Genomic DNA, 103,508 nt, shown 5'->3' with positions numbered 1-103,508 from the left:
GGAAGCCCCGGCCAGTCGTCCCCACTGGTCAGGTGCTGGGAGCAGGAGCCTGTTGTCTCAGCCTGTTCAAAGGAAAGCCGGCCGGGGAGGGCCAGCCCCAACACTCTCCCAGGGGAGTGCGGAGGGGTGGGACTCACTACCTCACGGAGACCGGACACAGGTTTCTCCAGTGCCACAATGGGCTCTGTCCAGACGTGAAAAGAAAAAGCAGGCTAAGACCCTTTGCAAAGAAGTGCTTACGAAGCAGAGGTGGGCATGTTCTCTCGCCCCCACCACTCCCCAAAGCCTGCAGAGCTGGCAGGCTGCAAGTCACCAGCAGAGCAAGAAAGCCACTTGGCAATTTTAATTTTAGCTGCTGTGCCTGACGGGCAGATTAGTTGGCTTGACCTTTAGTGTGGGAGCCTCCTAGGCCCAGGGCCGTGGTCAGGTGGCATCTTTCAGGCACAAATCACAACTGGAGCTCTGCCAACGTGAGGGGTCCGAGCGGCAGGGAACGTCTTCAAAAGGACACGGCCCCGAGGGATGCGGGGTCGCCGGGAGGGGAGCACGGTTCTCAGCTATTTCCTCCCACGGGGAGGAGGTGGGCTGCCCACACACTCCACTTCCACAAACCCACAGGGAGGCAGGCGGAGCTTCTCAGCTAATGGCCACGGGCTTCCCAGGGGCCGGTGCGACCTGTGGCAGCACAGGTGACTAATCCTGCTGACGATGGGGGAGGGAGGGCTTAAGAGAAAATAAAGAAACAGACCCAGAAAACCACACTGCTCTTTTATTCAATGGAACATCCCCCTTCAACGCAGTGTTGAACCATACACTGGAAAAAAAAGCCCAGAGAAATTTCTGCAGATAAACCAGTGAAGAGAACGCGCGTTATACATTATTGTCAACATAATCACTCCATGAAAAGGGACGGGGTTGGGGAGCAGAACGAAAAAACAAGGGGCTCAACACCCTAGACACTGCAAAAACAGCCAGACGTTTGGAATTAAAGTAAAACTTAGAGGAAGCCTTCCAGGAAGGAGAGGAACAAATGGATGAGGCGGCCTAGGCGCTCGGGGGAGTGGAACGACCTGGTCTGGCAGACAAGCCCAGGTGGCTGGGCAGCCACCCGGCGGCTGGCGGGGGTGTCAGGACCTGGAGATTGAGCCACTACCAGAGGGCGGCAGACACAAAATCCCACTTAAAAAGTCATCATCTTGGGGTGGCGATGGCACCTTGGAAATCTTAGAACCAAAGGAACACCCCCGTCCAAACTAGCCTGGTGTTAGTGGCCAAGGCCGTGGCCTAAAACCATTTGCTCCTCTCTCCTTGGAAAGAGAAGAGTGAGGAATGGAGAAAAGGAAAAGTAATCTGATTGCAGCAGAAGACCGGGGAGAGCATCTCCTTGGACGGAGTCTGAAGAAAGGAAGAGATAAGGAAATAACAAAGGAAAAAGAAAAAAATTAATAAAAATTTCACAATATGGAGCCAGCGTGTTCCGATTCCGTCCACAAAAATAACTCAGGCTGCTTTGCCGAACCATCCTGTCCACCAGGGGCGCTGCTGAGGCTGTCTGCCTGGAAGGGTCACCAATGGGCGCGGAAAGTCCTCACTCTCATGGCTCGGGCCATCGCTGCTGCGGGGAGGGATCCTGGCGGCCCGGTTTGGGGAGAGGCAAAGGGAGTTGGGTGAGGAGAGAAAGACAAAGAAGACACTCGATGCTACGGGGCGCCAGGAAAGCCCAAGCTGGCGCCCCTGCTACCACCTGCCCGTCCTCAGTCACTTGGCCCAGCCCGGTGCGTGCACACACACACATGCGTGCACACTATCACATGCGTGCGTCCCAATGTCTGGCTCCATATGGTGAGGTTCTGCGTGTGTTTAAACAAGACCAATTCTCTCTATAATATATATTTCCTTAAAAAACCGAGTCTAGTTCTGTGGTGGAGGCGGTGGGGGAGCTGGAGGCATCCCGAAGGGCGGCATGCCTGCCACCCCCATGCCCATCATGGTGACAAAGTTAGAAGGGTCCATGGGAGGCGGCGGAGGGGGAGGCGGGGCATACATCATGCCGGCGGAACCAGGTGGCGGAGGCGGCGGAGGGGGAGGGGCCCCGGGCGGCAGAGGCGGCTGGACCCCGGGGGGCAGGGGCACCATAGTGGGGTTGCCTTGCATCTGAGGGGCTCCTGGAGAAGCTGCGGCAGCCGCCTGCTGCTGTTGCCATGGCGGGATGGACCCTGTGCCAGCGCTCGTGGTGGTAGTCGTCGTATCTGGGGTGGTAAAGAAGCCCAAGGTCACACGCGCGGGGGCACACCGCGGTCTCGGCGGCTGCTGCCTTGGGCCGGGGCGAGGGGCGCCTGCTCCTTGCTTTGCATGCTGTACGGTGGTGGGGGGCGGGCGGGCGGGGCTGTCCTGGTGGTGGGGAGTGAAGGGGTGGGCAGGACTACCCTAGGGTCAGCCTCGAGGCCTCTGGGCTTAACGAAGTAAGCCCTTTGTCACCAATGTCCCCTGGAAGGGCTGACAGGAAGGTACCAGACACAAGAACCGGCTCTGACATCCCTCCGCCCATCCGCCGCCACCACCGAACGGCACATTCAACCTCAAGGCCACAGCTACTCTCCCACTGCCAGGTACCATCCCCAACCATCCCCAGTCTCTCAGGCCCCAATCACATCCCTCTCCAAAACTCGCATGCACCACCCACCCTGGCCATGTGCACAGAACTGAGCCAGCCAGCGCTCACTCAGCCAGTGAGAGTCTGACACCCTGCCAACTGTGGCAGGTCCCCTCCAGGCCCCCACATCCCCCGACACAACCACGCCGAACATCAGACCTCCCTTTGTGTTCACCCCCGCAGAGATCAGAGTCTCACCCCAAGGTGCTGGCCTGCCTGTGTGAGCTGTGAGGTTCTCCCAGTCCTCTTAGCCCTACCCCCCATCCCACCCACCCCCACAAGCCCAAAATATGCCACTCACTTTGCTGCCATGGCAACGGGGTACTGGAAGCCATACTGCTGCTGGGCGGAGGGGGTGGTGGAGGCTGCTGCTGCTGCTGTTGCCATGGGGGTAGCGGCCCAGTAGGCGGGGGAGGAGGTTGCCCACTGGGTGGCGGCGGCGGTGGCGGCATCATGCCCATAGGCGGTGGCGGCATCATACCTAGGGGAAGGAGAGGGTCAGGCCTCTGGCGGAGACTTGGGACGGGCCCATCCGTTCCCAGGCCGAGGTGATGCCCCAAAGGGAGATGGATGCCAGGCTCCGTTACCTTTTCCTTGATGCAGGCGATAGACCCCAGAGCCCACAGGCGTACTTCCCAGGTACTGATCTTGATGGAAGGAGAGAGCAGGGACTTAGCAGGACATTGGAACTGGCCCCCACCAGCGGCTTTCCTGCCTCTGCCTTCCAAGAGCAGTTCTGGGAGAGGCCTGTGCTGACCCCACACACAACCCTGTCCTGCTCCTCCCGGAGCCCAAGCCTGGCAGACCCAGGGCAGCACTCAGCCACTCAGAACTGCTGCTCGTTCAAACAACTTGCCCTCACTCTTGTTACCCCAAAGCCCCAAGGTTTCTGGTCTGACACTTACTTACCCATTGGAGGAGGGCCATGGTGCCCAGGCGGGTGGGGGCCCTGGTTCATCGGCGGCGGCGGCGGCTGCATCCACGGAGGCGGGGGTCCGTTAGGGTTGTGCTGCATGGGGTGCCCACCGTGCCCACCTGTGAGGCTGGGTAACGGGTGTGGGAAGCTGTGGGGGCCGCCTCCAGGCCCGCCAGGACCTCCGTGCATGCCGTGGTAGGGCCGGCTGTCTGAAGGGCCAGAATTCATCCAGGGTGGGCGGCTCTGGGTGGTAGACATGAGAGACTATGTGAGAGCATTTCCTGCCAACGTCCCTGCCTGCTCCCCCTGGTGGCAACATTGTTCTCTCGGCTATGGCAGGGACCAGAACACAAACATCTGACATCCCGAGAGAACAATGCTGCCAGCCATGTCAGCAGTCTGCTCTGCCCCAAATCCTGGCCGTTACCCCCTCCTCTGAGGAAGACGGGGGCCCGGCCACAGAACAGCACCGGACGCTCACCGGTGGCGGCGGGTTGTTGGCGGGAGCAGCAGGCCGAGGTGCGCTGGCCAGAGGTGTGCTGGCAGGCCCAGAGCTGGAGCCCACTGATGCTGGCACAGGAGCTTCACCCAGTTCAGCCATGAGAGACAAATATTCTTTATCCATCCGAGCTTTATCCTGAGCTGACTGCGGGTCACCAGGCCTGAAGGCGGGGTGTGGGTCACAAAGAGAGGGGAAGTCATTAAGGAGTAAACTTTAACCCTGAGGAATTTACACAAGTTGAGGAACTGAATCATCCTAATACATTCTTCAAAGTATGCAACAGTCTCATTAGCTCTCTGCTGGGCACCTGGGATTCCACACCCTCTGCCACAGCAGAGCCCCGGGCCGAGAGCAGGGAGGTGGTGAGACAGGCCACTACCAGCCATGCCGGACAGGAGAGTGCAGGTTCTTCAAAGCAGCAACTTTCATCAAATTCTGCATTCCCAGCCCTGCCAGTGTGGCTCAGCTGGTTAGAACAGTGGTCGACAAACTGCGGCCGTGAGCCACATGGGGCTCTTTCACAAAATACCACGTACCCTAATTAAGTTAGCAACAACGTACCTGCCCTATATTGTAAAAGTTTAAAGAATTTGGCTCTCAAAAGAAATTTCAATTGTACTGCTGATACTTGGCTCTGCTGACTAATGAGTTTGCCGACCACTGGGCTAGAGCATCGTCCCATTCACCCAAGGATTCCCAACCAGGGCAGATAACCAGGTTGCGAGGAGGCAGCCAACCTGTGATGTTGTTTCTCTCTTTCCTTCTCCCTTCCCCTCTCTCTGAAGTCAGTAAAAACATTTAAACAAAGAATTCTGCATTTCCAGTTTGAGGGAAGGAAATCTATGCAAGACTGGAACACAGCTGACAGGACTTCCTTAACAAAGCCATTCAGAGTGAAAAATCTGTTGCTATCAAGTGCTGGCTTGCAAAACTGGTCAAAATCTTTACATAATTTTGGCATTCTTAAACCAATCTTCGGCAGCAAAAACAGCACCTAATATTGAGCCACAGTAAAAAAAACTTGTACCCTGCCCTGGTGGGTATAGCTCAGTTGGTTGGACTGTTGTCCCATACACCAAAGGTCACAGGTTCAATTCCTGGTCAGAGCACATACCCAGATTGTGAGTTTGATCCCTGGTTGGGTGTATATTAGAGACAACTGATTGGTGTTTTTCTCTCACACTGATGTTTCACTCTCTCTTTCCTTTCCCCTTTCTCTAAAGACAATAAAAACATCCTTGAACGAAGACTTAAAAAAAAAAAAGGGGGGGGGGGGAGTAGACACGACGGACACCAACTCCCCATACCCAGGACGGAAGTTTACAGTTTTCCTGGGCTCAAGATGAACAAAACAGGATGTTGTGCACAGACTTCAAACCACTCCATGACATTCACAGAAAGGAAAGCTTCTCTTGGACCCATGTTAACAGCAACCAATGTGCCGAAGAGCTTCCTGCACACTACGGGCTACCAGCAAACCACTGCAGCCCCTCACCTTTGGAATTTGCAATCAGAAGCAATGTGGCCGGCCCCTCCGCACTTGGTACACACTGTAGTACTAGTGATGCTGCGGGTCTCTGAGCTCTGCCAGGGTCTTAAGATCCTGTTGAGAGAGAAAAAAAGTCAACTCAAGGGCTATGGCCACCTGCTTCAATAGGCTCCTCAGTCTCTGTGCACTCTCCTCTAAGCCGATCCCTTACCTGTTATCATCTTCCCTAAGGGTCCCATTCAAGCGAGCCAGCTCCCGAAGCTGCATCTTCCGCAGGTCATTCTGGTCCTCAGGGGTCTCAATCCCTTGCTTCAAGATGTTTCTGATCTAAGAGAGAGAAAACAGACAGGTGTGTTAAGTGCCAAGACAACCACCCGATTTCTGGCAAGAGGCTTCCTTTCTGGTTCCCTCACCTGTTCTACTGCTTTCTTCACATTTTCCATGGTGTTGGCGGTAACCAGGGCATGAAGTGGCTCATCTTCTCCTGGCAACATCTGGCCATCTTTGCGCCCAACTTTCCCTTCTTTCACAGACCCTTTCCCCCGGATCATTATCTTCGCGTTACACTCCTTCTCTATGTTCTTCAGCGTGTTCCCTCTGTCAGATGCAGAAAAGGTTGAGTTGTTATATGCAAATTCACAGGCCAGAGGGGACAAAGGTGGGCTGATCAGGCCCTGGTAGGAAATCAGGAGTGCAGAGAACTGGATCTCCCACCAAGAGATCCATGATCTCTAAGTGAAGACCAGCCACAGCAATCCTTATGATTTGACTTCCCTAAAGTAAAGTAAGGATAACGAGATTTTCTCACAGGAAGGCATGAACTCAGCCAAGGTGAAGTCCTACCCAAAACAGGAAGGTGCCACCAATGGCACCCAATTTGGCACAAGATAAACACACCTCACAGGTTCTTAGGAATTCTCTATCCTAGGGGTGTCAAACTCAATCAGAGAAGTGGCCAAAATCTAAAATCCAGTCTAAATCGCGGGCCGAATGGTTTACTGAACAGTCATAAACTGTCATTGTGATGGAAACGCAGCGGAGTACAGTGATGACAGCGCGGTGCGGGCCACATTGCAAGGCCTGGCGGGACGGATTTGGCCCGCGGGCCTTGTGTTGACACATGTGCTCTATCCCATAGGCTAGCAGTTACTTACCTGGGCCCAATCAGCAGCCCCACGAAGTTGATTTCTGGATATTCATCTTGTGGAATCATTACTTTATCGCTCACACGTGTTGCTGGAGGTCTAAGGAAGAAAAGACTCATTGACTCTGGTGATTTGAGGGTAAGAGGTGAGAAGTTATACTAAATGTTCCACCATGTGGCTCAGTGACTTAGTGTTGGCTTAGGAACCAGGAGGTCATGGGTCAATTCCCAGGCAGGGCGCATGCCCCGGTTACGGGCTTGATTGCCGGTATGGGGTGTGTAGGAGGCAGCCAATCAATGATTCTCTCATCATTGATGTTTCTCTCTCTCCCTTCCTTTCTGAAATCAATGTCTTTTTTTTTTTTTTTTTTAATGTTCTACCATGTCACATGCAATCTTCACGTGTCCTTGTCCCAGACAACCCCGCCCTCTGCTTACTTGTAATCGGCAGGTGGCTTGAAGTCGGGGTTGAGAGCAACCATTTCCGTGATGAGGTTATGCCGCTCCTCTTCCAGCTTCTTGCGCGTGCGGAACTCCCGGGTGTTGAGCCGCTTCCCCTCGCTATTGTAGATGGGCTCAGGGGAAGGGGACCTGTGGGAGACAGACCGCCATTACTGCTCTGCCTTCACTCTTCCGTCATCCCCACACGGGCTATAATAAGCCTTCCCAGCCCTTCTGCCTCAGACCCTAACACAACACTCTCGGAGGAACTGACCATACGTGTGCTATTCAAGATCGTGTGGAATGGGGAGATGGAAGCTTAACGTTTGGGGGACTTGGGTGTGTGTGAGAAAGGCAAAAAAAATGGTTTGTTTTTTTTTTCTTCTAAAAATGAGGAGGGTTTAGTCTGTTCTTTGGAAAAATCTCTTGACTGCAAATGACAAGGACAATACTATCTGGAGTCTTCTTGCCAAATATGGATTTTCTACCATTTGCAAAAAATTTACAATATTACAACTTTATGAACCACAAAAACCCCAAGTTTATTTAAAATGTCAGCTCTCGCAGAGTCCATGCCCTATCAGGAATGAATGTACCCCTGCCACACGCTAAGGATGAACTCTTCAACCCGATGCGGCTAGGACTCAAGGCTAGGCAGCTACTGGGCCCCACAATGGAGAGATGGTGCAAGGCTTCGTCTCTGCTTTTCCTTCAATGGCCTGACTGGCTGTGTCCAAGGCCCAGGAGCCAACCTGTTTCTGGCTGTTCGATGCTGGGGAGTCTGGGTAAAGAAAGATGTTAAAAGTGCTAAAGCAGCTTCTAAGAGAGGCTGCAAATGCAGACTTGGCCAAGTACTTGTCTAAGGTCTGAACCTGCAAACAGCAGGGAAAACCTAGGATTCTCCACCAGAGTTTACAAGTCCAGAAAGCAGATTTTCTCTCTCTCTGTTTTCCAAGGAGTAAAATGCTGTTGCTACAAGTAATAAATAGTAATGATAAAATGGTCAGTTTACCACAGCTGGATTTGGGGGTAATAAAAAAAAAGTTACACTCCTAGAATTCTAAGTTAAGATTACAAAAAGGACCATAGCTTGATATTCTGATTGAAAATTTAGTATCAGCTGCAAGAAGGGAAGAGACCATGTGGATCAGGTTATTAAAAAACATCCTGAAAGTAGTCAAGACTCCTACACCCTTGGTTTAGTTGAGAGAACCTTGCCTAGTTGGAGAGCAAGGACTGAACTCGGCTGCTCCCACTGTCTTCAGCCTAAAGGGAACCATGTCATCCGTTACACACACGATGGAATAAAAGGTCAGGTTTGTTCATGGCTAATGACGGCTAAATGACACCTCCGTTTCTAGCATTTGTATAAACTGTTAGCACAATCCAGTAATAGTGAACAAAAGCAAACATACCCCAGTTTATTAGACTATCATCTTATACATTTAAATCTACAACCAATTTAAAAACATTTTTAACTGTGCAACTTAAGCAACATCAAAATGGCATAAAGTGGCTTAATATTGAAAACACACCTTAAGAAATAACCTTATTAAGTTAAGAAACTCATGCATTTCCCTCCAACCTGGGCTCAAAAGAAAAACCAATCAGGTATTAGGGATTCTTTCAAACTGAATACCAGGGAGAAAGAGGCTGCTCTGGTTTTATTTCTAGCATGCTTGACATTTCTAATCCCCCCAGTAACTGTCTAGAATTAAGCATTTCTAGCTAATCACCAAAATGTTACCAGTACAAATTGGTCATTTAAATCTCTTCCTAAATTATGAATGTGAAATACAAAAGCTGATATTCTAAAGGTTAGATTGGCCAACTTCTTCACTTTGCATAAACATTGTATAGATGAACTAAATTCTAATCCCAGTTCTCCAGGAAGCAAAGGTTGTTAAAAATTAAACCTTTTTGCCGAAACCGGTTTGGCCCAGTGGATAGAGCGTCGGTCTGCGGACTGAAAGGTCCTGGGTTCGATTCCAGTCAAGGGCATGTACCTTGGTTGCGGGCACATCCCCAGTAGAGGGTGTGTAAGAGGCAGCTGATCGATGTTTCTCTCATCGATGTTTCAAACTCTCTCTCTCTCTTCCTCTCTGTAAAAACTCAATAAAATATATATTTTTTAAAATTCAACCTTTTGAGGAATTGCCTGGTAACCTGTAGATGTATTATTAAAGGGGGGGGGGGGAAGCAAAAAAAAAAAAAAAGGCACTTAACAGTTGTGGTCTGCAACCTAAAAAGGCCAAGAAATATGAAACACAGCCCCTTCCAACCAAAATCTATAGGTAAAAAAACAGTATAAACAAAGTCAAGTCAATAAACTTGTTTCCTAGCAAGGGGCAGTAGAAAGATGTATAAGAGTGGCTTCTTAAACTAATACATCTTCCTATTTAACAAGTTACTAATTGGGTAACAAAAGCCAAAAACACTACAATTTAAAGCAAAGTACTGTCAACTATGCTACACACACCAAGAGAAATTTCATTGAGAGAAGTCATATTGTCCTTCCAATTAAATGGACTAAGTTTTAGCTGTTCAAAGACCACAATCAGCCAATAAAATTAGTGCTTAAAAAATTCACTTCCACCTGGCATGGTTTAGTGGTTGAGCATTGACCTATGAACCAGGAAGTTATGGTTCGATTCCAGGTCAGGGCACATCCTATGTTGCAGGCTTGATCCCCAGTGTGGGGCATGCAGGAGGCAGCCGATCAATGATTCTCTCTCACCAGTGATGTTTCTCTCTCTCCCCTTTTCCCTTCCTCTCTGTAATATATATAAAAAAGTTCACTTCTCTTGGACTTTTTTCTTTTCACATGTGAAATTTTAAACTGAGATAACATGACCACAGCTGTTGAAGGACCACACTTCCCTTTAAAAAAACATAAATAAATAAAAAATAGGGGTGTGTGGTAGCTAGCCTTCCCAAAACAAGTGGGAATATTCCAGCCTCTCCCAATACCCCAGGCAATGGCCAAAGGCTGAAAATTAACTGACAGTAAAAGAAAGTGGGTAGATATCCTGTCTGTTTTAAAACCATCCCAAAACCATGAGCAGCTACAATATAGCAATGAGCTGAGCAGACTGAGTTTCTGGCCTGCTCAAAAATATTCTTAATTCCTGCATGGTGCACCTGTGAGAAAAACTCAACACCCTGGGCTTTCAGCCGAAGCGGGTACTGAAAGGCTGGTAATGGCCCACTCACTGTCCTCATGGGTGGGCAAGACAGGTTAAATAAACATGCTTACAAATTAGAAAACAGATATCCATTTTCCTGTAACTTTTTATTCTGCTAGTAATTAAGTTTCATTACAATTTCTAGCTGACGACTAACCACTTGATCAGAGTACCAGTCGTCTTACTAGGATTTTATTGAACTGACACAATATGTTGCCACCAGTAAAACGTTATTGAGAAAAAGATAAAAGCGTTACTGTCAGCTGGTTAAAACTGTTTCCCAACCTGTCCTCAGGGTTAGGGGGGATGCCCAGGTCTCCTGTGCGCAGTTTACGAGTCAGGTCTTCTATCTGCAGTTGCACTGGAAGAAACCAGGTTAGGAAAGAAAAAAAGGATGGAAAAAAGACAATGTTACCAAAAAACATCTCAAATCTCAACAACAAGCATGAAGAACTCGGAGACTTTGAAAGGGACGACTGATCAGTGTACACATTGAGGCAAAAACTCCCAACCATCTAGCGGCAGGAGTCCATTTACATCTACAGGTATTTTTCACTTCAAAATGGTTATCACTTAAGGAAGCAAACAGTTTGTTTGAAGAGGGGTTAGCAGTATAGACTGTTCACTATGGCTAGTACCAAACATTTATCAGGTGTTTCACCTCTCCCCCTACCAAGGCTTGCTGTAACAATTGGCACCCAGAACCAAACCATGTACGTTATCACCGATATCCTGTTCCCACCAAATTACTTTGAGGGCAAGACTCTTGAGAGCTAATTTTTCCTCAATAAATATTAAGCATAGCCCAAAATGAAACCCAATTAACATGGGATAAGGAAATATACCAGTTGAGCAAATATTATTTTCATTGATACAAGGTTAAAAATTCCTTAAAGACGACAGTTAATAACCAATTCAACACTTCACAGAAGTTCATACATATTTTCTGTACACCAGACCCATACTAGTAGGAATCTCCCAATACCTTCTTGCCTTTATTCATATTTTAGATGACAATCCATATACCTTAACCAACATTAGTGGTACCAAGTCTGGTTTTAGACTTGCTCCTTAAGTGGGAGTAAAAGTAGGGGTATAGAGGACTGAAAGTGTGAGTCAAGAATGGTGTGACCCTCTGACCTTGACAAATGAGGTTGAACATGCAAAAGAGAAATGAGGGTTTTTCACAAAAATTCAGACTCCAGGGCAATGCTACCCGGATGATTTTACTCAAAATAACGGGACTGGAAGAGCCAGATCACTTTCTTCAGCCTATTTCTTAGCATCTGAGAGTTTTGAACAGCTCAAGAGCAAGTCTTACTGGCTGGGTTAAAGTTGAAATAGCTCCAGGACAGATTAATGTAGGTCTAGTCCAAGATACCCTTCTAAATTTAAATACATCTCAGAGCCCGAGCCGGTTTGGCTCAGTGGGTCAAGCATCTGTCTGCAGACTGAGGGGCACATACTGATCAAGGGCACATACCTTGGTTGTAGGCTCGATTCCCAGCCCATCAGAGCACGTGTGGAAGGCAAACAAATCAATGTCTCTCCTCCTCCCTTCCACTCTCAAAAAATACCAATGGAAAAAATCCTCAGACGAGGATTACCAAAAAAGTAAATAAATACACCTCACAGGGGCTATATTACACACCCATTAAAAATAAAGAAGCTAAAATCTACATTAATATTAAAAAAACAACAACAACATGGGGCATTCTGTACAAGGCATGTGTACTGTGAGACAAAAGACAAAAACCAAAACCGGTTTGGCTCAGTGGATAGAGTGTCGGCCTGTGGCCTGAAAGGTCCAGGGCATGTGCACTGGTTGCGAGCACATCCCCAGCAGCGGCTAGTCGATGTTTCTCTCTCATCCATGTTTCTAGCTCTGTCCCTCTCCCTTCCTTTCTGTAAAAAAATAAATAATTAAAAAGAAAAAAAAAAAAAAAACCACACAAAAAAAACAATGGCTCCCCATAAGCTCTTTTATGCCAGTAAAGTTCTGACTTGGAGATTAAATTTCCAAGAACAACTCAAAGCAAAGGCCACCTTCGTGTGTGTGTGTGTGTGTGTGTGTGTGTGTGTCAGTTCTCTCAACTAGACTGCAGGGGTCCTGGGGTCTAATTTGAGGAAGTAGCTGGCACTTAAATCAAGGTTGCTATATTCCTTGGAGTGGAAACCTACATTAGCCCAGGCTTTGGTTCTGGCTATAAGTTAGCTATAAATAGCCCTTAGGGCTCAGTGCATTAACTCTTTCCACAGGAAGAAAACTGGAAATGTAAAGAATGAGTCCGTTTTCCCAATTTCTAAGTCAGCTTGTTATTCTTTGGGATATTGCTCCACAAAGGACATTTTCACAAGGCTGTGAAGATTCAGATCTGAGACTGAGCAGCAGTAGATAGAACAGTCGGGAAGGAAAATATTGTGAATATTAGGCAATTTCAACACCTCAAAATTCTCAGCAGTCTAAAAAATGTAAGACACCATGATCCTCAAGAATAACAAGCCAGCCTGGAGCTTTTTGTTTGTGAAGGCCATAGCCCCTAAGTGTGGGAAACCACTCATTGCCCTAATTTACTCCAAAGGGGCTGTTTATTTGGTTAGTAGGAAATGTTTATCAAAAGTGAACTTTTTTTGAGACATCAGCAGAGGTACACAAATAAAGGTCAAATTGCATTAAAAACCTTGTATTTTTAAAAAGGTAACTTTGAGGTTAATTTCACTTCCAATGTGGATCGTCATTCTTAATTCTTAAAAGTTCCCAATAGGTAAGATCCATGTCCAAGTAGTATCTCTTTCCCAGCAGAGTTCTTTAGTGGTAAATACAAGAGCCCTCATTTTAAGACAGCTCTCTAAAGACCAAACCAGGAAAAAAATTGCTGAAGGAAAGGTTAAACTCAACAAAATGATTAAAAAGGGGGTGAACTGTAAACACTTTCAGAACCACTTTTTGATTAAACTGAGTATTTTCCGGTCAGAAAGTACCTATAAAAAGTAAAGACCGTTTGTAAGGGAAGGGAGAAACGTGAAATCACGGTGAGGCCATGCTGTGAAAGGCACTGTGTACAATACCTGCGTGTTCTCCACGGGCCGTGTCCCGAGGCAGACACTCCCCTCCCCGACCGGCAGTAATGGCAGCTGAACGGCGGGGGGTTCTAACCTGGGGGCTATTTTAACGCCTAGGGGGCCCCTCTCCTTCCCTGGTCCTCATGGAGAACACTGCTCTTACCAACAGACTGTAACAAGGAGCTGCGAATGCAGGACCCACAGCAAAAACTGAAGAATTATTGCAGAGTCATGAAAGTACACCGGGCCATACATGATCTCAAAATAGAAAAATTTAAAGTCTCAAAACTAAAACGGATAGTGTCGCTCAGAACATGAACAATCTGAAAATGCATTTGGGTGCAGAACGTGTATTTACCTATATAAGCTCTCTCTTGTTCCCGAGTAAGTCCAGGGGGGATAACTGTAGGCATTCCTGGAATCACCGTTTTCTGTTCCATTGTGTCTTGGTTCCAGCGGCTCCTCTTCCGCTTCTTACTTGGGAAGTCTACAAAAAATGAAGTTCATAAGATGCAAACACAACCACCAGAATAACTACCAGCAGTTCAGGATACTTAGGACATTACATGTAACTCAGCAGACTGACACTGAGAACTTGACCTAAAATGTAAATAGCAAAGAATGGAAGCCAAACCTGAGAAATCAGAGACATATGGATGGGCAGGTGGACCGGAGTCCAAAAAGTTAATAATTCAGAGAAACTGTGATGTGGACAAGATAACAAATCTTTTGTGTGTCCATTGAAAAAGAATAATTTACTGATTTTTAGAGAGGGAGAGAAACATCACTGTGAGTGAAACATGGATCAGCTTCCTCTTGCAAGCCCCCGACCAGGGATCAAGCTCAAAAATCGTGGCATGTGCCCTGATGGGGAATGGAGCTGGCACAACCACCAATGGAGCCACACTGATAAGGGCAACAAGGTAACAAATCTTAATGGGTCAGGTTGCAGATAGAAAAATAAGGTGCTGAGAAGATATATGCTACATCATCCTTCAATAACCAAACAAGTTTATAACCTGCTGGCTCCTCCCACCATCACCTCCCCAACCTTTGGAACCAGGCCAGATCTCAACTACATCTATAGCAACTTTCTTCAGGACTACTTTTTAAAAATCTTTCATTGTCTAAAATTTACACGTCTCCTTTCCCTTTTTCCTCCTTTTCTCCCCCACCCCCTATAGACTACTTTTTTTCTTCAAAAGATTGGTTGAGACCAGCAACTTTCCTGGCCATTTGTACAGTGTCTGACACCTAAAGTTAAAAGAAAAGAAAAAATCCCTCGCCAGAGTGGCTCAGTGGTTGGAGTCACTCATGCGGAGGTTCAATCCCCAGCCCAGGTCATAGGCGAGGCAAACAGATCAATGTTTCTCTTTCTCTCCCTCCCTCTCTTAATAAAAGTTTTAAAAAAGAACAAACTATAATAGCGAAACCTTTCTTCCTTGACACATAAGCGTAAATTCCCTACACCTTTGGTACACACAAATCATCCTACTTCCCAGGGGGCCCAGGCTCCAGAGCAAAGCCCCAACTAGAAAACAGAATCCCCCCCACCCCCAAAGAGCCACAAGATATGAGCCAACAATGTCCTGGAGACGTGCAACTCCTCCGTTCTCCGCAGGGAAGACCCTGCCGTACAGTCCAAATAGCTCTTCTTGGTCCTTTTCTCCCTCAGCCTCCTCTACGACCGGTAAGGTGCTCCACGTCACGACTTAACTCTTCCACACCCTCCGGACAGGCACACCCAGAACCCAATCCACCCACTCGACCCCTCCACACCTCCCCCCTACACCTGGGGCTAGAGAGCTACTGGGGGGACCCCCGCCCCAGCTTCTACTCGGGCCACACAGCCCGGCAGCGCACTGCGCCTGCGCACAGCAAGCCTCCCGCTCAGCGCCCCCCCACGCCTGCTCCCCGGCGCGCGTGCGCACTCGAGGTGCAAGAAACAGGCTGCGCGCCCCGTGGCGCCTCCGCCTGGGCCTCCCCGTGCGCGCGCGCGCGCGCGCCCCTGCCGCGTGCAGCCGTCGCCGTCGCCGCCGCCGCGCGCCCCTCAGCTGGCCGGGCCCGTTCTCGCGACGCCTTTCGCACTCTCTCGGCCCGACTCACCTCCTCCTCCGCCGCCGGCCGGGCCCGGCTGCTGGTCCTGACGCGGCGGCGGGGGTGGCGGCAGCGGTGGCGGCGACACGCGCTGGTAGAGCGGCGGCGGAGGGGGCGGCTGCGGCGGCGGGTACGAGGCGCCCGGGGAGGGCGGCGGCGGTGGCGGCGGCGGCGGCGGGGGGGGAGGCGGAGGTGGAGGAGGAGGCAGCGCCGCGAAGGGGAAGGCCGCGGTCAGGGCCCCCACGGGCGGAGGAGGCGGCGGCCCGGGCACCAGCAGCCCCGCCCCAGGCCCGGGGACAGGCGGTGGCACCGGCTCGAAGCTCCCTTTAGGCCCGGGAAGGGAGGGAAGGCCGGGGGAGCCCAGCTTACCCAGCGGCGTGGCATTCGCTCCGGTAGCCATGGCGCCCCCGGGGACCCGCACCGGCGGCTCCTCTTCGGCGGCGGCTTCTCCTTAGCGAACCTTCCGGGGGGAGGGGACTCGACTGCGTTGCCGCGGAACGCGCGGAGCCCTTCCTCTCACGCGGCGGGCGGCGGCGGCGGCGCGAGACGCACAAAGAGGGAGGAGAGAGGGCGCCACAGGGGCGGGCCGGGGGCGACGGGCCGGAGCCTGGATTGGGCCGGGCTGAGGCGAAGGGTCGGATCGGCGGCCTCCGATTGGCGGAGCTTCCGTCCTTCTCGCTGTGCGCTGGGATTGGCCGGACCGTTAGGCCTGGCGAGGAAATGGCGGCCGAGCCCGGAGAGCTGGGAGGTGTCGCAGCGCGCACTTCATTTGTTGCTGCGCGGACTGAGCTCCGAGTCCAGGAAGGAGGGCTTAGGGTGGGACAGACTGTGACGTAGGCTGCAGGCGCGCTCTCATTGGCTGGACTTGATGGAATCAAACTCGGTTGCGTCGTCGCGCCCTGAGATTGGCTGTCGCGGCGGAAAAGCCGCGGCCAATGAGATTTACGGCGGGGGAGGAGTGCGCATGCGTAGACTGAGCAAAGTCGCCTCTCCGCCCCTCGTTTCACCTTCGTTCCCGGGGCCGGAGCGTAAACCCTAAGTGACGTCAATCCTCGATCCCCTCGGAACCCGGAACCGGGGTCGGGGGGCGGGTCCGGGCCGTGTCGGTAAAAGGGATCCGTTGACACCACAGGTAGAAAAGGATATCGTGTTTTCTTTGAAAAAAATAGAGAGAAGTCGCTATAAAGTAGACCCTAATTGAAGGATTAAAAATCTGAGCTGATGGAACATATAAGCTTAGGTGGAAAAGAGCGTAAACTTGTCAATTCTGAAATGAGTTTACAAATATGTAATCCCATTAGACTCCCATCTTGTGGTTTGTTAAATCATCTTAAAGTCATTTGAGAAGATAGTGGGGAAACTTGTAAACAAGGTTGAGGAGGGACTTTCCTTTCCAGATAGTACTATACAGTATAAAATACAATAGTTAATGTGATATAGGAATGACATCAGTGAAACAGTCCTGAAATAGATTCCCCTTTTATGGGTAAAAATACCACAAAGGTGGTATTCAGTTCAGTGAGGAAAAGCTTTAGCTAATGTTATACGGTCCTGAATAGAAACAGTAAAACCATTTAGGCTGTCAGGGTTATGCAGGAGTAGAGAGTTGATGAAGACGGACTTCAAACTATGAAGAAAAGATATACTTGATTACCAAATACATGGAAACTATGATAAAAGTCAACAGACAATAATTCACAAAAACAGTTGCCACACCTGATAGTTAATATCTTTAATATGCAAAGAAGTCTTAAAAAATAATTTTTCCTAGTTTTTATTGATTTGAGAAACATCAACTTGTTCCAATTATTTACATTCATTGGGTTCTTGTTTTTTATTTCAGAGGAAGGGAGAGGGGAAAGAGAGATAGAAACATCAATGATGAGACTCATCCATCTACTGCCTCCTGCATGCCCCTACTGGGGTTTAAGCCCACAACCTGGTTATGTGCCCTGACTAGGAATCCAAATTTGACCTCTTGGCTTATGGATCCTCAACTACTGAGCCACACCCGAGTGAGCCATTGGCTGCTTCTCGTATGTCCCCTGACTGGGGATGGAACCTGCACCTTGGTCTACCCAGACAACATTCTAACCAACTGAGCTGCCTAGCCAGGGAAAAACTAATTTTTGAAAAGACTACAAATAGTCAAGTTTCAGAAAAGCAAGTCCAAATAGCCAAAAAATGTGAAAGAGACACTGTTAGCAGGGAAATGCAAATTAAGGTGATAATGAAGGCTCTCTTTCTATAATCATTAAAAGAGCAGAAGACAAATGTGCTGACACTAGTAAGAAGGTCTTTTTTGGAAAGCATTCTGTTGGCTATTGAAATTGCACCCCTTCCTGTCTGTTGTGCCTCAGTGGACAGAGCATCCGCCGGGCCCTAAAGGGTCGCAGGTTCAATTTCCAGACCAGGGCACATACTTGGACTGCAAGTTCACCCTCGGTCAGGACTCTGTGGAATCAATGTGTCTCACAATGGTGTTTCCCTCCTTTCCTTCCTCCCTCCCTGAAAAAATATCCTCAGGTGAGGATTATATTTAAAAAGTATATATCTTTCAAGGAAAATAAACAATTTCAATAAAGCAACCCCTCTCTGGGGAATCTGCCCCCAAAGCAGCGCCTGTGATTGTGTCAAGTAATGTGTTGTCCTCTGCATTTATAGGACATGCCTGGTTGTGGGCTCCATGCCTAGTAGGGGCAAGCAGGAGGCAGCTGATCAATGATGCTCATCAAATTGATGTTTCTCTTTCTGAAATCAATAAATTATATATATTAAAATATATATATATGAGTGGTTGTCAAGCCAGTGTGGCTCAGAGGTTGTGTATTGACCTGTGAATCAGGAAGTCACCGTTTGATACCCGTCAGGGTACATGCCTGGGTTGTGGGCTCCATCCCCAGTGGGGGACATGCAGATCAATGATTTTCTTATCTTTGATGTTTCTCTCCTCACTACCTCTCTGAAATCAATAAAAATATATTAAAAAGATATATTGTGTGCTCGCTTTGGCAGCACGTATACTAAAATTGGAACGATATAGAGATTAACGTGACCCCTGCACAAGGATGACATGCAAATTCATGAAGCGTTACATATTAAAAAAAAAAAAAAAAGATACATTGTGGCCCTAGCCAGTTTGGCTCAGTGGATAGAGCGTCAATCTGTTGACCAAAGGGTCCCAGGTTTGATTCCAGTCAAGGGCACGTACCTCAGTTCCTCCCCAGCCTAGGCCTTGGTGTAGGAGGCAATTAATTTATGTGTTTCTCTCACATCGATATTTCTGTCTTTCCCTCTTCCACTCTCTCTAAACATCAATGGAAAAGTATCCTCGGGTGAGGATTAACAAACAAAAAGATATGTGTGTGAATGGTTCAACAAATTGAAATATACATAACCTGGAATTAGGCAGCCTTGAAAAGCCGTTAACCCATACCGCCTGACCTAGAAGCCTGCCTGAGTTGCGGGCTCAATCACTAGCAGCAGGTGTGTGTGTAGGAGGCAGCTGATCAATAATTCTCAATGATGTTTCTATCTCTCCCTCTCCGAAATCAATGTCGCTTTATTTATTTATTTATTTATTTCCCCCTCTCTCTGGAGCAGGGGGGGCTCCAGAACAGATCCTCTCTCAGTGCAAGAAGCCAAAGACAACTAAAAAACAAAACAAAACTCCCATAGCCGCTTCGTTTGTAACAGTCCCAAACTGGAAGCAGCCCACATGTTCACCAGGTGACTAGCCAAACGCACTGGTCCATCCCCATGCAGTGGAATTCTGCTTAGCAACAAGTGGCTGCTAATTACTACATGGATCAACATGGATGAAACTCAAAATAATTGTGCTTAGTGAAAGAAGCCAGAGAGGAACAGAATACATTGTATGATTCTCTTTATATAAATTTTGCAAAATTCAAACTCATCTCTATTGACAGCAGACCAGTGGTCAGGGGCACGGGGAGGTGAAGAGCAGGTGGTGTGACTAGGAGGAAGCTTTTGGGGGATGGAGATGTTTATCTTGATTGCGGTAAGGGTTTCACGGGTGTGGTGCCTGTGTGTTGAAGTCATCAAATAGCTCATTTTAATACATGCAGTTTATTGTATGCCAACTCTTCCTCCAAAAAGCTGTTTTTAAAAGAAACAATAACCCTAACAGGTTTGGCTCAGTGGATAGAGCATCGGCCTGCAGACTGAAAGGTCCCAGGTTCCATTCCGTTCAAGGACAGGTACCTTGGTTTCAGGCACATCCCCAGGAGGAGGTGTGCAGGAGGCAGCTGATGGATGTTTCTCTCTCTCTCCCTCTCTGTAAAAATCAATAAAACTTATTTATTTTAAAGAAATGATAGAAGCAATAGCTGGGAAAGACCTGCCCACCCTTCCATCATCTCCACTTGAGGTCCCTGTGGAGGAGAGGGTTATCTTGGCTTTTTGTTTCCGTTTTTTAAACCATTATAGGGCTTTGATTTTTGTGTGATTACTTTGACACTTTTCAACCTAATCTTTCATTACATAGTATTTGGTACATACAAAAGGATGTGTGCGCCTCAGGTGAGTAGGAAACAGTTATACATGGGATGCCCTGAAGACACCCGTCCGAGAGCCAGGGTGTTACCAGTGCCTTCTGCAAATTCCTGGGGTCCTGCCTTCCCCACCCTCCCTCCCCTCACAGGGACCAGCATTTTGCATTTTGTGCTTTTTCTTCTTCTGACTTGATTTATCAAGTTCGTCACCAAACAATACAAAGTTTAGTTTTACTGTAATACTGTGTGCAGTTTTATGCAATTTGTTGCTTTAATTCGGCATTACCTCTATAAGATGCATCTGTGTTATTGCATTTGGTGTATAGGGTATTTTCAATCTTCCTACAAGCCCTGCAGGCACTTAGAGAGGATACACCCAGGAAAATGGGGTCCAGGGGCCTGACCCCAGGGCCCCCCCTTCACAACACGCTCATTCCTTCCCTTCCCGCAAAAAGCATGCAGCGGGCCGGGACCAGGGGCTGGCGAGGCCGTGAACATGGCCACTTTCTGGTAGTCACCTCTCCGACCCTCAGGAGGCTGGGGTGTGGGCTGCCCACACTCCTGCACTCCCCCTGGAATGGCTGAGAGGCCGGTCTAACCCATCCCAGAGGCCTGCCCAGGGAGGGCAATTAGACGGGGGCTGTCCCAGGACGGCCACTGTGACCCTGCTGTGCCACCCAGGAAGTGTCCTAATGGACCCTTGAATATGCCAGTGACACTCGGCATATTTACTGCAGCATCGTTTTAATTCCAAAGTAGTAGAAACAAACTCCCATCAGCCTAATTACAGTAAGTTAGCACATCACGGAAACCTTTACAATGGAATACCACTGTCTATTAACAAAAAAAGAAGTAGGAGGCACTGATCATGGAAAGCTCTCCAAGACAGGTTTTATTTTTTTTTATTTATTTAAAGTATTTTTATTGATTTCTTTACAGAGAGGAAGGGAGAGGGATAGAGAGTTAGAAACATCCATCAGCTGCCTCCTGCACACCTCCTACTGGGAATGTGCCCACATGCCCTTGACAGGAATGGAACCTGGGACCCTTCAGTCCTCAGGCCAATGCTCTATCCACTGAGCCACACCGGTTAGGGCTTTATTGATTTTTAATAAAGAAAGTAGAGGGAGAGAAAGAAATGCCCTGACTGGGAATGGAACCTTCACTCTCCTAAGAACCAGGATGCTACCGATGCCTTTTCTTTGGTCACATCCCCGGGCGGGATGCAGCAGGGCGCAGTGTCGCGGTGGCGTCACAGGAGAAGGAAGCACAGCTGACTCTCACATACGCATAAATACCCCCGCTATGGGGCTGGTCCTGGGCTCCGAGCAGCCCTCTGTGAGCCCCAGGCCTGGCCCTGGAAGGCCCTCTGGGAATTCTTGTTCAGTGGACACTGGCTAATCTTCCCAAGTGCAGCCTGATGGTGGTGCCCACACTCCGAGGTCTGGCACCAGGTGGGAGGCAGGAGGCAGCCAGGCCGGGGCAGGAAATACCGGTCATGGCAGCGGCTCCACAGGCCTCCGGGGCTGGGTGGAGCGGCCCCCGGCCGGCCCCTCCTGGCCCCGGCTGCCTGGTGAGCCCACCCGGGCAGGGCTGCTCCAGAGAGAGCGCCTCATTCACAGCCTCCCAGCTACATGCCCTTGTCACACTGCGAGGCCGAGGCTCATCCTGAGCAAGGAGACCCAGAAAGACCGGGCCCGGTGCCTCCTGGGAGCACCAGCCTCCCCGTCACTGAGGTCTGCACCCCGGGGGGAGCCGCTCACACTGGGCCCGCCCCCACCACGGTGCACCCCCTCCCCACAACGCACCCCAGCACCGGCCTCCCCGTCACTGAGGTCTGCACCCAGGGGAGCCGCTCACACTGGGCCCGCCCCCACCACGGTGCACCCCCTCCCCACGGTGCACCCCAGCACCAGCCTCCCTGTCACTGAGGTCTGCACCCCGGGGGGAGCCGCTCACACTGGGCCCGCCCCCACCACGGTGCACCCCCTCCCCACAACGCACCCCCTCCCCACGGTGCACCCCAGCACCGGCCTCCCCGTCACTGAGGTCTGCACCCAGGGGAGCCGCTCACACTGGGCCCGCCCCCACCACGGTGCACCCCCTCCCCACGGTGCACCCCAGCACCAGCCTCCCTGTCACTGAGGTCTGCACCCCGGGGGGAGCCGCTCACACTGGGCCCGCCCCCACCACGGTGCACCCCCTCCCCACAACGCACCCCCTCCCCACGGTGTACCCCAGCACCGGCCTCCCCGTCACTGAGGTCTGCACCCAGGGGAGCCGCTCACACTGGGCCCGCCCCCACCACGGTGCACCCCCTCCCCACAACGCACCCCCTCCCCACGGTGCACCCCAGCACCGGCCTCCCCGTCACTGAGGTCTGCACCCAGGGGAGCCGCTCACACTGGGCCCGCCCCCACCACGGTGCACCCCCAGCACCGGTGCCACAGAAAGACGTGCTGGGGGGAGGGGGGAGGCGGAGGGAAGTGAGGCGTGGGCTTCGGTCCCCTGACCCACAAGGACCATGGAATAAAGTGAAACCAGCTTTAATACCAATATAGTTTTCTCTCTTAAATAGTATGTTCCCGGGACAGGGGCGGGGGCGGGGCAGGCTCTCGGCAGGAGGATGGAAAGGAAATGGGAAACATGGAATGGATCGTCCAGGGCCTGCCCCGCCCTACAGGGCCTCTGCCATGGGGCACGGGCCCCGGGCTGCTGGAGGGGAGGGGAGTGACAGCAGCTTCCTCTGGTCCAGTTATTGCAGGGGTGTGGGAGGGCTCTCCTCCCTCCGCAGCCCCCCGACTTCTCAGGATTACCTCTGCCCCTCAGCCCAGCAGCGCGGGCCTGGGCTCCCTCTGCCTAAGCGGGCTGGGCTGCAGCCAAGGCGTGGGGAGGGGGTGCCTCTGGCGGGCCCCGCGCTCAGTAGCTGCTCTGGTGGCCGGTGAGGATGTAGAGGTTGCTGTGAGCCCCAGGGTTGTCGGTGGGAATGCTCTCAAGGATGATGTCTCTGCAGGGAGAGGCGGCGGTGAGCTGGGCGGCAGACACCCGGGCACGGCCACCTGGCCTCGGGGCCTCTGAGCGGGAGGCCGAGCGCATGTCCTACCTGTGGGCCCCAAGCACCCGGAAGACCCTCGTCTCATCCGTGATCTCTTGGGTCACCTGGAAGGAAAGGGACGCTGAGGCCACTGGCCCTCTGCTGGTCAGGGGCAGCCGGTTCGGTTCCCGAGTCCACTCACCTCGTTGGTGTCCAGGCTGCGGCCCTGCATTCCGTGGCTCCAGAAGGCCAGCACGCTGTCCTGCAGACACACTGGGAGGGGCGGGCCTGCCCTGAGATGCGGGCTTCCCTGACCGAGGTGACCAGGATGGCCCTTCAGAGGGGCTGGGGGACCTGACGCCTTGTCCTGCTGCCGGCTAAAGGCCCGGGGTGCTCCAGCCCCGCCTGTCTGGCTCACTCACCCACAGTCTCAATGGGGAAGTCAAAGGTCAGCACGGGAGCCAGGGTGGCCGCAGGCTCGCCCAGCAGGTTGACGATCCTCACGCAGCCTGCACGGGGAGGGGCTGGTGAGCAGGGATGGTGGCTCCCTCCCGGCCTCCCTCACCACCCGGAGCCCTAACCCCGGGCACTCACGGTCAAAGCAGACCAGCACCGTGTCCCTGTCCACCTGGACCACCTGCTGGGCGGAGCCTGGGAGCCCCTCTGCGGCAGAGGAGGGAGACGTGAGCCTCCGGCCCTGCTGGGGCCCCAAGAGGACCCGGGGACAGCCTCGGGCAGCTCTTGGCCACAAGGCCTTCCGTTCGCACAACCTGGGCGGGTGAGGCCGCCCACCCCCCTGACAGCTGGGCGTGGGGAGGGCGGGGCCCGGAGCCAGGCTGGGGGACTCAGCCTCGGTCTCCTCACCCCTAACGCAGGCACGACGATGCCAACCTTGCAGGGCCATCGTGGGATCAAGAGTGAAATCCTGTGCGTTAGACCCTGGCTCGGAGCCTGGGACTCGGCCCGGCCTCTGTTCAGCCTCTGCCGCTCCCTCCGCCCCGTGAGGCCCACCACGTGTCCCGCTTCCTGCTCAGAGTGGAGCCTCCGAGCCCAGCCTGCGCGGCTCGCCGGTGCCCGCGGCGCCCGCGGTGCTGGCCGGTTTCTCTTAGTTGCCAAGCCCTTTGGTCTAAAGCCGCGGTCGGCAAACTGCGGCTCGTGAGCCACAGGTGGCTCTTTGGCCCCTTGAGGGCGGCTCTTCTACAAAACACCACGGCCTGGGCCAGTCTATGTTGAAGAAGTGGCGTTAGGAGAAGCTTAAGTTTAAAAAATGTGGCTCTCAGAAGAAATTTCAATCGTCGTCCGGTTGATATTTGGCTCTGCTGACTCATGAGTTTGCCGACCACGGGTCTAAGGCAATCTTTTAGGGAGCGCGGCTGCAAGGAGGCTGGGCGCTCAGGGCCTGGAGGTGCCTGTGGGCGCGCGCACACGCACACACGCACGCGCACACACGCGCGCACACACACACACACACAGCCACCCGCCTCCTGCTTACCAGGCGGTACGAGCACATCAGGGGTCAGGCCGGCCTCCAGCGGCAGGACGTGGAACAGGACGCGGCAGCCGGGCCCCTCGGGGCCCTCGGCCCCCACACACACCTGCGGGAGCTCCTTCCCCTCCAGGACCAGCGGCTCCAGCATCCCGGCTGGGCTGGGCAAGGGGCTGGAGAAGTTCTGGGGGCAGCAGGGGTGCTCGGGTCTTCATTTCTTCCCCCAGCCCCCCCATCCCTGCTGGAGGGCCCCCGTGGCTCCCCCTGCTGCTCCCCTTCTCCCCCCCCCCCCCCCCCGCCCCACACCTTCAGCAGCAGGAACTTCTGTAGCGGCTCGTACCACTGCAGCAGGAGCAGGCTGGCGGGCAAGGCGGCCAGCAGGAAGGTGCTGCCCGTGTAGGGGTTCCGCACTGCAAGAGAGGCGGGCGGTGGGCACGCTGGGCCCGCGCCCAGACCCGCCCCGGAGCGCGCAGCCCGGCTCTTACCCACGCGGCACTGCAGGCAGCCTTTGGTGTCCGGAATCTTGGTGGACAGTGCAAAGCGCCTGTGGGGACGACAGCCAGGGCACGCATCACTGGAGAGGCCCCGACAGAGCCCAAGGAGGCGGGTGCTCTCTTCTCTGCCTCACAGGGACGCGGCTAAGCTCAGAGACGCAGCACCTGGCTGGGAGCCGCGGCTGTGCAAGGCACGGGAGCCAAAGCCAGTCTCATGGCTCCAGCTCCCACCTCCACAGCCGGGAGTCTGTCCAGTGCAGGGGTCCAGATCCCAGCATCACCTCCAACCATGTGACTGAGCAAGTCACTGAACCTCTCCATGCCTCGATCTCCTCATCTGTAGAATGGGATGATGGCCCCCCACACACACCTCGTAGGGTCCCAGTGAGGATTCAGTGAGTGGACACAGCAGAGGCTGGCTGTTCTCACCTGTGTTACCACTGTCCCCCCTGCTTCCATCACTGAACACAGAGAAATAAACAAGAGAGGCCGAGGCCGCACCTCCAGCCCCACCCGCAGGCGGTGCTCACTCCACCCGCCCCTCAGGCCCGGCCATGGAGGAGCCCTCGGCCCAGAGATGAAGGCTCTGGGGGGAGAAGGCACCCGGCCCGCGCCCCGCTGTTCCAGCCGAGGCCGCGGCCCGGTGCGGCCAGTGCTGGCTCTCCTTGGTGCGGGAAGAAGCGGGTCCTTGCCTTGGTTAATCTGTCCCCTCAGCCCCCCAGGGACGTTCTGAGCCAGGACGCAGGCCCCGCTAAGGAAGCCAAGGCCTGCCTGCCTGCCTCTCTCTGCCTCTGTCCTCACTCCTCTCTCCCCTGGTTCCTCCCACTCTCTTGCTCAACTGGCCTCAGCAGATGTTTTTGTGTTTGATTCTTTTCTCCAAGCGATTCTGGTTCTCCGCTCTTCACATTGGAAACGGACACTGTGACTCCGTGATTTCCCATCACACCCGCCTGCCTGTGGCCCGGGGCGCCCCTGGGCCTGTGTCCGCAGGTCCCGGCGGGAGCCTGCTGCAGGCAGGGCGTCTGCCCAGCTGTGGAGCCACTGGCCTGCCTCCCCGCCTGGCCCACAGGCACCACCAGCACCCGGTCACAGCAACAGCTAAGCCCACGGCCCGGCCGCCCTCTCGAGCCTCCACTCGCTCTGCCAACAGCCGGCAGAGGCCCCGCTTGCAGGTGTCAGACTCAGCGTGACAACATGGAACTCTGAGTGATGACAGCTCCATCCTTCCCACTGCCCAGCCGGGAACCTTCCTCCTCTCTCCCATCCATTCACCAATTGTCAGAAAATCCCATCATTCAACATTCAAATTAAAGCCAGAGTCCAACCACGTGTCACTTCTTTCCCTGCTACCCCAGCCCCCGTCTGATGATGTCAATGGCCCCCTGACAGGCCTCCTGCTCCAGCCTCCTCCCCTCTAGTCTATGCTCAGCAGCCAGAGTGATTCCGTAAAGCCCTTGCGCACACAGCTCGGCAGCAGCCCTCCCTCCCTCCGATGGACAGAGGGTCCTTCTCCCACGGCCACGGTCCTGCTGCCCGCTGGACGAAGCCCCGATCCTGCCTGGCATCAAAGGGAGCTCTGCCACCCGCCACCTGGGCAGCGTCCTCTCGGCCACTCCACGTGCCTCCCGGGGGCCTGCGTTCGCACCTGCTCTTCCCTCCGCCAGGAAGGCCTCTGTGCCCCTCCCGCCCCCACCTCCAGCTCAGCTCAGCGCCAGGCACTGAGTCCCAGGACTGACTTGTTCGATCCTAGTCTCCAAGCCCAGCCTGAGGCCTCGCGCGGACTGAGCGCTCAGCAGACCTCTGCCCCGCGTCCTCAGAACCACGCTCCCCCAGTCCGCAAAGCGGCGTCACACCCACCACTTCCTTCTCGCTGCCAGCAGCCGGGTCAGGGGAGGGAGGCTCTCCCGCACGGACGGGTGAGGAAACAGGCTCAGAGAGGCAAAGGGACACGTCTAAGTCACAGCAGGTCTCAGATCGGAGGTCCCCGGGGGGGCCCACCTGGGGATGATGCGCTGGGTGAGGCGGTTGGTGGGGATGGAGAGGGGGACCTGCTGCTGCAGTCGCCGCTGCTCGAAGAGGCCCGGGAGGTCGTGGGACCAGATGTGCGTGGATTTCCCTGCCGAGGAGGGAGGGGCTGAGCGCGGGCGGGCAGGGGGTCCCGGCGGCCCCCCTCCGCCTGTCCCCCGCGTACCTGAGAGTGACAGCAGCACGTTATTCACGCAGTAGAGCCAGGCGCAGCGGTGTGAGATCAGCTGCGGGCCATAGAGCGACAGCCGGACAGGCGGTCAGCACCCCGCCCCTCCCCCTCCCGGCCTCTGCCCTCTGCCCTCTGCCCTCTGCCCCCTCAGCCGGCCGGCCCCACCTTCTCCAGGGTGTCCTCGTGCAGCTCGTGTAGGTTGAGGGTGTAGATGCCCTCCTCGGCGCCCACCACCAGGAACTGGTCTGCAGTTTGAGCCTGGGGTCAGAGGTCAGGAGCCCTGGCCCAGGCTGGGGACCCCCTGGCTCCTGCGTCCTCCCTGCCCCCACCTACCCCGGGTGCCGGGGTGAATCCAGGTGACAGCAGCGTGGATCCGCAGGGGGCAGCCGTTGAAGACCTTGGAGAAGCAGGCTCCCATCTGCGGAGGCGAGAGGCTGTGAGGACGCGCAGGGCGGCGGGTGGCGGGCGGTGGGCAGGCGGCGGGGCTGCGGGCTGCAGGGGGCGGGCGGACACTTACGTGCACCTTGGGGGTCGGGGGCAGCCCATGGCAGGACGATCTCTGGGAGGGAAGGCGGAGTCAGGACCGTGTGCCCCCCGCCTCCCCTCTCCCCGTCCCTCTGTGGCCCCCTCACCTCAGGATCCTCCCGGTGCTTCATGGTGGCCCAGGCGGTGGGGAGAGGCGGGGGGCTGTCGGAGCCCGGGAGGGGTCGGGGTGGGGTTCCTGCAAGCACAGTCCAGGGCAAATTCCAGGCCAGCCTCCCCCCCCCCCCCAACCCTCCAGCCCGGACCTGCTTCCCGGTCCCTGAGCTGGGCCTCACCTGGGGGGCTGGTCAGAGGGGACTCAGCTGGCGGCTCATGGGGGGCCGGCCCCAACGGGGCCCGCTTGATGGTTCCCATGGCATCGTCTGGGGAGTCCAGCTCCTGGGGGGGCATCCCAGCTGTCAGCAGGTCCCCTTGTAAACGGGTCCCACCCCGCTGCACCCTCCACAGCACTGTGCCCACCCCGCTCCAGCTCCCCTCCACCCGCACCTGCAGTTCCAAGGCTGGCCGGATGGTCAGGCTCCTGAGGGGGAATCGGAGGGAAAGGAGGTGTGAGATGTGGCCGGCCCTCCGGCTGCCCCCGCCTCCAGGCCCAGCCCTCACCTCTCCTCCAGGGCCTCCTGGACGGACTGCAGCAGGCTCCTGGCGGGGGAAAGGGGGGAGCTCAGCGTGCAGCCATCTCTGCGGCCCCCAACCCTCCCCGCAGCTCCCCTCTCCCTCACTCACCCACTCAGCTCCTCCTTTCCCAGCAGGGTCCACTCCTCTTCCCACTGCGGGAAACCGAGTCAGAAAGATGGGGGAGAGGCAGAAAGGCTACGTGAGAGGGCGGTCAAGAGGTTGTGGGAGAGAGAGCAGATGGACAGATGGAAAATGAGACAGCAATAGGCGAGAGGCTTGCAAGAATGGGAGAGGCGGGGGGGGGGGGGACAATGAGAGGCAAAGAGATTGTGAGAGAGGAGGAGAAGGAGGCGGAGCAGGGCAGAGAGACTCTGGCTGAGGGAGTGACGAGATGCTGACAGCGAGGCAGCAGAGACTGAGTCAGTGACAGGCAGACTGGGGCAGAGGGATGTGCTGACAGGGTGGGTGGGGGCCCGCTTTTTGGAAAGGGGTGGTCACCTGGCCCGGTTCCCCATGACCGTCCAGGACCGGGCCCTGGGGAAGCCCCGGCCTCCCCTGACCCCGGCAGGACACACCTGCTTGGGCAGCTGTCCCAGCCCCAGGGCCAGCGCCTCAAAGACCCTCTGATGAGAGGCTCGCCCTCCAGCCCGCACCCAGCCCCCCCCACCCCTCCCGCACAGCCAGCCTCACCGGCTCCGGGAGCGGGTCCGTCTCCTTCCTGCGGGGGGCGCCAAACTTCACCTGGTGAACTGGGTGCCAGTGTACACAGGTTAGGGGGGAAGGCAGACTCAGGACTTAGCCTCACACTCATAACAAATCCACTCACACAGCCCCCCGAAAATACACACACACAGCCCCCCGAAAATACACACACACACAGCCCCCCCGAAAATACACACACAGCCCCCCCGAAAATACACACAGCCCCCCCGAAAATACACACACACACAGCCCCCCCAAAAATACACACACAGCCGCCCAGAAAATCCACACACAGCCCCCCCGAAAATACACACACACAGCCCCCCCGAAAATACACACACACAGCCCCCAGAAAATCCGCACACAGCCCCCCAGAAAATCCACACACAGCCCCCAGAAAATCCACACACAGCCCCCCCGAAAATACACATACACAGCCCCCCGAAAATACACACACAGCCCCCAGAAAATCCGCACACAGCCCCCCAGAAAATCCACACACAGCCCCCAGAAAATCCACACATAGCCCCCCAGAAAATCCACACACACAGCCCCCAGAAAATCCACACATAGCCCCCCAGAAAATCCACACACACAGCCCCCCCGAAAATCCACACACAGCCCCCAGAAAATCCGCACACAGCCCCCAGAAAATCCGCACACAGCCCCGCCCCCGCCCCGGACTTACACTGGATCTCCGAGGGGGTCCTCTCGGCCTGGCCGTGCTGACCGCGGGAGTGAATGGTGTCTGGAAACATGTCGTAAGTCTAAGGAAGAACACACACAGTGGACACACGCCCAGCGCCCCGCACACCACCGCCGTGTGCTCACACACAAACCCGGAGACCATCCTGAGACTAAGAGGCACCTTCACTTCATAACCAAGAAAACCAGCCACAGGAGCGAATAACTGGCCCAAGAGCACACAGAAAGCAGAGGATGGCTGGGCAAGGTCATGGTCAGCCTGGGTCATGGCCAGCCGGGGTCAAGGGCAGGCACCTGGGTCAAGGGGCAGCACAGGAGGCCAGGCTGGCTCAGGGAAGAGGCCTAATGGGTGGCTCGCCTGGAGGGGAGCTCCTTAGGCTGGAAATAGTCAAGTTAAAGGGACCCTGACCTGAATCACCTGGCCCTACAACCAGGCCAGGCCAAGACCCCATCCCCAGCTCCACTCACCTCCACGTCACAGTCCTCCGGGGAGAGGGCGCCCAGCTGGGGGTCACTGGCCTTGTCCAGCAGCTGTGTGAGGAGAGCCCGGGGGAGCTGCTGTGTGGTGAAGGGGTGCTGGCGGATGGAGGTGGGCTCAGGTTGGTCTCTGGCCCCCAGCCCTGCTTTCACGCATTGAGCCCCGGCCCCACCCCCTGCCTCCCACCTGCAGAAGCTTCTCTGCTGTTGGCCTCTTCTTGGGGTTCTTGGTCAAGGCCAGCTTGAGGAAGTGGTGGAAATTCTGAGTCCTAGTGGACACAAGAGCCCCCAGGCCCAGGTCGGCCCTCATGCAGGCATCCTGCCAACTGCCCCCTGCTGCCACTCCAGAGCCCGCTGGGCCTGCCGGGAGAGGGCCAGCCCGCGGCCAGGGCAGCCGGCCTGAGCAATACGGCTGTTGTGACATCAACAGCCACTGCCCACACCAGCCCTGGCCCCGAGCTGCAGCCCAGGCCCTCCCACGGATGGTCTGAGGATGCCAGGGGGCAGGCTCCTGAGGCTGCCCCTGGGAGTTGGCAGGTGGCTCCCCTACTCCCCCGAGGACTGACCGAGGAGGGGACCAGCAAGGACCATGGCCTCACCAGCGCGTCTTGTCCCTCAGCTTGGGCGGCTGGAAGCTGCTCTTGGACATGAGCATCAAGGCCCTGCGGAGAGCGAAAGGTCAGGGGCCGAGGGTCAACAGGGCCCCGGGGGTCAGGCAGGGGGCTCGTGCTCGGCTGACCTCATGGGGTGCAGGTGGAACAGGGGGGGCTGCAGCTCGCCCAGCTCAATGGCCGTGATGCCCAGCGCCCAGACGTCACACAGCTCATTGTAGCCACCTTTGCGCTCCACGGCGGCCACCTCCGGGGCCATCCTAGAGGCGGGGTCACAGATGGGGTGGCTGGCGACCCCCCCCCCATGGCCCCTCTCCCCTCAGCCTGAGGTGCAGCCTCACCAGTATGGAGTCCCAATGAAAGACCGCCTCTTAGCCACAGATGCCGTCAGCTCGCCGGATACCCCAAAGTCAGCTGCGGAGGGGGGGTGGGGGGAGCTACTGGGACCCGCCCTCTGGCTGCCACACCCCACCCACCTCCGAGGCTCAGGCTCAGGATGCACCTGGCGGGTGGGGTTCAGACAACAGGCTGGCCAAGTTCAGCTACAACTGCCAAGGCCAGGGCCCCCTACTGGGAAGGCCAACCATCGTCCACCTCTGACCAAGCGCCAGGCCAGATGGTGGGCCCCAACCACATCCAACACACAGTAGGAAGGGAGGACTCTTCCGCTTTCCTCGATGGGGACATTGAGGCCCAAGCTGTGGAGTGACTTGCCCAAGGACACCCAGCACTTGAATGCAGGCTCTGAGACTTCCAGGAGCTCCCACAGGACCCTCACCCTGACCGTGTCCCCGGGTACTGACCCAGCTTGACATCTCCCTGGAGGGTGAGGAGGAGGTTGGCGCCCTGTAGGAATGGAGACGAGAATCCCACCTGGAGCTCTGGAGAGCTCCTCCTCGCCCTCCCCCAGGGCCCAGGCCAGACACCCTACCTTGATGTCCCTGTGGATCTTCCCCTGGGAATGCAAGTGGTGCAGCCCCTGGGGACACAGAAGAGCCCTGAGAGCAACATCCCACCTTTCCTGAGCCCTCTCTGAGGACTGGGCCCCCCACCCACGCCGCTTCCTCCTCCCCTCTCCCCAAACAGGAAGTGACTGAGCCAAGAGGGAAACGGGCTGCTTCCGGCAACAGGGCTGGGGCCCTTCTCCCAGGACCCACAGCCCCTCAGGCCAGCCCTGCGGGAGGCACCCCGCCCCCCACACTGGCCAGCTGGGCTCCGGCCACAGCGCGGGGCGTGGGGCAGTGAGCAGCCTATGGCCTCGCTACCTTCAGCGCCTCCCGGCAGACGTAGGCGATCTGCCGCTCCTCCAGGGGCCCCGTGGCTGCAATGGAAGGGGTAAGCGCCAGCACGGAGGTCTGGGGGGCATGCTGGCCCTCCCGGCCACCCTCCACCAAGGAAGCCACAGGCGGTCTGGGGTACCGAACCCGGGAAAGGCAGTATTTCCCTCAAGGTCACACAGCCCATGGGGAGAAGCTGAGGGCCCCCGGTCGCCCCTCCTGCCACATGTTGGGGTGGCGGGTGGGCAGCAGACTGGAGAGCAGCAGCAGCAGCAGCCCATGGCCCTGGGGGCCTGGCCCTGGGCTCACCGTGGTAAATCTCCTGCAGGGACCCCCCTCCGCAGAACTCCATGCAGATCCACAGGCGGTCGTTCCTGGGGGGACACGGCGCCGGTGGGCACACGGCGGGGCACATGGGGCTGCGGGGGGTGGGCAGGGGAAGCAGCCTCACCTGAGGTAGCTGCCAATGTAGGCCACCACGTTGGGGTGGTGGCACTCCCGCAGGATAGTGATTTCCTGCTGGAGGGAGCTGATGTCGTCCCCTGGGGAGCACGGGGCATGGTGGGTGGGGGGAGCCCAGCGGGAGCGCCCTCACTCGGCGCCCTGGTCTTCCAAGCACCTCTGAGCTCCGCCCCCCTCCGGCCAGCCCGGGGCAGGGGACACCGCCTCCCGGGGACCCGCCCAGGGGGCCTCCGAAGTGTCCACCGGCCGCCCGCCCCGCACCCGGCCGCCGGCTCCTGCCCCTCCTCCGCGGAGGCCCGGCCGGCGCACCTGGGTCCAGCTTCACGATCTTCACCGCGGCCAGCTCGGACGTGGCGGTGTCGCGGGCCTGAGGGGACAGAGCAGCCGGGATGGGGGGCGGGGCTGGGGCCGGTCCCGCGCGGCCGGGGCTCGGAGCGGCCGCCTCCGCGCCCCCGCAGCCCGGCCGCCGGCGCACCTTGTAGACGTCGCCGTAGGTGCCGGAGCCCACGCGCTGCAGCAGCTCGAAGCGGTCCCGCGGGTCCTGCAGCGACACGTCCCGCAGCAGCGCCATGGCCCGCGCCGCCGGCCGGCGGCGGGAGGACGAGCTGCGGAGCCGGAGCCGGCGCGGGCGGCGCGGCGCGGGGCGGGGCGGGGCGGGGCGGGCGCCGGTGGCTCGGAGGCCGCTGGGGCGGGGCGGGGCCGGGGCGGGGACAGGCCGGGGATGCCCCGCCGCCCGGCCGGGAGGAGGCGCCCGCGGGACGGGCCCTGGGCAGGAAGGGGAAGCCCCGAGCCCCGCGGAGCCGCCGGGGCCCAGCCCTAGGGGAGGCGAGCCCGAGGGCAGAGGGGAGGGCACTCCGCTCCCACCCCAAACTCCCAATAAAACAGACAACTTTGTTGTTTTTTTTTTAACAAAATGTATTCATCTTCCTTGGAACTGAAAAATAAATCTATGTACAAAACGGAGATCAGGCAAGCCCCTGCGGAGTCCCCCTGAGCCCCGGACGGCGGGGCCTGGGGTGCCCGGAGGGCGGGAGGTCTGCTCTGATCCGGAGCCAGTGGGAGGGGGGGGGCGGCGGGGCTCAGGGTTCGCACGGGCTAGAGGAGCTTCGTACCCGGACTCATGGGATAGGAAGGGGGGAAGCTGGGATTTCCAAATTCTGGAAGCGCCCCTTTTTCATTCTTTGGGTTGGGGGCTTGGGTTCCCGAGGGACATAATTCTGAGGTGGGAAATGCTCTCCGAGCCGGTCCCGGGTCCCGGGCTGGAGGCGGGACCTGCGGGAGAAACCGCAGCCCGGGCTGAGCGCGCCCGGAGCAGCCCTGGTCCTGCCGCGGGGGGAACCTCGGTCTGTGGGGCCGAGTCCCCGGGGCCGGGCCTTTATGGGGTCCCGGCGAGGCTTCCATCGCCAGCGGGGAGCTGGGCACGGGCTCTACGTTCCGATGCCGAGCGCGGGGGAGAGTCTGACTCCGGTCCGGGCCGAGCCTCAGTTCCGGGTGGGGCGGGGCCCGGAGGCCGGGCCTGGGCCCCATTGGCTGGGGCGGGGAGCTGGGCGGGGCCTCTGCGGGGGCGGGGCCTCAGGACTGGCTCCGCGCGCAGGCGGGCGGGGAGCCCGGGGTGCAGCTCAGAGGCCCTTGCGCTGCCGCTTCAGGAAGGAGAGCGTGTAGTCGCTGGGCGTGGACACCTTCTGCTTCTTCATCTGCACCTGCGACTGCGCGGTGAGCTGCAGCTTGATGGCGCTCGAGTTGATCTTGGTGGCCACCAGCAGCTCCTTCATGCCCTTCATCTTCTCGCTCTGGAAAGTGAGCACCGGGCCCTCCGGGGGCGGCGACGCGGACGGCGCAGGCGCTGGAGCCGCGCTGCCGCCTTCGGGGCCGCGGGCACTGCTCAGGACCGTCCCCGGGGGCTTCCGGGGGGGTCCTGGGGCCAGGCCCTGCCCCGCGCCCGGGCCCTTGTCCAGCGCCGGCTTCTTGGGCGGCGGGGGCTCCTCGGGCTTGGACTCCCGCCGCGGGCCTCGCCGCCGGCCTTCCCGGGCTTCCTCGCCCCAGGGCTCCTCGGTCTCAGCTGCCTCTGACTCCCGGCTCACTATCCGCACCTTCTGCCGCACCTGGCCCGAGAGGGAGAGCAGGCTGGGGGCCAGGTGCGGCAGAAGGGCTGGATCCCCAGGACCCGCCTCGGACAGTGGCTGAGGCCTGACTCATGCGGCCAGAGGATGAGCAGACCCCTTCAGGGCCGCCCAGGCTCCAGCTGCTCCGTGCCGCCGTCACACCCGTCCTCGGACCCTGCCCAGCTGCCCTCACCTGTCCTTCGAAGCGCCCCAGGGACTGCACCAGGAAGGTGGCCCAGCCCACGTGCAGCACCGGCGTGGGGCTGCCTTCTTCCCATTTGCAGATGCCATCGTAGAACCGAAGCAGGTGCGCGAAGCACTCTGGGTCCTGGAGGGCAGACCCCTGGCTCTGGGTGCCCTGGGCAAGGGGGAGAGAGGGCCCAGATCAGAACCCCTTCCTCCCTCGACCAGAGGGCTGGGCCGAGCCGCTCATCTCAGAGTGAGGAAGGGGGAACTCTCAGAGCCGCCTTCCTTGTATGAAACCAGTTCTGAGCCAGGTCCCGGAGAAAAGAGGGAACCATCCCTTACCTCCATCCCGCCCCCCTCCACGCAATAAGAAGTCTTGGCCATGAAAGAGATGGGCATTACCCATTTATCTGAAGGAATAAGGCAGAAACCCTCACAATGCCCTCAGCTCCCTCAGACCTGCTGCTGCGTGCTGGGCACCGCTCAGCCCCGCAGTCCGTGTGCTGTGGCTGAGCCCCAGCCCTCACCTGGGCCTGCTCCCCCGGCCGCTCCTCGCCCGCCTCCAGCAGGCTGGCCGCCTCCTTCAGCAGGTTGGGGATGACGTCATTGGCGACCTCGAAGAACTCCTTGTAGATTTCCTCGTCCTCCCGGCAGTAGTTGTAGCTGTGAGGGCAGGAGGGCACGTGGGGCCTCCGCCAGGCTGGGAGCCCCCAGGACCTGGTGGGGACGGAGCCCAGGTTTCTTTTGCTTTGATCTCCTAGGGCCTGGGTGAGTGTTGGGGTCCTCACTCCCAAACCATATCTGTGCCAGCCCAGAGCCAGAGGGAGGAGGGGGCAGGGGGCAGGGGGCAGGGTTTACTGCTGGATGCTGGTGTTGGCAGTTAGGAGGAGAGGGGAGGGAGGGAGAGGCGTGAGGCTCTCATAGGGATCCCTACCTCCTGGGGGTGGTGGCCTTGGCTGACAGACTAGCGGGAAGGATGGGGCTGGGACCCAGGCCTCACTCCTGGGTCAGTATGGTTGGAAGGTGGGTGGAAGAGGAAGGGAGGATGGACTAAGGTCCTAGTGGGGGGTGGGGCGAAGGGTCCTCACTCCTGGATGACAGTGGCCGTGTCGGCCCAGGCCTGCAGGGCCTCTCGAACATTGCGGTTGCGGCAGTGGTAGCCGGCCAGGTACATGTAGGGGTAGATGTGCTCGTCCCGGTAGTAGGTCTTGGCGGAGGCGATGCCCTAGGGAGAGAGTGGAGGCCTCAGGGAGGAGCCCCAGCCGGACCCTCTGGCAGGACTGTTCCCCCGATCACAGCCAGAATGCAAAACAGGCAAGACCCCCGGAGCCCCATCTCCCCCAGCCATCGCTCTGCCAGCTGCTCCGCCCATGGCTGCAGGGCTGCTTGGTGAGGCCTGGGCCAGATGCAGAACCAGGCCTAGGAGAGGGAGGGGTCTGTCCCACACCCCCCACACAGGCACCAAAGCCGCCCAGGCCCAGCCCAATGCCCTCCCACCAAGTAAACACCCCCCTCAGCGCCCCACATCTGACATGTTACACGCCAGGAGGGCAGCGTGAGGCAGCCAGCACTGATAGGTCCATGGTAAGCACACAGGAAGCTCTTCTCTCATGTGCCCCTCCCAGTTCCCAGGGAGAAGGGGACCCAGCCACTACTGGTTCTCCCCTCTGGGCGCTGGGGAACCCCCACCTTGTGGTACAGGGAGAGTGGGTCTGGCCGGCCAGGGGTGGGCTCCAGCTCCTCCAGATCTGCCAGGTTGCCCAGCGCCATGGGGTACCTAGGAAAAGCCCATGAGCCCAGGCTGCCACCCAGCCACTCGGCCCCGAAGGTCTGGCCTGGCCACTTCCCCCTACTGACCTTTCCAGATGGCCCAGGTCATAGAGCAGCCAGAGCAGTTTCTAGAAGCCAAAAGAGAAATAAGAGGGGTGTGTGTGTGTGGTAAGTCCTCAGTCTACCAGGCAAAGGGGTCCACCCCCAGCAGGGACCTCCCACCGGACAGGAAGGGCCAGAATTTAGAAACCAGCCCCTTACTGGAGTCATCGTCCTTTCCTGTCTTAACACCACCCAGAGCCCTGGGAGACACGGGGCCAGGCCCTGTGAACCATGCTGCAAAAGGGGAAGTTGAGCCCCAGCCAGTGTTGCTCAGTGGATAGAGCATCGGCCTATAGACTGAAGGGTCTCTGGTTCAATTCCAGTCAAAGGCACGTACCTCGGCTGCAGACTCACTCCCTGGCCCTGATCAAGGTGAGTAAGGGAGGCAACCAATCCATGTGTCTCTTGCACATCCGTGTCTCTCTCTGTCCCTCCCCCACCCTTCCATTGTCTCTAAAAATCAATGGAAAAAATATCCTCATGTGAGGATTAACAAAAAAAAAAAGGGGGGGAGGAAAAGTGCCCCTGCCAGGGTCCCAGGGCCCCACAGGCACACGGGCACACCTCCCCTGCCGCAGCTGCCAGGGCCCACGGGCACACCTCCCCTGCCGCAGCTGCCAGGGCCCACGGGCACACCTCCCCTGCCGCAGCTGCCAGGGCCCACGGGCACACCTCCCCTGCCGCAGCTGCCCAGGGCCCCACGGGCACACCTCCCCTGCCGCAGCTGCCCAGGGCCCCATGGGCACACCTCCCCTGCCGCAGCTGCCAGGGCCCACGGGCACGTACCTGTTGCAGCTGCAGCAGCTCCAGGGAGTCCGTGTGCAGGTCGATGGAAGGGTTGATGGCGCACACCATGAACGCCACCTCCATCTTGCGGTCACAGCGCATGTACGACCCTTTCAGGTACAACCAGCTCTGGGGGAAGACGAGACCAGATGGCCACGATGACCCTGTGCCTGCTCCCTCCCGTGTCCCCTTCCTGACACTCAGGTGGTGACAAGGAGCAGGGAGTGTGGCTCAGGAAAGCACAGCCCCTGGGGGGCTGGGGCTGGGAGTGTGAATGGACTGGGGGGGGGGGGGAGCAGTACCCGCTCAGCCACACCCGCGTTGACTGTCTGGCCCCTTCGGTCCTCATTGCCCTTGCCATGCCAGGTGACCTCAGCCGTCTGCTCTCCATTGGGCCCAAACACGACCCAGGCGTGGTCCTCAGACAGGGCCAGGTGGACGTCCCGCAGACCCAGGGCCTGGCAGGCCCCCACCACGGCGAAGGCCACACCGGAGCTGTCCAGTTTGGTGCCTGTGGGAGGGAGGCAATGAAAGGTCTGAGGTCTGGCCTGGAGGAAGGGGGCCAGACAGGGATGGCCATGTTCCCTCCCCACCACCTCCCAGCCCTCCCCCCCTCACTCCCAGCCCTCCCCACCCCGCCTCCCAGCCGTCCCCACCCTGCCTCCCAGCCCTCCCCCCTTGCCTCCCAGCCCTCCCCCCACCTCCCAGCCCTCCCACCCTCACCTCCCAGCCCTCCCCAAACCCCAGACCCTCCTCCCTCACTCCTCCATCCCCTTCCTCCTCTTGTTCCAAGCCTCTCCCTCCCCATTTACATCTCCCAACAGACCTTGGATCTTCCCAGTTCCACCCAGCCTTGGACCCTGTCACTTCTTTCTCTGCAACCATGTTCTATGTTTAGGTTAAAGAATTTTCTCCTTTTATGGAGTCTATCAGGTGATAACAGAACAGGCAAAAACAGGACCCAGAGACTAAGTCCTCTTTTTCACACACACACACACCCCGGGCAACTACTCCTAACTCATCTCTACGCTCTTCTCCTGCTGCTCAGAGGCAGCCTGATTCCTCCTCAGTGTGGCCCTAGTCGACTGGGCTGGAGCAAAGGAAGATCTTTGCAAACCCTGAGCCTTAAGCCACCATTTCCATAGACATTTCATTTAGTTGTCTCAAACTCCTCACGCCCCAATCTGCTGCTGCCCCTGTGCCTGGGGCTGGGCTGTAGGACTCCTCTGGTTGCTCAATGGCGGGGACAGGGTGCTGAGGGGGCAAAGGGTGGTGAATGGATCTGGAGCCATGTGATTGGGGTCTCGTCCTTGCCACTTTGTGTGACTTTGGCACCTCGCTTCCGCTCTCTGTGCGCCAGTCTCCCTCTGGGAAAGGGGGGTTCGCACCTGCCCCACCTCTCGAGGCTTATAGGTCTCCCAGGGCTCTGTAGGCCACGCACTGTCAGAGGGGCAGGATGCTCGCCCCCTGCCACCTTGGGGCTCCCACCTGTGATGAAGCTGAAGAGGGACTGGATGTGGGCCCGGTCCTTGAAGTAGGAGCGGCTGAGGCTGTTCCAGATGACATCGGAGACCTTTTTCACCAGCTCCCGGCTGGAGACGCCCCCCTCCCGGGGGTACAGGGACAGGTCGACGGCGCCTCGGATCTGGGCGGTGAAGCGGGCGTAGAGCGCGGCGATGATGGACAGGTCGGCCACCGGGAAGTAGGTGAGGCCGCCGGGGGGGTCGGGCGCGGGGCTGGGCTGGAAGGTGAGCTCGGGCACGTTGGTGGGGATGACGCGGTTGACAGCCAGGAAATGCTCCACGAAGCCCAGCACCAGGGAGAGGAGCACCAGGTCCGGCTCCTCTCGGCCCAGCTCGGCCGCGAACAGGCGCACCACGTCGTCGATGGAGCGCAGCGGGAACAGCGTCTTCTGGGCGGCCTTCAGCCCCATGGCGGCAGGCCTCGGCCTGCGGGCGAGCGGAGAGCGGAGAGGGGGGTCGGCGGGCCCGGCCAGGGGGCCCTGCCCAGGCTCCTCTAAGGCTGCAACGCCCCCTGCAAACCCCCCTCCCCCTCCCCCAATTCCCTGCCCCCCTTACCCCCTCCCCCTCCCCCTCCTCCTCCGCTCCTCGCTCTTGCGTGAGACCCCCCTCAGCCAAGGCTGCAGGGCCTCCCCGTCCCCCGCAACCCCGCAGCCCGGCCCCGATGGGGGTGCGCCCCCGGAGCCCCGCCGAGGGCCGCCAGTGGCCGCCGCAGGCCCCCTCTGCAGCCGTACCCCCGGGCCCCGGAGCCCCTCCGAAGGCCCCCCCGGGCCAGGCCCCCACAGCCCAAGCAGAGCCCTGGCCGCGGTCCCCCGCGCCCACCTCCGCGCTTACATCCCACACAAGGCGCCGCGGGCCGCCGCCTGGAGCCTGCTGGGAAATGGAGTCCGCCCTCGCCGCGCTGCCTGCCGGGAAGGGGGATCGGCCCTCTCCCACCCGCGCCGCCGCCGGGCCTGGAAATGGTGGCCAGCGGCGCCGGCCCACCGGGGCTTCTGGGAGCGGTAGTCGCCGCTCCGGTGCCCCTGAGGTAGGTGAGGGCGGAGCGGGCGCCGCCTTCCCGAGCTCCTCCGGGATTGGCCACTCCGGCTCCGCCACCAGGTAGCCGAGGCCGCGGGGCATCCTGGGAGATGTGGTCCGGGCACCGCGGCCGTCCGCTGCGCCTTAGTGACCGATCCCGAGGGGAAAACGGTGCTTCCAAGCGCTGCTGGGGCGTCGAGGTGTTCAGCCGCGTCAGCTGGACTTCCCTCAGCGTCCATTCACACGCCAGGGCCTCCTCCGCATCTAGCAATTCTTCCCCAGGTCTGCCCGTGAGACAAGCCCGACGTATGTGCACAGAGAGCATCCATCTGCAGAGCCATTGCAGGTCTTTGTAATAGGGTAAAAGTTAGAAAAATGAAGTAGCTCCATGCGTCCTGAAATGGCGCCACAGGACACATCGTTGATGGAAAAAAATACTGCCGTACAACATGTTTGATAGGATAGTACTCACGTTCACATTGTAAACCTTCACAACAGTCCTAAATAACTTACACAGAGACATTCATTCATACCCTTAGTCATCCCTCAAACAGATTGTTGGTGCCTACAATGAGCCAGGCACTCCGTTCTAGGCACTGGCTATGAAACAGTGAATAAAACAGATCACATTTCTGCCCTACTTCACCTCTGTGGCTTTTCTTCTTCAAAATCCATAAGCCTAGCCCTGGCCAGTGTGGCTTCCTAGTTAGAACTTCGCACCAAAGGATCATGGATTTGATTTCTGGTCAAGGGCACTACCTCAGTAGCAGGTTCGATCCCCAGTTCCAGTCAGGGCACCTGCAGAAAGCAATCGATTGATGTCCCTCTCACATCCATCTCTCTGTCTCTGTCTCTGTCTCTCTTTCTTTCCTCCCCACCACCCCCACCTCCCTCCCTCCTTTCCACACTCTCTAAAATCAATGGAGAAAATATCCTCAGGTGAGGATTAATAACAAAACCCCCCACTAAAATCCATAACCTTAGTCTGATCATGAGAAAACATCTGGCAAACCAAACCAAAACTGAGGGACATTCAATAAAATACCTGTCCAGTTCTTCTCAAAAGTGTCAAGGTCATGAAAGACAAGGAAAGACTAAGAAACTGTTGCGGATTAGAAAAGATTAAAGAGACAGGACCACTAAATGCAATGTGGCGAACTGAATCCTGGAACGGAAAAAGGACAAATGGAAAAGCTGGTGAACAGGGTGGCCGACTGTCCCAATCTGCCCAGGACTGAGGGGACTAGGGGCATATGCAACTGTCAGTTTTATTTTGTTTTTACATATTTCTTTATTGATTTTAGAGAGGAATGGCGAAGGAGAGAGAGAGAGAGAGAGAAACATCAACAATGAGAGAATCATTGATCGGCTGCTTCCTGCACGCCCCCTACTGGCGATCAAGCCCGAAGCCCAGGCATGTGCCCTTGGTGGGAATCAAACCTGAGACCCTTCAGTCCACAGGCCAATGCTCTATCCACTCAGCCAAGCTGGCTAGGGCACAACTTTCAGTTTTAAAACCAACCCATCCCTCACTCTTTACACAATGCACATTTGTGGGGAACCTGATGCTAAGCCATTTGTAGACCATTTGTTTCTGGGCGGGGGTTTCGTATGTAGCTGAGCAGTTTCCTATTGAAAGTCAGCCCTCGACACGAGGGATTTTGTTTTTATTTTATTTAAAATTAAAGAAAACACAGCAGTCAAATCTTGGGCACCTTGGAGCTTGCTCTACTTGTGAAATTCAAACAAAGTCTGTAGCTTCATTCGTAATTTTCATCAGTTGGTTTTGACAAAGGTGTGTGGTTGTGTACGATATTGACATTAGGCGAAGCTGTGTGAAAGGTATGTGGAGATGAACTCACCAAATGCTGAGTTCTGGTTTCTCCTTCTGCTGAGGTTGGGAGACAGGGCGGGGTCAGCCAGAGAAATGGGGGGAACCCCAGATGAGCATCTGGTGCGGAAGAAGACCGGACTTGGAGCCGAGGCGTATGGATGGTGTCAGATGCTGCTCTCAGGTCAGCAAGCTGAGTGCCAAGGAGGACGGACTGGATTTAGCTCTGTGGGACCTTTTGGTGACCCCAGTAAGAGCAGTTCAGAAGAAAAAGCCCGAAGTTCTTGGGCTCATGAAAAATGGGAGGGCCCTGGCCAAGTAGCTCAGTTAGTTAGAGCATCCTGAGTATGCCAAGGTTTGGGGTTTGATCCCCAATCAAGGCACATACTAGAATCAACCAGTCCTGGCCAGTGTGGCTCCGTTGGCTGAGCGTTGTCCCATGCACCAAGAGGTCTCTGGTTTGATTCCCAGTTAGGGCACATGCCCAGGTTTCAGGCTCATTCCCCAGTAGGGGGCATGTAGGAGGCAACGGATGGATGGTTCTCTCTCACATCGATATTTCTCTCTCTCTCCTTTTCCCTTCCTCTCTCTCTTTCTAAAATCAATTTAAAAAGAAAATCAAAAGTAAAAAGAGTAAACCAATGGCCCAGGCCAGTTAGCTCAGTTGGGTGTTGTCCCAATGCACCAGGGTTTCAGGTTCCATTCCCTGTCAGTGAAGGCATGGATGAGCGGAACAGCAGGTCAATGTCTCTCTCAAAAACAAACCAACCGCCAAAACCGGTTTGGCTCAGTGGATAGAGCGTCGGCCTGAGGACTGAAGGGTCCCGGGTTCGATTCCGGTCAAGGGCATGTACTCTGGCTGCGGGCACATCCCAAGTAGGGAGTGTGTAGGAGGCAGCTGATCGATGTTTCTCTCATCAATGTTTCTAACTCTCTGTCCCTCTCTCTTCCTCTCTATAAAAAAAAAAAATCAATAAAATATATATTAAAAAAAAACAAACCCAACCAACCAATGAATGCATAAGTAAGTGGAACAACAAAATGGATCTCTCTCTCAATAAATAAATAAATAAATAAATAATTGGAGGGGAGAAATTGGAGACAGGGATAATATACAATTCTGTCAGGGAGCTTTGCAGCAAAGGGAAGGAGAAAAATAAGATGGCAGTTGTGGGGAGGGGAAGAGGGTAAATTATAAGGTGGTTGTTGGTGCTAGTGCCTTTAAAAAAAATCAGGGTTTATTTGCACCAAACTAACAACATATGCTGGAGAGCAAGAACTCAAATGCTCGGTGTGCTGTTGTTTAATAGGAGAGCATTGCTGCACTGATGCCTTGAACGATGGAGGGAGCTCCTGAGTGAGAGGTTGGGCCTTTGCCAGGAGCGCGGCCAGGGGACACCGGCACATGTGACGAATACTTGAATTCTCTCAACGAAAAAGGAGGTCTCGTTGGTCTTCCTCCCTCCTTCACACTTTTGCTCAAATGTCATCTTCTCAATGAAGCCGACCCAACCCTGACTAGACCTACTTAAACTCAGTCTCCAACCCAAGTTCCTCTTTCCATCCTACCACCCCACTCTATTTGTGTGTGTGTATAAATATATACATATTGATTTTTTACAGAGAGGAAGAGAGAGGGATAGAGAGTTAGAAACATTGATGAGAGAGAAACATCGATCAGCTGCCTCCTGCACACCCCCTACTGGGGATGTGCCTGCAACCAAGGTACATGCCCTTGACCAGAATCGAACCTGGGACCCTTCAGTCCTCAGGCTGACGCTCTATCCACTGAGCCAAACTGGTTTCAGCCTTGGTTTTTTTGTTTGTTTTTTTTTCTTGAAGGCAGTAACATCTCTGGAGCAGGTTTCTCAACTTAGGCCGCACTGACTTGGGGGCCAGATAATTCTTTGATGTTCAGCAGCATCCTGGCTTCTACCAGCAGATACCAATAGCACCCTCCCCCTGCAGTGGCAATGGAGATGTCTCCAGTCATTGCCAAAGGTCCCACTGGTGGCAAAATTGCCCCGTTGAAGACCGCTGCTCTAGTACATAATACAATTTACTTACTTGTTTACATTGTTTGTCTCTTACCAACAAAACATAAGCTCCACAAGGATGAGGAATGTCCGACCCATAACTGGTGTTCAACAAATATTTGCTGAATAAATAGAATACATTCATGCAAAAAAGTGGCTACAATGAATGCCTGGCCTGGAATCAGGCTGTGTGCGGAGGCATAGAAGGACACAGGAGGGGTGGGGGGAACCGCAAAAGTGTGGATTATAGGTTCCAAAATTCACTGGAGCTAGAGGGTGGTGGATGGAGTGTTGGGGGGAGGGGGATGCCTGACATTAAGAGTATGTCGTTACGGGCAATGACAAGATCTGGAGCGGTGCTGCCAGTGCAAACATAACATGAGGGGCATGTGTAGTTTTTAAAAAATAATTTTTATTGATTTCAGAGAGGAAGGGAGAGGGAGAGAGAGAAACATCAATGATGAGAGAGTCAGTGGTTGGCTGTCTCCTGCACATCTCCTACTGTGGTCAAACCCGCAACCTGGGCATGTGCCCTTGATCGGAATCAAACCTGGAGCCCATCAGTCCTCAGGCCTATGCTCTATCCACTGAGCCAAACTGGCCAAAGCCCGGGTGCAATTTTAAAGTTTCTAAGTAGCTATATTAAAAAAGCAAAAAGACATACATGGGGTTAATTTTAATAATATATACCCAAAATGTTCTAAAAGATATTTTATTGGTATTTTACAGAGAGGAAGGGAGAGGGATAGAGAGTTAGAAACATTGATGAGAAACATCGATCAGCTGCCTCCTGCACATCTCCTACTGAGGATGTGCCCTTGACCAGAATCGAACCTGGGACCTTTCAGTCCGCAGGCCAACGCTCTATCCACTGAGCCAAACCAGTGAGGGCATACTCAAAATATTATTTCAGCCGAAACCGGTTTGGCTCAATGGATAGAGTGTCGGCTTGGGGACTGAAGGGCCCCGGGTCCGATTCCAGTCAAGGGCATGTACCTTGGTTGCGGGCATATCCCCGGTGGGGGGTGTGCAAGAGGCAGCTGATTGATGACTCTCTCTCATTGATGTTTCTAGCTCTCTCCCTTCCTCTCTGTTCAAAATCAATAAAATATATTAAAAAAAACACACACACAAAAAAACAAAAAAAAACAAAATATTATTTCAACTTGTAAACAATATAAAAATTATTAATGATAATTTATATATACATTTATTTCTCACTAAATCTGAAATCTGGTATCTATTTTAAACTTACAACATATCCTGCTTCAGACCAATCGTAAATCTCAGTAGCCACATGTAACTGGTAGCTTCCAATGGGACGGAGCTGTGGGAATGGGTGGCTGGGGTGGGATGGCAGACAAGATCATGGAAGAGCCCAAGGAGTGGAGAGGCTGGATTATCCACAGGCACAGGGAAGGCTCTAAGAGTTAAAGCAGGAGGAGGGTGGAGAGTCACAGCAATCAGAAGCTAAAATGAGAAAGTGTGCAATCCACGTGCTGGAGATCTCAGAAACAAAACAGGCGGTGGAAGGTGCTACCTTGAATTCAAACCTGAGTGTGTGAAGGAGGGAGGACCTCTGTAAGTGTAGATGAGGATTCAGCGGGACCTCCGGGAAGGACACAGAACGTCTGTGGGACGTGAGGAGGGAGCAGCAGTGACCTCAGGGAGGGCGAGGTTCTTGCTAGAGCAGGAGGGTAAGGACCAGGACCAGACAGTTTGCAGGAGGAGATGAGGTCACAGGATTTTGCTACAGATGGACCATCAACCCTAGAAGGAACAGAAGACGGCTATCAGGAGCCGAGGGGGCAGATGGGATGGAAAAGGAGAGGGTCAGAGCTATGGAGAACCCAGGAGGCCTGACCATTGACGTCTCTCACCATTGATGTTTCTATCTCTCTCTTCCTCTCCCTTCCTCTTTGAAATCAATAAAAATATATTTTGCCAAAACCAGTTTGGCCCAGTGGATAGAGCGTCAGCCTGTGGACTGAAAGTTCCCAGGTTCAATTCCGGTCAAGGGCATGTACCTTGGTTGCGGGCACATCCCCAGTAGGGGTGTGCAGGAGGCGACTGATCGATGATTCTCTCTCATAGATGTTTCTAACTCTCTATTCCTTTCTCTAAAAAATCAATAAAACATAAAAAAATAAAAAATAAAAATATATTTTAAAAAAGAAGAAACATCAATGGTGAGAGAGAATCTAATTTTAACTAATTACATCAGCAATGAGTCCATTTCCAATTAAGGTCACATACTGAGATATTTGAGGTTAGGATATCAAGATAGGAATTTGGGGGTGGGGATCATAATTCAACCCATAACTGGTTGTATATTGGACAATATTGTGTCAATATTAAGTCTCTCCCGACGATAACAATGGCTTCGGGTGGCTCCTTGTTTCTAAGAGATGCCTGCAAAGCATTTAGGTGCGAAGTCCAAGGTGTCTACAACTTGCTTTCATGTGGTAGCAGGCTGCATGCTACGTGCCAGGCGGACACAGATGCGGGTGAGTGTGTGTGGGGGAAACAAAAGCAGCGTAAGGTTAGCGTTCAGCGGATCCAGGTGACAGTACAGGGAGTTCATCTTATTTCTGCAGGGTTGAGGTTAGTCAACATAAACTGCTTGAAGAAAATTAATTCTTACAAAATATGAAAATCTTTTGGCTAAATTATTGCTGGGTGCTAGGCCTGGTGATTGGAGGTGTTAGTTTGCAAGGGGCCTCAGATTCCCTGGGCCCTCACTTTGGGCGTCTCCATCTTAAAAGAGAACAGACATTTGAGTGGGGCAAAGGCCTTTTACACTCATTATCTCTCCAATTCTCAACAGAACCACCATGAGATGGGCTTTATGACCCCCACTTGCCAAAGGGGAACCCGGGGCTTAGAGAGGCTGGGTAACTTGCTCATGACTGCACGGCTAGACTAGAATCCAGGCTGCCTGACTCTCGGGGTTGTGCTCCTACCGAGGCCCTGGAATTCCATGGGCACCCCCCAACCCGTCACCACCTCACATGCCACTGGGCCTTTGGGCCTTGTAGCCGTGGAGCATGCCCTGAGCCCCGCCACAGCCATCAGTCCCCCAGGCCTCACCCTCCCTCCCCATCCAGCTCTGCCTCGCCCTGGGTCTTGCCCGTCACAGTACAGTGAGACCCTCCTCCCCGCTGCTCTCAGCGGCTCACAGCTCAGTGCTGTGGCCACCTGCCAGGACCTGCAGGGAAACTGAGCTCCCGCTAGGGAGGAGGAATTTACTTCCTGGGAGCCTTCCTGCTCAGCCATGGCCAAGTTCTCCTGAGCCTCAGCTCTTCTCGGGGAGCACCACCGCCTTCTCCTGCTACGTGGGGTTGGGGCACCCCCCCTTCCATGGGCTCCCTAATGCTCCCACCCCTTTGTTACTGACACTTCACTTACCCCATTGGATGTGTCACCCGATTCCTGAAAACACGGGAAGACAACGTGGTCTTCAACTTTCTTTGATACCCTCCCTCCTCCTCCATTTCTGGCCCCCCCCCCCCCCCCCATTTTCTGAACCCCAGGGAGACAGATCCAGGCGGGGAGGCCAGCAACTTACAAAGTTGTCTTTATTGCTTTCTTCCTGCCTCGCAGCTCATCAGGTCGACCCCTCCCGGGAATAGGGCATTTGAGGAGATAAATACTTACTTTGCCCCTCACTCACCAGTAGGGGGAGGTTTAATAAAAATAGTAATATAATAATAATAATAATAATAATAATAATGGCTGTGCTCAATAATAAAATGTCCCCTATGACCCCCTAATACACAGTTGGTCGAAGCTTTGAGAAAAAGGACCCCCCCTTTTTTGGGGGAGGGCCGAAGTATGCCTGGAGACCTGCCAGTGGACCGGCCGGGTGCCCACCTCCCACTGCGTAGCCCCTATAAATACCCTCCCCTTCCATCCCGGATCAGGAACCTCTTCTCCGGATGGATTAGGTGACAAGGTCAGTTCCTTATGGAGCTTCTCCCTGTTCCCAGCTCCACCCTGCTCCTCCCCAGAGAAAGGACACGTGGGTGTGTTCCCCCAATCCCTCTCTCCTCGTCTCTTGTTCATCCAGCTTCCTTCATCCTGCTTTCCTTCTCCTGTGGCTTTTCCCTCCTTCTAATCACCATCACCTCCTCGCTCCCTACTTGCCTCTCACTTTCTTCACCTGCATCCGTCCCCCTGCTTCTCTCTCTCGCTTCCTTCCTCTGGCTCAGAGCCTGTCCTCGCCCTGTCCCTGAGCAGAGACCGGGATATGCCCCAACGTGGCCTCCCTGGGGGCTGGACAGGGTGCAGCCCAGACCTGAGTCTGCTCCCAGGGACTGGCCTTCTCCGTCCCTGACTTCCAAAGCCAAGGCTTGGCACTGGGAACGAGGGCTTTGGCACGCTCACCCAGGACGCCAGGCTGGAAGAGCCCCCAGCCCCCAGCAGAGGGGGCCGTTCTGTCCCGGTGGCGAGCACAGGATGGGCTGGGAGAGAGGAGAAAGGCGGGATGCGGGCTGGGAGCCCGGCTCCCAGGTCCCAGTGGCTCCCCAGCCAGGCTCTCCCTGAGTCCGAATCTCCACGCGTCCCGGACCAGCCGGGTGGCATCCTCAGGCTCCCTGCTCCCTCTGTCTCAGGCCCGGGATCTGGGTGGGCCCTGCCGGAGGGTGTCAGGGGGAGCTCTCTGGCTCAGGGGCTGGGGGCAGGCTCCGGGGCCGCTCCGAGACCTGGAGGAGGAGAGAAGGAAGGCGGGGTAGGAGAGGGAAGCAGGACTCTTTCCTCCCCAGCCCCCGCCTCCGGGCCTTCCCAGGACCCACCAGCAGCGGCAGCAGGGCCCTGGGAGGCAGCTGTGAGTTGGGGAGGAGGGGGGGTTATGTGAGAAGAATCGGGGAGCTCGGACTTAACCCTGGAGTCCAAATTAAAGCCTCTTTGTCCACCCGCTCCATTCTTCAATCAACAAACATGCTTTCCTCTGGACAGAAGACAAACCGATCCCCACCATCAATGAGCCACGGTTGGGAGGACTGGCACCCAGACAAAGCCAAAGCTCAGCAGCACTGACAAGGAATGGGCGGGAGGCGGCACCGAAGGCGGCACCACCCCAGGGGCAGACACCGGACCAGGTAGTCGGGTGGTCTCTGGAAAAGGTGACACTGGTGCAGAGCCTTGAGGTGGCCTGGCATTAATCAGGTTGAGGACAGGAAAGAGCATCCAAAGGAGGGAGAGCAGGGGTGACAGAACAGGGCAAGGCCCAGGCTCCGAGTGGCCTGTGTGGCTGGGGGTGGTGATGGGGTGACAGCTGGAGAGAAGCCTGGAGGGTGAGCAGGAACCCCCATCTCCAGCCAGAGCGAGTAGCTCTCAGCCACGGGCTGGGCCTCTGCTAAGAACCCCAAGAGGCCCCCTCTATGGCACTATGTGAGGAGCTATGCACCAGGCCTCACAATAACCTCGTTTCACAGGCCAGACAAGCTCAGGGGGCCAGGCACCTTCCTGGGGCCACACTGCGGGGGCAGGCAGAGGCAAGATCCCCAGCGCCAGGCTCTGCAGGGCCCGCTGTGGGGGAGACAGGCGACAGTCTGCATCTCTTGGGATCCAGGGCAGGATGAGCTAAGCCTGTTCTCCGGCCTCGGTCCCGGTGAAAGGCCTAAGACCGAGCACACCTGCCTGTGCTTGGGGCGGAGGCGAGAACCGCCCGCCCGGCTCACCTGTACCAGGGAGGCTGCGGGGCTCAGGGACCCCTGCGGGCAGGACACGGACTCGCTGGACAGGGATGTCCACGGCTTCTTCTTCACTGTTCCGGGAACAGGAGGAGGGGCAAAGGCACAGGTCAGGTGAGAGGGGCCCGAAGGGGGTGGGAACTGTGGAGGTACGGAGGCTGCGGGGCTGTTCTTACTGGGGTCCGCGTTCCCATTGCTGCCCATGGAGGCGGGGCGCCGCGAGGCCTCGGAGAAGCTGTGGGGCCGCTGCGGGACGGAGCTGCGGGCGCCGCGGCCCTTCCCTTCAGGAGCCTGCGGGGGGCGGGGCGGAGGGGGGACTCAGCGGCTCCATAGACCGTGACCCTGAACCCTGAACCGGCCAGCCGCCGGCGGGACGCGCCGAGGGCCCGCACCAGGTGAGCTGGGGGCCGCAGCGAGCGCACCGGAGGAGCGCTGATTGGCTCCACCTCACCGCGGAGGGTTGTGATTGGCTCTGGGCTCACCGGGGGCGGGTCCTTGGCGCCGGGCTTTCTGTCGGTGAAGCCCACGTGCACCAGGTGGTTGAAGTTGGTGGGCGGCGAGATGAGCTTGGAGCGCACGAAGGGGTCCTTCAGCATCTCCCTGCGGGCGGGGATGGTTAGGGCGGGGGGGGTGGGGAAGGCGAAGGTGCCATCCCCCACCCAGCTCGCCCTAGACCCCTCTCCCGGGGCCGCCCCCCGCCCCCGATTAGCCCCGCCCCCAAGAGCCGGAGCCCCGCCCCCAAGAGCCGGAGCCCCGCCCAGCCATTGCGTCACGCGCGCACCTGCGCTGCTGCTGCCGCTGCTCGTCCGACACCCGGAAAAAGAAGCGGCGCTTGCTCTTGGTGCGGATCAGCTGGCGCCGGCTGTTGTCGGTGAGGTCGGGGATGTTGAACTCGTCCTTCTCTGTGGGGGAGGCAGAGCTGGGCAGTGCTCCCAGGCCCCGGGCCCGGGCGCCGAGCCATTCGCCCGCCGTGCGCACAGGTGAACGCACACCTGTACCCACAAGCACAGCGAACACGCCTCACCTGCCAGACGGTTCCTGAGGTAGGTCAGGCGGACCTTCTCGGTGCCGAAGAGGAACAGGGAGCCCTCTGGGTTCAGGGGCCGCACCTGCGGCAACAGGCGGAGGTCACACCAGCTACCCCGCCCTCCCCCAGCCGGCCCCAGGGGCCCCGGCAGGCCCTCACCTTCTTGAGTGGCACCGTTTGGACCCATTCTGCTTTCCTCACATCAAACACGTCGAGGGAGTTCTCACTGAACACCGTCAGGTAGGGCACCGCGTAACCTGCGGGGCAGAAACCGGCCGTGCTGTGCAGCCCCGGGCAAGTCCGGCGCCTCTCTGGGCTGTTCCCGCTCAGCACCGCGGGAACAGCCTGTGCTGCCAGAGCACAAACTTTCTGCCCCACCAGGTCCTTCTGCAGGCTTCCCAGGCGGCCCCACCCAACTTCCACCACAAACAGAGATAACCATCTGGAGTGCCACTCTGTGCCATGCCTGGCATAGTTCTAACCACTTTGCATATTTTTCCTCCTGTAATTCTCAAACAACCCCCGCCTGACAGATGCGGGATGGGAGCCCTCAGAGCTGAGTGGTGGGCGAGGTCACCCGGTGGTGAGTGAGAGCTGGGAACTGGCCCCGGGCTGTCTGGGTCCAACGCCCACAGGTTGAAAGTCAGGGCTACACCCAACCCGCAGGCCCCGCCCAGGAGAGCCATGGCTCATGCAGGGAGCTCTGTCCTCTTTCAGCCCATACTCCATTACGCCAGTGACCTGTGGCTGTGCCAAACTCCCCCGCTGCCCCACTCATCCATTCATTCATCCATTCATCCATTCCTCCAAACCAGGCGTCCTCAAACTTTTTAAAGTGGGGGCCAGATCACGGTCCCTCAGAGAGCTGGAGGGCCGGACTATATGAACTACTAATTCCTACTGTAACACCTCGGCTGAGCTCACTGCCCAAAAAACCTGGCGGGCCGGATCAGACTCCTCTGCGGGCCACATGTGGCCCTCGGGCCGTAGTTTGAAGACCCCTGCTCCAAACTGTCCTAGCACCTGGAGTGTGCTGCCAGGGGTGGGTGCAGGGTGTGACGAAGAAATCAGCCCAGCTGATATGCAAGCCGCCGGTGCACAGTCATTACACGAAGGTGCTAAGAGCCGGGGCAGAGGTCCAACCACAGAGGTGGGGAGTAAAAGGGAGCAAAGGACCCATGATGAGGAAGAGCAGGGAAGGGAGCATGGACCCAGGGAACCATGGAGGTCCTCTGTGGAGGGCCTGCTCAGGCCCGGGGGCTGTATGCACGTAAAAGTCTGCCAGCCATACCTGGTTTGGCTCAGCGGATAGAGCGTCAGCCTACGGACTGAAGGGTCCCAGGTTCGATTCTGGACAAAGGTAGGCTTTGATCCCAAGTGGGGGGCATGCAGGAGGCAACCAATTAATGATTCTCTCTCATCATTGATGTTTCTCTCTTTCCCTCTCCCTCTCTGAAATCAATAAAAATATTAAAAAAAAAAAAAAAAAAAAAGGTTTGCCAGGTACAAAGAGAAGAGCAGCTCAGGCAGGGGGACGATGGATCTAAGGCTTGGAACATGGAGGAGGACCATCCTCCCAGGCCCCGAGGGCAGGGCAGGGTGTCAGCCAGGAGGTGCACGCTGGCTTCCAGTGCACGCTCCGGTGTCTTCCTCTGATGCATGGGCTACGCCTCAGCTGCCTGGCCCTCCCCCAGCCAGCCCCAGGGGCCAGGTGGCTCTCTGTTGGCCTTACCCCAGCCGGTGGGCAATGCTGGCCACAGCAGCTCGTGGACGCGAGACTTGCGGCCGGCGCTGTCCACGTAGACGCCAGCGGTGGTGAAGAGCAGCAGGAACTCGCTGAGGCTGAGCTCCACGGCCCCGAGCGCCTCGCCCAGGCCCCCTCTCGACGGCGGCAGCTCCTCGGGCATCAGACTGCCCCCCAGCGCTAAGGGCGCAGCCTCGTTGAGCAGCGGGTAGAGCGAGAAGGCCCCAGCGGCACCCACACACAGCCGGTCGCCCAGCAGCTCCAGGCTCTGCACGGGTGCTGGTGCCTGCAGCTCCCGGATGCGGTGGTGCCAGGGCCCGGGGCCGGGGCCCAGCTGGTAGCAGAGCACTTGGCGCTTGACAGCTACGCAGAGCACAGGGGTGCGGGCCTGCAGGATGCGCCCGGCCGCCAGCGCCTGGCAGCCTCGGGACTCGGGGATCTTGGCTCCGGCCACCTCGGCGCTCTCCAGCTCGGCCAGCGGGAAGAGGCGCACGCTGGGGCCTCGGCCGCACAGCGCGGCCAGGAAGCCCGCAGTGGGGCTCACCGCCAGCCGCTGCACCCGCCGGCACTCCCCCACCTGGAAGATGTCTGTGGGGGGTGAGAGAGAGAGTCCCCATCAGGTGGGGAAAAGCAGCTCAGGGCCCTCCTCCTGCGCCCTGGGGCGAGCCCCACCCACACCAGCCTGGGCCCGGCGGGCACGTACCATTGCTGTGCAGGTGGATCACAAACAGCCCCTCCTCGGTGCCCAGAGCGAGCCGGTCCTGGTCTGGGAGAGGGGGAGAGGGGGTCCGGGGTCAGAGGTCAGAGGGCCTGCCCAGAGGCAGACTGGGCAGTCCGCCTGTCCTTGCTGAGCCTGTTTTACCCTGTCCCTGTGTCCTTGAACCCTTCTGTCCCAGAGTCTAGACTGGCTCTGTGGTAAAGGCTGTGGGGGCAGGGATGGGGTGAGAAGCACTCCACCCCAAGCTGTGGGACCCTGGGTAAGTCTTGGAGATTCAGTTCCCCCTAACGCAGTGGTCGGCAAACTGTGGCTCGCAAGCCGTGGTTTGCCTCTCTGTTGATGAATGAGTTTGCCCACCACGGGCCTAGACTCTCAATTCCAATAATTACAGGCTGCTGTTGTTCCTTGTGATTAAGCCCCCATCCATTGGTTGGCAAACTCATTCGTCAACAGAGCGGCAATCCTTGCTCCATAAACGCCCCCGAGCCCTGGCTCCTGACTGACACAGGGACCTGGCGGACAGCACGAGGCCCAGGCTACGGGAGCCTCCCCCGCGCCCGCCCGCCCTCCTGCCTGCCTGTCATGGAGGCTCCAGGCTCCTGCTGACCCAGCAGCCTCGTGGGAGACGGGCGAGGCTCAGGCCACCCAGCTGCTAGTGAGGAGAGCCGAGGGCAAACACCTGGCTGATTTCCCATGAAAACCTTCACTCTGTGCCCTCGCCCGAGATTCTCTTAGGAAAAGCGAACGGAGGCCCAGAGAGGCTGGCTGAGCAGCAGGAGCCAGGCTCCCGCCCCTGCCCGGGCTCCCCACACAGCCAAGCCGAGGGGATGGCCGAGGAGGACTGGTGTGCGAGGCGGAGTCCACCTCTCGTAGCTGCAGGGACCGGGCAGTGCCGGCGGCCCTCGTGATGGCGGCTGGGCCAGCACTGTCCCCGCAGGCCCTAACCGCCCCCCGCACCAGGCTCACCGATGATGGCGGCGCAGAGCGTGTGCGACAGCAGGGGCAGCCCGTTGTCGTAGGCCTCCTTGAGGGTGTACACGGGCCGGGGCCTCGGCCGAGCGTCCAGCAGCAGCCGCTGCAGCTCGCCCAGCACCTGCAGCCAGCGCTCCCGCTCCGCCTCGCTCTCCGCCAGCAGCAGCACCGTGCACGTGACGGGCGGCACGGTCAGCTGGGAGGCTGTCACCTGCGGGCAGAGACCGGGGCTGCGGGCCGCGGGCCAGGATCCTTCCCGCTCTCTCTGAGCAGCAGTTGATGCTAATTAACCTAGACGTGAGCTTGCCGGGTGAGAGCTAGGCGCTGCTGAGAGCAGGTGATGAGCGAGGCCGGGGGTCAGACAAGCACAGGGACACCTGCAGGGCCCTGAGCGGTGCTGTGGGCGGGTGTGCGGGCACCGCGGGGACACAGGTGAGCCGGGAAGGGTGACCTCCCAGGGAAGAGGCAGTGCGGGAGTGGCAGAGGGGGGGGGGGACTGGCGGAGGGAGCAGGGGTGAAGGGTCCACAGTGCAGGGCCCTTTCGGAAGTGGAGAAAGCAGGGTGTGGTCAGGGCAGAGAGAGATTCCGGGAGAGTGGGAGAAGGCCTGCCGGGTCAGAATGCAGGGCCTCGGTGGGAGCTGAGCGTGACGGAGCCACAGGTGAGTCCTAGCAAGCAGGAAGCCGGCTTCCCGTACGGAAACTCCGCCTCCAGGATGGGGCGGGGGTGCCCGGGCCGAATGGAGGCTCGTGTAGCCACCCATGTGGAGGGGAGGGGCCGGGATGCAGGGTCAGCCGTGGAGATGGAGAAAAGCCGGTGAAGGGGTCAGCCTGACAGTGGACGGATGGTAACCGGCCCACCCTGCCCCAGGCACTCACCCTAAAGATGCGTGGCAGGTCCTTGGATTGGGCGTGGATAACATCAGAGGCCAGGACTGGGGTGGCTGAGAACTGGGGGTCCCTGCGAGGTTCATGGAATAGGTCAGAGGTCACGCTCCCCCTGGCTGCACCCCATCCACCCACTTGTCCCGTGTCCCATGCCGATGCCTGGCACCCACCTCAGATCCAGGGCCTGCAGGAGGGCCCCGCTGGCCGGGCTGAGCCGAGGGTCTGGGGCGTCGAACAGCAGCAGGCGCGAGTCGCTGAGGGCGGCGAACACCCGCTGCCAGCCGCGCCGCACGCCGGAGGGCCGTGGCACCTGGGGGAGGCAGGCATGGGAGGGCCCGCCGGGCCGCCGCGCGCGCCACCGTGCCGCCCTCCCCTCCCCGGCCCCAGCTCACCGACAGGAAGCCCTCGTAGGCGGTGCCCGTGCCTGTCTCGGGGTGCACTCCCAGGGCCGTGCAGAGGAGGTCGGGGGGCACGGGGCAGGGCGGGGCCTGCGGGGCGCAGGCCCAGTGACAGAAGTAGCCGCAGGCTGTGGGGAACGCAGGAGGCAGGTGTGGGCCTGGGTGGGCACAGCCAGCACCAGGGCTCTGGGCGTTCCCGGCCCCAGCTTCCCCGAGGCCCCCGAGCTGTCACTATTCCCCATCAGGTGAGGAAAGAAAAACGTGGCAGCCCGGGCTCAGAGCCGGAGCCTGGTGTGTGAGGATCGGGGCTGGGCAGGGGCGAGGGGTCTCACCATCACAGCCCAGGCCCTGGCGGCCCAGGCCCAGCATCAGCGAGGTGCAGCGCAGACACTTGGTGGGGGACGGGAAACTCCGGGGACGCAGCATGTGTGAGCCAGGCTGGGGGGGCGGGAACATGGCCGTTATTCACGTCAGACCACAGCCTCTCAGGGGCCTGCACCCCACTCCTGAGGCAACCCTGGGTGTCAGACAGGACCAGGAACTGAGCCCCTGGTCTGTGGCAGCGCTCAAACCCATTGCCACCGCCACCCGGGATGTGGTCTGGGGCCCTGGTGCAGGTGGAGGAACCCGAGGGCCCCTGGGAGCCAGGCAGGGTGTGCGGTGCCCCCACCCGCTCCCCCCCTGGGCACCGACCTTTGCAGGAGGACCTTCTGCAGGAGCTGTGGGAGCAGCGGGGCCTCGGGGGAACACAGCCTGCGGGGAGGGTAGACGAGAGGTGAGAACCGCGTGGGCAGAGCCGTCCCCCCGCCCCACTGCAGCTTCCCGCCGTCCTCACCCCCAGGCGCAGGCTGCGCCGGCCCTCCGGCCTCAGCTCCGGCTCCACTCCGGGTCTTGGGGCCTCTCCTGAGATGCCAGGGTCCTTGGCAGCATCCTTCTGGGGTTTGGGGGCAAAAGTAAGGCCTCGGTGCCTGTCCCGGGACCCTCCCCCACCAGCCCCGGAACCGGGCTCTTACCTCTGGGCTCCGGGAAGGCAGGAAGGGAATCAGGGAGCTCGAGGACTTGGTGTCTGAAAAGAGGGGGCGGGTCACGGGGTGGGGTCTGGCCCAGCCTGACACTCATTCCTGAGGAGCCAGGGGCCAGCGGGGCCTCAGTTTCCGCCTCAGGAAAGTGGGGCAATGACGCAGGCTGCGATGGCGAGGCCTGGCATACAGTAGGTGCTCAGTAAGTGCTGGCTAACAGATGGGGCTAAGCGAACAAGTCCTTGCCCTCGCGCCCCGCCAGGCTGTGAGGGACCGGCGGTGCCGGAGGCTGCGGGGGGACTTGCTCCCGGACAGCCGTGCCCACGGCCACTCACCTCCCGGCCCTCGGGTGCGCAGCTCCTCCCGCAGCGCGGCCAGCTCCTGCTGCAGGCCCCGGTTCTGCTTCTCAGCCTCCTGCAGGCGGCTGGGAGAACGGCGAGAGACAGCTCACCACCCGCCCGGCACGGCCCGGTGCCCGCTGCCCGCTGCCGCCGGCCCGGCGCTCACCTCTCGGCCTGCAGCTGGGCCTCCTGCACCTGCGTCAGCTGCTCCTGCAAGCTCTGCCTGGCGCGGATCTCAGCCTCCAGGGCCAGCTGCAGCTCCAGCCTGGCCGAGGCCTCCATCTTCTGCAGCCGCCTCGCCTTCCACTGGTGGTCCTGGCGGCCCGAGGGCACCCATGTGTGAGGCCCCCTGGGGCTGGCTGCCTCAGAGGCCCCCTCCCGCCAGAGCACACCACTGCCGATGCCACCCAGTCAGGCGCACGGCCCCAGCTCTGCCAAGGGCACTGTGGGCGGAAGCAGGTCACTGCTCTTCCCTGAGCTGTGTCCTCCCTTCAGAATGAGACACCTCCTCCGCCCTGGGTACCTCTGGGGCTCACCAGCGGCCTGGCAGGGAGTGTCTGGGTGCCCACGTTCTTCAAGGACTCCAGCTCCTCTGCCATCTTGGTGGCCAGGGCCTGCAGGTAGCCTCTTGAGACCTTCTCATCGTTCACCCTGGTCGGGAAGGGGCCTCGGGGTCAGGGCTGAGCCCTGAGCTCCGCCTGCGCCCAGCTTCCACCTCCGGCCCATGGCACCCACCAGCTGAGGATGTCGGCGATCTGGGCCTCCCAGTTGCCCTCTGTCTCCCGCCGTTCGCCCTCCAGCCGCTGCCGGCTCTGCTGCTCCCGCTCCAGCTCTTCCACAAGCTGGGGGCCGGGGGGGGGAGGCGGGGTCAGTCCCAGGAGCCCGAGCACCAAAGCCCGGCCTATGTCCGCCCTTGCTCACCCCCTTCAGCCTGCCTGCTGCGGGCACTCCTCTAGGGAGCCAGCCGGCCCTGGGCCCCGGCCTCTCTGTCCGCCCCTCCTGCTGTGCCCGTCAGGCCCCTCTGCCTGGCTGCCTTGGCCTCTGTGTGCCCCACTGACCCGCTCCTGCTCGCGGCTCAGCCGCCGGTTCTCCTCCTGCAGCCGGCACAGCGCCTCCTCCTTTCCACCGGGCCTGGAGAGGAGAGGAGCCCTCGGTCACTCCCACCTCGGGCCCTGGTCCTGCCCCCCCGCCCCCGCCCGCCGCCCAGCTCACCCGTGGCCACGGGCCTGCTCCAGCTGCACACGCAGGGCGGCCACCTCCTTCCTCAGCTGAGCCTCCTGCGGCCCGCCCTCAGGCAACCCCGTGCTGTTGGTCTCAGAGGCAGTGTGGACGGTCTGGAGGACATGGAGAGGGCTCAGGGCAGGGGCCTGGGAAGCCGTGGCCCACTCTCCCGCTGGGACACAGGCCTGGGCGAGGGCCCTGAGTCGGGTCAGGCAGAGGGAAGTGCCCTTAGGGGAGTGGGGGTTAGAACTCCGTACCTTGACCCGGGAAGACTCTTTCTCGAGGCTTCGCTCCCGCGGTCTCTGAAGCTGGGTCACCTCCCGGCTCAGGGCGGCCACCTGGGCCTGCAGCTGTGATGGGTGCAAAGGCAGCCAGCGCTGACCCGCCCACCCCGGGCCTCGCTGCAGACTCTCAGCTTTGCCAGCCACAGCGGGAGTGAGGCGGGAACCCCAGCCGCCCACCCTGACCATCACCCCCGCTCAGGCCTCTGGTGTTCCCAGAACCTTGACCCAAGCTCCCTGGGCTTCCCCCAGCCACGGAGGGGTCACGCACCTCCCTCTGGGCGGCCTGCGCTTCCTCCAGCTGCGAGCTCAGGGCCTGGGTCTGGCTGGCCGAGGCCGCCTCTCTCTCCTGGGTCTCCTGCAGCCTTCGAAGCAGCTCCTCCTGCCCGCCCTGGGCTCTGCTCAGCTCCTTCTCCTGTGCCCGCAGCCCTGCCCGAGCCTCTGCCAGCTCCTGGCGATCGAGATGTGGAGGACAAAGCCTGGAGTCAGGGCCAGGGCCTCCTGCCATCGAGCCCTGGGCCAGTCACCCATCTCCGCCGGCCCTCACCTGGAGGAGCCGGTCTCTCTCCTGCTGAAGGTCACTGCCACTGCCAGGGGGGGGCCCATCCGTCTGGGACAAGGCGGCCTTGCTGTCCCTCAGCGTCTCTGCCGGGAATTGTCACTGAGAAGGCACACACTGACTGCCCGGCCTCAGCCAGGCACCCGTGTGCAGTGTCTCCTGGAGCCCAGGCCGTGGCCTGGGAGGGGGTCTGCTCGGCTCGTCTCCCATGTGCAGGCTCAGAGTTTAAGATAATTCCCTGAGCTCACACAACATGCACAGCGCAGGACCGGAACCCAGGGTGGACTCAGATGTTCTGGGAAAGCGGGTCCACCCCACGGTGAGGGCAGGGGGCAGAGAAGGGGCAGGGTGGGTGAGCAGGGATACCTGACAGCCTGTCCTGTAGGGTCTGGACTTCCTTCCGCAGCTGCTCCAGCTCCCGATGGTCCGCGGGGGTATGCAGGGCCTCTGCCGTGGGAGAGCCACCAGTGAGCAGCTAGTCCGCGGCAGTGGCCTGGTCAGACCCGCGGCCCTGGCCCCGCCGGCTCCCGGTACCTTGGAGCTTCCGGCTCAGCTCCGTCTTCTCCTGCTCCAGACAGCGGAGCTTCCGCTCCAGGGCAGCCAACTGCTCAGAGCCGCTCTCGGGGCCGGGACTGGGGAGGGCAGCGCAGCAAGGTCAGCAGAGACCCCACCCGTCAAAACCGCCTCCGTTCCCCTGCATCCCTCATTCATTCACCCAGGAAACACCCGCAGTGTGCCAGGTCTGTGCCCAACCCGGGGCTCTGTGTCAGGAGGAGGAACCAATCCGGCCAGACCCTGCCCTTGGGAGTCCCCAGGCTGGTACCACGGGCAGCAGCCCAGGGCGGTGGCTCCCGGACCCCCCACAAGCCATGTGACCAGGAACAGTCAGTCATCCAACAGCCGAGCCCGTTCCTCCCAGGACAATGAGGTGATAACAGGGATTGTCAAGAGGCCTCGGGGACATGGGTCCCGCCATGAGGGCGGCACCCAGGTGCACTGGCTCACACCAAAGCGCCTCTTCTCCCGGACCCCACTACGGGCTCAGGCCAGCCCCATGCGTGGAACGGGCCATCCCGCCCGTTTCACAGAGCACAGGTGAGGCTCGGCAGCAGGACGGCCTTCCAGTGAGAGGCCTCTGGCTCGCAGCCCAGGATACTGCTGGTCTGTGAGGGCTGAATGCCGGGGCGGCACCCGAGGGGCCTGGGCGCGGACTCACTGGGACCCTGCGAACATGGGCCTGTCCACCGCGGGCTCAGAGCCCACCTCCTCAGCCCCTGCCCCACGCAGGCACCAGGCCCCGCCAGGCAGCCCCAGCTCCCCACCAGGGGGGGAGGACCAGACGCACCTGCCTGAGGTGTAGGTGAAGCCCACGAATGGCAGGTGGTGGCCTGAGAAGGCCCCATGGGAGGGGGGTGGCAGGGTGCCCTGTGGAAGGAGGGGAGAGGGTTAGAGTCTCCAGGCTGAGGCTTCAGATGGCCCCCACCTGACCAGACCGCACTTCCCATGAGCCCTTGAGGCTGCGGCCGCCCAGGCACCACTGGGAGACTTCTTCCTTATAAACCTCTGGTCAACAGAACGGCGCGAGGTAAAGGACCCTCGCCTGGCACAGCCCACCTCGAGGCAGGTGGACCGGGTCTCCCAAGAGCCTCTGGGGTCTGAAGGCCTCAGGCCCAGCCCAGCAACTGCTCTGGGGAACTTCTAGGGGGTCCCCGCAGCCAGGGCGGGACCCCCACTCACTGGGTGGTTGAGGGTGTCATCGTCCACGTCGAAGTTGGAGGTGTCCACGGGCCCGCGGAGCTCCGGGATGTAGGGGGCGGTGCTGCTCGCCAGCCGCTCCCAGTCCACACCCTCGAAGAAGGGATGGTTCCGGAAGTCGTCCAGCCCCCCTCGGCCCAGACGCTCCTCCTGGCGGCACAGCAGCTGGCGGATCAGGTCCTGGGCGCTGGCCGGCACGTCGGGCACGTCCGGGGGGAACTGCAGGTGGTCCTGCGGCCGGGGAGCGGAGGAGCGGAGCGGTGGGTATCCGGAACCCCACCCCCGCCCACAGGCATCACCAGCCGCCTGCCCCGGGGGGCCCGCTGCCCGCCCAGGAGCCGGAGCCCGGCAGCCAGACCTCGTGGTTCATGATCTTGGCGTAGGTCTCCACCAGGGACTCGGCGTAGAAGGGCGTCTCCCCATAGAGCAGCTCGTAGGCGCAGACCCCCAGCGACCACCAGTCGCACTGAGGGCCGTAGTGGCCCTTGCCCTCCTCCATGGCCTGCAGGATCTCGGGGGAGATGTAGTCGGGGGTCCCCACGGCCACCGACGAGTCCACCTGTGGGCGGCGGTGGTGATGAGGACACGAGGACAGCCCCCGGCGTGGCTGGGCCTGCGGGCCTGGCACCCCCACTCCCGAGGGGTCGGCTGGCCCGGTGCTCCCCTGGGCCCTGGCCGAGTCCTTCCTTCCCCTGGGAGCCGGAGGCCCCCTGCACCAGGCCGGGTGCCCCCCGGGCCCCGGGAGCGTTTCCAGCCACGTGTCCCCTGCCCCCACGCGGGCGGGGCCTCACCATGCCACTGCTGTTGAGACGCAGGCAGGAGCCGAAGTCAGCCAGGCGGATGTGCCCGTTCATGTCCAGGAGGATGTTGTCCGGCTTGACATCCCTGGGGGAGGCGGGGCAGTGAGGAGCCTGACTGTGTGTGGCTGGGTGTGTGCACGGGCTCATACGTGTATGCTCACACGTGCTCCTGCATGCACGCGTGTGGGATGGGTGAAGGCCGGTGGCCGGGCCCCCAAGCTCCCAGGAAGGAGGAAGGTGGCTGGACTGGGGAAAGGGACCCGTAAGGACGACGCTCCCAGGCAGCAGACACGGGAGCAAACCTCCGCCTGGCCACCCACCAGCCGAGTCACCTGGAACAGGCAGGTGCTCAGTGGCGCTGAGCCCTGACTCGCTCATCTATCGAACAGAGCAGTAAGCAGCCCCGTCACACAGCTTTTGGGGTGAGCAAGCAGGTGAAGCGCCCCCAGCAGGGCCAGGAACGCGGTGAGTGCTCAGCGATCGGCAGCTGTCCACAGAGCCGTCAGCAGGGACTTGGGCGGGCCCACCTGTGGACGTAACCCAGCTGGTGCAGGGAGTGGATGGCCAGCACCATCTCCGCCAGGTAGAACTGGGCCAGCTCGGGCGGCAGGCGGTCCTCGAAGCGGCTCAGCAGAGTGAGGAGGTCCCCGCCAGCGTAGTAGTCCATCACCAGGTACTGGATGGCGGTGGGGGGGGGGCCGAGAATCAGATGGAAAAGGGACACCTGCCCAGGCCTCATCTCCCAGTGGCCCCGTGGGGCCCTGGGAGGCGGGGCTAGTCTCCCACCGGCTCTGGGGCGGCCAGCTCCCAGCCAGTACTCAGACGGAGGTCGGAGGGTCCAGGCCCTGAGCTGTCTGGGAGGGTCAGCCTGTTGGTCCCAGTAGGAGGGACCTCTCCCCTCCGGCCCAATGCTTCTGGACCCCGAGGGCCTTCTCTGTCCCCGGGCAACCCCTCCGCCCTCGCCCGGGGTCCTCACCAGGTACTCCTCGTCCTGGAAGGCGTAGTGCAGCGCGGTCACCCAGCGGCCGTCCCCCTTCACCAGGACATCCCGCTCCTCCCGGAAACAGGCCGTCTGTAGCGGGTTTGGGGGCAGGGGTGGGGTGGGATCAGAGCCCAGGAGAGCCCCACGCCGGCTCAGGGGATGGAGTGAAACTCAGGGCGTCTAGGAGCTCTGATTAAGGTCCTCTGTGTGAGCCAGAGCCCATGCTTCACGGCTCTGGGCCTCAGTGTCACCATAAGGAACATGGGAACAACTGCACGTGCTGCCCCGGAAGGCTTAGAGGGAGGAAGGGATGGGGGCTCGGCAGCTGTTGGGGGTGGATCCTCTGGCTGTTGGGCAGCCACACCCCTCTTCTCCCGCATGCTCTGTACATCAGCACCTCTCGCCCTCCCCCGTTTTTAGGGCGCCTGTCTCACCAGACTCCAAACTGACCTCGGCCCTCTTCAGCATCTCCCATTTGTGCAGCATTTTCATGGCGAAAATCTGCCCGCTGTCCCTCTGCCTCACCACGGCGACCTGAGGCCAGAGAGCACGGGCTCAGCTCGAGGTGCAGACACCCTCCCCCCGCCTGCCGGGCCGGCCGCTCACCTCCCCGAAGGCGCCTCGGCCGATCACCTTCAGGATCTCAAAGTCCTCTCTCTGCAGCCGCAGCTCCTTCACTTTTGTGACGAAGGGGCCGGCTGAGGAGACAGAGTGGGGCTCAGGGGGCCTTCGGGAGGGCCCCCGATCCCGCTCCCCCCTGGGGGAAGCAGGAGCTATAACTTCTCTGAGGCCAGGGCAAGGACGACCTCCCCAGGGCAACCCTGGCTAAGGGGTCCATAGGGTGCAGCCCATTCAGCCGTGATCAGGATGCATGCAAGGTGGGTCCTGACTCTGCTGACCACCTGGCCCTGAGACCTCCCTGAACCTTAGCCCTCTGCCCCTGACTCCAGACAGCCTGGGTCCCAGGGGCTGATGGAACTTGTAGTCCTCCCCAGCGTGGGGCTGCCCCTGGCCAGCCAGGTCCCCAGGACAGATGGGGAGACCATGCCCAGCCCCAGCTCACAGTTCTTAGCCACCCAGCAAGGCCCGGCCACAGCCTGTCTCGGGAAACTGGACAGGCAACATTCCTCGTCCCCAGAGAGGCTTTCTGCCACCGAGGAGTGTGGCCCAGTCCTGGGCCCCGTAGGCACCGGGGTACCTCGGTTGGGGTGAGGCCTGGGGAGCCCAGAGGACAGGCAGGGCAGTGTCTCCCTGTGGGAGGCCTCCTCGTCGGCAGGCACAGAAAGGTCTGCCCAGAACCTCACAAGACTCAAGCGCAGGGCCAGACACCTCTCCCTGGCTCAGACGCAGGCACGGAAGATGTGAACACTCAGGGCCTCCTCCAGGCCTGACCAGCCCTCCTCCAGCTCTGGACTGGCCTTCACCTGGCAGGAGCCTCCTCCTCCTGCAGTTCCTGACACGCCCACTGGCACCTTCAGCCACTCCCGGGCCCTTCCGGGCCTGGAGGTGGGAACCGGGGCCTAGAAACTTAGGGAGGCCACGAGTGACCAGCAGCGGTTGGGGTCAGCTGCAGTCTGACTCCCTGCCTCAGTTTCCCCCGCCAGGAGGCACACTCCCTGCCAGATGGGCGGGCGTGTGGGTGGGACAGAGAGCTGCTCCACAGGTTTGTCAGGCAGAACCCCCGCAGCAGGGGTGGAAACCTCATTACAGACATTAATTGTCTCTTTCCCAGGTCCGTGTGTGCGCAGAGAGGAGCAGCCACAGCCTCCGAGGGGGAGCTGAGGCTGGGACGGCTACCTGTCAGCCAGACGGGGGCCCAAACCGGGGGCCCACAGACAGGAGGATGCGGGTCCCCGGACAGGCTGCCCCGTCCCCTGGCCCTGCCCTAGGGGATGGGGCCCTAGGATTGGGGACAAGTTGGGGCAGGAGCAGAGTGAGTCACCACCCTGCGAGCTACCTCGAGAGATGTCAACAGACAGGCCCCCGCACGGGGGTCCCAGGCAGAGGCGCCAGAGGCAGGCAGGGAGGAGCCCATGTGTGTGCAAACACACACACACACACACACACACACACGTGGGTGTGGCATCACAGGGGGTGATGACAACACAGTGAGACAAGCATAAGGTCCGGGGAGAAGAGGAGGCGGCAAGGAGATGGGGGCCTTCTTCCCGCCCTCACCCCTGAGGAGAGGGCTGCAGGCTGGGGACCACTCACTGGCATGTCTCAGACCCCCAGCTGTGCCAGGCTGGGCGTGAACACTCGTTGCCCACCAGGCAAACACCCTCGCCCGCCCTCCCTCCAGGCCAGGCTGGCACCGGCGCTCACAGTGAATTCAGGGTCACCCCGGGCCAGCCACTCCCGGTGACTCAGAGGAGTCAACCAGGAAGGGGTACAGATCCACCTCCAGCCCGGCCTCCCGCCCTGGCCCTGGGGAAAAGCCCTCAGGAAACCTGGCCAGCGGCTGGCACAAAGGGGCTGAGGCTGGTGCCTCGTCCAGCCGGGTGGTCTTAGATGCAGGGAGATGGCTGTGCGTGGGGGAAGGGGGACGGGTGTGACACCTCCAGATTGTGAGCAGAAACAGGTGTCTCTCCACCAGCTGCCTGTGGCGTCCCAGCGCGGCCGTGTGGTGTGTGGGAGACCGAGAGCCCATGTGTGTGTGCCAGTGGGTGACATGCACGGAGTCTGCGTGTGAGTCTGTGTTCTCACAGGGTGTGAGGTGTGATGCTGAGGGAGGGATTCTGGCCGGGGCTCTGTGTAGAGCGGGTATTGTACCTGTGTCTGGGTCTATGCCTGGGACACGTTTATTTGAGTCTGTCTATGGGAGATGTGTGTTGTGTGCACGGCCCAGGTTCTGTGAGTGGAAGGGAGTGTGTGAATCTGAGTGAAGGTAAGGTGTGCAGGTGACTAAGAGGCCCCGGGGTCCTCTGGCTCGTGTCAAGGCCAGTTCCCTGCGTCTGCGGTGGGGGCCGGGGCTGCGGCGCCCGGCGGGAGGGTCTGGGCGTGGGGCGCGGAGGGAGAGGGTCCGGCCCCGCAGTCCCGCGCGGGGTCCCCCCCTCCGGTCCCGCCTGAGTCACTCACCCCAGCTCAGGAACTGCGCCACGTTGCGCTCTCGCCGCAGGGGGGCGCTGCTGAGCTCGTGGTGCAGCCCCAGCAGCAGGTCCAAGAGGCCGTCGAGGCCCGGGCCGCCGCCGGCCTCGCCCCGCGCCAGCCGGTCCAGCGCACGCAGCCGCCGCTCCATGGCCGCGGCCAAGGCTCCGGCCCGGGCTAGAGCCGGGCCGCCCGCATGCCCGCCGTCGGCCGGTCCGCCTGTCCGTCCTCGGATCCTCCGCGCGTCCTCCCCCCACCCTCCCGCCCTCCCCGCTGTCACCTTCCTCCGAGGCCTCCAGCGCGCCCTCACCTGGGCGCCCCGCCCCGCCCTCGCCCCGCCCCCCGACGGACGGGCAGGTGCGCGCCGGCCAATGAGAGAGCCGACAGAGGGGGAAGGTGGGAGAGCGGAGGCGCGCGGGGCGGGGCCAACCTCGGCCAGGAAGTGGGGGGGCGGGCCGAACGCGACCCACTCCTGGGCGGGCGGGGCCGGGCGGGGGTCCAGGGCGCCGGGAAGGCCGGCCAGATCGCCGTGCGGCCCTAGACCCAGCCCACCTGGGCCCCGCCGGCCCCTCACCTGGGCGTGGGTGCCCGGGCACTGAGCTCCCCTCCTCCGCCGGGGCAGCGGCCGCCTCTTCCTCAGCCTTGGGAGAGGGGCTCGGGACGCCCGCGGCCCCGGAGCCGGATGGGAGTTGTAGTCCGCTCCCTTCCCGGGATGTCCCCCTTCAAAACACTCGCTAGTTTCTGCTTTCATTTTACTGGTATCGCGACAGCCACCTGGGAGGCAGGTATGGGAGGCAGGAATAGTTACACCCATTTGGCAGATGGACACACTGAGACTTGGGAAGGACACGATGAATTGAGGGGACCCTTAGCTAAACCCTCCACCACAGGCTACGGGTGTGTGTGTGTGTGCTTTTATTAAAGCCGGTGACTGTGAGATAAAGAAGGGCTTAGCACAGGAGAAGCAACAGGAAAGCCTAGGCAGGGCTGCTTTGGTTCACTGAGAAGCCAGAGAAAAGGGAGCCTTGGGGACAGGCTCAGGGGGTTGGCAAGAGACAAGCTGCTGCTGGCCATTGCTTCCCTGATTGCAAGTCTGCGGGGTCCCTTAGAGCTGAGGGCATGCACGCCTGTCGGGGGAGGGGAGAGTAGGGAAAGGGAGCAGCCCCCACAGGCTCTCAGAGCCCCGGGTGGGAGTAGGGCCATGGCCGGCCTGGAACTGAAAGGCCAAGGAGAAGCCTGGCGGAGCTGGAGGAGGCCAGGGAGGGGCTGGCTTATCCAGTGGTATTTCTGATTTCTGCCCAGCTGTCTGCAGCTGGGCCGGGCCAGAAACCACAGGACTGTGAGTCTGTCCGAGGGGAGGAATCAAAGGGTGGGGTTTTGGCTTTAGATAACACATTCTTCATTAAAAAAGATCTCTCCGGGGGTTTGCCTCCTCCCTCAGGCGGAGACCTTCTGGAGTGTTCTGGGTCAGGCTGCGAGCCTTGAGGGAGGAGGCACTCCTAGAGCTGGAGTAAGCATCCCTAGCAGCCCGGGGCTGCCCCGCCCGTCTCCCCCATTTGATCGCCTCCAAGACCCATCCCTGGGAAAACCCAGACATACTGGCTCTCTCCCAACCCGAGCCAGGTGGGGGAAGGGAGCCAGGGTTTATTTTTTTAAAAATTCTTCTTTTTCTCTTCTTCTTCTTTATTGTTGTTGTTGTTGTTACTACTACCAGAATTTAAATTTCAATGGCCTATGTGTCTTCTGGGAGCGGGGTGGGGGGCTGGGATTGAGTGGTTGAGCACTCCGGGTTCTCACCTGTTGCATTCTGGGCCCTCCTTTTGGGGGCGGGGCAGGGGTGGGGCCCACCACAGTGTTGGTGCCCGGGGAGGCCACAGGAGGGTGCTAGACACCAGAGGAAGTCCCGGCGCTCCGGACAAGCCCAAGTTCCCATCTTCTGGGGAGTTCTAGGGTAGGGAAAGGCTCCTGGGGGGGGAAACAGACCATCCTCATTCCCCTCCTGGACTCTGACCCCAAACCCACTCCACCCGGCCCCCAGGGTCAGCAGTCAGGGGCCAACGGGTGGGGCCTCTGGGTCCTGGCTGACTCTCTGTGTGACCTCGGGCAAGTGTCTTAGCTTCTCTGAATGCTGGCTTCTCAGACGGGTCCCTCCCTGGCCCTTCATACTCCCTCCCACGCAGAGCAGCAGAGGGAAACGGACCAAACCTGAGACCCACCGGTGTCTTCGTGGGGCAGGCCATCTGGTACGTGATCCTCTTTGGTCCTGCGTTCCTTTTTGTCACATCCTGTTCCTAGCCTCAGTTTCCTTGTCCGTAAAGGGGGTGGCTCCCTGCTCCTTTGCAGCTCAAGGTCAGAAAACCCCTCAAGACTCAGCCTGTGCCTGAACCCCTGCTCCAGAGCCCACAAGCAGCCAGTCCTCCAAGCCCAGCCATCACACACAGCACCTGCCCTGGGCCCGGCTTTGCCCCAGCAGGTCTGTTCTCTCAGCTGGTGTGAGCTAGGCCACAGGCTCAAGCCTCACCCCGGGAGCAGGGTCTGCGTGTGGCAGTGGGCCTGGCCCAGTGAGTCTGAGCAGAAGACCTCCCCACCGCCTCCTCATTCAACTCCCTGGTCACTGCTTCCCGGAAGCCTTCCAGGTGCAGGGACACCTGTTCCTGCCATACTCCCCCCCTTCCCAGCCCCTTTGTTTTGTTGTTATTGTTTGTTTTTTAAATATATTTTATTGATTTTTTTTACAGAGAGGAAGGGAGAGGGATAGAGTTAGAAACATCGATGAGAAAGAATCATTGATCAGCTGCCTCTTGCACACCCCCAACTGGGGATGTGCCCGCAACCAAGGTACATGCCCTTGACCAGAATCGAATCCGGAACCTTTCAGTCCGCAGGCCGACGCTCTATCCACTGAGCCACACCGGTTTTGGCCCCAGCCCCTTTGGTATGGAGGTGTTGGCACTAGCTCTCGGGAGCCCCGGGGATAGCAGACCATGGTGATTCCATCTTCATTCCTGTGGTCCTTAGTATTTCAAAGCTAAGATCTGCTATCTTCACATGGACCCTCCGTGACAGATTAATACCTTGAGGCCGGGAGGTGGGGAGTGCCGGCCTTGAGCTTCCACTGGCTCCAGGCCTGGCTAGTGCCCGGCAGCAGCAGGACAGCCCGTGGCCCCAGACGCTGGGACAGGGGACAGGAGAGGCCAGAGGGCAGTGGACTTGATGTAGGCCTCTGGGAAGGGCCTTGATGAGGAGAGGAAAAGAAACTGTCAGGCCCTCCCTATCGGCTGTGCTCAGAGTGTAGGCCCACGTACCGAAGGGTCGAGGGTTCGATTCCCCGTCAAGGGTATGTATCTGGGTTGCAGGCTTGAGCCCCGGCCCTGCTCTGGAGAGAGCAGGAGGCAATCAATCAAAGTGACTCACATTGACGTTTCTCTCTCCTCTCCCCTCCCCTTCCACTCTCTAAAAATCAATAGAAAATATGTCCTCCGGTATATTTCTGAGGCTAGTAGAAAGAAAACGGTGGTTCAGATAAGGGGGCCGTCACAGAGGGGGAGGTGAAGTGCAGGGGAGTGGCAGGGAGCCCAGGCCTTCTGAACCCCAGGGCATAGGTCCCTGATCTGGGAGTGGCTCAGACACGGCAGCCTCAGGGGCTGGCACCTCCACAGCCACTGCGTGGGCCTCCTGAGGGGCCTTGGGCTCCCCTCCCCACGGGGGAGACAGGCCCAGCGGCCGAGGACGGGCCTCTCCCAGCCCTGCCTCAGGAGGCCGCTCTCCCTCCGCAGACGGGCCTGCAGGGCCACTGCAATGGCTGCTGGCCTGGCCCGCTGCCCACACCGAAAGCACCGTGCCCCGCTCTTGCCCCCGAGAGCCAGGGACCAGGCGTGTGGCTGGGGCAAGTGGTCTCCACTCTCTGGGCTGCTGTCTGTTCCCAGGGGAGGGCTGCCCCAGCTCAGGGGTGAGGGGCGAGTGGACCACGGGCGCCCACCAGTGGTCGCGGGACTGTCCGGGAAGAGTGGCTGGAGGGTGGGGGCTGCGTTGCCGCTCAGGCTCCAGGTTTTATCAGAACGCGTGTCTGTGTGGGGGAGAGGCTGATGGAAATGGTGATGTTGAGGGTCCCCACTCCTCCCCAAGCCAGCCTTGGCGGCCCGGGCTCCTCCTCCCGCCCACCCAGCACAGCAGGGGCGTGTCCTTTGCAAAGTCCAGAGCTCCAAATGGGTGGACATATGGCGATTTCATCATCCTGGCTCTCCTTCCCAAACCTTCTCTGCTGCTCCAGCTCGCCACGGGGGCCCCCACTCGCCACGGAGGCTGCGGGCCATGTGGCTTTATAATTAGCAGCCCTTCTGGGCGCCAGGAAGCCAGCCTGAGCCCCATGGCCACCACCCCGCTGGCCCACCGGCGCCACCGAGTCTGAGCTGCTCTAGGGAAGGGTGGGTCCTACCTGCTTTGTTCCGGGAGTTGGGCGGGGTGCTGGGCTCCCTGCACTGACCCTTACCCCCCACCCTCCCCACCCCCGCTGGCCAACTGCACTGGGTGCTGAGCAAAGGTGGCCACCCGAGGGCCCTGCCTGCCTCTGAAGCAGGAGCTTCTGTTTGCATTTGGCGAGGAATCAGGCTCAGGAGGGAAGACAAGTCTCAGTGAGCGAGCGAGCGAGCGAGCGAGCGAGCGAGTGGCAGAGCTGGGATCCGGCCCCCGGCCTGTCCGTCCTCTGTCTCAGGATGGAGGGCAGAACTGGTGGCTGGGCGTCTGAACCCTCTTGAGCCTGGTGGCCTTGGGCAAGTTCAGTGGAGAGGGCCTTTCTCTCAGGTCCTGGCCAGCCAGGGAGCTGGGGACGACGTGAGGGGCGGAGGCTGCCCTCCGAGGGGTGGCCACACCTTTGCCCACACACTGGCCCTCCCTGAACTCCCATCACAGCCCGAGAAGACCCCCAACCTGTAATTACAGCTCAATCCCGGGCCTGAGCTCCAGGCCAGCAGAGGAGCAGCCACGGCCCTTTAAGTCTCAGACCCGCCGCCACTTCCTGGGGTAGCTGTGGTGGTGCACCCTGCCTCTGCGAGGGGGGAGGGTGCCCAGCGTGGGTGCGGAAAGCCCCGAAGTGGCGGGCTCAGTGGAGGGGCAGGGCAGCCAGGCACTGAGCGAGCTGCACCTCCTGATGGCTCTGGGAATGAGGGCTGTGCCAAGCCCCAGGGCCCCGGGCTGCAGTGGAAGACTTAATCTTTTCAATCTTCCGTGTGCGTTTCTTAGATCTGAGCCCACAGCTATGGAATTGGGGGGGTGGGAGAGGGGGTTCAGCTGCAGGCTTTGTTTTTCCTTCGAAAAGGGAACTTTGGATCAGAGGCTGATGGGCACACCAGGTCTGAATCATCCGATACACCTGCCCGCCCGAGCCGTGCAATGGGGGGAAACACTGACCTTCCATCAGGAGGATCGAGGTAACCCCGGTGCAAGGCACACTGCCCGAGTGGTGCCAGGCTGGCAATCAGATACTGTGTTCAGACCAGACACCCGCCAAGCCGGCTGGCAGAACCGAGGGCACCGGTTCATACACTGTCTTTTGCCTCCAGTGAGCCTGGTGCGCTCCACCTTGATTACACGTCTGAGGCCTGCCTGGTGCATCAGCTCCCGATTTGTCCCCTTCCCTGGGCTGGCACCCGCAGCGCCCCTCCTCCACCTGAGGCAGCCGTCCCCACCCTTATTAATTGTATCTCATCCCCCACCACCACTTCCCTCCAGGGCCCAGCACCAAGTCCAGTCACCCATTGTCTACTTGACCCCTCCCAGTGCCCAGAGCCCATGGGCGCCCACCTGTCTGCCCACGTCCAGGGCAAGGCCCAGGTTGGAGGAGATGCTGAGATCATACCTTCTTCCCACCCCCAGGGCAGGCAGCCTAGTTCTGTCATCAGATTCTCCAATTCTCCCCGTCCTCTCCTACAATAACCACCGCTCGGCCCTCCGAGCACGGGAAAGGGGCATCAGCCTGTCTGCAGGCGCCTACTAGGAGGCAGTAGCTGCCAGACCTGTGCCCGGGCCCGCCCTGGCAGGCCTGCCAATCTGTCCCTGCCCTGCCGGCGCCCCAGCAGGCCCCGTGGGAGCAGGCCCTGGGAGAACGAAGCACCAGGAGCCAGCTTCAGCACAAACTTCTTTAATTCAAGAAAGTCTTGTCTTAGTTGCTTCTCTTCCCACAGGTGAGCGTGGAAAAGCCACTGCCCCGGAAACTGAGTTCTCAACAATGCACGTCACCCTCACCCACCACCGTACGGCCTGGCGGGCCGGGCCGGCTCCTGGCCACTGGGACCCCGCGGACGGACGCCTGGAGAGCAGCGCTGGGGGCTGGAGAGGTCAGAGTGCAGGATTCCCTGAGGCCCCGGGGAGTGACGGCTGCAGGCCGTGGAGCCAGCGGTGTGTCCGGCCTCCACGCTGCTCAGACGGCCCGGCCGAGGCGGCAGTGAGGCGGCCTGAGCTGGCCGCGCTGCCTGGTCCTCAGCCTGGGGAAGGGGTTGCTCTAAGGGCGCCCCACCTTCCTTTGGTCAAGGGAGGGAAGGTCGGAGCGGCTTCCCTGGGAAGTGATGGAGGTGAAGGAGGGAAGGGGCTGGTTGTCCCTGGTCTCTGGCCACGAGGCCGGGGCTGGAGCACCAAACTGTGCCAAGTTCTCGAGGACCTGGCCCCCACCCCAGGGGGGGCGGGGAGGTGCACCAGAATGTCCAGGGGCGGAGAGGGTGCCACAGAGAACACCTGTGGGGAGCTCTGCACACACCCTAACGGCCCCTGGCAGAGCTGCCCCAGGTGAGAGCGGGACGGAGACAAAAATCACAGCTTCTGGAGGAGTGGCTGGGAAGGGACTGGAACACTCATCGAGTATGAGGGGTGTTCCTTTTACAGAACCGACACTAGCTTATGTATCTCTGGAACATGTTCTCTTTCACACACGCCCCACCCGACCCCCCAGAGGCAGCTGGGCCTTGCTTCCGTGACTGCCAAGCGAGGGCGGGAGGCTATGGGAGCAGAGCAGGGCTGTGTGCTGGGGCTGAGGTGGCAGAAGGCACAAGAACCGAGTCCGGGACATGGGGAGGCAGCCAGGAGCATCGCTCAGCTTAGGAATAAACCAGATCCGGTCACTCCTGTCCACACAGGCCCAGTGCCCGGCAGCTGCCAGGGGGGCACCGGGAGTGGTCATGGGGCGCCGAGTGCTGCCCAGCCAGAGCGGGAGGCAGGCGGGGAGGCCAGCTGAGTGTGTGAAGGCATGGGGCTGTCAGACGGAGGAGGAGGCAAGAAAGAAGGCCGCCTCTAACGATATATATTAAAAATATCCATAGTTCTTGTGCATAAAATTCCATCATTCACATACGAGTATCACCCTGCCTCCCCTTTAAAAGAAAGATGGTGGTTTCCTTTTCAGGTCCACTCAGTCTTTATGGGCCTTGAGAACCGGCGACCCTCCCCTCCCCCCATCCCGCCGGCTGGCTGCCCGGGGCCAGCTGGTCACTCGAGCCTCCGCTTAGAGGGCGGGATCAGGTGCGGGGGCAGGTCGGTGGGCAGCTCGTGGCCCTCCAGCTTGACCTTGATGAGGTGGTTGGCCAGGGCGAACTCCTCGTCGTCCAGCAGCCCGTCCTTGTCCACGTCGGCCAGCTTCCAGATCTTGCCCAGCACCGTGTTGGGCAGCTTGGACTTCACCATCTCCTTCTTGGCGTTGGCGCCCGTGATCTTGCCGTTGACGGGCGACAGCGTGTAGAAGATCTCGTCGTAGGTGGGCTTGTCCTTGCCCACCACCCACTCGATGTCGTCTATGCCTTCCCCGGCCCCCTCGCCGTAGCCGTGCCCGAAGGGCCCGTTCATGGTGCCGTCGAAGGCCCCGCCCTTGACGACCTGGGAGGGCATCTGGGACTCCTCCTGGCGCACCATCACCATCAGCCGGGCGATGTCGTTGGCCAGCATGTCGTCCACTGTGTCCAGCAGCTTGGGCTTCAAGGCCTGGAACTTGGTGAAGTCTTGGGTCTGCAGGAGTTCCTGGGGGGGGGAGGGAGGAGGGGAGAAGGGTGGGTTGGGCCCTCCCAGACTCCAGGCGGAGTGGGCAAAGCCAGGGTTCCCAAGGGTTTCCTCCTCACAGCCCGACCACTTCACAGCTCAGGCAACTCGGTGATCCCCACTGGGCCCTGCGTCCCCCATTCATAACCTGGAAGGTAGAGTCCCTTCCTGGCAGGGCTATGGAGAGAATGAACTGGGATGAGGCCGAGTGCCTGGCCCTGACCCCATTCCCTGAGGACCTTCGGGTTGGGGGCTGGGGACTTCCCAGCTGCCTCCATCTTGGAGCCCCCTCCCACAGAGACCCCGTGCGCTGGCATCCTCCCGCCCTCCAGCCGTGAGGGCGGGCCCGGACCTGCATCTTGCGGAGGCTCGGGAAGTCGCCGGCGGAGATCTGATGCTCCCGCTCGATCTTGGCGTAGATCTCGCCCAGGTTGTTCACCAGCTCCTTCTTCTTGCTCTCTTTGCCGAACATGTTGGGCATCTCCTTCTTGAGGGAGCTGATGATGTAGGCGTGCACCTGTGGTGGGAAGGCGCGTCACAGGTTTCCTGGCCCCTCGGCAGGAGTGTGCCCTGCGCCTGGGCTGTGACCCAGGGGAGGTGGGTGGGAGGGGGCAAAGGCAGTCCAAAGCCCGTGTTCTGCTTCCTGCAGCCTCCCTCCCCAGGGACCCCTCCATGGGGCAGCCCCACCCCCCGCATGTGCAGACATGCGGACTCTCACATCGAGGTCATTAAACTCCCCTCTGTCATACCAAAGCCTTGGGGATGACTAAGGGTTAGAAAATGCCACCAGCTTCCCCCGATGTTTCCAGCTTTATCTCAGCTCCAATGCCTTGCTCAGACATTTGCCAATTTAAGGCGGCACACCTTCTTTCCGCAGACCAGGCTGGTAATGTTGTCAACCCTCCAGGGCACCAGCCCTTCCCATCCTCTGCCTTCGCCACCCAGTGCCCAGCCAGGAGGGCTGCAGCCAGCCAGCCTCCTTCTCCAGACTGATCTTCATCCATGATCACCCCCTTCAATCCCCCCTCGGCCTGGCCGGGCTGCCCTGGGCCGGGAGCCAGGCTGAGAATGGCCCGAGGGAACAGGCCTGTCCCAGAGCCGCAGCCAGAGTCAGCACAGAGAGCGCTCAGTCCGGGAGCAGGAGCAGCAGGTGGGAGAACAGGTCTGGAGCCGGGTTTCCCAGGCAAAGTGATTCCATGTGTCCTCAGGCCCGGAGAGACACAAGCATTTCTGAGGGACAGGCAGGAGGAAGTCTGCCCTTTGTTCTGTCCGGGAAGAGGGGAGCCGCCCTGCCCTGGTCTCTTCTGCGCTCACTGCCCTCCTCCTCATGCTGGGGTGTCCCTCATGCTCTGAGGTCAGGAGCCAATCACTCAGGTTTTCTCACAGGCTCCTTTCTGAGCTCCCGCAGCGACTCATCTAGAGAAGCCGCAGCCCTGTGTTCTCTGCGGCCTCTGCAGCCCGTCGAGGCACAGACCACGGGCTCCGTCCACGTGCAGACGGCTCAGCAGGGCAGACGGGCCTGAGAACCCGTCTCCCAGCGAGCTCCCGTGTGCTGGTCCGGCGCTCTGGGCAGCAGACCCGGCCGGTGGGGAAGGATGAGGATCAGGTCTCATCATTCAGGCCAAAAGCTACCTGACACCAGGCCTCCAGGCAGTGTGGGTGCCCTGGCCATGTGCTCTGTCCATGGCGGAGTCTCCAAACTCAGGGCTACACACTGCAGTGGCTCCCCGAGGCAGGACAGGCCCGGAGGGCTCTCGGTTCTCCCAGGACAGCCCAGCCAACCAGCGGGGAAGCCCATCCTCAGACCTGGCCTCAGGGGCCCGGTGACGGCTTCGCAGGCCACAGGGCTGCTTTCTCCAAAGCCAACGCCCACCGCTGCCTCCCTAGCCTCTGCGCGCCGCCCTGCTCTCTGCGGCCCTTTCATCCGAGATCGCGACACACAGGGCCTCTGCAGGCCACTGTCGCTGACCGGCCACCCCAGGGCCTCATGTGCTTGGCCAGACACTGAGATTCCAACATCTTGAGCAATTCAGAAGTTGCCAGAGGTGCCAGCAGGCCCTGTGCTTCCGCAGAGGGACAGGGGCGGTTCAGCAGGCCTCTGGGGACTGAGGCCGCCCAGCATCCTCTCTGGGCCCACAGGCTAGAAGCCCACCTCTCCACCAGCTTCCTGTCCTGCTTAAGCATCAGCTCCCACCAGAGGCCCCCAGCCTGGCCTGGCCCACCAAGCTAGCTGCCCAGTCTGCTTCTGCAGCGGCCTGTGGTCTCCCCAAATTGTGCTTTATATGCTGTATGCTTCCCCCCCGTGGCTGACCAGCGCTGTCAGTCCCCACTGTGTCCCCAGCGCCAGCATCTGCCGAGTTCACTTCAGTGCTCAAGGGACCTGGCGGGGGAAGCCCGTGAGGCAGGGGTTCTCAAACTTTTTAAAGTGGGGGCCAGATCACGGTCCCTCAGAGAGCTGGAGGGCCGGACTATATGAACTACTAATTCCTACTGTAACACCTCGGCTGCGCTCACTGCCCAAAAAACCTGGCGGGCCGGATCAGACTCCTCTGCGGGCCGCATGTGGCCCGTGGGCCGTAGTTTGAAGACGCCTGCCGTGAGGCCTTAAGCTGCGCCTCCGCCCACTGCCACTCCCCAGGCTGCTGGGGGTACAGAGGGGCCTTCCAGTTTGAGGTTTATGCACATTAAGAATTTCACTTAAAAAACAGTTGCGCCCACAGGTGCAGAGAGAGGGCTGGTTCAGACAGTGCAATGGGGCTGGGGCTGGGGGTCTGCAGAGATGGGCCTTGGGCACCCCGAAAGGCAGGGCAGACCAATCCCCGGCCCCAGTGGCAGTCCCAGCACAGGAGCCCACCGGCGCAGCCGTGCCCACCGGGGCCTACCTTGGCCAGCCTCGCCCGCTTGATGAGGTCGTTGAGCTTCCGGAGGGCGGCGTTGCGGGGCAGGGACTGGATGTCTTTGAACAGGTCCTGCTCCTCGGCCTCGAAGAGCTTGCGGTTGTCGGGGATGAGGAGGGGGTGGGACCAGAAGGAGCCGATGTAGACCCGGACCACCTCGGGCGTGTTGATGATCTTGCCCAGGGACCACATGAGGGCCCCGTACACCCGCATCAGCTGCTGCGTCTCGATCTGGTCGGCCTTGTTCAGCACCACGCGGATCTTGTCCTCGTGGTTCTTGAGGGCCTTGATGACCTCGGAGAACTCGTCCGAGATGTCCAGCTTGTGGGCGTCGAAAAGCAGGATGATGCGGTCGACGCGCTCGGCGAACCACTCCAGGACGGCCGCGAAGTCGTACCCTGTGGGGAGAGGCGGTGAGCTCAGGCCCCGGGGACCGGTGGTCCCTCCCCACCTGGTCTTTACATCCCAGAACGTGCTCGCGGCACCCTGAGGGAGTCATCGGGCCTCCCCCTTCTGTACCCGCCACCGTAGCGCCCTCACCCATGCAGGGTCTGGCGTTAAGAGACACTTAGAAAATAAGCAACGCAAAGGAAGTCACGAAGCCCACGCTCTGAAGTGGGTCTGACTATGGCCGGGGTGAGGAGACCCCAGCAGCGCGGCTCAGCCCAGTGTGGCCAGGACAGACTCTCTGCCAGCCAGGCGCCCTGGCACAGCAGTGACAGCGAAAAACAGCACGCGCGCCTGCGGCCACTGCCTGCCAGGCTCCCTGCTCTGCGGGGTCTCACGCATTCCCTACAACAGGGGCTGGCAGACTGCAGCATGGGGCCCAAATCTGCTCCCTCCCCCCTGCTTCCCCACAGGAGGCTCCACTGGGCTGCACGGCCGGCTGCACGGCCAGCTGCACTGCCGAGGCTGCTTCTGTCTGCAGCGCGGAGTTCAGGGGGTTGCGACAGACCGTAATGCCTGCCGAGCCTACAACGCCGAGTCTCTGACCCCGAATGAGTTTGCTGACCTCTGCTCCACAGCAAGCTCATGAAGCGACAAACCACTTCCCTCTCGAGACACTTCCCTAAAGTGCAGGCCGGCCTGATTGTTTCCCCTCCTTCACTGCCGGCTCCTCGGCCAGTGGGGCCTGGGCACCGGCATGAGGCAGAGCGCTGACCGCAACTCTTCCTTCAGCACAACTGTCCGTTTCAGCTGGACACACCCCTCCCTTTGTGTGACCCTTTGTCCTTTCTCCTCTCCTTGGCTAGAATGTCCACGTGACCATGGAGCCGGAGCGGCCACCTTGGGGTCGGAGCGCAGAGCTGAGCGGCCAGGCTGGCCTTGCTGGCTGCTCCTTCGCACACAGCCACCTGGTATCTGACCGGGCCGGGGTTTGGGGTTGGATTTGTATCTTGTGTTGTAATTGCACTTCAAAACGTTTCCCCTTCTCTCACTGCCCCCAGAGAAGGGAGACTTTCTCTCTTAGGAATCCCGAGGAGAGGCAGGAACCAATGGGAACAGGGACAAGAGTCTGGGAAGCCTGGGTCCCAGCCCCCGTGCATGTTCCCTCTCCGGGGATTCTGGGCACCCTCCTTGTCCCTGGGACCTGTCCTCTCTTCCTCACCTGCTCCCCATGGGCCCCCCAAATGTGGGCCGACCCTCTTAGGAGCCCCCAGTGCTTCCCAGAGGGCAGCTGAGCTCCGGAGATTTAGCCAGAGAAGCCCTCCTGAGGAGAAGAGCCAGGGACACAGACCAGCCACACCGATCTCCCCCTCCCCCTCCCCGCAGCCCCTGCCGGGTGGGGATTCAGACCTGTTTTCTAGGCCATGGCACAGAGAAGCAATCAGGTCCAGGAGGAGGCCAAAGAAAAGGACAAAGTGTCACGAAAGGCCCAGTGCAACCCACAGGGCCGGGAGGGCAGCCCCGCGCTAGGAACCTGAGCAGCGGGCCGGCTCAGGGCTCAGTGCCAGGCCCCGGCCCGGCCCGAGAGGCCGCCTCCTGGGCCAGAACCCGGGCCCCTGCCTGGCTGGATAAATATTCTGGCTGCCAGGCCCAGGTTCGAGTGCGCTTCAGAGCTGTCTGCACGCCTGGAGCCACGGCGTTCCCAGCCTCTCCCCGGGAACTCAGAAAACAGGCCCTAAAAGACGGTTCTGGGGTCAACTCCCAGCTCCAGCCACTGACTGTGACCTTCAGTGCTTAACTCTGCGTTACTCATTCTTCGTCTATCCAGTGTGAAAACCAAGTCCTTCTAAGACATGGGAGGTCACATGAGGCGACGTGCTGGGCTCCCAGCGCAGGCCCAGGCACTGGGATGACTTCCATGGAGGCGGGGGCGAGGGGAGAGGTGACAGGGCCACTGGAACAAGGGACAAGCAGCTGGGATTGCGTCACTGCTCAAGAACTATGCAACCGATGTCGGGTCTACTCTGACAGGGGCAGCTCTCCTCTTTGGCAAGACGGAGACTGAAGGAAGCCCCAAACCACTGCTCTGTTCACACATGGCAGCCTCTCCGAGCTTCGCCTACCCCAGCAGCCAGGAAACAGGATGCTCTGACCAGAGGCAGCCACTCAGCTGGTTGGGGTTTCTTAACGCGGTGGAGGTAGGTGGAAGGGGGCGGGGACAGCAAAGCCCTTAGGACTCTGAACCCCCAGGCTGGCAGGGGCGCAGCCAGCCCTCCGAAGGCCCGGGCAGCTGGCTGGAAGGGCAGGGCCACCAGCCTCCCGTGGCAGTGCGGCAGGGCATGGAGCAAGGCATGCTGCTGCCAAAGTACAGCTCCGTGGCCCCAGCACATGGAGGCCCAGCGCCACGGAGCACGCCCAGAGCGAGCGGCCTGCAGCAGAGCAGGAAGGAAGGCGGAGCGCAGGCGGAGGACAGCAGGGCAGGGAGCGCGGCGGTGCCGGCTGGGGCTCCGGAGGCTGCAGGCTGCCCAGGCCGCTCCGCCAGCGCCTTTTATGGCTGGCTCTGCGGCCAGCAGGTCAGCGCTGAAAAAGCGATGACTCAGGACTGAACAGAGGCTCTCTCTCAGCAGAAACGAGGCCCTACTTCTCCCCTCGGCAAACCATTTGTCCTCAGACTGACCGAGTTCAAGTGACCAGAGTCCCACAGCTGGGGAGGCAGCGATGCCAAAATGAAAGCACTGGAACAGGGGCGCCCTGATGGGCTGGGCTCAAGCCCAAGTTAGCTTTGGCCCGGGAGTGAGGACAGCGCGGGGAGCTGAGGTCACCCCCACACTCCACCCAGCGGGCCTCCCCCTCCCCCAACGGTGAGGGGCCAAGAGCACGATGGGAAAGGGAAAGGAGGAGGTGGAGTGAGGCCCCAGAGCCCCAGCCTGCAGATCCCTCCGCCCCAGCCAAGCTGAGCGCCTGGCGGCAACACACTGTCACTCACCAACACCTCAACTCAGAGCCAACAGAGCTAAGCCCGTTTTTTGCAGGTGAATGAAATTTCCTGTTTATTATGGAAAGCGCTCACTTTTGGTGAGAGAGAAGGGGGAGGTCGCGGTTCCATTCCTGGTCAGGGCACATGCCTGGGTTTTGGGCTTGACCCCTAGAGGGGGTGCGTAGGAAGCAGATGTGCAATGATTCTCTCTAATCATTGATGTTTCTCTCTCTCCCTTTCTGAAATCAATAAAAACAATCTTTTAAAAAATGGTTAAGTCTAGCTCTGGCCAGTGTTGCTTAGTGGTTAGAGGGTGTTGGGTTAGATTTCTGGTCCAGGTCATGTTACCTGCGTTGCAGGTTTGATCTGTGCGGGAGGCAACCCTCTCCCCACCCTCTTTGCTTCCCTCCCACCCCGCCCAAGAATCCATGGAAAAAATACCCTCGGGTGAGGATGAACAAAACATGGGTAAGTGTTATGTTGTGCACATTTAACCCTCCCACACACACAGTCATGGGGCCTGGGAGATGGGAGGGGCAGGGTGGAGCCCATCAGGCTGTGAGGACAGGCGGCCCTCACCCTGGTGGCTTCCTGAGCCTCCTCTGGGTCCCCTCTGCCTTCCGGGGTGCCTCCTGAGGGGTCTGCCTTCCCCACCAGCCGTGCTTCCCTCTCCCCACCCCAGCACCCAGCTCCGAGGCGCAGAGGCAGCACTGTGATTGGAGCCTGCTCGCCCTGTGCAGCACCCTCCAGACACAGGCGTTCCAGCAGCCAGAGGGGAAAAGCTGCTTCAGACATTCCGAAAGCTTCTAGAACATGAACAATAGAGCGTTTGTCTCCAATCACCTTCTGTTTCCTGCCATTCAAGCTGCGTGGGCCTGGGCATTTCTTACCATAGCTCTCCATCACACATTTCCAACTCGTGCTGGACCAGGAGAGCAAAACAAATATTAAAGCGCTAAGAATCACCCAGTTGGTGTGGCTCAGTGGTTGAACTTTGACCCATAAACCAGTAGATCCCAGTTCAATTCCCGGTCACGACATATGCCCAGGTTGCGGGTTCCATCCCCAGTAGGGGGTGTGCAGGAGGCAGCTAATAATTTTCTCTCATTACTGATGTCTGTCTGTCTCTCTCTCTCCTCCTCTGAAATCAATAAAATAAAATAAAATTAAAATCTGCACTGTACACAAATGTTTATAGCAGCTTTATTCAAAACTGCCCCAAACTGGAAACCCAAATACCCTTCACTCGCTGAACGGATAACAAACACTGGTGAGTCCATCGGCTGGGCCAGCACAGCAACAAAAGGGGCAAACCACTGACGCTGAGGCACGTGACCAACCGAGATAGCACAGGCCGAGTGAAAACAGACACACACCAGACACCAACGGGATGACTCCACTTCAGACATTCCGGAAAAGGCAAAGCTTTAGGGACCAGTGTCAGAGCAGTGGGTTGCCGGGGATCAGGAACTTTCTGGGTGATAGGAAGACTACACCTCGGTCACGGTGGTGGTTACAGGACTGCTTCAGGGAGCTGTGCACCTGAACAAGGTGAGAGTGACTGTGTGTGATGTAGACCTCAGTACACCTGACCACAAGACAGGAGGACAGGGCCAGAGGGAGGACAGATGGACTCTGGAGCCAGGCCCCCATCTGAATCCTGGAACTTCTCAACAACCAGCAGCGCGACCCCAGCAAGGCCACGTTCCCTGAGCCTCAGCGTCTTCATCAGTGATGTGAAGCACTGCTGGGGCATCGAGGAGCGCCTGGCACACTGTAAGCTCTTGGTAAATGTTTGCTAGTATTTACTCCAGGACCTGGACTCTGGACTCAAGAAGCTTTGGTTCTGATGGGTGTGTGGGCAACGACCGCTCTAAGGCGTGAAGAATGCCTCGAACCCCAAATATAAACTGAACATTTGCAGGCGCTCAGGCCAGCTGCTACCCAGCCGGCCGCCGGGCTGGCAGCCCGGAACAGGTGCCGCATGCCGGCACCAGCTGGTACCACTCCTCCGTAGGCAGTGCCCACACCCCTCGGCAGAGCCGGCAGCTTTCTCATCCTGGACTTGGGCCAAAAGCTGTCCGGCTGGACAGGGGCAGGGGTGGGGGGCAGCGGGGAGAGGAGGGCTTTCAGGAGGGAGCTGCCCAGGGCCTGAGCACCCAGGGGACCTGGAATCTGAAGGGAAACCCCGCTGAGTCAGTGCTTCCCCATCCTCCAGCTCAAGATGCTATTGGGAAGGGCGCCTTCCTCATCAGAGTCTGGGAAGTCCTGGGTTTCCCAGCGTCTTTGTTTCCCATCAGCTGACACCGCAGGGCACTCTGCTGTGCCCTGGGCACCGGGGCAGGAGCCCATGTAGAGACGCCTGCAGCCCGGACACGAACATCACCCTTTCCCTTCTGTGCCGCTCTGGCCCTAAAGCACCGCCCGGGACTGGAACCTCCCGCCATTAGCTGTGCTGGGGCGCTGGGAAGCAGGAGCACACAGCACTCCAGCCTGACAAGGGCCTTTTGGGAAACTCCACGGAGCATCCTCTGGCTGAAAGCCTGGTGAAGCTCTGGCCTGGAGGGCTTTTAGGTCTGGGGCCTCTGAGGAGGCGGTCAGCATGAGGGTCAGCGCCAAGGGAAGGCTCAGGGCTGGGGAGGCAGAGCCAGCAGGCCGGCTTCTGGTCTGAGACAGACCCTGGGGCCAGGGACAGTGAGAGGAGGGCAAGTGAGAACCCAGGGACCAGGCAGCCGTGGTCAGGGCTCCGAGGGCTGGTGCAGCAGACAGGAAAGGAAGATGCCAGCCTGTGACTTCCGGGCCGTGCTGGTCTCAGGCTGGCAGAGAAGCCCTGCTCAGTGATGACCGAAGAGGGTCAAAGGCTTGTCCGACCCAAGCTCTCGGGGCTCCCTCACCCAGAGCGCCCTCTCAGCACATGCAGTGTGAGCACAGCTTCTGCTGGGTTCCCACCCTCACACCAGCGTGTCACCTTGGGCTAATTACTCAACTTTGCTAAGCCTCCGTTTCCTCCTCTAAAAGCAATAGCTTCCTCTTAGGTGCAGCTGCTGTGACAACTGCGTGAAGTGAGTTCACGTGGCACAAGGCCAGGCACAAGGCCAGCCGGCTCCGACCTCCTAATCCAAGTCTAAGCAGCACTTCACCGCTGCCACTCCTTCCACATGGAAAACGAGACTCGAGTTCCAGCCCAGCCCAGCCACGCGGCAACGGCAGGGAGCGACTGGCTGGGACTTCCGCCTGAAGACCCTGATGCGACCGACTGCAGGCACCGAGCAGCGGGGAAGCCCAGCCCCCGCCCAGCCGGCCCAGACGCCCTTTGGGACGCCCTGTCTGTCGCACGGGCAGCACTCCCGATGCACCCGCGTCCGCAGGTCACTCTCGCGCTGACACAGGAGGACGTTATCTACAAAGTTACTCCGAATATTAGCCCAACAGAGAAGCGGGCTGCTTGGTCCCACCTTAGCTGCCAGCAGATCCCCTGCACACATGAGGGACCACGGGAAAGGCAGGGACCGGCAGCAGGGTGGGAAATGGAAGCCGATGTCATGAGCAACTCCAATGCACACTCCTCCAGAGGATGTTCTGTCTCCAGGGAGCGAGGCTGGCGAACCAGCCGCCATGCTACTTGCCCGGGACCGGGGCTGCTGCTGGCTCTGTCTTTCTGGGAGGGAAACACCTGCTTTCCACGCAGCAGAGGGAGCAGAGGCGGCGGCCAGGAAGCCTGGACGCACTGCCCTGCTCTGACGTCCCTCTGGGCCAGGTGGCACGGGACCTTTGCAGGAACTGACGGTGGGCTTCAGAGAGAAACCCCCTCCCTTCCCATCCACCATGGCCAGCACCCTGGACCCGCACCCAGCACCTCTGAGAGGCCTTCCTCCTGCTGACACTGACATGTTCCACGGCAAATTCCAACTCGGTACCTTTTAGTAAAACACTGTAAACCGAGACCTCCAGCGTTACGAAGGGAAAGAAATGGCAAAAGCAGTTTTTGTCTCACTACTTCACAGGAAGAAAACCCTTCTCCTTTCAGAAAAATGCATTTGCCTTTTTTGTTTTTAAACATTTATTTGAGAGGGAGGAAGGGAGAGCAGCAGTAATTTTTGTTATTCCACTAATTTATGCTTTCATTGGTTGCTTCTTGTACGCGCCCTGACGGTGACTGAACCCGCCATCTTGGAGAATGACAATGACATTCTGACCAACTGAGCTACCCAGCAGGGCCCTGTGCTTCTCTCTAAGCCACCTCCTTGCGGCCATGATGGGTGGGAAGGCCTGAGACTGCCCGGGGCCCCAGATGGCCCACACTGGACACTGGAGAAGACGGCAGGCCCACAGCGGAGAGGTGGGAAGCTAACGGAGCATCTCCCGCTGGCTTCCTCTCCCAGGACCTGCCGTCTGCCTGCGCCTTGGGGCCAGGGCTGCCTCGCCCACCACGGGCTCCCCAGCCTCCAGTCAAACACACTGTGTGACTGGAGGGAGCACGGAGGCCCTGCTCTGGGAGAGAAGGGGAGGCAGGGCGGCAGCACCCTAGCAGACAGGATCTGGGCGCCTAATGCAGTAAGACATCCACTCCCACCTTGTCAGCGGCTGGGCTCTGCACAAGCTGAAGTGCTGAAGACAGCCCAGCAGGGGACTTCCCAGCACTGGTGCAAAGAGCTTTCTGAGTTCCCTTTTCCGTGACAACAGGGGCCATAGAACCCTAAATCCTCTCCCTACACATCCTCCCTCCCAGCTCTGAAGGCCGCAGTGAGGGCGGCATTCTGGGAAGATATGCCTCTTTGTGAGCTCCTGTCCTTTATGCAGACACACACAACTGGCCTGTGGGGCTGGGAGCGTGTGGAAGCCCAGAGGTGGCCAGTCAGAGCCCCTCCAGGTCATTAAAAAGAACGCTCCATGGAGGTTCAGAGAAAGTCCCTCTAGGATAGCTCACTCTGGAGGAGACTGAGAACAAATCCCCCTTTGGGGGACTCTCCCTTTAAGAGTAACCGATTCAGCTTTTCTGGCCTTATTTTGGCAAATGTCAAGCCTTCTGCTTATCAGGCACTTTCTTAAAACCAAGTTGGAACAGTAACAGCAGTAAGAGAAAACTGGCCCTGGCCTTTAAAAAGGGGTCCCTAAATCTGCTCCCTGAACCCCTAGGATGTCATTATCCTTTGGAGGAGAACCTAAAAGCTTAAGACAGAGCCAGAGCAGGCCAGTGAGCTCTGATGCAATCCTATAGGCAGCAACTCAGGCCTGGGAAGGAAGAGGTTTGCCAGCACCAATGGCTGGGCCCCAGCCCTCACAGCTACAGCAGACACACACTACCCCCCGAATCTCAGGCTTCGGGCTTCAGTGCAAAGCTCATCATGATGAGGGAAAGGGTGCAGGGAAAATTTTCGAGTTGATGGTAAACAAACTTCCCTTGTCCTCAACCCCTCTGAGACTGCTCTCTTTTCATTTTCACATTTGCAGCTGCAGGCTTCACGCCTGGCCTGCCAGTTGTCCTCTGCCTGCCCCCGTGCACCTCTAGGCCCCGTGCTCCCCTGCCTTCTGCAAAAGGAGGGGCTGGGAGTAGACAGCAGAAACAGAACCCAGTTCAGGCACATCCTGAACAAGATCTTCAGAAAAGCTGGACAAAACCGAACCAGGAGTTCACACGACTGAATGTGTCTGATGCCCTCATACTCAGCACAAACAACTTCCGCTGGGAGGTTGCTGCTTGTAGGCATTTAAGCAATTTCAACACATTTCCACTAGCCCCTAAGCATTTAACAAATTCCTGCCAGTCTCCTCTGGGAGCTTGCTAGAGTCCAGCTGATTTCCCAAGCGCCTGCAGGACTCACTAGGAATGTGCACGGCGTTGGGAGGCAAAGCTTTGAAACACAAACTGAGGTGCGTGAGCCCAGCCGGGCCAGCATGGCTCAGTGGTTGAGCATCGACTTATGAACCAGGTCACGGTTCGATTCCCGGTCAGGGCACCTGCCGGGGTTGTGGGCTCCATCCCCAGTGTGGGGTGTGCAGGTCAATGATTCTCTCATTACTGATGTTTTTATACCTCTCTCCCTCTCCCTTCCTCTCTGAAATCAATAAAAAAAAGTTTTTTTTTAAAAGGAGTGAGCCCAGAGAGCCAGGGCTGGCTTGTTCACGGTCAGCAATGCTGGCTGAGGTACCTTGGAGCCCAGATACTCAGCTATTTTCTGTGACCGCACAGCCAGTCGGAGGCCCCAGCTCCAGTCCTGGCTTCCTTCCCAGCATGCCCTAGGGGCGGGAAAGCATGACATCCACACGTTGGCTGTGGTTTCACCTGATGGCTCTTGTAACTTCAGCAAAGGAGCCAAGGAAGGAAGGAGCTCCTTGGCTGCGAGAACTGTGACAGAGGGCCGGTGGGCAATGGGCTCCCCTTGGGCTGGGGCAGGCCTCAGGGCAGCATCGGGGCTGCATCGCAGACCTCAGATGGGAGCGGCCCTGGGCTGCGGTCCGTACCTCTGCTGATGCGCTGTTTCTCTCCGGACAGGATGCCGGGCGTGTCGATGATGCTGATGCTGTCCAAGACCGGGTTGGGCAGCTGGGCGCACATGAACCTGCACAGACAAGAGCCGGGGAGAGAGGTCAGGACTCAGTTATCGCTGCTCTAGAGGGCACAGCGGTGCTTTCTTTCTTTTCTCCCATAATTTTTTATTATTATTGATTTTTTTACAGAGAGAAAGGGAGAGGGATAGAGAGCCAGAAACATTGATGAGAAGCTTCGATCAGCTGCCTCCTGCACACCCCCTACTGGGGATATGCCCAAAACCAAGATACATGTCCTTGACTGGAATCGAACCTGGGACCTTTCAGTCCGCAGGCCGACACTCTGTCCACTGAGCCAAACCAGACAGCGGTGCTTCCTGTGCTCCATCGCCACCTCTGCTTCCTTTCCAAGAGCAAGAAACTTACAGGAGGTTTTCTAACATCTTAGCTGCCAGGGGTGGCCAGCAGACCGCACACAGTCTCTTAACTGATCCAGCCAGCAGGCGCAGACTGACCCACATCAGCACGTCCCTCACATTCGGCTTTCCCCCGGAGTTCAAGGGTTCAGCACTCAAGCTGCTGACATGTTAGCATGAGCCTAGGTCACCATTCAACCACGGGCTACAATTCTTTCTTTTTAAAAAGTGTTTTAATTTATTTTCTTTATTTTATTAATCCTCACCAGAGGATATTTTTTCCATTGATTTTTTTTTTTTAGAGAGTGAAGGGAGGAGGAGAGACAGAAAGGGAGAACAGTCGATGTGAAAGTTCCCTCTTGCATGAGCCCTGATCGGGACCAGGAATTGAGCCTGCAATGGAAATATGTGCCCTTGATCAGGAATTGAACCTGCAACCCTTCAGTCCAAGGGCCGACACTCTAACCACTGAACTAACTGACCAGGACTGGTTTTTATTGATTTTAAGGAGAAAGGAAGGAAGAAGCATCACGTGAGAAACACTGATTGGCTGCCTCCTGCATCCTTTCTCTCCCCCCGCCCCTCCCCCCAGCAGTGGGAATTGAGACCACAATCTGGGCATGTGCCCTGACAGGGAATTGAACCAGCACATCTTTGGTACATGAGACGATGCTCAACCAACTGAGCCACACTGGCCAGCGCACCACTACCTTTCCACACACCAAAGAGAGTAAGGAGATCCTTTGCTACCGCTGCTGGGCCCAGCCCTTCCCTTCCACCCAGCTCCGTGGGGGAGGGACTGCGGCGGGTGGCCAGTGAGAGCTGGAGGACTACCCAGGCTGTTGGTGGGCAGGGAAGTAGACATCATTCTCTGAAAGTCAAAGCGTGAAGGAGGCAGCTGATCAATAATTGATGTTTCTATCTCTTCCCTCTCTGAAATAAAAATTTAATAAAATCTTTTTAAAAAAAATGAAGCCACAGAGAGGCTGGCAACTCATGAGGGAGGACTTGGCTGTGTATGCCTGAGCTCCCACTGGACTCAGAACAGCCCAGAGCAGCACGGGGCTCCCAACTGGAGCAGCGACTTTTTTTATATATATATTTTATTGATTTTCCACAGAGAGGAAGGGAGAGAGATAGAGAGCTAGAAACGTCGATGAGAGAGAAACATCGACCAGCTGCCTCTTGCACACCCCCTACCGGGGATGTGCCCACAACCAATGTACATGCCCTTGAATGGAATCGAACCCGGGACCTTTCAGCCTGCAGACTGACACTCTACCGCTGAGCCAAACCGGTTTCGGCAGCGACTCTTGATTAGACACAGAAAGGCCCTTTGACAAGGCCTCTGGGAAAGGTATTGTGTGCGCTGACCCAGCGTGTGCAGGACACAGGCTTACAGCTGCCTTTCCAGCAATAGGGAGGAATCCAGCCGATCAGCTTCCCCTTTCGGCCCCACCCCTTGGTGACCAGTGGCCCCAAGGCCAAGGGTGGAAAGTCCTGCCTACAAACAACAGAGCCGAGCCAGCTGCCCACAAGGCGAACAAACCTTGGACCTCACCCTCCCGGTGCCGGCAGTGCTGTGTGCTGTAAACAGTGTGCGCCAGGCCTGGGCTCCTGCTGGGGAAGGCGTCACTGGAGGGAAGGCCAAACAGAAAGGATTCGGAGGAAAACTGGCTCGGGTAGTGGCATACTGGTACACAAATGCCTTGTAGCCCTGGCCGTTGTGACTCGCTTGGTTGGGTGTCGTCCAGTGCACTGAAAGGTCACTGGTTCGATTCCTGGTCAGGGCAGGTACCCAGGCTTCATCCCTTTTATCCTGATACTAAGCAGTTTATCTTGGTGCAGGAGGCAGCTGATGGATGTTCTACTCGGGCATCGATGTTTCTCTCTCTCTCTAAAAATCAATAAAAATGTTAAAGAAATGAAGCCTGGCAGATGAGCCTGGTGAACACGTGTAGGACTCAGAAACAACTGCTGTGCGGTGGAAAACACTCCGGAGCAGGCGGTACAGAGGCCTCCCCTCCCATTGTCTCACCAACAAGGATGCTCAGATTTCTCTTCACTACGAGGGGTGGGAACGGCCACACAATGAGTTTTCACAGGACCAACTTAGGGCACTGACCGCCCTGCCTCCCTCAGTCAGCTCCATCCGATTTTGGTCTTAGAACAGCCACTTAGGGGGAAAAGACCGGAAAGTCAAGTTCATGACTCAATGGGTCTCTTTAAGAGCCTGGGAGAGGCTGTGCCAGCCAGAGAAGAGCCCCCTTTGTGTGCCCTGCTGGCCAGGAGGCACAGGCTGACACAGCCCAGGCCCCCCACCCTCGGCTGCCAGGCCTTCAGGCAGGGCCATAGCATGTGGGGTGGGGACCCTCTTGAGATGAGGTGGCGGCAAGAAGGACACAGTGTGGCTGCTGGGTCACCAACATCACCCAGCCCTCCCGAACGGCTCGCTGCCGGTAGAAGCGGCAGCAGCGGGCTGCACAAACAGTCCACAGGCAACCACTTGGGGGTGAGCGCCACCAAGCACCTCGGCTCAGGGCCGTTAGTTCCCTAAACTAATGAGGTGGGGATGGCCTAGGTCAGCGGTTGCCAACCGGTGGTCCTCAGGCCATTGGTGGTCCGTGAGGTCCGAAAGGCTGGCGGCTGCTGGCCTAGATGCTGAGCTCCCTTCTAGCTCCAAAACGAGGTCTGCAAATTCAGAAAAGTGGTCACATGCGCTGGTCGGGTAGTTCATTTGGTTAGTGTCGTCCCAATACACACTAAGGTAATGGTCAAGCACATGTAAGAATCAACCAATGAATGCATGGATGGGTGGAACAGCATCTCTCTCTCTCTCTCTCTCTCTCTCTCTCTCTCTCCCTTCCTCCCTGTCTAAAATCAATGAAAAAAAACACAGGCCACATGCCCATTTCTTCTTCCAAAAAAAGGTTTCCTATCACAGCCGAAGTGGAAACCTGAGGGCAGATGAGGTAGGCATAGCTACCCTTCCCGCCAGCTTCCCAAAGTTCTGCGCGAACACAGAGACCTAATCATGCCTGGAATTCCCGGCACAGCGGCCAAGTTTTCCACAAGCTGCACCGCCCCACCAGCTCGCAGCCTGAGCCAATCCCCTATCTACAGGCACAGCAGCTCCAAACCCAGCATCCCAGGAGAGGCTCCGGCTCCGAGGCCGCACCTCTCCAGGCGCCTCCCCAGAGGGTGCTCGGCTCAGGCCCCCACCCCCAAAGCCGCCCGCCCGCTGTCCAGCCGGAGGGCCAAGACAGCAGCAGCCTGTCTCCCTGCTAAGGGTCAGCCCTGTGACTGCAGACGGGCCTGGGCGCGGACTGGGGGAAGCCGGTCCACCCTGCCCAGCTGGACAGCCTGGGAAGGAATGCGATCACACAGGGCGGAGACCTGGAAACCGGACGGAGCCCGGCATGCGCGCCCCTCCTTGAGTGGGAGGCGGCAGGTCGGTGAGGTCCCCGGGCACGCACCATGGGGAGGAGGGTAAGGGGTTTAGGAACACGGCCTGGGGCTCCGAGCTCCTTTACGGAAGAGAGAGTTTGGCTGGGTAAGTCAGCGGGTTCCCGGTTCCATCCCCGGTCAGGGCACACACCAAAACCAGCCAACGAATATGTAAGTAAGTGGAACAACAAACTGATGCTTCAATCTCTTTCTAAAATAATTTTTTTAAAAATCAATCAACAGTATTTTTTAAAAAGTGAGTTTGGCTGTTTGCACTCCTTAGAGGTCAATGCCTCTCCTGGGCAGCATCGTGAAGGGCAGACTCTTGGAGGACGGATCCTCTCATCAGGAGAAGGCAAGTTTCACCCATTTAACTGGGGAAACTTAACCAAGTAGGTGAAGGAACCTCCTAGTGCGTCTACAGAGGGATTCCGGGTCCCAGGGTCACCCCCTGACCCTTAACCCCTAAGGCAGCCCAGACCCTGAGACAAGTGTTCCAGCCCACGGGGCCCTCCCTGTCCCCCTCAAACCCGGCCCCCGGGGGGCGCAGCACAGCCCAGCAGCAGAGGGCTGGCTAAGAGCTTCACCACATTCTCCCACTGAGAAACACAGCTGGGGGAGGAAGGGGTGGTTTGAATGAATTCGGTGCGTCCAGTCTGGGGGACGCATGTGGGGACAAGACTAAACCCCTGGATCTGAGGGGAGTGGGGCTGGCTCTGCGGGGAGTTAAGCTGATCACCTAGAAAATTCCGGGAGGTGACAGACCCGGGGCGGGGGAGCCGGGGATGCCCAATCCCGGAGCCACAGGTGGGTGTCCCAGGGAGCGGCAGAGGACCCTGTCCCGGTCCCTGTCCCGTCCCAGGGAGTGGTCCTGAGGGTCTCGCCGGGGCCTCGGAGACAAAGGACGGCGGCGGGGCGGCGGCCGCGGGGGAGCGGAGCGCGGGGCCGGGGCTCCGGCGGCCCCCTTCCCCGGCTCCCCGGCTCCCCGGGGCAGGGGGCGAGGAGTACCTGTTGAGGAAGGCGTTGCCGAAGGCGTTGAGCTTGCGGAAGGGCCGCCGCGGGTCCACGACGAGCGCGTTGCCCGGCACCACGCCCTCAGTGGGGCCGTGCATGACCGCGATGAACGAGTCGGTGGTGGGCTCGGGCCCGATGCGCATTCCCGGGAAGTCCTGCTCGATCAGGTGCCGGATGAAGGTGGTCTTGCCGGTGCTGTACTGGCCCACGAGCAGCACCATGGGCTTGTTGTCGAAGTCGGCGTCTTCCAGCGCCGGCGAGTGGAACTCGTGGAAGCGGTAGTGCTCCTCCAGGGGCAGCAGCTTCTGCGAGTACAGCTGCCGCAGCCCCTCGGCCACCGTCTGGAAGAGCTCCGGCTCCTTCTTGCGCCGCGCGTCCTTGCTCACCCAGCTGAACATGCTGCCGGACGCCGGGCGGGCTGCTGCGGGGAGAGCGGCGGCTGCGGCGGGCAGAGGCGCGCACCGAGGCGGGGCCCGGCCGGCCGAGGGGCGGAGAGGCGGCGGCCGGCTGGCGGGGCCGGGGGCGGGAGGGGGCCGCACTGCGCAGGCGCACGTCACAGGCCCTCGGCGGAGTGAGGCGCGCCCCGGCCCGCGCCCTTTATAAGGCCGGCCTCGGCGCGGGGGCGTGCGCGCCGCTGGGGGCGGGGCGCTGGGAGGGGGGCGGCGCCCGGCCCGCGGACCCCGCGCCACGTCTTCCCCGCGCCCTCTCCCATTGGCCGATTCCAACTCTCGCGAGCGCTGCCGGCTCGCTCCCCGCCCGCCCGGGTGCCATGGCAACCACGCTTGTTTCGCCTCACACCCAGTGGGCGGCTCCCGGAAGTGCTGCGGTGGGAAAGGCGGGAAGCGGGCGTCGGGCTCGAGGAGGCCGGGGGCCCGCGTGCCTTCCAGCCTCCGCGAGATGCCGCGTTCAACACCCCAGCTTCCCGACCACGGGCCCTCCCGCAGTGACCCCCCAAATGGCTCAGAATCCCAGGAGGCTGGGAGGGGCCCGAGGCCAGCGCCCATCCGCCTGCCCTTCCTTGCCACCCCCATCCTCTCGCTCCCACTTCCTGACGCATCCACCCATCCCCGCATCATTCTGCTCTGGGAGAGGCAGTAGCCAGAGACGGTAGAGGAAGCTGAACATCCCGGGCGGGGTGGTGACTCGCAGAGAAAAAATGCGGAGGGTGAGACCTTGGGGGAAGTCTGACTAGCAGCAAGAGGTGACACCCTCAGGCCAAAGGGCTGGGAAATCAGAGATGGACGCGGCCGTGGAAGGACATGGGATGTGGGGGAGAAGAGATGCCGTCCTTACAGAGGCTGCATCTGTGGGAAGGGGGAGGGTCATGAGGAAGTTGGGGCACTCTGGCCCCGTGCGCTTGGAGGAAGAGGAAATTCCCCCTGTGGGGAGGAGGAGGAACGTGGGGCAACAGTGAAATCTTGTGGGAACTTTGGGGGAATTAAAAAACCCAAATACTTCCGCTTTCCTCTCAGGTCACCACCAGTTACTCCTACCTACCGGTTCCTGGCTGCCCCGTTAGGCTCATTTTCCTGCCATCATCCCATGCAGGCTAGTGGAACCCTGCATGGATGATGTCAGAGCTGTGGGGACCGATTGTTAGGTAACCGGAACAGGACACCAAAGTGCAGGAAGGGGTCCGGGAGGCTCCGGGCAGATCTGAAATGCCCTTGGGAAGCTCCTGTCCAAACTTCCGGCTCCTGGGAGATGTGGGAGCCTGGAGGGCCGGGTGCCTGTATCCGGGAAGAAAGCAGACCGACTGTCAGGCTAAGAGGACAGAGGGAGGAACTCTGAGAATAAACACTTTCAGGGGAGCTGGGCCAAGGGGAGTCAGAGGGGGCAAGATAGGAGGTTGGTCTCCCACCCTTAGGGGGTCAGGCCTCAGTGTCTTCTGAGAGAATAAGGAATGTTAAATTCCCCTATTTCTCTCTCGGCATTGGGGAGCCCGGCCCGTACGCTTAGGCCCCTGATTTACCCCTTTCATTTGGACTTCATTAGCATCTGTTCATCAGTCACACAGGAAAGCATGTGAAAAGGCATCCGGAGGCTTTTTTGAGCATTCTCCTCTAAAGCGACTATGGGAGCCCCGGGCAGGCGGTCTGTCTCTGAGGCGGGGTGCCAGCTGTGACAGGAGCCTCCGGCGGCCCGGCCAGACTCCCTGGGTCAGCCTCCGAGCCAGAGGGCTTGGCACGCACAGGGGTCCGCCCCGGAGATGCAGCTTCTGGGCTGTTCCAGGGAAGGGCCCGGGGCTGGGACCCTGAAAGGAGCGGTTGTCCAGTGGCCTGAATGCGGTTTTGAGGACCCGGGTCCCCGCACACTCCCACTGACCCCCCAAGCATCTGTCCCCAGAGCCTGTGTGCCGGGAAGGCCCAGCCTATGAAACTGGAAACAAAATGTTCCCGGTTATTTATAAACGGAGCCCGGCCCCTGTGGCTCGGGGATGGCCGCTGGTTTTCTCCAAGGAGCGCAAAGGGCCGGGAGAGGGGCTCCGTCCCCCGCAGATGTCCGCTTCCCGGGGCTGGAGATCCGCGGCCCCCTCTGTGGGACTGCGGCTGGGAACGGCTCTCTCCTTGCTTCCCGAGGAAGGTAGTTTCTGCCAACGAGAAAGTTCTGTGGACCCCGAATGAACCCTTTCACTTTTGGTTTCTCCCTTTCACTTTCTGTCTGTGCTCGGACCCGGGGAGAAAGATTGAGGAAGGTTTCAGATGTTTCCTTTATCTCAGAAATGATGTCCATCCCTCACTCCCAGTGTGTGTGTGTGTGTGTGTGTGTGTGTGTCTATGTCTATGTGTCTGTGTCTGTGTGTGTGTGTGTGTGTGTGTGTGTGTGTTTCAAATTCACAAGCACACACCTGCAAAGCCCACGCTCCTCAGAGACGGGCTCAGGGGCAGAAAGGGGCACCTGCTTTCTCTCCGGGTGGTTTGCTCCGTCCCAGGTGGCCTGGTCTAGAGAAGTGTCTAAAGGTCTCTAAAAACAACCTAAAAAAAAAAAAAAAAGAACAAAAAATGGGTTGTTTTTTCTCCAAATATGGCAGAAGAATCGGGCTGGGGGAAGCCAAGCGCACACAGGTTTGTCCCCGGTGAGAAGTGGCTTCTTCCCCGGAGGAAGTGTGCACACAGCGCAGCCTCTGGTGCCGCCGCCATGAGAGTGATTTGGCCGACAGATCCGTTTTGCCAAAGCAAGGTGGTGAACTGGAGAGGCCGGCTGCTCCCCGCCAGGGTCTCCAGCGCCGCCCAAAGGGCGCCCACAGCCCCCAGGCCTCTCTCCTAACGAGGCCAAGCCGAGCTCGGGGCCCGGAGTGAGGGCTCCCCACGCCTCAGAGGGTCCAGCAGCCGGGACGGCCGGCTTGGGGGTGACCATGTTCGGCTGCTCGGGGTCTCTGCTTCCAGACTCCAGGAGCAGAGCCCGAGGCCGCCTGCAGTCACCAGGCTGAGCGAGCAGCTGGGCCTCTGGAATGCAAACACTGTGCTCTGGCCACACTCAGACCATCTGCAATCGCAAGGGCGGGCGGCCTGGAGGCCCAGCGGGGAGAGGGTGTCAGAGCGTCTTTCTCACGAGGCAGCAGCCCCTGCCCTGTGGCCCTGAGCCTCCCCAGGATACAGTGCTTTCCTGAGCTGAGCTGTGGAGGCCTCCGAACACTTTTAATACAAACTATGGTGGGCCGAAACCGGTTTGGCTCAGTGGATAGAGTATCAGCCTGCGGACTGAGGCGTCCCGGGTTCAATTCCCGTCAAGGGCATGTACCTTGGTTTCGGGCACATCCCCAGAAGGGGGTGTGCAGGAGGCAGCTGGTCGATGTTTCTCATCGATGTTTCTAACTCTCTATCCCTCTCCCTTCCTCTCTGTAAAAAAATCAATAAAATATATTTAAAAAAAGACAAAACTATGGTGGGCTGGAGGTGCCACCCACGGCCGGGCTTCCACCCTCTCCCCCACCGGTGACTTGAGCCCTTGGCCAACGGCTCCATCTCGCAGGAGCTGCGGGCAGAACTGAGCGGAGCGCAGGCTGTGGAACACGAGGTTTGGGACTCCGCGGGGAGTGATCGGTCACTGCACACGAGAACTCTGCCTCGCAGTTACTACCAGGGATCCCTGGCCGGGGTCGTGGGGCCCCCTTTCTCTACACGGATGGAAATGGGGGGTGACGCCCTGATGTCGCTCCTTTCAGCAGCCTGCACGTGAGGTGCAGGAGTGTTGCTAAAAACCTGGTCTTAGCCCTTCCTGTGCCAGCACAGCCGCGTGCCCTCCTCACCTCCTCTCCAGGCACGTTCTCCTCTCCCCACCATGGCCTCTCCCTCTCCACCGCCTCTCCCTCTCCACCGCCTCTCCTCACCACGGCCTCTGCCCCCTCCACCCCCACGGCTGGAAAACAGCCTGAGCCTCACAGCAGACCTCACAGGTTGGGGGCTACAGAGTCACTCTGTCCTGAATCATGTCATACTAAACCACCAGGGCACAGATCCCGGCTTATCCTTTATTATTATTATTAATATGATTTTATTGATTTCATAGAAAGGAAGGAAGAAGGAGAGAGAGAGGCATCAATCAAAAGAGAGAATCAGCCGGGACCGGTTTGGCTCAGTGGATAGAGCTTCAGCCTGCAGACTGAAAGGTTCGATTCCTGTCAAGGGCATGTACCTTGGTTGCGGGCACATCCCCAATGGGGGGTGTGCAGGAGGCAGCTGGTTGATGTTTCTCTCTCATCGACGTTTCTGACTCTCTGTCCCTCTCAATTCCTCTCTGTGTAAAATCAATAAAATATATTTTTTTTAAAAAGAATTGTTTAAAAAAGAGAGAGAGAGAGAGAATCATTGATCGGCTCCTCCTGCATGCCTTCCACTGCATGTGCCCAGACCAGGAATTGAACCCTGATCTCCAGATTGGTGCTCAACCATTGAGCCACATTGGCCAGGCACCAGCTCCTTTTTAATGAGTCCATCCTCTTGCCTCTGGCCACCCCTCAACTCCACCCCTTAATGAGGGGTCATTGTGTCCAAAGCCACCCACCAGTCCCCTCCACTGACCTAACAACTCCCTCCTCCTCCTCCCATATCAGTCTCCACACAGGCCACTCTGAGCTGGTGGTCCATAGCGCTGCCCAGCCGGTCAGTCTCTCCTCCTCCTGGCCCAGCGGGAACATGCTCTGACCTTTGTCTCCTCCTTCTGCCCTTAAGTGCAGGCCATGGGGGTGGGTCACCTGAAAAGGAGCTGGATGCAGAGGAAATGAGGGCCCCTCCGGGTTCTCTCCCAGACGTACCTGTTCCGGCTTCTTCCAGGGCAGGAATGCAGCGAGGCCCTCTGGGAGCTGGGGCCAAGCCCCCATCTCCTGCTCATCAGCGTGGCCTCCTGCCTTGGTTCCACGAACTCGTTCTGAGACACTCTCTCACACTTGGTCATTGTGGACAGAATTCCAAGATGGCCCCGAGATTCCCCACACTGCCGTGCACACCTGGAATAATGCATGGGGTGGCCAATATGGTGGGCTCCCTCACGTGACCGCTCATGTGTGATGGCACAGTTGACTTTAGATCACGGATTAGCCAAGTGGCCTGACCTTATCACATGAACTCTAAATGCAAGGCTTACTCCGCTGGCGTCAGACGTCAGAGGTTAAAAGCAAAAGAGTCAGCCGCCCTTGTTGACTTGAAGAGCGAGGGGCCGCACGAAAGGAATGTATGTGGCCTCTGGGAGCTGAGCACAGCCCCCGGCTGTGAGAATGGACAAGTCATCTTTTCTGTCAAAGAACAGTGTAGGCAGCCGCCATGTTGGCCACATGGCCTGCAGCTCCCCTGGGGGCCGCCATTTTGAAACAGCAAAGGCCAGCCCCTTCCTTTCAATTAGCCAATCGGGAAAGACTGTGCACCTGAGCTGCAATCAAGAACAAAGGACAGGTCACGTGCATAAGGGATTATAATCCCAAGCAGCCCACCTGCTGGGTGTGCACACCCTTCTATGTAGAAGTAAGTATGTTTGCCTTGCTGACTGGCTCCCGAGTGTTTTGTATTCTATCAGAACCCCTGACTATTTCTAACACGGCAGACCGCCAGCAAGGAAATGGGGACGTTAGTCCTACAACTGCAAGGACCTGAATTCTGCCGATCCTGGCCAACCATCAACAGAAGCAAGTGTGGAGGCAGATTGCTCAGAGTCCCTAAAGGTGAGCGGAGCCAGGTCAACGTGTGATCTCCACATTCCAGACTCCGGACTCCTGACCTTCAGGTCCTCAGGCTGATAAAGTGGCTGTTGTGGTACAAGTATCCCGCCGAGTTCTGAAAGCTCACAGCACGTCACTGCCCTTATGCGAAAGCCCTCCATCAGTGCCTGTTTCTGCTCACCGGAAGAAACCCAAAGAGGGTTTTCACTTCTGGGAAAAAGCGTTGTGTGTGGTTAGCCGCGAGTTCTTGCAGAGCAGCGGTAAGTCTGGTGCTGCTTTTGGTGTGCGTTAGTGGTTTTTTAGGAGTGATGCGTTAGTTGGTAGACCTGGAAGTTCATTTTTTTTGGTCTGGGACTACTCAAAAAAAATTTCACATAAATTCATGGTTATTGCAAAACAAGATGAATGGTGACTGCTTCTTCGCTGTGCACCATTTCAGCTTGGGACAGGTTTCACAGGCCGGGCCAGAGGGACGCAGCTGGTTGGGCATTGTCCGGTGCACCTAAAAGTTGCCAGTTCAGTACTCGCTTTGGCAGCACATATACTAAAAAACTGGAACAGAGAAGATTAGCATGGCCCCTGCGCAAAGATGACACGCAAATTCGTGAAGCGTTCCATAAAAAAAAAAAAAGGTGCCAGTTCACTTCCCAGTTGGGACACATACCTTCAGCGGTACGGAAGGCAACTGATCGAGTTTCTCTCTCACATCAATGTCTCTGTCTGTCTCTCCTCCTTCCTCTCCCGAAGTATGTTCTGGGGTGAGGATTAAAACAAAAAGGTTTCACAGGAACACTCCACTTCCCAATGGGGGTGGGGAGAGGAGCCCTGTAGTTTGTTGCACAGCAATGAGCGGTTACCACGGCGACGGATTTGTCCTTTTGTTAATCAACAATCTACTTGATTGCCAACACCTGGAAGCCACTCAACAGGCAACAACAGAAAAGGGAAGGAAACTAAAGTGATCATGGAGTACTGATAACTGGGAAAGCAGATTTCAGAACTGAGTACAATGTGACCCGGCTTCACACACACACACACACACACACACACACACACCACTACCAGCACTATCAAGAGGACAAAGTACACAGGTTCAAGTTCTAAAGACTGTGTCATCGTTAACAAGACCCCAGGTGGCAGGGACCGGATGTAAATGGGATGACAAAGCCCTGGCTCCCAGGATTCTATGAGAGTCCACAGACCATCAAAGCCACCAGCTCCAGTGGTGACAGGAAATGTCTACAGGGCTACCCTTGCATCATAGGAACTGGGGCAATTTTTATTTACTTTTCTGTGTTGTTCAGATTTTATATCATGGACATATTTCTTTAACGAGGCAGATAAACTTTAAAAAATATGTTTGTATTGGTTTTAGAGCGAGAGGAGGGGAGAGGGAGAGAGCTAGAACCATCCATTGGCGGCCTCCTGTAGGCCCCCTCCTGGGGAAGGAGCCTGGGCATGGGCCTGGGGAATCCATCGATGACCTTTTGATGCATGGGATGACACTCAACTCATTGGGCCACACCGGCTGGGCTATATCGTGAACATACTTTGATTTTCCTAAGGCGGGGGGTGTGAGGAGGGCAGGAAAGGGGAGGAAAAAGCTGAGGGACATTCTGTAAAACAGCTGGTCGGTATTTTTCAAAAATGCTAAGATCTTAAAAATAAAGAAAAGCTGAGGTGGTTTCTATTAAAGAAGACTGGAGAGACCTGACAGCGCAGTGTGAGGCAGAGACCCGTTTACTGGACACAGAGGCACCGGAAGTGGCCGGCAGCTCAGATGTCAGCATTGCGCCAGGGCCGCTGTGCCTGGATGTGGCAACCGTGCGGTGGTTGTGTAAGAGATGCCATTCTTCTGAGGGGACGCGTGGTGAAATGTTTAAGGGTGAAGGGTCATGACCTACGTAACGTACTCTCAAATTGTCCAGAAAAAATGTGTGTGTGTGACGAGAGAAAGAGAGAGAGCGCGCGCAAATACATTCACTATTAGTGAATCCGAATGAAGGGTATATGAGTTTTCATTGTACATTTCTTGTAACTTTTCTGAAGGTTTCATAATTGTCAAAAAGAAAAAGAGCCCTAGCTGGTTTGGCTCAGCGGATAGAGCATCAACCTGCGGACTGAAGGGTCCCGGGTTCAATTCCAGTCAAGGGCACAGGCCTGGGTTGTGGGCTTGCAGGAGTCAGCTGATCAATGTTCTCTCTCATCATTGATGCTTCTATCTCTCCCTCTCCTTTCCTCTCTGAACTCAATAAAAATATTTTTAAGCCCTGACTGGTTTGGCTCAGTGGATAGAGCGTCGGTCTGCGGACTGAGGGACCCCAGGTTTGATTCTGGTCAGGGGCATGTGCCTTGGTTGCAGGCCCATCCCCAGTGGGAGGTGTGCAGGAGGCAGCTGGTCGATGTTTCTCTCTCACCAATGTTTGTAATTCTCTATCTCCCTTCCTCTCTGTAAAAAATAAATAAAATATATTTTATTATTATTTTAATTTTTTTATAAATTATATTTTATATATATATATTTTAATTTTTTTTTTAAAGAAAAGGCTGTTAACAAAATGCTCCCCCTCAGGCATCACATAGCCTGGCCCAATATTACATTTGCAGCCTCCTGACCCCGCAGTACCAAGGTCTCGTTATAGGAAGTAAATCCATGTATTCTGGTCATGCCCTGGGCCACTGGACAGCAGTGAATGAATGTGAACCAACTATGGGCTCCAGCCACCAGATGGAGACAGCCAGACACGGCGGCAAGATTCATTTATATCGTAAACAACGCAACCCGGGCCCGATGCACATCTGGCGTGTGGGGCTGCGACACGGATGGCCAACCTCAGAGAGAGACAAGGAAGTGACTGAGACAAGGAAGTGACGAGAGAGAGAGAGAGAGAGAGAGAGAGAGAGAGAAAGAGAGAGAGAAAGAGGGGAACATCTATGTGAGAGAGCCGGTTGCTTCCGGCAGGTGCCCTGACGGGGTCAGGGATCGAACCTGCAATTCAGGTACGTGCCCTTGAACCAAGAATCGAACCCGTGATCCTTAGGCACGTGGGCCGACCCTCTAACCCCTCTAACCATTGAGCACACTGGCCAGGGCTCTTCAGGGCTCTTCTTAACTGCTAGTTATACAAGGACTCACTTTATATATATATATATATTTTTTAAAATATATTTTATTGATTTTGTACAGAGAGGAAGAGAGAGAGATAGAGAGTCAGAAACATCGATGAGAGAGAGTCATCAATCAGCCGCCTCTTGCACACCCTCCACTGGGGATATGCCCGCAACCAAGGTACATGCCCTTGACCGGAATCGAACCTGGGTCCCTACAGTCCCCAAGCCGATGCTCTATCCATTGAGCCAAACCGGTCTCGGCAAGGACTCACTTTATAATTCTATGGGTGTACATGTTACATTTATGCTGAATACACACCTGACAGGTGTCAATGTCCCACCAGGAGCCCCACTTTGTGTGAGGTGAGCACTGAGCGTCTGGGGCATCTGTGAGGGACGCCCACAGTGTCCGGCCTGGTCCCAAGGGGCCTGGGGCTGCTGCTGGGGGACAGGCAGGGGTGGAACGGGGAGGGCTGCCGGGCTCAGCATAAGCGGGGATCGGCCTGGGGCGCCCTCTGGTGGTGGCCGCGGGGAATAAGGTTTAGGGAAGAGCTGGCTCCCTGGTCCCCGCCTCCTTCCCCTTTCTGCACCTTTGTCCCCGGCATTCCTTCCTTCCTCCTCCTCCAAGGCTCATGGCATCCTCCTGGGCTTCAGGCTGGCCTCCCTCGCCTCCCAGGGAGCCTTTCCCCTCGAGGCCGCCCCGTTCTGACCTCTCCTCCCGCCACGGCCTCCCTGGCGGTCGGCACTGTTTGCACACTCTCAGCATCGCCTGGTTGCACGTGTGGTGATGGTGATGCAGACGGAGACGATGGAGGTGTTTGAGGGCCTCCTGCCTGCAGGCGCTGTCCTGATGCCTTCAGGCCGCTGACGGCCCGCTCGGCCAGCACGTCGCTCCCTGTGGTCCGCCTTTCAGCGGGCATTCACCTGTGCGTTTATTTGTTTTATAGCGACACGCTCCTCTCTGCCCTGCAGCCTTAACCACACGTCAGTGTCCGATGAATGTCTTTTCATAGGCTCCTGTCTTTGAAACACCTGGAGCCTCCTAAGTCATTATAAGCAGGTAGCATTCGTGGGTAAATGGTGTTGGGGAAATTGATAAACGGTCGGGTAAGTTATAGAGAGATCTCAACATCATGCCTCATAATAACCAATTATATCGCTCTCCTGCTCTCTTCTAGCTCGTCCTGCTTACGGGCTCTTTATCAGTCCCTGCATCCAAAAAAAACCACACGGGCCCTCACCTTATCCAGTCTTAACCCTCTCGCCACAGTCCAGCCTTCCTCTCCTCTAACCCTTACACCTGCTCCTGCCTTGTCTCCTCTTCACCAGCCTCCTTGTGTCTCAGCCCCGAAAACCTGCTCTCATTGGCCTCCTGTGACTCACTCTCGGTCTCCATGGGTGCCCCTGGCCGGTCTCCCGTGGAGTGGCATCTGGCTACGCTCCCACTCACACTTTCCAGGAAAGAACAGGTACGGGTTCCGGAACCTGAGGTGGAAAGGCCCCCGGTGCAGTCCATGCCCTTCTCTCCCAAATGAGAAAGAAAGGAAATGGGGTGAAGGTCCCATCAATCGCTCAACACACCGCCAGGCCTGAGGGAGACCCTCCCATTCAAACGCATGGACATCCCCGAGCGAAATGTAGAGATGTGAGTGAGAGGAGGGTGTAAGGTGAGTGTAAACTGACGCTGTTCGGTGGGGTTGAGTGTGCATTTATTAAGCACCTACTCCGGGCCGGTCTGAGACCACAGGAAACAAGACGTCAGCGGCCGCTGCTCCCGGGCTCACAGGCTGGGGCGACAGCCAGGTGTTGGTGACGGGGACCCTACGAGAGGCCCCAGAGCATCATGGGAGCCAGAGAGTAGGGGTCGGGAGAGGGAGTGGGAGGGGGATCCCCTCTAAGCGAGATATGCACAGGCCCAGGGCCTGCTGGGTAAAGGCTGCAGGTCAGGAAAAGAAAGAGCCGTCAGAGGGAGCTGGGCTGGCCTTGTGCGAGTGGGGACAGTGCCTCTGAGAGCTCTCTGGAGGCGATGGGGACACGCAGGGCACGGCTGTGTCTCCAACACCTTCAAGACTGCCCACCCTCCCAGGGGAGTGAGTCACGGACTTTATCCTCCAGGAATGAGATAAGGGAGAGAGGCCCACAGGGACTGGGAGAGGCAGGAGCAGGTCAGAGGACACAGGGGGGGTATCTCAGCAGAGGGGATGGGGCCCAGGGATCACAGGGCAGTGTGAGCAGAGCTGCAGGGGGTGGGCGGTGAAGACACGACAGTGACATAGAGACCAGAGCAGGGGCTGCGCGGAGTCCTCAGAGGGAGAAGGCCCCTCCAGCTCTGTGACTTGAGCAGCTGCTCGCCCCCTCGGAGCCGTGTCCTCACCTCCCAACCAGGCTCCCAGGAGCCGCCTGCAAAGCGGCCGGAATGAGTGCGGGTGATGGAGGTGCCGGTCACAGGAAGCGCTCAGAACCACTTCCTGGAAAAGCAACTTGAGCTTTATTCCTAGGTGTGGGTTTCCAATTTTTAAATTTTTACTTAAAATTTTTCTTTTTTATTGATTTCAGAGAAGGGAGAGAGAGATAGAAACACCAATGATGAGAGAGAATCATTGATCAGCTGCCTCCTGCACGCCCCCTACTGGGGACTGAGCCTGCATCCCGGGCCTGTGCCCTGACCAGGAATCGAACCACGACCTCCAGGTTCATAGGTCAACATTCAATCACTGAGCCACACAGGCCAGGCTTGTTTTTACTTTTTATTCACCAGCAGAGTCTTTGTGTTCAAATGAAGATTCCCCCAGAAGACCCGGGGGGAGGAGCCAGGCAGGAGAGAGGCTGCCGTGGGAAGCTGGAGCTGAGGTGAGGCCACCTCTTGTCCACTCGGCTCTGGCCCGGACACTCACACCACAGGCCAGAGCGGTGCCGCAGGGCATGAGAACGCCAAGAGAGAGGAGAGCGGGCGAGCAGGGGGAGGTTGGCGCAGGCGCCCTGTCGTAGGGGCTCAGCACAGGCTGGGGCCAGAGTCCTTGGCTCCGGGCGTGCGAGGCGGAGGCTCCCGATCTGTTCAGACATGTGAGCTCTCCTGGGCTGGGCTGAGCTCACAGTGTGGGGGGGACAGGGCTCGGGGGGGTCTGCACTCAGGGGGAGCTCCAGGTGCTGGGCTGCCGGCAGGC

General features: G+C 58.7%; 5 protein-coding genes, 1 long non-coding RNA gene and 2 other non-coding genes across 24 annotated transcripts; 3 read left to right on the top strand and 5 right to left on the bottom strand.

The window, feature by feature from the left end:
• Window positions 1–755: 755 nt before the first annotated feature.
• Window positions 756–16,271, bottom strand: SF1 (splicing factor 1). Of its 10 annotated transcripts, none has more exons than XM_036430493.2 (13): window positions 15,500–16,271; window positions 13,752–13,880; window positions 10,616–10,691; window positions 7,143–7,295; window positions 6,715–6,804; window positions 5,974–6,157; window positions 5,772–5,887; window positions 5,567–5,674; window positions 4,051–4,231; window positions 3,563–3,833; window positions 3,241–3,300; window positions 2,955–3,134; window positions 756–2,249 (listed from the first exon to the last, which is right to left on the bottom strand). In XM_036430493.2, the coding sequence occupies exons 1-13, from the start codon at window positions 15,888–15,890 to the stop codon at window positions 1,912–1,914; spliced, it is 2,277 nt and encodes a 758-aa protein (XP_036286386.1). In that variant the 5' UTR covers window positions 15,891–16,271; the 3' UTR covers window positions 756–1,911. The 10 variants fall into 10 exon arrangements, with proteins under 10 accessions (XP_036286386.1, XP_036286387.1, XP_036286393.1 ...); XM_036430494.2 differs by having other exon boundaries at window positions 756–1,630; window positions 15,500–16,269; XM_036430500.2 differs by having other exon boundaries at window positions 3,241–3,295; window positions 15,860–16,268.
• Window positions 16,272–18,489: 2,218 nt separating this feature from the next.
• On the top strand, window positions 18,490–18,593 carry LOC118714972. Its single transcript, XR_004986725.1, has one exon. It is a non-coding gene; the product is annotated as a U6 spliceosomal RNA (small nuclear RNA).
• A 3,941-nt stretch (window positions 18,594–22,534) lies between these two features.
• On the bottom strand, window positions 22,535–33,265 carry MAP4K2 (mitogen-activated protein kinase kinase kinase kinase 2). Of its 4 annotated transcripts, XM_036430489.2 has the most exons (32): window positions 33,083–33,264; window positions 32,917–32,974; window positions 32,597–32,687; window positions 32,455–32,519; window positions 32,134–32,189; window positions 31,800–31,847; window positions 31,672–31,714; window positions 31,210–31,282; window positions 30,997–31,128; window positions 30,857–30,919; window positions 30,445–30,526; window positions 30,249–30,356; window positions 29,764–29,842; window positions 29,064–29,122; window positions 28,482–28,525; window positions 28,359–28,397; window positions 28,245–28,278; window positions 28,034–28,136; window positions 27,848–27,936; window positions 27,733–27,774; window positions 27,549–27,633; window positions 27,381–27,460; window positions 27,210–27,270; window positions 27,017–27,134; window positions 25,010–25,068; window positions 24,831–24,934; window positions 24,531–24,708; window positions 23,633–23,701; window positions 23,461–23,547; window positions 23,241–23,311; window positions 23,108–23,163; window positions 22,535–23,011 (listed from the first exon to the last, which is right to left on the bottom strand). In XM_036430489.2, the coding sequence occupies exons 1-32, from the start codon at window positions 33,176–33,178 to the stop codon at window positions 22,924–22,926; spliced, it is 2,460 nt and encodes an 819-aa protein (XP_036286382.1). In that variant the 5' UTR covers window positions 33,179–33,264; the 3' UTR covers window positions 22,535–22,923. The 4 variants fall into 4 exon arrangements, with proteins under 4 accessions (XP_036286382.1, XP_036286381.1, XP_036286383.1 ...); XM_036430488.2 differs by having other exon boundaries at window positions 27,549–27,774; window positions 33,083–33,265; XM_036430490.2 differs by lacking the exon at window positions 28,359–28,397 and having other exon boundaries at window positions 33,083–33,265.
• A 295-nt stretch (window positions 33,266–33,560) lies between these two features.
• Window positions 33,561–40,109, bottom strand: MEN1 (menin 1). 2 transcript variants are annotated; one of them, XM_036430506.2, is made up of 10 exons: window positions 39,908–40,109; window positions 39,042–39,502; window positions 37,856–38,064; window positions 37,554–37,682; window positions 36,753–36,793; window positions 36,585–36,672; window positions 35,984–36,120; window positions 35,423–35,558; window positions 34,903–35,067; window positions 33,561–34,709 (listed from the first exon to the last, which is right to left on the bottom strand). In XM_036430506.2, coding segments are annotated over exons 1-10 (1,851 nt in total). In that variant the 5' UTR covers window positions 39,910–40,109; the 3' UTR covers window positions 33,561–34,226. The 2 variants fall into 2 exon arrangements, with proteins under 2 accessions (XP_036286399.1, XP_036286400.1); XM_036430507.2 differs by having other exon boundaries at window positions 39,896–40,037.
• Window positions 40,110–47,518: 7,409 nt separating this feature from the next.
• On the bottom strand, window positions 47,519–65,705 carry CDC42BPG (CDC42 binding protein kinase gamma). Of its 3 annotated transcripts, none has more exons than XM_036430487.2 (37): window positions 65,431–65,705; window positions 62,959–63,050; window positions 62,803–62,886; window positions 62,347–62,442; window positions 61,898–62,046; window positions 61,362–61,455; window positions 60,929–61,129; window positions 60,553–60,801; window positions 60,161–60,240; window positions 59,350–59,447; window positions 59,182–59,262; window positions 58,804–58,901; window positions 58,528–58,707; window positions 58,233–58,325; window positions 57,967–58,088; window positions 57,813–57,885; window positions 57,490–57,596; window positions 57,291–57,405; window positions 56,921–57,069; window positions 56,749–56,837; window positions 56,408–56,460; window positions 56,230–56,334; window positions 56,088–56,147; window positions 55,727–55,832; window positions 55,389–55,522; window positions 55,167–55,306; window positions 54,988–55,069; window positions 54,106–54,322; window positions 53,125–53,187; window positions 52,410–53,009; window positions 50,837–50,934; window positions 50,675–50,759; window positions 50,432–50,552; window positions 50,133–50,250; window positions 49,827–49,941; window positions 49,639–49,724; window positions 47,519–48,660 (listed from the first exon to the last, which is right to left on the bottom strand). In XM_036430487.2, exons 1-37 carry the CDS (start codon window positions 65,588–65,590, stop codon window positions 48,604–48,606), a joined length of 4,650 nt encoding a protein of 1,549 aa, XP_036286380.1. In that variant the 5' UTR covers window positions 65,591–65,705; the 3' UTR covers window positions 47,519–48,603. The 3 variants fall into 3 exon arrangements, with proteins under 3 accessions (XP_036286380.1, XP_045434867.1, XP_045434868.1); XM_045578911.1 differs by having other exon boundaries at window positions 56,230–56,328; XM_045578912.1 differs by having other exon boundaries at window positions 56,230–56,325.
• A 3,751-nt stretch (window positions 65,706–69,456) lies between these two features.
• Window positions 69,457–72,728, top strand: LOC123652033. Its single transcript, XR_006741056.1, has 2 exons — window positions 69,457–69,863; window positions 71,619–72,728. It is a non-coding gene; the product is annotated as an uncharacterized LOC123652033 (long non-coding RNA).
• On the bottom strand, window positions 71,560–91,686 carry EHD1 (EH domain containing 1). Of its 2 annotated transcripts, XM_036430512.2 has the most exons (5): window positions 91,077–91,686; window positions 86,179–86,276; window positions 76,338–76,750; window positions 73,808–73,972; window positions 71,560–73,437 (listed from the first exon to the last, which is right to left on the bottom strand). In XM_036430512.2, the coding sequence occupies exons 1-5, from the start codon at window positions 91,478–91,480 to the stop codon at window positions 72,913–72,915; spliced, it is 1,605 nt and encodes a 534-aa protein (XP_036286405.1). In that variant the 5' UTR covers window positions 91,481–91,686; the 3' UTR covers window positions 71,560–72,912. The 2 variants fall into 2 exon arrangements, with proteins under 2 accessions (XP_036286405.1, XP_045434870.1); XM_045578914.1 differs by lacking the exon at window positions 86,179–86,276 and having other exon boundaries at window positions 91,077–91,644.
• A 6,067-nt stretch (window positions 91,687–97,753) lies between these two features.
• On the top strand, window positions 97,754–97,857 carry LOC118714973. Its single transcript, XR_004986726.1, has one exon. It is a non-coding gene; the product is annotated as a U6 spliceosomal RNA (small nuclear RNA).
• Window positions 97,858–103,508: the final 5,651 nt, after the last annotated feature.

The sequence above is a fragment of the Pipistrellus kuhlii genome, unplaced genomic scaffold, assembly GCF_014108245.1.
Source record: "Pipistrellus kuhlii isolate mPipKuh1 unplaced genomic scaffold, mPipKuh1.p scaffold_m20_p_109, whole genome shotgun sequence".
In the NCBI taxonomy this organism is placed as follows: Eukaryota; Metazoa; Chordata; class Mammalia; order Chiroptera; family Vespertilionidae; genus Pipistrellus; species Pipistrellus kuhlii.
Note: the sequence above shows the minus strand (reverse complement) of the source record. Positions and strands in the feature narration are given on the sequence as shown.

Coding starts and splice junctions, on each gene's coding strand:
- MAP4K2 (XM_036430488.2), bottom strand. CDS start 33,178: ATGGCGCTGCTGCGGGACGTGTCGCTGCAGGACCCGCGGGACCGCTTC. Junction 28,137..28,244: donor GGCCAGCCTTGGAACTGCAG/GTGCGGGTGGAG, acceptor ATGCCCCCCCAG/GAGCTGGACTCCCCAGACGA. Junction 27,937..28,033: donor CCCTCTGACCAGCCCCCCAG/GTGAGGCCCAGC, acceptor CTGTGCTTGCAG/GAACCCCACCCCGACCCCTC.
- MEN1 (XM_036430506.2), bottom strand. Junction 36,121..36,584: donor CACTCTCCCTGTACCACAAG/GTGGGGGTTCCC, acceptor CTCTCTCCCTAG/GGCATCGCCTCCGCCAAGAC. Junction 34,710..34,902: donor TGGGGCGCTTCGAAGGACAG/GTGAGGGCAGCT, acceptor CTCTCGGGCCAG/GTGCGGCAGAAGGTGCGGAT.
- CDC42BPG (XM_036430487.2), bottom strand. CDS start 65,590: ATGGAGCGGCGGCTGCGTGCGCTGGACCGGCTGGCGCGGGGCGAGGCC. Junction 61,456..61,897: donor CAGCTGGGTTACGTCCACAG/GTGGGCCCGCCC, acceptor CGCCTCCCCCAG/GGATGTCAAGCCGGACAACA. Junction 53,010..53,124: donor GATCCACCTGCACAGCAATG/GTACGTGCCCGC, acceptor CACCCCCCACAG/ACATCTTCCAGGTGGGGGAG.
- SF1 (XM_036430493.2), bottom strand. CDS start 15,890: ATGGCTACCGGAGCGAATGCCACGCCGCTGGGTAAGCTGGGCTCCCCC. Junction 3,135..3,240: donor TCGCCTGCATCAAGGAAAAG/GTAACGGAGCCT, acceptor TCCTTCCCCTAG/GTATGATGCCGCCACCGCCT. Junction 2,250..2,954: donor CCCGTTGCCATGGCAGCAAA/GTGAGTGGCATA, acceptor TTACCACCCCAG/ATACGACGACTACCACCACG.
- EHD1 (XM_036430512.2), bottom strand. CDS start 91,480: ATGTTCAGCTGGGTGAGCAAGGACGCGCGGCGCAAGAAGGAGCCGGAG. Junction 86,277..91,076: donor GGCAACGCCTTCCTCAACAG/GTACTCCTCGCC, acceptor TTGTCTGTGCAG/GTTCATGTGCGCCCAGCTGC. Junction 73,438..73,807: donor CGAGCCTCCGCAAGATGCAG/GTCCGGGCCCGC, acceptor TCCCCCCCCCAG/GAACTCCTGCAGACCCAAGA.